The following is a 144,179-nucleotide window of genomic DNA, read 5'->3' as shown; positions in this document are numbered from 1 at the left end:
ACACTCTGTGACTCTCTTCCTTCACTACCCACTGTTCCCCATCCCACCACCCACTGTGTGACTCTCTTCCTTCACTACCCACTTTTCCCCATCCCACCACCCACTGTGTGACTCTCTTCCTTCACTACCCGGTGCTCCCCATCCCACCGCCCACTCTGTGACTCCCTTCCTTCACTACCCACTGTTCGCCATCCCACCACCCACTCTGTGACTCTCTTCCTTCACTACCCACTGTTACCCATCCCACCACCCACTCTGTGACTCTCTTCCTTCACTACCCAGTGCTCCCAATCCCACCAGCCACTGTGTGACTCTCTTCCTTCACTACGCACTGTTCCCCATCCCACCACCCACTGTGTGACTCTATTCCTTCACTACCCACTGCTCCCCTTCCCACCACCCACATTGTGACTCTCTTCCTTCACTACACACTGCTCCCCATCCCACCACCCACTCTGTGACTCTCTTCCTTCACTACCCAGTGTTCCCCATCACACCACCCACTCTGTGACTCTCTTCCTTCACTACCCACTGCTCTCCATCCCCCACCCACTCTGTGACTCTCTTCCTTCACTACCCACTGGTCCCCATGCCACCACCCACTCTGTGATTCTCTTCCTTCACTACCCACTGCTCCTCATCCCACCACCCACTGTGTGACTCTCTTCCTTCAATACCCACTGCTCCCCATCCCACCACCCACTCTGTGACTCTCTTCCTTCACTACCCATTGCTCCCCGTCCCACCACCCGCTCTGTGACTCTCTTCCTTCACTACCCACTGCTCCCCATCCCACCACCCACTCTGTGACTCTTTTCCTTCACTACTCACTGTTCCCCATCCCACCACCCACTCTGTGACTCTCGTCCTTCACTACCCACTGTTCCCCATCCCACCACCCACTCTGTGACTCTCTTTCTTCACTACCCACTGCTTCCCATCCCACCATCCACTGTGTGACTCTCTTCCTTCACTACCCACTGTTCCCCATCCCTACACCCACTCTGTGACTCTCTTCCTTCACTACCCACTGCTCCCCATCCCACCACCCACTTTGTGACTGTTCCTTTACTACCCACTGCTCCCCATCCCACCACCCACTCTGTGACTCTTCCTTCACTACCCACTGTTCCCCATCCCACAACACACTCTGTGACTCTCTTCCTTCACTACCCACTGCTCTCCATCCCCCCACCCACTCTGTGACTCTCTGCCTTCACTACCCACTGTTCCCCATCCCACCACCCACTCTGACTCTCTTCCTTCACTACCCACTGTTCCCCATCCCACCACCCACTCTCACTCTCTTCCTTCACTACCCACTGTTCCCTATCCCACCACACACTCTGTGACTCTCTTCCTTCACTACCCACTGTTCCCCATCCCACCACCCACTGTGTGACTCTCTTCCTTCACTACCCACTTTTCCCCATCCCACCACCCACTGTGTGACTCTCTTCCTTCACTACCCGGTGCTCCCCATCCCACCGCCCAATCTGTGACTCCCTTCCTTCACTACCCACTGCTCCCCATCCCACCACCCACTGTGTGACTCTGTTCCTTCACTACCCACTGCTCCCCATCCCACCACCCACTCTGTGACTCTCTTCCTTCACTACCCACTGCTCCCCATCCCACCACCCACTGTGTGACTCTGTTCCTTCACTACCCACTGCTCCCCATCCCACAACCCACACTGTGAATCTCTTCCTTCACTACCCACTGCTCTCCATCACCCCACCTACTCTGACTCTCTTCCTTCACTACCCACATCTCCCAATTCCCCCATCCACTCAGTGACTCTCTTACTTCACTACCCACTGCTCCCCATCCCACCACCCACTCTGTGACTCTCTTCCTTCATTACCCACTGTTCCCCATCCCACCACCCACTGTGTGACTCTGTTCCTTCACTACCCACTGCTGCTCATCCCACCACCCACTGTGTGACTCTCTTCCTTCACTACCCATTCCTCCCCATCCCACCAGCCGCTCTGTGACTCACTTCCTTCACTACTCACTGCTACCCATCACACCACCCGCTCAGTGACTCTCTTCCTTCACTACTCACTGTTCCCCATCCCACCACCCACTCTGTGACTCTCTTTCTTCACTACCCACGGTTCCCCATCCCTACACCCACTCTGTGACTCTCTTCCTTCACTACCCACTGCTCCCCATCCCACCACCCACTTTGTGACTGTTCCTTTACTACCCACTGCTACCCATCCCACCACCCACTCTGTGACTCTCTTCCTTCACTACCCACTGTTCCCCATCCCACAACCCACTCTGTGACTCTCTTCCTTCACTACCCACTGCTCTCCATCCCCCAACCCACTCTGTGACTCTCTGCCTTCACTACCCACTGTTCCCCATCCCACCACCCACTCAGACTCTCTTCCTTCACTACCCACTGTTCCCCATCCCACCACCCACTCTGACTCTCTTCCTTCACTACCCACTGTTCCCTATCCCACCACACACTCTGTGACTCTCTTCCTTCACTACCCACTGTTCCCCATCCCACCACCCACTGTGTGACTCTCTTCCTTCACTACCCACTTTTCCCCATCCCACCACCCACTGTGTGACTCTCTTCCTTCACTACCCGGTGCTCCCCATCCCACCGCCCACTGTGTGACTCCCTTCCTTCACTACCCACTGTTCGCCATCCCACCACCCACTCTGTGACTCTCTTCCTTCACTACCCACTGTTACCCATCCCACCACCCACTCTGTGACTCTCTTCCTTCACTACCCAGTGCTCCCCATCCCACCAGCCACTGTGTGACTCTCTTCCTTCACTACGCACTGTTCCCCATCCCACCACCCACTGTGTGACTCTATTCCTTCACTACCCACTGCTCCCCTTCCCACCACCCACATTGTGACTCTCTTCCTTCACTACACACTGCTCCCCATCCCACCACCCACTCTGTGACTCTCTTCCTTCACTACCCAGTGTTCCCCATCACACCACCCACTCTGTGACTCTCTTCCTTCACTACCCACTGCTCTCCATCCCCCACCCACTCTGTGACTCTCTTCCTTCACTACCCACTGGTCCCCATGCCACCACCCACTCTGTGATTCTCTTCCTTCACTACCCACTGCTCCCCATCCCACCACCCACTGTGTGACTCTCTTCCTTCAATACCCACTGCTCCCCATCCCACCACCCACTCTGTGACTCTCTTCCTTCACTACCCATTGCTCCCCGTCCCACCACCCGCTCTGTGACTCTCTTCCTTCACTACCCACTGCTCCACATCCCACCAACCGCTCTGTGACTCTCTTCCTTCACTACCCACTGCTCCCCATCCCACCACCCACTCTGTGACTCTCTGCCTTCACTACCCACTGTTCCCCATCCCACCACCGACTGTGTGACTCTCTTCCTTCACTACCCAATGCTCCCCATCCCACCATCCACTGTGTGACTCTCTTCCTTCACTACCCACTGTTCCCCATCTCTCCAAACACTCTGTGACTCTCTTCCTTCACTACCCACTCCTCCCAATCCCAACACCCACTCTGTGACTGTTCCTTTACTACCCACTGTTCCCAATCACACCACCCACTGTGTGACTCTCTTCCTTCACTACCCACTGTTCCCCATCCCACCACCCACTCTGACTCTCTTCCTTCACTACCCACTGTTCCCCATCCCACCACCCACTGTGTGACTCTCTTCCTTCACTACCCACTGCTCCCCATCCCACCACCCACTCTGTGACTCTCTTCCTTCACTACCCAGTGTTCCCCATCACACCACCCACACTGTGACGCTCTTCCTTCACTACCCAGTGTTCCCCATCCCACAACCCACTCTGTGACTCTCTTCCTTCACTACCCACTGCTCTCCATCCCCCCACCCACTCTGTGACTCTCTTCCTTCAATACACACTGCTCCCCATCCCACCACCCACTCTGTGACTCTCTTCCTTCACTACCCATTGCTCCCCGTCCCACCACCGACTGTGTGACTCTCTTCCTTCACTACCCAATGCTCCCCATCCCACCATCCACTGTGTGACTCTCTTCCTTCACTACCCACTGTTACCCATCCCACCACCCACTCTGACTCTCTTCCTTCACTACCCACTGTTCCCCATCCCACCACCCACTGTGTGACTCTCTTCCTTCACTACCCACTGCTCCCCATCCCACCACCCACTCTTTGACTCTCTTCCTTCACTACCCAGTGTTCCCCATCACACCACCAACACTGTGACGCTCTTCCTTCACTACCCAGTGTTCCCCATCCCACAACCCACTCTGTGACTCTCTTCCTTCACTACCCACTGCTATCCATTCCCCCACCCACACTGTGACTCTCTTCCTTCACTACACACTGCTCCCCATCCCACCACCCACTCTGTGACTCTCTTCCTTCACTACCCAGTGTTCCCCATCACACCACCCACTCTGTGACTCTCTTCCTTCACTACCCACTGCTCTCCATCCCCCACCCACTCTGTGACTCTCTTCCTTCACTACCCACTGGTCCCCATGCCACCACCCACTCTGTGATTCTCTTCCTTCACTACCCACTGCTCCTCATCCCACCACCCACTGTGTGACTCTCTTCCTTCAATACCCACTGCTCCCCATCCCACCACCCACTCTGTGACTCTCTTCCTTCACTACCCATTGCTCCCCGTCCCACCACCCGCTCTGTGACTCTCTTCCTTCACTACCCACTGCTCCACATCCCACCAACCGCTCTGTGACTCTCTTCCTTCACTACCCACTGCTCCCCATCCCACCACCCACTCTGTGACTCTCTGCCTTCACTACCCACTGTTCCCCATCCCACCACCGACTGTGTGACTCTCTTCCTTCACTACCCAATGCTCCCCATCCCACCATCCACTGTGTGACTCTCTTCCTTCACTACCCACTGTTCCCCATCTCTCCAAACACTCTGTGACTCTCTTCCTTCACTACCCACTCCTCCCAATCCCAACACCCACTCTGTGACTGTTCCTTTACTACCCACTGTTCCCCATCCCACCACCCACTCTGTGACTCTCTTCCTTCACTACCCACTGTTCCCCATCCCACCACCCACTCTGACTCTCTTCCTACACTACCCACTGTTCCCAATCACACCACCCACTGTGTGACTCACTTCCTTCACTACCCACTGTTCCCCATCCCACCACCCACTCTGACTCTCTTCCTTCACTACCCACTGTTCCCCATCCCACCACCCACTGTGTGACTCTCTTCCTTCACTACCCACTGCTCCCCATCCCACCACCCACTCTGTGACTCTCTTCCTTCACTACCCAGTGTTCCCCATCACACCACCCACACTGTGACGCTCTTCCTTCACTACCCAGTGTTCCCCATCCCACAACCCACTCTGTGACTCTCTTCCTTCACTACCCACTGCTCTCCATCCCCCCACCCACACTGTGACTCTCTTCCTTCAATACACACTGCTCCCCATCCCACCACCCACTCTGTGACTCTCTTCCTTCACTACCCATTGCTCCCCGTCCCACCACCGACTGTGTGACTCTCTTCCTTCACTACCCAATGCTCCCCATCCCACCATCCACTGTGTGACTCTCTTCCTTCACTACCCACTGTTACCCATCCCACCACCCACTCTGACTCTCTTCCTTCACTACCCACTGTTCCCCATCCCACCACCCACTGTGTGACTCTCTTGCTTCACTACCCACTGCTCCCCATCCCACCACCCACTCTTTGACTCTCTTCCTTCACTACCCAGTGTTCCCCATCACACCACCAACACTGTGACGCTCTTCCTTCACTACCCAGTGTTCCCCATCCCACAACCCACTCTGTGACTCTCTTCCTTCACTACCCACTGCTATCCATTCCCCCACCCACACTGTGACTCTCTTCCTTCACTACCCACTGGTCCCCATCCCAACATCCACTGTGTGAATCTCTTCCTTCACTACCCACTGTTCCCCATCCCTCCAAACACTCTGTGACTCTCTTCCTTCACTACCCACTCCTCCCAATCCCACCACCCACTCTGTGACTGTTCCTTTACTACCCACTGTTCCCCATCCCACCACCCACTCTGTGACTCTCTTCCTTCACTACCCACTGTTCCCCATCCCACCACCCACTCTGACTCTCTTCCTTCACAACCCACTGTTCCCCATCACACCACCCACTGTGTGACTCTCTTCCTTCACTACCCACTGTTCCCCATCCCACCACCCACTCTGACTCTCTTCCTTCACTACCCACATCTCCCAATTCCCCCATCCACTCAGTGACTCTCTTACTTCACTACCCACTGCTCCCCATCCCACCACCCACTCTGTGACTCTCTTCCTTCATTACCCACTGTTCCCCATCCCACCACCCACTGTGTGACTCTGTTCCTTCACTACCCACTGCTGCTCATCCCACTACCCACTGTGTGACTCTCTTCCTTCACTACCCATTCCTCCCCATCCCACCAGCCGCTCTGTGACTCACTTCCTTCACTACTCACTGCTACCCATCACACCACCCGCTCAGTGACTCTCTTCCTTCACTACCCACTGCTCCCCATCCCACCACCCACTCTGTGACTCTTTTCCTTCACTACTCACTGTTCCCCATCCCACCACCCACTCTGTGACTCTCGTCCTTCACTACCCACTGCTCCCCATCCCACCACCCACTCTGTGACTCTCTTCCTTCCCTACCCACTGGTCCCCAACCCACCACCCACTCTGTGATTCCCTTCCTTCTCTACCCACTGGTCCCCATGCCACCACCCACTCTGTGACTCTCTTCTTTCACTACCCACTGTTCCCCATCCCACCGCCCACTCTGTGACTCTCTTCCTTCACTACCCACTGTTACCCATCCCACCACCCACTCTGTGACTCTCTTCCTTCACTACCCACTCTTTCCCATCCGACCACCCACTCTGTGACTCTCTTCATTCACTACCCACTGTTCCCCATCCCACCACACGCTGAGTGACTCTCTTCCTTCACTACGCACTGTTCCCCCTCCCACTACCCACTGTGTGACTCTCTTCCTTCACTACCCACTGTTCCCCATCCCACCACCCGCTCTGTGACTCTCTTCCTTCTCTACACACTGTTCCCCATCCCACCACCCACTGTGTGACTCTCTTCCTTCACTACCCACTGCTCCCCATCCCACCACCCACTCTTTGACTCTCTTCCTTCACTACCCAGTGTTCCCCATTACACCACCAACACTGTGACGCTCTTCCTTCACTACCCTGTGTTCCCCATCCCACAACCCACTCTGTGACTCTCTTCCTTCACTACCCACTGCGATCCATCCCCCCACCCACTCTGTGACTCTCTTCCTTCACTACCCACTGGTCCCCATCCCACCATCCACTGTGTGAATCTCTTCCTTCACTACCCACTGTTCCCCATCCCTCCAAACACTCTGTGACTCTCTTCCTTCACTACCCACTCCTCCCAATCCCACCACCCACTCTGTGACTGTTCCTTTACTACCCACTGTTCCCCATCCCACCACCCACTCTGACTCTCTTCCTTCACAACCCACTGTTCCCCATCACACCACCCACTGTGTGACTCTCTTCCTTCACTACCCACTGTTCCCCATCCCACCACCCACTCTGACTCTCTTCCTTCACTACCCACTGTTCCCCATCCCACCACCCACTCTGACTCTCTTGCTTCACTACCCACTTTTCCCCATCCCACCACCCACTCTGACTCTTCCTTCACTGCCCACTGTTCCACATCACACCACCCACTGTGTGACTCTCTTCCTTCACTACCCACTGTTCCCCATCCCACCACCCACTCTGACTCTCTTCCTTCACTACCCACTGTTCCCCATCTCACCACCCACTGTGACTCTTCCTTCACTACCCACTGCTCCCCATCCCACCACCCACACTGTGACTCTCTTCCTTCACTACCCACTGCTCCCCATCCCACCACCCACTCTGTGACTCTCTTCCTTCACTACCCACTGCTCCCCATCCCACCACCCACTGTGTGACTCTGTTCCTTCACTACCCACTGCTCCCCATCCCACAACCCACACTGTGAATCTCTTCCTTCACTACCAACTGCTCTCCATCACCCCACCTACTCTGACTCTCTTCCTTCACTACCCACTGCTCCCCATCCCACCACCCACTCTGTGACTCTCTTCCTTCACTACCCACTGCTCCCCATCCCACCACCCACTGTGTGACTCTGTTCCTTCACTACCCACTGCTCCCCATCCCACAACCCACACTGTGAATCTCTTCCTTCACTACCAACTGCTCTCCATCACCCCACCTACTCTGACTCTCTTCCTTCACTACCCACATCTCCCAATTCCCCCATCCACTCAGTGACTCTCTTACTTCACTACCCACTGCTCCCCATCCCACCACCCACTCTGTGACTCTCTTCCTTCATTACCCACTGTTCCCCATCCCACCACCCACTGTGTGACTCTGTTCCTTCACTACCCACTGCTGCTCATCCCACCACCCACTGTGTGACTCTCTTCCTTCACTACCCATTCCTCCCCATCCCACCAGCCGCTCTGTGACTCACTTCCTTCACTACTCACTGCTCCCCATCCCACCACCCACTCTGTGACTCTCGTCCTTCACTACCCACTGCTCCCCATCCCACCACCCACTCTGTGACTCTCTTCCTTCACTACCCACTGGTCCACAACCCACCACCCACTCTGTGATTCCCTTCCTTCACTACCCACTGGTCCCCATGCCAACACCCACTCTGTGACTCTCTTCTTTCACTACCCACTGTTCCCCATCCCACCGCCCACTCTGTGACTCTCTTCCTTCACTACCCACTGTTCGCCATCCCACCACCCACTCTGTGACTCTCTTCCTTCACTACCCACTGTTACCCATCCCACCACCCACTCTGTGACTCTCTTCATTCACTACCCACTGTTCCCCACCCCACCACCCGCTGTGTGACTCTCTTCCTTCACTACGCACTGTTCCCCCTCCCACTACCCACTGTGTGACTCTCTTCCTTCACTACCCACTGTTCCCCATCCCACCACCCGCTCTGTGACTCTCTTCCTTCTCTACACACTGTTCCCCATCCCACCACCCGCTGTGTGACTCTCTTCCTTCACTGCCCACTGCTCCCCATCCCACCATCCACTGTGTGACTCTCTTCCTTCACAACCCACTGTTCCCCATCCCACCACCCACTCTGTGACTGTTCCTTTACTACCCACTGCTCCCCATCCCACCACCCACTCTGTGACTCTCTTCCTTCACTACCCACTGTTCCCCACCCCAGCACCCACTCTGTGACTCTCTTCCTTCACTACCCACTGCTCCACATCCCACCACCCACTCTGTGACTCTCTTCCTTCACTACCCACTGTTCCCCATCCCACCACCCACAGTGTGACTCTCTTCCTTCACTACCCACTGTTCCCCTTCCCACCACCCACTTTGTGACTCTCTTCCTTCACTACCCACTGCTCCCCATCCCACCACACACTCTGTGACTCTCTTCCTTCACTACCCAGTGTTCCCCATCCCACCACCCACTCTGTGACGCTCCTCCTTCACTACCCAGTGTTCACCATCCCACAACCCAATCTGTGACTCTCTTCCTTCACTACCCACTGCTCCCCATCCCACCACCCACTCTGTGACTCTCTTCCTTCACTACCCACTGCTCTCCATCCCCCAACCCACTCTGTGACTCTCTTCCTTCACTACCCACTGCTCTCCATCCCCCCACCCACTCTGTGACTCTCTTCCTTCACTACCCACTGCTCCCCATCCCACCACCCACTCTGTGACTCTCTTCCTTCACTACCCACTGTTCCCCATCCCACCACACACTCTGTGACTCTCTTCCTTCACTACCCAGTGTTCCCCATCCCACCACCCACTCTGTGACGCTCTTCCTTCACTACCCAGTGTTCCCCATCCCACAACCCACTCTGTGACTCTCTTCCTTCACTACCCACTGCTCTCCATCCCCCCACCCACTCTGTGACTCTCTTCCTTCACTACCCACTGCTCCCCATCCCACCAACCACTCTGTGACTCTCTTCCTTCACTACCCAATGCTCCCCATCCCACCATCCACTGTGTGACTCTCTTCCTTCACTACCCACTGTTCCCCATCCCTCCAAACACTCTGTGACTCTCTTCCTTCACTACCCAGTCCTCCCAATCCCAACACCCACTCTGTGACTGTTCCTTTACTACCCACTGTTTCCCATCCCACCACCCACTCTGTGACTCTCTTCCTTCACTACCCACTGTTCCCCATCCCACCACCCACTCTGACTCTCTTCCTACACTACCCACTGTTCCCAATCACACCACCCACTGTGTGACTCTCTTCCTTCACTACCCACTGTTCCCCATCCCACCACCCACTCTGACTCTCTTCCTTCACTACCCACTGTTCCCCATCCCACCACCCACTGTGTGACTCTCTTCCTTCACTACCCACTGCTCCCCATCCCACCACCCACTCTGTGACGCTCTTCCTTCACTACCCAGTGTTCCCCATCCCACAACCCACTCTGTGACTCTCTTCCTTCACTACCCACTGCTCCCCATCCCCCCACCCACTCTGTGACTCTCTTCCTTCACTACCCACTGGTCCCCATGCCACCACCCACTCTGTGACTCTCTTCCTTCAATACCCACTGCTCCCCATCCCACCAACCACTCTGTGACTCTCTTCCTTCACTACCCATTGCTCCCCGTCCCACCACCCGCTATGTGACTCTCTTCCTTCACTACCCACTGCTCCACATCCCACCACCCGCTCTGTGACTCTCTTCCTTCACTACCCACTGCTCCCCATCCCACCACCCACTCTGTGACTCTCTGCCTTCACTACTCACTGTTCCCCATCCCACCACCGACTGTGTGACTCTCTTCCTTCACTACCCAATGCTCCCCATCCCACCATCCACTGTGTGAATCTCTTCCTTCACTACCCACTGTTCCCCATCCCTCCAAACACTCTGTGACTCTCTTCCTTCACTACCCACTCCTCCCAATCCCACCACCCACTCTGTGACTGTTCCTTTACTACCCACTGTTCCCCATCCCACCACCCACTCTGTGACTCTCTCCCTTCACTACTCACTGTTCCCCATCCCACCACCCACTCTGACTCTCTTCCTTCACTACCCACTGTTCCCCATCACACCACCCACTGTGTGACTCTCTTCCTTCACTACCCACTGTTCCCCATCCCACCACCCACTCTGACTCTCTTCCTTCACTACCCACTTTTCCCCATCCCACCACCCACTCTGACCCTTCCTTCACTGCCCACTGCTCCCCATCCCACCTCCCACTGTGTGACTCTCTTCCTTCACTACCCACTGCTCCCCATCCCACCACCGACACTGTGACTCTCTTCCTTACTACCCACTCCTCCCCATCCCACCACCCACTGTGTGACTCTGTTCCTTCACTAACCACTGCTCCCCATCCCACAACCCACACTGTGACTCTCTTCCTTCACTACCCACTGTTCCCCATCCCACCACCCACTCTGTGAATCTCTTCCTTCACTACCCACTGCTCTCCATCACCCCACCTACTCTGACTCTCTTCCTTCACTACCCACATCTCCCAATTCCACCATCCACTCAGTGACTCTCTTCCTTCACTACCCACTGCTCCCCATCCCACCACCCACTCTGTGACTCTCTTCCTTCACTACCCAGTGTTCCCCATCCCACAACCCACTCTGTGACTCTCTTCCTTCACTACCCACTGCTCCCCATCCCCCCACCCACTCTGTGACTCTCTTCCTTCACTACCCACTGGTCCCCATGCCACCACCCACTCTGTGACTCTCTTCCTTCACTACCCACTGCTCTCCATCCCCCAACCCACTCTGTGACTCTCTTCCTTCACTACCCACTGCTCTCCATCCCCCCACCCACTCTGTGACTCTCTTCCTTCACTACCCACTGCTCCCCATCCCACCACCCACTCTGTGACTCTCTTCCTTCACTACACACTGTTCCCCATCCCACCACACACTCTGTGACTCTCTTCCTTCACTACCCAGTGTTCCCCATCCCACCACCCACTCTGTGACGCTCTTCCTTCACTACCCAGTGTTCCCCATCCCACAACCCACTCTGTGACTCTCTTCCTTCACTACCCACTGCTCTCCATCCCCCCACCCACTCTGTGACTCTCTTCCTTCACTACCCACTGCTCCCCATCCCACCAACCACTCTGTGACTCTCTTCCTTCACTACCCAATGCTCCCCATCCCACCATCCACTGTGTGACTCTCTTCCTTCACTACCCACTGTTCCCCATCCCTCCAAACACTCTGTGACTCTCTTCCTTCACTACCCAGTCCTCCCAATCCCAACACCCACTCTGTGACTGTTCCTTTACTACCCACTGTTTCCCATCCCACCACCCACTCTGTGACTCTCTTCCTTCACTACCCACTGTTCCCCATCCCACCACCCACTCTGACTCTCTTCCTACACTAGCCACTGTTCCCAATCACACCACCCACTGTGTGACTCTCTTCCTTCACTACCCACTGTTCCCCATCCCACCACCCACTCTGACTCTCTTCCTTCACTACCCACTGTTCCCCATCCCACCACCCACTCTGTGACTCTCTTCCTTCACTACCCACTGCTCCCCATCCCACCACCCACTCTGTGACGCTCTTCCTTCACTACCCAGTGTTCCCCATCCCACAACCCACTCTGTGACTCTCTTCCTTCACTACCCACTGCTCCCCATCCCCCCACCCACTCTGTGACTCTCTTCCTTCACTACCCACTGGTCCCCATGCCACCACCCACTCTGTGACTCTCTTCCTTCAATACCCACTGCTCCCCATCCCACCAACCACTCTGTGACTCTCTTCCTTCACTACCCATTGCTCCCCGTCCCACCACCCGCTATGTGACTCTCTTACTTCACTACCCACTGCTCCACATCCCACCACCCGCTCTGTGACTCTCTTCCTTCACTACCCACTGCTCCCCATCCCACCACCCACTCTGTGACTCTCTGCCTTCACTACTCACTGTTCCCCATCCCACCACCGACTGTGTGACTCTCTTCCTTCACTACCCAATGCTCCCCATCCCACCATCCACTGTGTGAATCTCTTCCTTCACTACCCACTGTTCCCCATCCCTCCAAACACTCTGTGACTCTCTTCCTTCACTACCCACTCCTCCCAATCCCACCACCCACTCTGTGACTGTTCCTTTACTACCCACTGTTCCCCATCCCACCACCCACTCTGTGACTCTCTCCCTTCACTACTCACTGTTCCCCATCCCACCACCCACTCTGACTCTCTTCCTTCACTACCCACTGTTCCCCATCACACCACCCACTGTGTGACTCTCTTCCTTCACTACCCACTGTTCCCCATCCCACCACCCACTCTGACTCTCTTCCTTCACTACCCACTTTTCCCCATCCCACCACCCACTCTGACACTTCCTTCACTGCCCACTGCTCCCCATCCCACCTCCCACTGTGTGACTCTCTTCCTTCACTACCCACTGCTCCCCATCCGACCACCGACTCTGTGACTCTCTTCCTTACTACCCACTCCTCCCCATCCCACCACCCACTGTGTGACTCTGTTCCTTCACTAACCACTGCTCCCCATCCCACAACCCACACTGTGACTCTCTTCCTTCACTACCCACTGTTCCCCATCCCACCACCCACTCTGTGAATCTCTTCCTTCACTACCCACTGCTCTCCATCACCCCACCTACTCTGACTCTCTTCCTTCACTACCCACATCTCCCAATTCCACCATCCACTCAGTGACTCTCTTCCTTCACTACCCACTGCTCCCCATCCCACCACCCACTCTGTGACTCTCTTCCTTCACTACCCAGTGTTCCCCATCCCACAACCCACTCTGTGACTCTCTTCCTTCACTACCCACTGCTCGCCATCCCCCCACCCACTCTGTGACTCTCTTCCTTCACTACCCACTGGTCCCCATGCCACCACCCACTCTGTGACTCTCTTCCTTCAATACCCACTGCTCCCCATCCCACCAACCACTCTGTGACTCTCTTCCTTCACTACCCATTGCTCCCCGTCCCACCACCCGCTATGTGACTCTCTTCCTTCACTACCCACTGCTCCACATCCCACCACCCGCTCTGACTCTCTTCCTTCACTACCCACTGCTCCCCATCCCACCACCCACTCTGTGACTCTCTGCCTTCACTACTCACTGTTCCCCATCCCACCACCGACTGTGTGACTCTCTTCCTTCACTACCCAATGCTCCCCATCCCACCATCCACTGTGTGAATCTCTTCCTTCACTACCCACTGTTCCCCATCCCTCCAAACACTCTGTGACTCTCTTCCTTCACTACCCACTCCTCCCAATCCCACCACCCACTCTGTGACTGTTCCTTTACTACCCACTGTTCCCCATCCCACCACCCACTCTGTGACTCTCTCCCTTCACTACTCACTGTTCCCCATCCCACCACCCACTCTGACTCTCTTCCTTCACTACCCACTGTTCCCCATCACACCACCCACTGTGTGACTCTCTTCCTTCACTACCCACTGTTCCCCATCCCACCACCCACTCTGACTCTCTTCCTTCACTACCCACTTTTCCACATCCCACCACCCACTCTGACTCTTCCTTCACTGCCCACTGCTCCCCATCCCACCTCCCACTGTGTGACTCTCTTCCTTCACTACCCACTGCTCCCCATCCCACCACCGACTCTGTGACTCTCTTCCTTACTACCCACTCCTCCAAATCCCACCACCCACTGTGTGACTCTGTTCCTTCACTAACCACTGCTCCCCATCCCACAACCCACACTGTGACTCTCTTCCTTCACTACCCACTGTTCCCCATCCCACCACCCACTCTGTGAATCTCTTCCTTCACTACCCACTGCTCTCCATCACCCCACCTACTCTGACTCTCTTCCTTCACTACCCACATCTCCCAATTCCACCATCCACTCAGTGACTCTCTTACTTCAGTACCCACTGCTCCCCATCCCACCACCCACTCTGTGACTCTCTTCCTTCATTACCCACTGTTCCGCATCCCACCACCCACTGTGTGACTCTGTTCCTTCACTACCCACTGCTGCTCATCCCACCACCCACTCTGTGACTCTCTTCCTTCACTACCCATTCCTCCCCATCCCACCAGCCGCTCTGTGACTCACTTCCTTCACTACTCACTGCTACCCATCACACCACACGCTCAGTGACTCTCTTCCTTCACTACCCACTGCTCCCCATCCCAACACCCACTCTGTGACTCTTTTCCTTCTCTACCCACTGTTCCCCATCCCACCACCCGCTGTGTGACTCTCTTCCTTCACTACCCAGTGCTCCCCACCCCACCAGCCACTGTGTGACTCTCTTCCTTCACTACCCACTGTTCCCCATCCCACCACCCACTCTGTGACTATTCCTTTACTACCCACTGCTCCCCATCCCTCCACCCACTCTGTGACTCTCTTCCTTCACTACCCACTGTTCCCCATCCCACCACCCACTCTGACTCTCTTCCTACACTACCCACTGTTCCCAATCACACCACCCACTGTGTGACTCTCTTCCTTCACTACCCACTGTTCCCCATCCCACCACCCACTCTGACTCTCTTCCTTTACTACCCATTGTTCCCCATCCCACCACCCACTCTGTGACTCTCTTCCTTCACTACCCACTGTTCCCCATCCCACGACCCACTCTGACTCTCTTCCTACACTACCCAGTGTTCCCCATCACACCACCCACACTGTGACGCTCTTCCTTCACTACCCTGTGTTCCCCATCCCACAACCCACTCTGTGACTCTCTTCCTTCACTACCCACTGCTCTCCATCCCACCACCGACTGTGTGACTCTCTTCCTTCACTACCCAATGCTCCCCATCCCACCATCCACTGTGTGACTCTCTTCCTTCACTACCCACTGTTCCCCATCCCACCACCCACTCTGACTCTCTTCCTTCACTACCAACTGTTCCCCATCCCACCACCCTCTCAGTGACTCTCTTCCTTCACTACCCACTGCTCCCCATCCCACCACCCACTCTGTGACTCTTTTCCTTCACTACTCACTGTTCCCCATCCCACCACCCACTCTGTGACTCTCGTCCTTCACTACCCACTGCTCCCCATCCCACCACCCACTCTGTGACTCTCTTCCTTCACTACCCACTGGTCCCCAACCCACCACCCACTCTGTGATTCCCTTCCTTCACTACCCACTGGTCCCCATGCCACCACCCACTCTGTGACTCTCTTCTTTCACTACACTCTGTTCCCCATCCCACCGCCCACTCTGTGACTCTCTTCCTTCACTACCCACTGTTCGCCATCCCACCACCCACTCTGTGACTCTCTTCCTTCACTACCCACTGTTACCCATCCCACCACCCACTCTGTGACTCTCTTCCTTCACTACCCACTCTTTCCCATCCGACCACCCACTCTGTGACTCTCTTCATTCACTACCCACTGTTCCCCATTTCACCACCCGCTGTGTGACTCTCTTCCTTCACTACGCACTGTTCCCCCTCCGACTACCCACTGTATGACTCTCTTCCTTCACTACCCACTGTTCCCCATCCCACCACCCGCTCTGTGACTCTCTTCCTTCTCTACACACTGTTCCCCATCCCACCACCCGCTGTGTGACTCTCTTCCTTCACTGCCCACTGCTCCCCATCCCACCATCCACTGTGTGACTCTCTTCCTTCACAACCCACTGTTCCCCATCCCACCACCCACTCTGTGACTGTTCCTTTACTACCCACTGCTCCCCATCCCACCACCCACTCTGTGACTCTCTTCCTTCACTACCCACTGTTCCCCATCCCACCACCCACTCTGTGACTCTCTTCCTTCACTACCCACTGCTCCACATCCCACAACCCACTCTGTGACTCTCTTCCTTCACTACCCACTGTTCCCCATCCCACCACCCACAGTGTGACTCTCTTCCTTCACTACCCACTGTTCCCCTTCCCACCACCCACTTTGTGACTCTCTTCCTTCACTACCCACTGCTCCCCATCCCACCACACACTCTGTGACTCTCTTCCTTCACTACCCAGTGTTCCCCATCCCACCACCCACTCTGTGACGCTCTTCCTTCACTACCCAGTGTTCCCCATCCCACAACCCACTCTGTGACTCTCTTCCTTCACTACCCACTGTTCCCCATCCCACCACCCACTGTGACTCTCTTCCTTCACTACCCACTGTTCCCCATCCCTCCAAACACTCTGTGACTCTCTTCCTTCACAACCCACTCCTCCCAATCCCACCACCCACTCTGTGACTGTTCCTTTACTACCCACTGTTCCCGATCCCACCACCCACTGTGTGATCTCTTCCTTCACTACCCACTGTTCCCCATCCCACCACCCACTCTGACTCTCTTCCTGCACTACCCACTGTTCCCTATCTCACCACCCACTGTGACTCTCTTACTTCACTACCCACTGCTCCCCATCCCACCTCCCACTGTGTGACTCTCTTCCTTCACTACCCACTGCTACCCATCCCACCACACACTCTGTGACTCTCTTCCTTCACTACCCACTGCTCCCCATCCCACCACCCACTGTGTGACTCTGTTCCTTCACTACCCACTGCTCCCCATCCCACAACCCACACTGTGACTCTGTTCCTTCACTACCCACTGCTCCCCATCCCACAACACACACTGTGACTCTCTTCCTTCACTACCCACTGTTCCCCATCCCACCACCCACTCTGACTCTCTTCCTTCACTACCCACTGTTCCCCATCCCACCACCCACTCTGACTCTTCCTTCACTACCCACTGTTCCCCATCACACCACCCACTGTGTGACTCTCTTCCTTCACTACCCACTGTTCCCCATCCCACCACCCACTCTGACTCTCTTCCTTCACTACCCACTGTTCCCCATCCCACCACCCACTCTGACTCTTCCTTCACTACCCACTGTTCCCCATCACACCACCCACTGTGTGACTCTCTTCCTTCACTACCCACTGTTCCCCATCCCACCACCCACTCTGACTCTCTTCCTTCACTACCCACTGTTCCCCATCTCACCACCCACTCTGACTCTCTTCCTTCACTACCCACTGTTCCCCATCTCACCACCCACTGTGACTCTTACTTCACTACCCACTGCTCCCCATCCCACCTCCCACTGTGTGACTCTCTTCCTTCACTACCCACTGCTCCCCATCCCACCACCCACTCTGTGACTCTCTTCCTTCACTAACCACTGCTCCCCATCCCACCACCCACTGTGTGACTCTGTTCCTTCACTACCCACTGCTCCCCATCCCACAACCCACACTGTGACTCTCTTCCTTCACTACCCACTGTTCCCCATCCCACCACCCACTCTGTGAATCTCTTCCTTCACTACCCACTGCTCTCCATCCCCCCACCCACTCTGTGACTCTCTTCCTTCACTACCCACTTCTCCCCATCCCCCCATCCACTCTGTGACTCTCTTCCTTCACTACCCACTGCTCCCCATCCCACCACCCACTGTGTGACTCTCCTCCTTCACTACCCACTGCTCCCCATCCCACCACCCACTCTGTGACTCTCTTCCTTCACTACCCACTGCTCCCCATCCCACCACCCACTGTGTGACTCTCTTCCTTCACTACCCACTGCTCCCCATCCCACCACCCGCTGTGTGACTCTCTTCATTCACTACCCACTGTTCCCCATCCCACCACCCGCTCAGTGGCTCTCTTCCTTCTCTACCCACTGTTCCCCATCCCACCACCCGCTGTGTGACTCTCTTCCTTCACTACCCACTGTTCCCCATCCCACCACCCACTCTGTGACTGTTCCTTCACTACCCACTGTTCCCCTTCCCACCACCTGCTCTGTGACTCTCTTCCTTCTCTGCCCACTGTTCCTCATCCCACCACCCGCTGTGTGACTCTCTTCCTTCACTACCCACTGCTCCCCATCCCACCACCCACTCTGACTCTCTTCCTTCACTACCCACTGTTCCCCATCCCACCACCCACTGTGTGACTCTCTTCCTTCACTACCCACTGCTCCCCATCCCACCACCCACTCTGTGACGCTCTTCCTTCACTACCCAGTGTTCCCCATCCCACAACCCACTCTGTGACTCTCTTCCTTCACTACCCACTGCTCCCCATCCCCCCACCCACTCTGTGACTCTCTTCCTTCACTACCCACTGGTCCCCATGCCACCACCCACTCTGTGACTCTCTTCCTTCACTACCCACTGTTCCCCATCCCACCACCCACTCTGTGACGCTCTTCCTTCACTACCCAGTGTTCCCCATCCCACAACCCACTCTGTGACTCTCTTCCTTCACTACCCACTGCTCTCCATCCCCCCACCCACTCTGTGACTCTCTTCCTTCACTACCCACTGCTCCCCATCCCACCAACCACTCTGTGACTCTCTTCCTTCACTACCCAATGCTCCCCATCCCACCATCCACTGTGTGACTCTCTTCCTTCACTACCCACTGTTCCCCATCCCTCCAAACACTCTGTGACTCTCTTCCTTCACTACCCAGTCCTCCCAATCCCAACACCCACTCTGTGACTGTTCCTTTACTACCCACTGTTCCCCATCCCACCATCCACTGTGTGACTCTCTTCCTTCACAACCCACTGTTCCCCATCCCACCACCCACTCTGTGACTGTTCCTTTACTACCCACTGCTCCCCATCCCACCACCCACTCTGTGACTCTCTTCCTTCACTACCCACTGTTCCCCATCCCACCACCCACTCTGTGACTCTCTTCCTTCACTACCCACTGCTCCACATCCCACAACCCACTCTGTGACTCTCTTCCTTCACTACCCACTGTTCCCCATCCCACCACCCACAGTGTGACTCTCTTCCTTCACTACCCACTGTTCCCCTTCCCACCACCCACTTTGTGACTCTCTTCCTTCACTACCCACTGCTCCCCATCCCACCACACACTCTGTGACTCTCTTCCTTCACTACCCAGTGTTCCCCATCCCACCACCCACTCTGTGACGCTCTTCCTTCACTACCCAGTGTTCCCCATCCCACAACCCACTCTGTGACTCTCTTCCTTCACTACCCACTGTTCCCCATCCCACCACCCACTGTGACTCTCTTCCTTCACTACCCACTGTTCCCCATCCCTCCAAACACTCTGTGACTCTCTTCCTTCACAACCCACTCCTCCCAATCCCACCACCCACTCTGTGACTGTTCCTTTACTACCCACTGTTCCCGATCCCACCACCCACTGTGTGATCTCTTCCTTCACTACCCACTGTTCCCCATCCCACCACCCACTCTGACTCTCTTCCTGCACTACCCACTGTTCCCTATCTCACCACCCACTGTGACTCTCTTACTTCACTACCCACTGCTCCCCATCCCACCTCCCACTGTGTGACTCTCTTCCTTCACTACCCACTGCTACCCATCCCACCACCCACTCTGTGACTCTCTTCCTTCACTACCCACTGCTCCCCATCCCACCACCCACTGTGTGACTCTGTTCCTTCACTACCCACTGCTCCCCATCCCACAACCCACACTGTGACTCTGTTCCTTCACTACCCACTGCTCCCCATCCCACAACCCACACTGTGACTCTCTTCCTTCACTACCCACTGTTCCCCATCCCACCACCCACTCTGACTCTCTTCCTTCACTACCCACTTTTCCCCATCCCACCACCCACTCTGACTCTTCCTTCACTGCCCACTGTTCCCCATCACACCACCCACTGTGTGACTCTCTTCCTTCACTAACCACTGTTCCCCATCCCACCACCCACTCTGACTCTCTTCCTTCACTACCCACTGTTCCCCATCTGACCACCCACTGTGACTCTTACTTCACTACCCACTGCTCCCCATCCCACCTCCCACTGTGACTCTCTTCCTTCACTACCCACTGCTCCCCATCCCACCACCCACTCTGTGACTCTCTTCCTTCACTACCCACTGCTCCCCATCCCACCACCCACTGTGTGACTCTGTTCCTTCACTACCCACTGCTCCCCATCCCACAACCCACACTGTGACTCTCTTCCTTCACTACCCACTGTTCCCCATCCCACCACCCACTCTGTGAATCTCTTCCTTCACTACCCACTGCTCTCCATCACCCCACCTACTCTGACTCTCTTCCTTCACTACCCACATCTCCCAATTCCCCCATCCACTCAGTGACTCTCTTACTTCACTACCCACTGCTCCCCATCCCACCACCCTCTCTGTGACTCTCTTCCTTCATTACCCACTGTTCCCCATCCCACCACCCACTGTGTGACTCTGTTCCTTCACTACCCACTGCTGCTCATCCCACCACCCACTCTGTGACTCTCTTCCTTCACTACTCACTGCTACCCATCACACCACCCTCTCAGTGACTCTCTTCCTTCACTACCCACTGCTCCCCATCCCACCACCCACTCTGTGACTCTTTTCCTTCACTACTCACTGTTCCCCATCCCACCACCCACTCTGTGACTCTCGTCCTTCACTACCCACTGCTCCCCATCCCACCACCCACTCTGTGACTCTCTTCCTTCACTACCCACTGGTCCCCAACCCACCACCCACTCTGTGATTCCCTTCCTTCACTACCCACTGGTCCCCATGCCACCACCCACTCTGTGACTCTCTTCTTTCACTACACTCTGTTCCCCATCCCACCGCCCACTCTGTGACTCTCTTCCTTCACTACCCACTGTTCGCCATCCCACCACCCACTCTGTGACTCTCTTCCTTCACTACCCACTGTTACCCATCCCACCACCCACTCTGTGACTCTCTTCCTTCACTACCCACTCTTTCCCATCCGACCACCCACTCTGTGACTCTCTTCATTCACTACCCACTGTTCCCCATTTCACCACCCGCTGTGTGACTCTCTTCCTTCACTACGCACTGTTCCCCCTCCGACTACCCACTGTATGACTCTCTTCCTTCACTACCCACTGTTCCCCATCCCACCACCCGCTCTGTGACTCTCTTCCTTCTCTACACACTGTTCCCCATCCCACCACCCGCTGTGTGACTCTCTTCCTTCACTGCCCACTGCTCCCCATCCCACCATCCACTGTGTGACTCTCTTCCTTCACAACCCACTGTTCCCCATCCCACCACCCACTCTGTGACTGTTCCTTTACTACCCACTGCTCCCCATCCCACCACCCACTCTGTGACTCTCTTCCTTCACTACCCACTGTTCCCCATCCCACCACCCACTCTGTGACTCTCTTCCTTCACTACCCACTGCTCCACATCCCACAACCCACTCTGTGACTCTCTTCCTTCACTACCCACTGTTCCCCATCCCAGCACCCACAGTGTGACTCTCTTCCTTCACTACCCACTGTTCCCCTTCCCACCACCCACTTTGTGACTCTCTTCCTTCACTACCCACTGCTCCCCATCCCACCACACACTCTGTGACTCTCTTCCTTCACTACCCAGTGTTCCCCATCCCACCACCCACTCTGTGACGCTCTTCCTTCACTACCCAGTGTTCCCCATCCCACAACCCACTCTGTGACTCTCTTCCTTCACTACCCACTGTTCCCCATCCCACCACCCACTGTGACTCTCTTCCTTCACTACCCACTGTTCCCCATCCCTCCAAACACTCTGTGACTCTCTTCCTTCACAACCCACTCCTCCCAATCCCACCACCCACTCTGTGACTGTTCCTTTACTACCCACTGTTCCCGATCCCACCACCCACTGTGTGATCTCTTCCTTCACTACCCACTGTTCCCCATCCCACCACCCACTCTGACTCTCTTCCTGCACTACCCACTGTTCCCTATCTCACCACCCACTGTGACTCTCTTACTTCACTACCCACTGCTCCCCATCCCACCTCCCACTGTGTGACTCTCTTCCTTCACTACCCACTGCTACCCATCCCACCACACACTCTGTGACTCTCTTCCTTCACTACCCACTGCTCCCCATCCCACCACCCACTGTGTGACTCTGTTCCTTCACTACCCACTGCTCCCCATCCCACAACCCACACTGTGACTCTGTTCCTTCACTACCCACTGCTCCCCATCCCACAACCCACACTGTGACTCTCTTCCTTCACTACCCACTGTTCCCCATCCCACCACCCACTCTGACTCTCTTCCTTCACTACCCACTGTTCCCCATCCCACCACCCACTCTGACTCTTCCTTCACTACCCACTGTTCCCCGTCACACCACCCACTGTGTGACTCTCTTCCTTCACTACCCACTGTTCCCCATCCCACCACCCACTCTGACTCTCTTCCTTCACTACCCACTGTTCCCCATCCCACCACCCACTCTGACTCTTCCTTCACTACCCACTGTTCCCCATCACACCACCCACTGTGTGACTCTCTTCCTTCACTACCCACTGTTCCCCATCCCACCACCCACTCTGACTCTCTTCCTTCACTACCCACTGTTCCCCATCTCACCACCCACTCTGACTCTCTTCCTTCACTACCCACTGTTCCCCATCTCACCACCCACTGTGACTCTTACTTCACTACCCACTGCTCCCCATCCCACCTCCCACTGTGTGACTCTCTTCCTTCACTACCCACTGCTCCCCATCCCACCACCCACTCTGTGACTCTCTTCCTTCACTAACCACTGCTCCCCATCCCACCACCCACTGTGTGACTCTGTTCCTTCACTACCCACTGCTCCCCATCCCACAACCCACACTGTGACTCTCTTCCTTCACTACCCACTGTTCCCCATCCCACCACCCACTCTGTGAATCTCTTCCTTCACTACCCACTGCTCTCCATCCCCCCACCCACTCTGTGACTCTCTTCCTTCACTACCCACTTCTCCCCATCCCCCCATCCACTCTGTGACTCTCTTCCTTCACTACCCACTGCTCCCCATCCCACCACCCACTGTGTGACTCTCCTCCTTCACTACCCACTGCTCCCCATCCCACCACCCACTCTGTGACTCTCTTCCTTCACTACCCACTGCTCCCCATCCCACCACCCACTGTGTGACTCTCTTCCTTCACTACCCACTGCTCCCCATCCCACCACCCGCTGTGTGACTCTCTTCATTCACTACCCACTGTTCCCCATCCCACCACCCGCTCAGTGGCTCTCTTCCTTCTCTACCCACTGTTCCCCATCCCACCACCCGCTGTGTGACTCTCTTCCTTCACTACCCACTGTTCCCCATCCCACCACCCACTCTGTGACTGTTCCTTCACTACCCACTGTTCCCCTTCCCACCACCTGCTCTGTGACTCTCTTCCTTCTCTGCCCACTGTTCCTCATCCCACCACCCGCTGTGTGACTCTCTTCCTTCACTACCCACTGCTCCCCATCCCACCACCCACTCTGACTCTCTTCCTTCACTACCCACTGTTCCCCATCCCACCACCCACTGTGTGACTCTCTTCCTTCACTACCCACTGCTCCCCATCCCACCACCCACTCTGTGACGCTCTTCCTTCACTACCCAGTGTTCCCCATCCCACAACCCACTCTGTGACTCTCTTCCTTCACTACCCACTGCTCCCCATCCCCCCACCCACTCTGTGACTCTCTTCCTTCACTACCCACTGGTCCCCATGCCACCACCCACTCTGTGACTCTCTTCCTTCACTACCCACTGTTCCCCATCCCACCACCCACTCTGTGACGCTCTTCCTTCACTACCCTGTGTTCCCCATCCCACAACCCACTCTGTGACTCTCTTCCTTCACTACCCACTGCTCTCCATCCCCCCACCCACTCTGTGACTCTCTTCCTTCACTACCCACTGCTCCCCATCCCACCAACCACTCTGTGACTCTCTTCCTTCACTACCCAATGCTCCCCATCCCACCATCCACTGTGTGACTCTCTTCCTTCACTACCCACTGTTCCCCATCCCTCCAAACACTCTGTGACTCTCTTCCTTCACTACCCAGTCCTCCCAATCCCAACACCCACTCTGTGACTGTTCCTTTACTACCCACTGTTCCCCATCCCACCACCCACTCTGTGACTCTTTTCCTTCACTACCCACTGTTCCCCATCCCACCACCCACTCTGACTCTCTTCCTACACTAGCCACTGTTCCCAATCACACCACCCACTGTGTGACTCTCTTCCTTCACTACCCACTGTTCCCCATCCCACCACCCACTCTGACTCTCTTCCTTCACTACCCACTGTTCCCCATCCCACCACCCACTGTGTGACTCTCTTCCTTCACTACCCACTGCTCCCCATCCCACCACCCACTCTGTGACTCTCTTCCTTCACTACCCACTGCTCCCCATCCCACCACCCACTCTGTGACTCTCTTCCTTCACTACCCAGTGTTCCCCATCACACCATCCACACTGTGACGCTCTTCCTTCACTACCCAGTGTTCCCCATCCCACAACCCACTCTGTGACTCTCTTCCTTCACTACCCAGTGTTCCCCATCACACAACCCACTCTGTGACTCTCTTCCTTCACTACCCACTGCTCTCCATCCCCCCACCCACTCTGTGACTCTCTTCCTTCACTACCCACTGGTCCCCATGCCACCACCCACTCTGTGACTCTCTTCCTTCAATACCCACTGCTCCCCATCCCACCACCCACTCTGTGACTCTCTTCCTTCACTACCCACTGTTCTCCATCCCACACACAGTCTGTGACTCTCTTCCTTCACTACCCAGTGTTCCCCATCCCACCACCCACTCTGTGACGCTCTTCCTTCACTACCCAGTGTTCCCCATCCCACAACCCACTCTGTGACTCTCTTCCTTCACTACCCACTGCTCTCCATCCCCCCACCCACTCTGTGACTCTCTTCCTTCACTACCCACTGCTCCCCATCCCACCAACCACTCTGTGACTCTCTTCCTTCACTACCCAATGCTCCCCATCCCACCATCCACTGTGTGACTCTCTTCCTTCACTACCCACTGTTCCCCATCCCTCCAAACACTCTGTGACTCTCTTCCTTCACTACCCAGTCCTCCCAATCCCAACACCCACTCTGTGACTGTTCCTTTACTACCCACTGTTCCCCATCCCACCACCCACTCTGTGACTCTTTTCCTTCACTACCCACTGTTCCCCATCCCACCACCCACTCTGACTCTCTTCCTACACTAGCCACTGTTCCCAATCACACCACCCACTGTGTGACTCTCTTCCTTCACTACCCACTGTTCCCCATCCCACCACCCACTCTGACTCTCTTCCTTCACTACCCACTGTTCCCCATCCCACCACCCACTGTGTGCCTCTCTTCCTTCACTACCCACTGCTCCCCATCCCACCACCCACTCTGTGACTCTCTTCCTTCACTACCCACTGCTCCCCATCCCACCACCAACTCTGTGACTCTCTTCCTTCACTACCCAGTGTTCCCCATCACACCACCCACACTGTGACGCTCTTCCTTCACTACCCAGTGTTCCCCATCCCACAACCCACTCTGTGACTCTCTTCCTTCACTACCCAGTGTTCCCCATCACACCACCCACACTGTGACGCTCTTCCTTCACTACCCAGTGTTCCCCATCCCACAACCCACTCTGTGACTCTCTTCCTTCACTACCCACTGCTCTATATCCCCCCACCAACTCTGTGACTCACTTCCTTCACTACCCACTGGTCCCCATGCCACCACCCACTCTGTGACTCTCTTCCTTCAATACCCACTGCTCCCCATCCCACCACCCACTCTGTGACTCTCTTCCTTCACTACCCATTGCTCCCCGTCCCACCACCCGCTCTGTGACTCTCTTCCTTCACTACCCACTGCTCCACATCCCACCACCCGCTCTGTGACTCTCTTCCTTCACTACCCACTGCTCCCCATCCCACCACCCACTCTGTGACTCTCTGCCTTCACTACTCACTGTTCCCCATCCCACCACCGACTGTGTGACTCTCTTCCTTCACTACCCAATGCTCCCCATCCCACCATCCACTGTGTGAATCTCTTCCTTCACTACCCACTGTTCCCCATCCCTCCAAAGACTCTGTGACTCTCTTCCTTCACTACCCACTCCTCCCAATCCCACCACCCACTCTGTGACTGTTCCTTTACTACCCACTGTTCCCCATCCCACCACCCACTCTGTGACTCTCTTCCTTCACTACTCACTGTTCCCCATCCCACCACCCACTCTGAATCTCTTCCTTCACTACCCACTGTTCCCCATCACACCACCCACTGTGTGACTCTCTTCCTTCACTACCCACTGTTCCCCATCCCACCACCCACTCTGACTCTCTTCCTTCACTACCCACTTTTCCCCATCCCACCACCCACTCTGACTCTTCCTTCACTGCCCACTGTTCCCCATCACACCACCCACTGTGTGACTCTCTTCCTTCACTAACCACTGTTCCCCATCCCACCACCCACTCTGACTCTCTTCCTTCACTACCCACTGTTCCCCATCTGACCACCCACTGTGACTCTTACTTCACTACCCACTGCTCCCCATCCCACCTCCCACTGTGACTCTCTTCCTTCACTACCCACTGCTCCCCATCCCACCACCCACTCTGTGACTCTCTTCCTTCACTACCCACTGCTCCCCATCCCACCACCCACTGTGTGACTCTGTTCCTTCACTACCCACTGCTCCCCATCCCACAACCCACACTGTGACTCTCTTCCTTCACTACCCACTGTTCCCCATCCCACCACCCACTCTGTGAATCTCTTCCTTCACTACCCACTGCTCTCCATCACCCCACCTACTCTGACTCTCTTCCTTCACTACCCACATCTCCCAATTCCCCCATCCACTCAGTGACTCTCTTACTTCACTACCCACTGCTCCCCATCCCACCACCCTCTCTGTGACTCTCTACCTTCATTACCCACTGTTCCCCATCCCACCACCCACTGTGTGACTCTGTTCCTTCACTACCCACTGCTGCTCATCCCACCACCCACTCTGTGACTCTCTTCCTTCACTACCCATTCCTCCCCATCCCACCAGCCGCTCTGTGACTCACTTCCTTCACTACTCACTGCTACCCATCACACCACCCTCTCAGTGACTCTCTTCCTTCACTACCCACTGCTCCCCATCCCACCACCCACTCTGTGACTCTTTTCCTTCACTACTCACTGTTCCCCATACCACCACCCACTCTGTGACTCTCGTCCTTCACTACCCACTGCTCCCCATCCCACCACCCACTCTGTGACTCTCTTCCTTCACTACCCACTGGTCCCCAACCCACCACCCACTCTGTGATTCCCTTCCTTCACTACCCACTGGTCCCCATGCCACCACCCACTCTGTGACTCTCTTCTTTCACTACACTCTGTTCCCCATCCCACCGTCCACTCTGTGACTCTCTTCCTTCACTACCCACTGTTCGCCATCCCACCACCCACTCTGTGACTCTCTTCCTTCACTACCCACTGTTACCCATCCCACCACCCACTCTGTGACTCTCTTCCTTCACTACCCACTCTTTCCCATCCGACCACCCACTCTGTGACTCTCTTCATTCACTACCCACTGTTCCCCATTTCACCACCCGCTGTGTGACTCTCTTCCTTCACTACGCACTGTTCCCCCTCCGACTACCCACTGTATGACTCTCTTCCTTCACTACCCACTGTTCCCCATCCCACCACCCGCTCTGTGACTCTCTTCCTTCTCTACACACTGTTCCCCATCCCACCACCCGCTGTGTGACTCTCTTCCTTCACTGCCCACTGCTCCCCATCCCACCATCCACTGTGTGACTCTCTTCCTTCACAACCCACTGTTCCCCATCCCACCACCCACTCTGTGACTGTTCCTTTACTACCCACTGCTCCCCATCCCACCACCCACTCTGTGACTCTCTTCCTTCACTACCCACTGTTCCCCATCCCACCACCCACTCTGTGACTCTCTTCCTTCACTACCCACTGCTCCACATCCCACAACCCACTCTGTGACTCTCTTCCTTCACTACCCACTGTTCCCCATCCCACCACCCACAGTGTGACTCTCTTCCTTCACTACCCACTGTTCCCCTTCCCACCACCCACTTTGTGACTCTCTTCCTTCACTACCCACTGCTCCCCATCCCACCACACACTCTGTGACTCTCTTCCTTCACTACCCAGTGTTCCCCATCCCACCACCCACTCTGTGACGCTCTTCCTTCACTACCCAGTGTTCCCCATCCCACAACCCACTCTGTGACTCTCTTCCTTCACTACCCACTGTTCCCCATCCCACCACCCACTGTGACTCTCTTCCTTCACTACCCACTGTTCCCCATCCCTCCAAACACTCTGTGACTCTCTTCCTTCACAACCCACTCCTCCCAATCCCACCACCCACTCTGTGACTGTTCCTTTACTACCCACTGTTCCCGATCCCACCACCCACTGTGTGATCTCTTCCTTCACTACCCACTGTTCCCCATCCCACCACCCACTCTGACTCTCTTCCTGCACAACCCACTGTTCCCTATCTCACCACCCACTGTGACTCTCTTACTTCACTACCCACTGCTCCCCATCCCACCTCCCACTGTGTGACTCTCTTCCTTCACTACCCACTGCTACCCATCCCACCACACACTCTGTGACTCTCTTCCTTCACTACCCACTGCTCCCCATCCCACCACCCACTGTGTGACTCTGTTCCTTCACTACCCACTGCTCCCCATCCCACAACCCACACTGTGACTCTGTTCCTTCACTACCCACTGCTCCCCATCCCACAACCCACACTGTGACTCTCTTCCTTCACTACCCACTGTTCCCCATCCCACCACCCACTCTGACTCTCTTCCTTCACTACCCACTGTTCCCCATCCCACCACCCACTCTGACTCTTCCTTCACTACCCACTGTTCCCCATCACACCACCCACTGTGTGACTCTCTTCCTTCACTACCCACTGTTCCCCATCCCACCACCCACTCTGACTCTCTTCCTTCACTACCCACTGTTCCCCATCCCACCACCCACTCTGACTCTTCCTTCACTACCCACTGCTCCCCATCCCACCTCCCACTGTGTGACTCTCTTCCTTCACTACCCACTGCTCCCCATCCCACCACCCACTCTGTGACTCTCTTCCTTCACTAACCACTGCTCCCCATCCCACCACCCACTGTGTGACTCTGTTCCTTCACTACCCACTGCTCCCCATCCCACAACCCACACTGTGACTCTCTTCCTTCACTACCCACTGTTCCCCATCCCACCACCCACTCTGTGAATCTCTTCCTTCACTACCCACTGCTCTCCATCCCCCCACCCACTCTGTGACTCTCTTCCTTCACTACCCACTTCTCCCCATCCCCCCATCCACTCTGTGACTCTCTTCCTTCACTACCCACTGCTCCCCATCCCACCACCCACTGTGTGACTCTCCTCCTTCACTACCCACTGCTCCCCATCCCACCACCCACTCTGTGACTCTCTTCCTTCACTACCCACTGCTCCCCATCCCACCACCCACTGTGTGACTCTCTTCCTTCACTACCCACTGCTCCCCATCCCACCACCCGCTGTGTGACTCTCTTCATTCACTACCCACTGTTCCCCATCCCACCACCCGCTCAGTGGCTCTCTTCCTTCTCTACCCACTGTTCCCCATCCCACCACCCGCTGTGTGACTCTCTTCCTTCACTACCCACTGTTCCCCATCCCACCACCCACTCTGTGACTGTTCCTTCACTACCCACTGTTCCCCTTCCCACCACCTGCTCTGTGACTCTCTTCCTTCTCTGCCCACTGTTCCTCATCCCACCACCCGCTGTGTGACTCTCTTCCTTCACTACCCACTGCTCCCCATCCCACCACCCACTCTGACTCTCTTCCTTCACTACCCACTGTTCCCCATCACACCACCCACTGTGTGACTCTCTTCCTTCACTACCCACTGTTCCCCATCCCACCACCCACTCTGACTCTCTTCCTTCACTACCCACTTTTCCCCATCCCACCACCCACTCTGACTCTTCCTTCACTGCCCACTGCTCCCCATCCCACCTCCCACTGTGTGACTCTCTTCCTTCACTACCCACTGCTCCCCATCCCACCACCGACTCTGTGACTCTCTTCCTTACTACCCACTCCTCCCCATCCCACCACCCACTGTGTCACTCTGTTCCTTCACTAACCACTACTCCCCATCCCACAACCCACACTGTGACTCTCTTCCTTCACTACCCACTGTTCCCCATCCCACCACCCACTGTGACTCTCTTCCTTCACTACCCACTGTTCCCCATCCCACCACCCACTCTGACTCTCTTCCTTCAATAACCACTGCTCCCCATCCCACCACCCACTCTGTGACTCTCTTCCTTCACTACCCACTGCTCCCCATCCCACCACCCACTGTGTGACTCTGTTCCTTTACTACCCACTGTTCCCGATCCCACCACCCACTGTGTGATCTCTTCCTTCACTACCCACTGTTCCCCATCCCACCACCCACTCTGACTCTCTTCCTGCACTACCCACTGTTCCCTATCTCACCACCCACTGTGACTCTCTTACTTCACTACCCACTGCTCCCCATCCCACCTCCCACTGTGTGACTCTCTTCCTTCACTACCCACTGCTACCCATCCCACCACACACTCTGTGACTCTCTTCCTTCACTACCCACTGCTCCCCATCCCACCACCCACTGTGTGACTCTGTTCCTTCACTACCCACTGCTCCCCATCCCACAACCCACACTGTGACTCTGTTCCTTCACTACCCACTGCTCCCCATCCCACAACCCACACTGTGACTCTCTTCCTTCACTACCCACTGTTCCCCATCCCACCACCCACTCTGACTCTCTTCCTTCACTACCCACTGTTCCCCATCCCACCACCCACTCTGACTCTTCCTTCACTACCCACTGTTCCCCATCCCACCACCCACTCTGACTCTCTTCCTTCACTACCCACTGTTCCCCATCCCACCACCCACTCTGACTCTTCCTTCACTACCCACTGTTCCCCATCACACCACCCACTGTGTGACTCTCTTCCTTCACTACCCACTGTTCCCCATCCCACCACCCACTCTGACTCTCTTCCTTCACTACCCACTGTTCCCCATCTCACCACCCACTCTGACTCTCTTCCTTCACTACCCACTGTTCCCCATCTCACCACCCACTGTGACTCTTACTTCACTACCCACTGCTCCCCATCCCACCTCCCACTGTGTGACTCTCTTCCTTCACTACCCACTGCTCCCCATCCCACCACCCACTCTGTGACTCTCTTCCTTCACTAACCACTGCTCCCCATCCCACCACCCACTGTGTGACTCTGTTCCTTCACTACCCACTGCTCCCCATCCCACAACCCACACTGTGACTCTCTTCCTTCACTACCCACTGTTCCCCATCCCACCACCCACTCTGTGAATCTCTTCCTTCACTACCCACTGCTCTCCATCCCCCCACCCACTCTGTGACTCTCTTCCTTCACTACCCACTTCTCCCCATCCCCCCATCCACTCTGTGACTCTCTTCCTTCACTACCCACTGCTCCCCATCCCACCACCCACTGTGTGACTCTCCTCCTTCACTACCCACTGCTCCCCATCCCACCACCCACTCTGTGACTCTCTTCCTTCACTACCCACTGCTCCCCATCCCACCACCCACTGTGTAACTCTCTTCCTTCACTACCCACTGCTCCCCATCCCACCACCCGCTGTGTGACTCTCTTCATTCACTACCCACTGTTCCCCATCCCACCACCCGCTCAGTGGCTCTCTTCCTTCTCTACCCACTGTTCCCAATCCCACCACTCACTGTGTGATCTCTTCCTTCACTACCCACTGTTCCCCATCCCACCACCCACTCTGACTCTCTTCCTGCACTACCCACTGTTCCCTATCTCACCACCCACTGTGACTCTCTTACTTCACTACCCACTGCTCCCCATCCCACCTCCCACTGTGTGACTCTCTTCCTTCACTACCCACTGCTACCCATCCCACCACACACTCTGTGACTCTCTTCCTTCACTACCCACTGCTCCCCATCCCACCACCCACTGTGTGACTCTGTTCCTTCACTACCCACTGCTCCCCATCCCACAACCCACACTGTGACTCTGTTCCTTCACTACCCACTGCTCCCCATCCCACAACCCACACTGTGACTCTCTTCCTTCACTACCCACTGTTCCCCATCCCACCACCCACTCTGACTCTCTTCCTTCACTACCCACTGTTCCCCATCCCACCACCCACTCTGACTCTTCCTTCACTACCCACTGTTCCCCATCCCACCACCCACTCTGACTCTCTTCCTTCACTACCCACTGTTCCCCATCCCACCACCCACTCTGACTCTTCCTTCACTACCCACTGTTCCCCATCACACCACCCACTGTGTGACTCTCTTCCTTCACTACCCACTGTTCCCCATCCCACCACCCACTCTGACTCTCTTCCTTCACTACCCACTGTTCCCCATCTCACCACCCACTCTGACTCTCTTCCTTCACTACCCACTGTTCCCCATCTCACCACCCACTGTGACTCTTACTTCACTACCCACTGCTCCCCATCCCACCTCCCACTGTGTGACTCTCTTCCTTCACTACCCACTGCTCCCCATCCCACCACCCACTCTGTGACTCTCTTCCTTCACTAACCACTGCTCCCCATCCCACCACCCACTGTGTGACTCTGTTCCTTCACTACCCACTGCTCTCCATCCCCCCACCCACTCTGTGACTCTCTTCCTTCACTACCCACTGCTCTCCATCCCCCCACCCACTCTGTGACTCTCTTCCTTCACTACCCACTTCTCCCCATCCCCCCATCCACTCTGTGACTCTCTTCCTTCACTACCCACTGCTCCCCATCCCACCGCCCACTGTGTGACTCTCCTCCTTCACTACCCACTGCTCCCCATCCCACCACCCACTCTGTGACTCTCTTCCTTCACTACCCACTGCTCCCCATCCCACCACCCACTGTGTGACTCTCTTCCTTCACTACCCACTGCTCCCCATCCCACCACCCGCTGTGTGACTCTCTTCATTCACTACCCACTGTTCCCCATCCCACCACCCACTCTGTGACTCTCTACCTTCACTACCCACTGTTCCCCATTCCACCACCCACTGTGTGACTCTCTTCCTTCACAACCCACTGCTCCCCATCCCACCACCCACTGTGTGACTCCCTTCCTTCACTAACCATTTGCTCCCCATCCCACCACCCACTGTGTGACTCTCTTCCTTCACCACCCATTGTTCCCCATCCCACCACCCACTGTGTGACTCTCTTCCTTCACTACCCATTGCTCCCCATCCCACCACCCACTCTGTGACTCTCTACCTTCACTACCCACTGTTCCCCATCCCACCACCCACTCTGTGACTCTCTACCTTCACTACCCACTGTTCCCCATACCACCACCCACTGTGTGAATCTCTTCCTTCACTACCCACTGTTTCCCATCCCACCACCCGCTGTGTGACTCTCTTCATTCACTACCCACTGTTCCCCATCCCACCACCCGCTCAGTGGCTCTCTTCCTTCTCTACCCACTGTTCCCCATCCCACCACCCACTGTGTGACTCTGTTCCTTCACTACCCACTGCTCCCCATCCCACCACCCTCTCTGTGACTCTCTTCCTTCACTACCGAGAGTTCCCCATCCCACCACCCACTCTGTGACTCTCTTCCTTCACTACCCACTGTTCCCCATCTCACCACCCACTGTGACTCTTACTTCACTACCCACTGCTCCCCATCCCACCTCCCACTGTGTGACTCTCTTCCTTCACTACCCACTGCTCCCCATCCCACCACCCACTCTGTGACTCTCTTCCTTCACTAACCACTTCTCCCCATCCCACCACCCTCTGTGTGACTCTCTTCCTTCACTACCCACTGTTCCCCATCCCACCACCCACTCTGTGACTGTTCCTTCACTACCCACTGTTCCCCTTCCCACCACCTGCTCTGTGACTCTCTTCCTTCTCTGCCCACTGTTCCTCATCCCACCACCCGCTGTGTGACTCTCTTCCTTCACTACCCACTGCTCCCCATCCCACCACCCGCTGTGTGACTCTCTTCCTTCACTACCCACTGTTCCCCATCACACCACTCACTGTGTGACTCTCTTCCTTCACTACCCACTGTTCCCCATCCCACCACCCACTGTGACTCTCTTCCTTCACTACCCACTGTTCCCCATCCCACCACCCACTCTGACTCTCTTCCTTCAATAACCACTGCTCCCCATCCCACCACCCACTCTGTGACTCTCTTCCTTCACTACCCACTGCTCCCCATCCCACCACCCACTGTGTGACTCTGTTCCTTCACTACCCACTGCTCCCCATCCCACCACCCACTCTGTGACTCTCTTCCTTCACTACCGAGAGTTCCCCATCCCACCACCCACTCTGTGACTCTCTTCCTTCACTACCCAGTGTTCCCCATCCCACAACCCACTCTGTGACTCTCTTCCATCACTACCCACTGCTCTCCATCCCCCCACCCACTCTGTGACTCTCTTCCTTCACTACCCACTTCTCCCCATCCCCCCATCCACTCTGTGACTCTCTTCCTTCACTACCCACTGCTCCCCATCCCACCACCCACTGTGTGACTCTCCTCCTTCACTACCCACTGCTCCCCATCCCACCACCCACTCTGTGACTCTCTTCCTTCACTACCCACTGCTCCCCATCCCACCACCCACTGTGTGACTCTCTTCCTTCACTACCCACTGCTCACCATCCCACCAACCACTGTGTGACTCTTTTCCTTCACTACCCACTGTTCCCCATCCCTCCACCCACACTGTGACTCTCTTGCTTCACTACCCACTGCTCCCCATCCCACCACCCACTCTGTTACTGTTCCTTTACTACCCACTGCTCCCCATCCCACCACCCACTCTGTGACTCTCTTCCTTCACTACCCACTGTTCCCCATCCCACCACACACTCTGTGACTCTCTTCCTTCACTACCCAGTGCTCCCCATCCCACCACCCACTCTGTGACTCTCTTCCTTCACTACCCACTGCTCCCCATTCCACCACCCACTCTGTGACTGTTCCTTTACTACCCACTGCTCCCCATCCGACCACCCACTCTGTGACTCTCTTCCTTCACTACCCACTGTTCCCCATCCCACCACACACTCTGTGACTCTCTTCCTTCACTACCCAGTGCTCCCCATCCCACCACCCACTCTGTGACTCTCTTCCTTCACTACCCACTGTTCCCCATCCCACCACACACTCTGTGACTCTCTTCATTCACTACCCACTGTTCCCCATCCCACCACCCACTGTGTGACTCTCTTCCTTCAATACCCACTGTTCCCCATCCCACCACCCACTCTGTGACTCTCTTCCTTCACTACCCACAGCTCCCCATCCCACCACCTACTCTGTGACTGTTCCTTTACTACCCACTGTTCCCCATCCCACCACACACTCTGTGACTCTCTTCCTTCACTACCCAGTGTTCCCCATCCCACCTCCCACTCTGTGACTGTTCCTTTACTACACACTGCTCCCCATCCCACCAACCACTGTGTGACTCTCTTCCTTCACTACCCACTTTTCCCCATCCCATCACCCACTGTGTGACTCTCTTCCTTCACTACCCACTGCTCCCCATCCCACCACCCACTCTGTGACTCTCTTCCTTCACTACCCACTGTTACCCATCCCACCACCCTCTCTGTGACTCTCTTCCTTCACTACCCACTGCTCCCCATCCCACCACCCACTGTGTGACTCTCCTCCTTCACTACCCACTGCTCCCCATCCCACCTAACACTGTGTGACTCTCTTCGTTCACTACCCACTGCTCCCCATCCCACCACCCACTCTGTGACTCTCTTCCTTCACTACCCACTGCTCCCCATCCCACCATTCACTGTGTGACTCTCTTCCTTCACTACCCACTGTTCCCCATCCCTCCACCCACTCTGTGACTCTCTTCATTCACTACCCACTGTTCCCCATCCCACCACCCACTCTGACTCTCTTCCTTCACTACCCACTGTTCCCCATCCCACCACCCACTCTGTGACTCTCTTCATTCACTACCCACTGTTCCCCATCCCTCCACCCACTCTGTGACTCTCTTCCTTCACTACCCACTGTTCCCCATCCCACCACCCACTCTGACTCTCTTCCTTCACTACCCACTGCTCCCCATCCCACCACCCACTCTGTAACTCTCTTCATTCACTACCCACTGTTCCCCATCCCACCACCCACTCTGTGACTCTCTTCCTTCACTACCCACTGTTCCCCATCCCACCTCCCACTCTGTGACTCTCTTCATTCACTACCCACTGTTCCCCATCCCACCACCCACTCTGTGACTCTCTTCCTTCACTACCCACTGCTCCCCATCCCACCTCCCACTGTGTGACTCTCTTCCTTCACTACCCACTGCTCCCCATCCCACCACCCACTGTGTGACTCTCTTCCTTCACTACCCACTGCTCCCCATCCCACCACCCATTGTGTGACTCTCTTCCTTCACTACCCACTGCTCCCCATCCCACCACCCACTGTGTGACTCTCCTCCTTCACTACCCACTGCTCCCCATCCCACCACACACTGTGTGACTCTCTTCCTTCACTACCCACTGTTTCCCATCCCACCACCCACTGTGTCACTCTCTTCCTTCACTACCCACTGCTCCCCATCCCACCACCCACTCTGTGACTCTCTTCCTTCACTACCCACTGTTCCCCATCCCACCACCCACTCTGTGACTCTCTTCCTTCACTACCCAGTGCTCCCCATCCCTCCACCCGCTGTGTGTCTCTCTTCCTTCAATACCCACTGCTCCCCATCCCACCTCCCACTGTGTGACTCTCTTCCTTCACTACCCACTGCTCCCCATCCCACCACCCACTCTGTGACTCTCTTCCTTCACTACCCACTGCTCCCCATCCCCCCACCCACTCTGTGACTCTCTTCATTCACTACCCACTGTTCCCCGTCCCACCACCCACTCTGTGACTCTCTTCCTTCTCTACCCACTGTTCCCCATCCCACCACCCGCTGTGTGACTCTGTTCCTTCACTACCCACTGTTCACCATCCCACCACCCACTCTGTGACTCTCTACCTTCACTACCCACTGTTCCCCATTCCACCACCCACTGTGTGACTCTCTTCCTTCACTACCCACTGCTCCCCATCCCACCACCCACTGTGTGACTCCCTTCCTTCACTAACCATTTGCTCCCCATCCCACCACCCACTGTGTGACTCTCTTCCTTCACCACCCATTGTTCCCCATCCCACCACCCACTGTGTGACTCTCTTCCTTCACTACCCATTGCTCCCCATCCCACCACCCACTCTGTGACTCTCTACCTTCACTACCCACTGTTCCCCATCCCACCACCCACTCTGTGACTCTCTACCTTCACTACCCACTGTTCCCCATACCACCACCCACTGTGTGAATCTCTTCCTTCACTACCCACTGTTTCCCATCCCACCACCCACTGTGTCACTCTCTTCCTTCACTACCCACTGCTCCCCATCCCACCACCCACTCTGTGACTGTTCCTTTACTACCCACTGCTCCCCATCCCACCACCCACTCTGTGACTCTCTTCCTTCACTACCCACTGTTCCCCATCCCACCACCCACTCTGTGACTCTCTTCCTTCACTACCCAGTGCTCCCCATCCCTCCACCCGCTGTGTGTCTCTCTTCCTTCAATACCCACTGCTCCCCATCCCACCTCCCACTGTGTGACTCTCTTCCTTCACTACCCACTGCTCCCCATCCCACCACCCACTCTGTGACTCTCTTCCTTCACTTCCCACTGCTCCCCATCCCCCCACCCACTCTGTGACTCTCTTCATTCACTACCCACTGTTCCCCGTCCCACCACCCACTCTGTGACTCTCTTCCTTCTCTACCCACTGTTCCCCATCCCACCACCCGCTGTGTGACTCTCTTCCTTCACTACCCACTGTTCCCCATCCCACCACCCACTCTGTGACTCTCTACCTTCACTACCCACTGTTCCCCATTCCACCACCCACTGTGTGACTCTCTTCCTTCACTACCCACTGTTCCCCATCCCACCACCCACTGTGTGACTCCCTTCCTTCACTAACCATTGCTCCCCATCCCACCACCCACTGTGTGACTCTCTTCCTTCACTACCCATTGTTCCCCATCCCACCACCCACTGTGTGACTCTCTTCCTTCACTACCCATTGCTCCCCATCCCACCACCCACTCTGTGACTCTCTACCTTCACTACCCACTGTTCCCCATCCCACCACCCACTGTGTGAATCTCTTCCTTCACTACCCACTGTTCCCCATCCCACCACCCACTGTGTGACTCTCTTCCTTCACTACCCACTGTTCCCCATCCCACCACCCACTGTGTGACTCTCTTCCTTCACTACCCACTGTTCCCCATCCCACCACCCACTTTGTGACTCTCTTCCTTCACTCCTCACTGTTCCCCATTTCTGCACTTTCACTCAAAGAGTTGAACTGCATGTGCTTGTAATGAGAGCTTTACAACTCATCTCCTTCTTACTTAGGCCACAAACTTATCAATGACCCTAGCTTTGGACCAGCTGGAGGTCCAGGATGCTCTCGGTACATGCAAATACTTTATTGTCCCCAAAGTATTGATACTAGAGTGTACAATCATCACAGGGATATTTGTTTCTGTGCTTCATGCTCCCTAAAGTACAAATCGAAGTAAATATAATAAAAATTTAAATTATAAATCATAATTAGAAAATGGAAAAGGGAAAGTACGGTAGTGCAAGTCAGGTCCAGATATTTAGAAGGTACTGCCCAGATCCAGGTCAGGATCTGTTCAGCAGTCTTATCACAGTTGGAAAGAAGCTGTTCCCAAATCTGGCCGTACGTATCTTCATGCTCCTGAAACTTCTCCTGGAGGGGAGAGGGAAGTGGGACAAAAATGTGTTGGCTGGGTGGGACTTATCTTTGATTATCCTGGCAGCACTGCTCTGACAGCGTGTGGAGTAAAGTGAGTCCAAGAATGGAAGATTGGTTTGTGTGATGTGCTGGGCTATGTTCATTTTCTTCTGCAGGTTCTTCCGGTCTTGGACAGGACAACTTCCATACCAGGTTGTGATGCACCCTATAAGAATGTTTTCTGCAATGCACCTATAAAAATTACTGATTGTTTTAGGGGTCAGGCCAAATTTCTTCAGCTTTCTCAGAAAGTAAAGGCGCTGGTGGGCCTTCTTGGCAGTGGACCAAGTCAGGTCATTTGTAATATTCACCCCAAGGAACTTAAAGATTTTGACCTCTTCCACCTGTACACCACTGATTTAGATGGGGTTGTGCAGTCCTCTGCTCCTTCTGAAGTCAACAACCAATTCCTTCGTCTTGCTGACATTGAGGGATAGGTTATTGTCTTCACACCATGTGAAGGTTCTTAATTTCCTCTCTGTACTCAGACTAATCATTACCCAAGATGCGGCCTACAATTGTGGTATCATCAGCAAACATGCACGTGCATTTCAACTCTTTGAGTGATAATGCAGAAAGTTTGAAGTTAAAAACTCACCTCCTTCTACCTTAGGCAATGAACTTATCAATCACCCCTACTGTGGACCACTTCTACAAAGAAGGGATCCGTATGCTCCACGACTGGTGGACTAAGTGTGTACGTGTAGGAGGAGACTATGTTGAAAAATAAATATGTTAGGTTTTTTAAAAATTGACTCCTTCTACCTTAGGCCACAAACTTATCAATTACCCCTCGTAAGTGAGTGGTAAATGAGTGACAGAAGAGATGTAGTGGAAGTAATTCCAGCTTGAAATAAACAAAATGGAATGTGGTATGGAAAGGAATGTGAATTAAATGACAATAAAGGGTTTGAAATTATGCTCACGCTAAGTCCAGGAAAGATTTATCACTGTAAAGGTATGTTGGAAATAGTTGTTCAAAATAGAGTGGAATCAACCAAGATTAAATTAACCTTGTACAACAAAGAAAATTTGAAAAATCAGGACAGTAACTTCATAGAAAAGAATAAATTCCTATCTGTCACCCCAGCCAGCAAGTTCAAACTGGATCAGGCTGCAGCTGTAAACCATGCTTGCAATGGGACAATGTAACTATCAAATCTCATATCTACCTCGAAATGGTATGTAGCAATGCTGTGTTTTGAGAATTGCCTGCAGTTTTGGTTGCTCTACCACAGAAGGATGTTATACAAATTGAGATAATGCGGAAGAGTTTCACGTGATGGGTGCTCCTTTCCTATGGCAACATTTCATGTAGATGTGCTTGATGGTTGGGAGGATTTTACCTGTGATATACTGGGCTGAATCCACTACCTTTTGTAGGATTTTCCATTCAAAGGCATTGGTGTTCCCATACCAGGCAGTAATGCAGCCAGTCAGCACACTTTCCACCACACATCTATAGATGTTTGCCAAGGGTTTTGATGACATGCCAAATCTCCTGAGGAAGTAGAGGTGCTGTTGTGCTTTCTTTGCAATTATATTTATATGATGGTTCCAGGATAGGTCCTCTGAGATAGCGACATCCAGGAATTTAAAGTTACTGACCCTCTCCACCTCTGATCCTCCAATGATTACTAGCTCATGGACCTCTGGTTTCCATCTCCTGAAGTCTACTATCAGTTCCTTCATCTTATCGACATTGAGTAAGAGGTTGTTATTATACTACTCAGCCAAATTTTCAATCTCCTTTCGGTATCACCACCTTTAGCTGTTGTATACAGTTCACAACAGTGGTGTCATCAGCAAACTTGGTGTCAAATATGGTGTTGGAGCTGTAGTTAGCCATCATAGGTGTAAAGTGAGTAGAGCAAGGGGCTAAATACACATCCTGGTGGTGCACCAATACTGATGGAGACTGTGAGGGAGATGTCCAGGTCTTGGAAGTTACTGATTAGTTTTGAGGGAATGATGGTATTAAATGCTGAACTGTAATCGATAAAGAGCATCCTGATGTTCACATCTTTGCTGTCCAGATGCTCCAGGGTTGTATCATTGCTGCATGTTCAACTCTGACTTGAGCTTGCAGGCATGACATTTACATGGTCAATCTGATGAACCCCAGCACAATGATCTGTTACTCTGGTGAGATGATGTTATAACCATATAACCATATAAAAATTACAGCATGGAAACAGGCCATCTCAGCCCTTCTAGTCTGTGCCGATGCTTACACTCACCTAGTCCCACTGGCCCGCACTCAACCCATAACCCTCCATTCCTTTCCTGTCCACATACCTATCCAATTTTACTTTCAATTACAATATCGAACCTGCTGCTACCACTTCTACTGGAAGCTCATTCCACACAGCAATCACTCTCTGAGTAAAGAAATTCCCCCTCATGTTACCCTTAAACTTTTGCCCCCTAACTCTCAAATCACGTCCTCTTGTTTGAATTTTCTTTACTCTCAATGGAAAAAGCCTATCCACGTCAACTCAATCTATCCCCCTCATTATTTTAAATACCTCTATCAAGTCCCCCCCCCAACCTTCTACACTCCAAAGAATAAAGACCTAACTTGTTCAGTCTTTCCCTGTAACTTAGGTGCTGAAACACAGGTAACATTCTAGTAAATCTTCTCTGTACTCTCTCTATTTTGTTGATATCTTTCCTATAATTCGGTGACCAGAACTGTACACAATACTCCAAATTTGGCCTTACCAATGCCTTGTACAATTTTAACATTACATCCCAACTCCTATACTCAGTGCTCTGATTTATAAAGGCCAACATACCAAAAGCTTTTTTCACCACCCTATCCACATGAGATTACACCTTCGGGGAACTATGCACTATTATTCCTAGATCACTCTGTTCTACTGCATTCTTCAATGCCCTACCATTTACCATGTATGCCCTAATTGGATTATTCCTACCAAAATGTAGCACCTCACACTTATCAGCATTAAACTCCATCTGCCATCGTTCAGCCCACTCTTCTAACTGGCCTAAATCTCTCTGCAAGCTTCGAAAACCTACTTCATTATCCACAATGCCACCTATCTTAGTATCATCTGCATACTTACTAATTCAATTTACCACCCATCATCCAGATCATTAATGTATATGACAAACAACATTGGACCCAATACAGATCCCTGAGGCACACCACTAGTCACCGGCCTCCAACCTGACAAACAGTTATCTCTGGCATCTCCCATCCAGCCACTGTTGAATCCATTTTACTACTTCAATATTAATACCTGAAGATTGAACCTTCCTAACTAACCTTCTGTGCGGAACCTTGTCAAAGGCCTTACTGAAGTCCATATAGACAACATCCACTGCTTTACCCTCGTCAACTTTCCTCGTAAACTCTTCAAAAAATTCAATAAAATTTGTCAAACATGAACCTCTGCTCTTCAGATTTCTTCTGTGCCATCTAAGCCAAACCCTAAAATGCCTTTTGAGTGTCACACAACTGTTTTTTTCAGAATTAATTCCGCATTACTGATGGTCACAAGTAATCTTTAGATTATCACCAAGCCATAAAGCAAAAAAGACGGTGAAGACTATGAGCAGGAAATGAAAGTCATCTGTTAAATCAATGCTATAAACCTGTCAGTGGCTTATACCCTATTATTTTAACGTTTCTGTTTCTCAAAATACTAGATCAGCACTACAAGCATTTAATGGTAAGGGTACTTTTCAAACATTTACTGCTTCTTGTCAGTTTTGTGTCATTAGAAGTGAATGCAAATTTCAACCACATCTCATCAATATTGCCATTCTTTCTATTCTTTGAGATACTGCATGAAATGGGCCCCTTTGCCCCCCCCCCCGAGTCACGCCACCCAGCCCAATGACCAATTAACTTGTCCATTAACTGGTATGTCCTTGGACTGTGGGAGGAAACCAGAGCACCTGGAGGAAACCCATGCAATTATAGGGAGAACGTACAAACTCCTTACAGGCAATGGCAGGAGTTGAACCTGGGTCTCCTGTATTGTAAAGCCTTGTGCTAATCACCAGGAAGGAAGTAATTGGACTGGAAAAGTTACAAAGGCTTTTCCTTTGCTGAAGACCTCCTCCAAGTCCTTATAGACAGAACTGCTTGGGCATCTCCTTAGAACTCTCCTGAACTAGAGATTCCCTGTCTCTGGTTCCTCTGGAATCCTAATCAGAGAGTGTTGGACAGACTCTTGACGGCAAGACTAGGTCTCCAGAAGGTCTCAGGTTTCCTCGCACTGAAAGATGCCCCCTTACCGGTCATTAGCCATGGGAGAGTCTGGGTGTTGGAACACCACACTGTAAATAAACTTTTTTACAATGACTGGACCGAGCAAAGATTCTCCCCTCTCTAGTGGTGACTAGTGGTGTCCCACAAGGATCTGTTCTGGGACCTCTACTTCTTGTGATTTTTATTAACAACCTGGATGTGGGGGTAGAAGGGTGGGTTGGCAAGTTTGCAGACGACACAAAGGTTGGTGGTGGTGTAGATAGTGTAGAGGATTGTCGGGATTGCAGAGAGACATTGATAAGATGCAGAAGTGGGCTGAGAAGTGGCAGATGGAGTTCAACCCGGAGAAGTGTGAGGTGCTATATTTTGGAAGGACAAACTCCAAGGCAGAGTACAAAGTAAATGGCAGGATATTTGGCAGTGTAGAGGAGCAGAGGGATCTGGGGGTACATATCCACAGATCCCTGAAAGTTGCCTCACAGGTAGATAGGGTAGTTAAGTCGAGGAATAGAGTTTAAGAGACGCGATGTAATGATGCAGCTCTATAAAACTCTAGTTTAGCTACACTTGGAGTACTGTGTCCAGTTCTGGTCGCCTCACTATAGGAAGGATGTGGAAGCATTGGAAAGGGCACAGAGGAGATTTACCAGGATGCTGCCTGGTTTAGAGAGTATGGATTATGATCAGAGATTAAGGGAGCTAGGGCTTTACTCTTTGGAGAGAAGGAGGATGAGAGGAGACATGATAGAGGTGTACAAGATATAAGAGGAATAGACAGAGTGGACAGCCAATGCCTCTTCCCCAGGGTACCACTGCTCAGTACAAGAGGACATGGCTTTAAGGTAAGGGGAGGGAAGTTCAAGGGGAATATTAGAGGAAGGTTTTTTCACTCAGAGAGTAGTTGGTGTGTGGAATGCACTGCCTGAGTCAGTGGTGGAGGCAGACACACTAGTGAAGTTTAAGAGACTACTAGACAGGTATATAGAGGAATTTAAGGTGGGGGGTTATATGGGAGGCAGTTTTTGAGGGTCGGCACAACATTGTGGGCCGAAGGGCCTGTAATGTCCTGTACTATTCTATGTTCTCCAGTCCACGGGTTGTGCTGGGGCAGCCAAGGGTGCCCAGGATCAGGAGTATGAGTGGAGAGTCAGTAATATAGAGACTACTGTCTTCCACATGATCCCCTCACCTCATCTGCAACTCCTCAATCTGTTGCTGGATCTGCCGGGAGCCTAGTGAGCAGCTGTCTAAGACAGTTGTGGGCATGGCCTGGGTCTCAGCTTTCGCAGTGGAATGCTGAACCAATAGGCAGTTCCTAAATCCAGGAATACCCATTTCCCCAGAGTCCACAAAAACCTTCAACTGCCTCAAGTTCTTACTTCAGAACAAAACCAGACTCCATGGGATGGAGAGTCCTGATGAAGGGTCTTGGCCTGAAACAGTGCTTCTCCTTATAGCAGCCTGGCCTGCTGTGTTCCACCAGCATTTTGTGTGTGTTGTTTGAATTTCCAGCATCTGCAGATTTCCTTGTGTTTGCTCCATGGGGTTGGGCCTAGTGATGGCTACCATCCCAGTCCTTCTGACACTGGATAGTCTTAATAGTTCTCCAGATGGCTGCAGCTTCGCACATTTGGTCCGTAAGTGACCTGCTTTCTCCGCAGTAAAAGCAGCAACCTTGACTCCAATGCTGGGACATCTCATCAGCGGAGATACTAGTACCACTGACCTGTGTGGGTTCAACTGGATCTCGAGCGTGTGATGGGTGGTCCTAGTCCGAGGTTGAGGAGTGGAACTGCAATGCATAAGGAGGGGCTCTCCTCGACCTCCTGAAGTTGCCCCACTTTCACTCTGCCAGATGATTATTGAGACAGAGGGACTGGTCGATGAGAACCTCAAAGTTCTCTGCTGGCTCTCCCAAGAGGAAGGTTTCCTTTAGTTCACCTCATCTACGTGGTGGTGTAGTGTGGCCAAGGCCTCCATTTCACCCACTCTCATGGAACAAGGTCAGAAATGCGATCACATATTTGACTGCTGACTTCACCCCTGTCTCCCATCAAATCTATCAGGTGGTCCGAGGTTCAGCTGGCTCTGTCAGGGTGACAAAACACCTTCCTTATGGTGGCTCCGAATCTGAGCAAATCTCTGACCTACATCCCCAGGCCAGGGCTTGTCCAGTCAGAAGAGGGTCACCTTGCTGTGCTCCAAAGGGAACCAGGACAGCTGGAGTTCAAATACTGACGAGCATTGGACAAGGAAGCTGTGGCAAGAATCTGAGTCACCATCAAGTCTCTCTGGGGTTGGAAGATGATCTGGCTCTGCGGAGCCACCAACAGCCTCACCCGAGCAATTTTGGCTTCCTCCCTGTAATAGTTGGCACACACCGACCTGGAGATCATGTCTCTCCAGGCTCTGTGTGGAAATTTTCTCACTGAGCTGGCCCTGATACCCCACTGGTTCCATGTTGGATCAATCATACTGTGATGAGACTGCTTGACAAGGATGGTTTGGACCCAATTGCTGGAGTATCGAGACACAGCATCATACTGGATCTGAGCACAAAACAAACACTAGACCATATCACCATTAAGCTTACTATTGAGCACCAAACCCCAGTTCAGGTGGTCCTTAAGTACTCGATACTTGGCCAAAACATGATTACCAATTAGTGGAACCGTCCTGAACCACACCAGCTATCTGTACTCTGGCGAGATAGTGCGTCTAAATTCCAGAAGCTGGTGCATTTGGGAGGCTCTCCTCACAGGAAGGAGATAATACAAAGTTATGAAGGCATAGATAGGGCAGATGGTAAGAAGCATTTGCCTGTTGCAGAGGTTTCTAAAATAAGAGGGCATAGCCTTAGAATAATAAGTAAGAGGTTTAGAGATGTTCTAACAAAGACTTTTTCATTCAGGAAAAGGCTGGAATCTGGAACTGCCTGAGAGAGCAGCACAGACTCTCACAACATTTACGATTTAGATAGCTGTGCACAAGGGCAGAGTAGGCTAATGGACTAAGTAGCAATAAATGCAGTGATAGATATGGGTACCTGAGGACTGATTTGGACATGATCAGCCAAAAGGCTTGTTTCTGGCAATTCCTCTTTAAACTTGCTTCATTAAATCATGATTTCTTGGTTGTTTAACTTGCTGAGGTCATACACCTTTCAATGTTTGATATTACACACAATCACCACTCTGTGAGATTCCCAGGCTGCAGGTTATAGTTTCCTTTGGTGACTCAGTGACTTAAACAACAATTTGATACATTCCATTAATAAAAGCCAACACCCACTGGATTAAAGGGGCAATGATAGTATGAACACAGGGTTAGCTAAGGGACAGAGATTAAAGAGTTGTTATTATTTCCCCCTAGGTGATGTTTGGATCGCTGTTCTTTCTGCACTTGGACATGGAGGTGTAATGAAAGGATAACTGTTTCTCTCCCCACATACACTGAGTGCTTCCAGCATTTTCTGATTTCAAGCATCTGCAGTTTTTTCATATTTATTATGTATTCAAGGAATCGATTGAGAAGTTTGCAGGAAGCAGACACTCAGAAGTGTAAAAACAGAGCTGATAATAGTAACAGGCTAAAAGAGGTCAGTGTTTTAAATGTTTGAGAATGCACAGAGACATTAAAAGATTTTTGAAGTCTGGCAGCCAATAAGCTAGTGGACCAGCTGCTTAAGGTGCACAGGACCCACCAGTAAGGATCAAGTGGACCAAGGTCACCAGAGGCACTAGTGGAATGTGAGTCCTGGTGCTTTTGACGCAGTCCCTTGGCACTGGATTGTATCAGGTGACCACATTGAATAAATATTCCATAGAGAAGTCCAAGCCAAAGGAGTTCTTTGACATTCTTTGCTTTACATCTAGAAGAATGAATGATAGCGCAACTGATTGTGTTGATGGAGGCCATGAATTAATCAGTGAACAAGGTGGATGCTAGAAAGGGAGAACTTCACCAACAAGTTGAACTTAGAGTTCTCTTTACAGATGTTATCACAAATATTATTTTCAGTTGATGAACTCCAGCACCACATTGAAGATATAGAAAAGGTTTTCTGCAGAATCATTCAGGATTTCAAAAGTTTTCAGTGTGATTGAAGCCTTTTGCTGTTGTAAACTGGGAAACTGATGTCAAGCACAGGCCATGCGCTGAGTGTAAAGAACAAGTGGGGGAAGAAATGAAGTTTTACCGTCTATGACAAGAGTCCTTGAAGAGAATGGTTTGAACCTAAATGCTGGAGTATCTGAAGCAAGGATTGAGACACGTATCAAACTGGATCTCGAACTAAGCACAAAACAAACGCTAGGCGATATCACAGGTAGGCTTACGATTTAGCACTGAGATTCCATTCAGGTAATCTTTAAATAGTCAATTGTCAATTAGTGGAAAGGTCCTGAATCTTTAAAGGGGCTACGCCAGCTAACCATATTCTGGAGAGTTAAAGTGTCTAAACTCCGGAAGCTGGTATGGTTGGGTGTGTGACGTAACACAGTCGAGCACCAAGAGAATTGTTGCCCATTGTATTACCTATTTGGCCAGGGACTAACTTTACAAGGTGGCACCAACAAACAGCCCAACCACTGGTGATGCCCTCCAGACAGTTCACAAAGCTACTTCTTTTACTTCTTCCTGCAAATATGATTCTGCTATAATCAGAACCTACAATTTACATTCTGATGGCATGGTTTTGGACTGGTTGAAAGATTTGATGCATTGCTGTCTCCGAGGGAGTTTTTTTTGAGCTTTGGAGTGGGGTGTGCTTCTTGGAGGCCTGGAAGTCTAGAGACAGGATACGAGCCCATGATTGACTCCATTGCTTTTCTCTAATTGAGGCATCAAGCAAGATTGAAGTTGATGAGGATGAGAGCAGAGGACTGGTGGGTGTACAGAACCATCTGCCTGCATTTGACTGGTCTTCCTCTCCATCTCACTAGCTGCTGTCACAGGAAAGTGCAGGAATCTTGGACTTGTTTTAGGGGACTTTGGGGTTCATGTTGCATGTGTTCCTGGAAATGATTGGGACCTTGAGAAAAGCAGCATTGATACTGATCTCATGATTGGACAGCTAGTTATGAACATGGGCTTGTGATTCAGAACACAGGAGTCAGCTCTCCATAACACTACAAAACTGCAAGAAAATCTAAATAGACTTACTGAATTGATGTGGCTGTCCCCATGGGACACCAATCTTGATTGTACATGTCCCCTGACCCCTAACCTTACTGAATCCCATTTACATGTGATTCCCACCCCATCTAGCACATCAACCTTAAACTTCATGAACGTGATTCTGAACCTACCGCTACCCATTCTGATCATTGCATGATTGACCATTGATGCATTCAGCAGCTGAACAGATTCTCTCCAAAATTATTAGGCAGAGATCTTGGCGAGTGACTGGTGCGTGTCTTCACTTTTAGTTGACAAAGTTGCAGCCTCAAAAAATGCAATGTTTTTTTTAGCAGTTATTTGGTTGTCAATTGTTTTGCTAAGTTGAGCAGGTTTTTGTGGGCTTGCACCCAATAGGATTTGGATTGGGATCATAGTGTCATAGAGTTGTATGGCACAGAAACTGGCCCATTGGAACAACATATCCACACTGAGCATTTTGTTTTCTGTGCAATCCTGTTTGCCTGGGTCTATCTCCTTCTGGACTTTGCATATTTAAGTGCCTGTCTTAAAAATCTCTCAAATTCAATGTTTGTGAATGAACAATGTGCAAAACCACTGCACTCACCGTCATGTACTTGTCCTGGACAACTGGCACTTCCCAAATTCCATATGCAACATCCCCGGCGAGTATGCCGCCTGGTAACCAAACTAAATTCTCAATTGACGCGAACCCTGGATGAGACTGGCTACATGCAGTAGCGTGAAGGGATCTGCCAAGTTTCAGTTCTATTAATATGTCTCTGTAACTGTCAATATTATTAAGATCCTTGCACTGCTCAGGGTTTGAACTCTCTGGGAGGTTCCTGGAATGTTTAGTAAGCACGTTCTAAATAAGGAGCTAACCTGTTCCTGTCCATATTAACGTCTGTGCATAAATTCAGTATGAACAGAATATAAATCTCAGCAATAAACCATGTGGTTTTTAGATTCCACTCAGAATACCAGTATATAAAATCCACATTGGATTAATTACATTTTTTGATAGGCACACTGAATGCAGCATGGTGTATGTACCTTTTATATAAACTCTTCTCAAGGAGTATAGAAAGCTTTAATTGCAGTACTGACTGGAATTTGGCTCTGTACATAGGAGGAGATAGAGTCGCATTATGACCAGTTGTGAATGATAGTCACATTGTGACCGTTAGGGAGTAATGGAATCACGTTGTGACCAGTAGAGGGTGATAGAATCAATTGTGACCAGTAGGGGTCAATAGAGTCACATTGTGACCAGTAGAGAGTGATGGAGTCACATTGTGACCGTTAGGGAGTGATGGAATCACATTGTGACCAGTAGAGGGTGATGGAGTCACATTTGACCAGTAGAGGGTGATAGAGTTACATTGTAACCAGTAGGGGGTGATGGAGTCACATTGTGACCGTTAGGGAGTGATGGAATCACATTGTGACCAGTAGGGGGTGATGGAGTCACATTGTGACCAGTAGGGGGTGATAGAGTTACATTGTAACCAGTAGGGGGTGATGGAGTCACATTGTGACCAGTAGTGGGTGATAGAGTTACATTGTAACCAGTAGGGGGTGATGGAGTTACATTGTAACCAGTAGGGGGTGATGGAGTCACATTGTGACAAGTAGGGGGTGATAGAGTTACATTGTAACCAGTAGAGGATGATGGAGTCACATTGTGACGTAGGGGGTGCTAGAGTTACATTGTAACCAGTAGGGGGTGATGGAGTCACATTGTGACCAGTAGGGGGCGATAGAGTTACACTGTAACCAGTAGGGGGTGATAGAGTTACATTGTGTCCAGTAGGGGGCGATAGAGTTACACTGTAACCAGTAGGGGGTGATAGCATTACATTGTGACCAGTAGGGGGCGATAGAGTTACACCGTAACCAGTAGGGGGTGATAGAGTTACACTGTAACCAGTAGGGGGGGTGATAGCGTTACATTGTGACCAGTAGGGGGTGATAGAGTTACACTGTAACCAGTAGGGGGTGATGGAGTCACATTGTGACAAGTAGGGGGTGATTTGGAGAAGGAAGAGTCTGAGAAACAGAACGGGAGTACTGTGGGAGCCATTTTGATCTTTTCTTCTCATCAAGGTTAAGAGAGGCGGGTCTGTGCAGGCGTGTGACATCGGGCAGTGAAGCGCAGAAGATTTAAAAGGAACACAGCCTTATACAGCGGGCTGTGGAGTGAGCCAGCAGCAGAGTGAAGGCTTAAGGGCTTTGGCTCAATGGGGTTAGGTGGAAACCGGTGAGGCAAGGTAGATTTAGTTTTCAATTTTTCCTGTTATTTGAGGAAAAGGGGAATTATGAGTGTGAGGGCAGCTTGTTGTTCTCAGTGTCGAATGTGGGAAGTCCTGGAGTCTCCTAGCCTCCCGGACGTATGTATCTGCCAGGTGCTCCTGTGGCTGGGAACTGGAGGTGCAGCTCAATGACCTTTGTGCAATGACCATCCGTTGGGGTATGGCCTGAGGGCCAGATTTAGCAGGGCTGTGGCATTTGCCTCCACTACCTCCTCTCTGATCATTCTAACTAGGTGTGAAAAGCCTACGCCTCAGAACTCTTATCACATTACACTCCTAGTTCTGGACTCCCTGCTCTGGGATAAACATTCTGGGTATCCCATCTAGGCCGCTCATAATTCTGAAAACCCACGTAAAGGATCACACCTTCAGTCTCCTATGTTCCAGTGGGAATTAATCCAGCCCATCCAATCTCTCCTCATAACTGCAATCCTCCATTCCAGATGGCACGCTAGTGAATCTCTTCTACACTTGTTCAATTGCTTCCAGAACCTTCTCCTAGTGTGGTGTTCAGAACTTTATATAGTCAGTGTGGTCTACCCACTGGTTTGTATCATTGCAACATGAAGTACCAATTCTCATACTCAATGCCTCACCCTACAAAGACAAGCATACCAAATCAAGTCAAGTCACTTTTATTGTCATTTTGACTATAACTGCTGGTACAGTACATAGTAAAAATGAGACAACGTTTTTCAGGACCATGGTGTTACATGACAGTACAAAAACTAGACAGAACTATGTAAAAAAACAACACAGAGAAAGCTACACCATACTACAAACCTACACAGGACTGCGTAAAGTGCACAAAAACAGTGAAGGCATTACAATAAATAACAAACAAGACAATAGGGCCTCTTCAACACTTATCCACCCATGTGGCCACTTTCTGGAAGACACGATCTAACACACAAGTCCTCTCTATAGAATATCACTTCCGAGATCCTTGTATTCTCTACGCTCTTCCAGAATCTGACTTTCCAAACTGCATTACCTCACTTATTCGGTTACTGAGCATCCGCCATTGCTCCGTACAACTTTCCATCTGATCTATGGCGCACTACTGTATATCTTTAGACAACCTTCTTCACTACCTGTGATGGGATTTAGAGGCTTTGTAGAGGATGCAGAGATTTACAATGATCATGCCAGAAATATGAGGGTGTATATCTGAACTAACGGTAACAAACTGTTTTTTCTTCACTGAGGAGAAGGTGGCTGAGGAATGGCTGGATATGAGCCCATCAAATGATATACTGAGAGAGCGAATGTGGAGAAAATATGTCTACTTGTGTGAAAGAAGATAACCAGAGACCATCAGTATGAGACCAAGAAATCCAACAGAGAATTCAGGAGAAACTTCATTATCCAAAGTAATATGAGATCATGGATTACTGCCATAGAGAGTATTATAGATAGAAAAGGAGGCTGGACAAACAGATGAAAAAGACAGGAACTCTGAGGAACAGGTGAGGAAGGAAACAAGAGGTCCCAATGGCCAGTATCGGCCTTCTGAGATGATCAGTACATCCCATGTAATAAAAGAAGACAATATTTTGAGGACAATGACTATCTAGCAAAAACCTGTCAGATGAAGGTATTTCAGGTACAAACTGGTTCTTGGAGAAATAACTTCTACCAGCAGGTCTTCTATTAGTTACTGCCCATGTGCTCCATACAGCCAGGCCATGTTACCATTCAGGTGAATCATTCATTTAGATAAAGTTGAAGATGTAATCGCTTGCCTAATAATCAAAAGGAGTGACTTCATGAGAAACAAGGACAAGATTGATGGAAATCATGTAATCAGCAATGGAATATTTTCTGCTTGTGGAAACTACGAGCTGCTGATCTAAACACAGATGGCTGGGTGATACAGCTTTTTAAAAATTAATGGGCACTATCTAATTTCTCAATGAGGCTGAACATTTCAACTGATCATATTGCAAGATTAGGTACGAATTTTATCTAATTACTTCCCTTCCTGCCACGCAATGCTGAAGGAATTAAATCTTATCCCCTGCCCTTGAGGTATTTTCTTTAAATGATGATCTTGTGGTGAATCTGGAATTTATTTTCAACAGCTTAACCACAAAGCTTTGAAGTGATGACGGCTCTTTGAATTGTGTATTTTTAAAAATTATCTTCCTCAGTATGGTTGAGGCAAATCTTCAAAAGGACTCTGTAAAAGACGCAAAACTTTAGTTTTTGATATCTGTTTTGCTTTTGCTGATGTCTCTGGATTTTATTGATCAGATCAATGCTGTCAGGGATACCAACCGTCCTTCAGAAACAAATAACTAACTTTGTTTTTGATAGTACTTTTCAAGACATCTGAATAGCCCTTAGGGCTTCATAGCACCGTAGAACATTACAGCAGAGAAACAGGCCTTTTGGCCCTTTTTGGCTGTGCTGAACCATTTTTCTGCTAGTCCCACTGACCTGCACCTGGCCCACATCCCTCCATACACCTCTCATCCATGTACCTGTCCAAGTTTTTTGTAAATGTTAAAAGTGAGCCTGCATTCACCACTTCATCTGGCAGCTCACTTCACACTCCCACCACTCTCTGTGAAGAAACCCCCCTCTAATGTTCCCTTTAAACTTTTCCCCCTTCACCCATAACCCATGTCCTCTGATTTTTTTTCTCCCCTAGCCTCAGTGGAAAAAGCCTGCTTGCATTCATTCTATCTATACCCATCATAATTTTATATACCTCTATCAAGTCTCTCCTCATTCTCCTACGCTCCAGGGAATAGTCCTAACCTAATCAACCTTTCTCTGTAACTCAGTTTCTCAAATCCCAGCAACATCCTTGTAAACCTTCTCGCCACTCTTTAAACCTTATTAATATCCTTCCTGTAATTCAGTAACCAAAACTGCACACAATACTCCAAACTTGGCCTCACCAGTGCCCTATATAACCTCACCATAACATTCCAACTCTTATACTCAATACTTTTATTTATAAGGGCCAAGTACCAAAAACTCTCTTTACTACCCTATCTACCTGTGACGCCACTTTTAGGGAATTTTGTATCTGTATTCCTAGATCCCTCTGTTCTACTGCACTCCTCAGTGTCCTACCATTTACCTTGTATGTTCTACCTTGGTTTGTCCTTCCAAAGTGCAATACCTCACACTTGTCTGTATTAAACTCCATCTGCCATTTTTCAGTCCATTTTTCCAGCTGGTCCAGATCCCTCTGCAAGCTTTGAAAACCTTCCTCACTGTCCACTATACCTCCAATCTTTGTATAATCAGCAAATTTGCTGATCCAATTTACCACATTATCATCCAGATCATTGATATAGATGACAAATAACAATGGACCCAGCACTGATCCTTGTGGCACACCACTAGTCACAGTTCTCCACTCAGAGAAGCAATCCTCCATACCACTCTCTGGCTTCTTCCATTGAGCCAATGTCTAATACAATTTACTACCTCTCCATGTATACCTAACAACTGAATCTTCCTAACTAACCTCCCATGCAGGACCTTGTCAAAGGGCTTACTGAAGTCCATGTAGACAACATCCACTGCCTTCCCTTCATCCACTTTCCTGGTAACCTCCTCGAAAAACTCAAATAGATTTGTTAAACATGACCTTCCAACCAACAAAGCCATGTTGACTCTCCCTAATAACTTCCCTGTCCATCCAAATACTTGTAGATCCTATCTCTTAGTACTCCTTCCAATAATTTACCTACTACAGACATCAAACTTATCGGCCTATAATTTCCTGGATTACTTTTTGAGCCTTTTTTAAAGAATGGTACAACATGAGCTATCCTCCAATCCTCAGGCACCTGACCAGTGGATATCGATATATATCAATAAATATTTCTGCCAGGGTCCCTGCAATTTCAACACTAGTCTCCTTCAAGATCCACGGGAATACCCTGTCAGGTCCTGAGGATTTAGCTACACTGATTTGCCTCAAGATAGCAAGCACCTCCTCCTCTTCAATCTGTATAGGTCCCATGACCTCACTACTTGTTTGCTTCATTTCCATTGACTCCATGCCAGTTTCCTTAGTAAATACAGACACAAAAAACCCTTTTAAGATCTCCCCCATTTCTTTTGGTTCCATACATAGCCGACCACTCTGATCTTCAAGAGGACCAATTTTATCCCTTACTATCCTTTTGCTCTTAATATACCTGTAGAAGCTCTTTGGATTATCCTTCACCTTGACTGCCAAAGCTACCTCATGTCTTCTTTTAGCCCTCCTGATTTCTTTCTTAAGTATTTTTTTGCACTTTTTATACTTTTCAAGTACCTTATTCGCTTCCTGTTTCCTATACATGTCATACATATCTCTCTTCTTCTTTATCAGAGTTCCAATATCCCTAGAGAACCAAGGTTCCTTATTCTTATTCACTTTGCCTTTAATCCTGACAGGAACATACAAACTCTGCACTCTCAAAATTTCTCCTTTGAAGGCCTCCCCACTTACCAATCACATCCTTGTCAGCGAACAACCTGTCCCAATCCACGCTTTTTAGATCCTATCTCATTTCTTCAAATTTGGCCTTTTTCCAGTTTAGAACCTCAACCCGAGGACCAGATCTATCTTTATCTGTGATCAAGTTGAAACTAATGGTGTTATGATCACTGGAACCAAAGTGTTCCCTTACACACACTTCTGGCACCTGTCCTAACTCGTTTCCTAATAGAAGATCTAATATTGCATCCTCTCCAGTCAGTACCTCTACATATCGATTTAGAAAACTTTCCTGAACACATATTACAATCTCTAATCCATCTAGACCTTTAACAGTATGGGAGTCCGAATCAATATGTGGAAAATTAAAATACCCTATTATCACAACTTTATGTTTCCTGCAGTTGTCTGCTATCTCTCTGCAGATTTACTTTTCCAATTCTCGCTGACTTTTGGGTGATCTATAATACAACCCCATTAATGTGGTCATATCTTTCCTGTTTCTCAGCTCCACCCATTTGGCCTCAGTAGACAAGCCCTCTAATTTATCCTGCCTGAGCACTGCTGGAACATATTCTCTGACTAGCAATGCCACCCCCCCACTCTTCATCCCTCTGCCTCTATCACGTCTGAAACATCTAAACCCTGGATCATTGAGCTGCCAGTCCTGCCCCTCCTGTAGCCAAGTTTCACTAATGGCTACAATGTCATAATTCCACGTGTCAATCCATGCCCTCAGCTCGTCAGCATTCCCCAGAATACTCCTTGCATTGAAATAGACACACCTCAGAAGATTATTTCCATCACACACAACCCTTCTATTTGTGACTGCATGAAACTTTAACATCATTTATTTTCACCCCTGCTCCACTATCTCCTCTGGTTCCCATCCCCCTGCAAATTGAGTTTAAATGGGAAACATGGGGTATGTTTCTGTAACAGAGGTTTGTGATACTGGCAGCCAGGGTACATATCAGGTACTCTGCTTTGTTGATATTGGTTGGGTGAAGATGCTGAGCACAGCTCCCTGTATAAACCTCAGCACTTGTACATATATTCTCCCAGTATATCATGGTGGAAAACTCCAGCAGTGTGCCACATGTTGTAATGTGTGCAGGAAGAGAAGTGACTGCAATTATCATTACAAGCGCAATGGTACTCAAAAAGCTGTACATAAGCCATCTGGGCCAGATGAATTGCACCCTTGAGTTCTGAAAGAGATAGCATTAGAGATTGTGGGGACATTAGAAATGATCTTTCAAAAATCATTGGATTCTGGCATGGTGCCAAAACTCTGTAAAATTGCAAGTGTCTCTCCACACTTTGAGAAAGGAGGAAGGCAGCAGAAAGTAAAGTATTAGCCTGACCTCAGTGGTTGGTAAGATCTAGGAGTCAGTTGTTAAGGAAGAGGTGATGGACTACTTGGTGACACAAGACAAGATAGGACAAAGTCAGTGTGATTTCCTTAAGGGAAAATCTTACCTGATGAACTTGTTGGAATTCTTTGAGGAGATCACAAGCAGGATATATAAAGGGGATACAGTGGATGTTGTATATTTGGCCTTTCAGAAGGCCTTTGACAAGGTGCCACACATGAGGCTGTTTACCAAGTTAAGAGACAAAGTATTACGGCAAAGTTACTATCCTGTTTAGAACAATGGCTGATTGGTAGGAGGTTGTGAGTGGGAATTGGTGGGCTGCCGGTGACTACTGATGTTCCACAAGGTTCAGTGTTGGAACTGCTTCTTTTTATGCTGTATATCAATGATTTAGATGATGGAATAGATGGCTTTGTTGCCAAGTTTGCAAATGATACATAGATTGGTGGAGGGACAGGTAGTTTAGAAGAAACAGGTAGGATGCAGAAGGGCTTAGACAGATTAGGAGAATGGGCAAGAAAGTGGCAAATGAAATACAATGTTGGAAAATCAGATTATTTTCTAAACGGGGAGAAAATCCAAAATCTGAGATGCAAAAGGACTTGGGAGTCATTCTGCAGAACACCCTAAGGGTTAATTTGCAGGTTGAGTTGGTGATGAGGAAGGCAAATGCAGTGTTAGCATTCATTTCAAGAGGTCTTGAATACAAGAGCAGAGGTGTGATGCTGAAGCTTTATAAGGCACTGGTGAAGACTCACCTTGAGTATTTTGGGCTACTCATCTAAGAAAAGATGTACTGGTATTAGAGAGGGTCCAAAGGTGGTTCACAAGAATGATACTGGGACTGAAAGCATTATCATATGAGGAATGCCTGATGGCTCTGGGTCTGTATTCACTGGGATTTAAATGGATGAGGGGGGATCTCATTGAAACCCTTTGAATGTCGAAAGGCCTAGACATGGTAAATGTGGAAAGCATGTTTCTCATGGTGGGGGAATCCAGGACAAGAGGGCACAGCCTCAGGATAAATGGGCATCCATTTAAAACAGAGATGTGCAGAAATTTCTTTAGCCAGAGGGTGCTGAATTTGTGGAATTTGTTACCATAGGCAGCTGTGGAGGCCAGGTCATTGGGTGTATTTAAGGCTGAGATTGATAGGTTCTTGATTGGACATGACATCAAAGATTACAGGGAGAAGGCCGGAAACTGGGATTGAGGAGGGGAGAAAAGCATCAGCCATGATTGAATGGAGGAACAGACTCGATGGGCTGAATGGCCTGATTATGCTCCTATATCTTATATCTTCTCAGACGCCATATCAACACCTGATGCTTTGGTACACTTATTCCAGTTGAAATTAGAGGTGGGTCAGGAGACCTGTATGCAGCAGCTAGGCTTTAAACCTCTTTTAATGTGGCTCCCTTAAGCCGGTTTTCCAAACTCAATGCCAGTGAGAGTTTTGATATGTTGGGTGTACAGTCCGGGGGCATCCATATTTCGGCAGAGGATTTAACCACAAAAATTGCAAAGTAAAGTGGACATTCATGTCTGAAGGATGATCAGCAGTTTCTCCAACCACCGGGGGTCAGTTCAGCTGGCAAAGAGACAATGGTCCTAATTCAGTGCTACTTATCTTCATAATCAGTCCCTTGATATTAAGGATGATTGACCACCACTCTTCCACAAACTGGACAGGTGGTGACCAATGGAGCAGATGGGTTGGTAGCTTGTGAAATGGTACTTCGAATTTCAAAGAAATAGCTTTGAATCTATTTCTCTATCCAGTTCTAAATCTCCTCAGAACATAATGTCTACTTCAGGAGTTTCGTGATGGGCACATGACCAATAGGACCTGCACAACATAGCCACCTGTAAGTGGCTCGACTGTAGTGTTCTAGATGCTTCCTGGTGATGGTTTACTTCTCCTTCCAGAGAATGGAGCGTAGAACATTACAGCACAGGGACAGACCCTTTGGCCCACTGAATGGGCACCTCAACTAATCTCTTATGCCTACACAATGTCCTACTTGCCCATTTTCCTTACATTCATGTGCCTAACCAAATTTCTTTTAGATGTTCCTAGTGTAACTGCCTCTACCACCAGACCAAGGTAGCACATTCCAGGCACCCACCACAAGTGAGGCCTTACTAGTGCTTTATAAAGCCTCAGTGTTACATTCTTGCATTTATATTCTAGTCCTCTTGAAATGAATGCTAATATTGCATTCGCCTCCTTCATCACCGATTCAACCTGCAAATTAACCTTTAGGGAATCCTACATGAAGACTTCCAAATCCCTTTGCACTTCAGAATTTTGAATGTTTCCCATTTTTAGAAAATAGACTATACCTTTATTCCTTCTACCAAAGTGCATGACCATAAACTTGCCGAAACTGTATTTCATCTGCCACCTTTTTACCCATTCTCCTGATCTGCCTAAGTCCTTCTGCAGCTTCTCTGCTTCTTCAATGCTACCTGCCCCTCCATCTGTCTTCATATCATCCACACACCTGGCCACAAAGCCATCATTTTCACTATCCATATCATTGACATATAGAATGCAAATTGAATTGGTCCCAACATAGACCCTTATGGAACACAGCTTAACATCACAGGCAATCTGAAAAGATCCCATTATTCCCATTCTTTGCCTCCTACCAATCAGCCAATGTTTTATTTATGTTAGCAGCTTCCCAACCATTGAGGTCAAGCTAACTGGCCCATAATTTCCTTTATTCTGTCTCTCTCCTTTCTTGAAAACTGGAGTTGTATTGCAATTATTCAGTCCCCTGGAACCATGATTCTTATTGATTCTTGAAAAATCATTACAAATGCCTCCACAATCTCTTCAGCTATCTCTTTTTGAAACCTGGAGTGTAGTCCAGGTGACTTATCTACCTTCAGACCTTTCAGTTTTCCAAGCACCATTTCCCAGTAATGGCAACTGCACTCACTTCTGCCTCTGACACTCTCGAACTTCTGGCATTCTACTACTGTCTTCCACAGTGAAGACTGACGCAAAATACTTACTCCATTCATTCACCATTTCCTTATCCCTGGTTACTATCAGCTTCATTTTCCAGCAGTCCAATATCTACTCTCCCCTCTCTTTTACTCTTTATGTATCTGAAAAACTTCTGTTATCATTTTTGATATTATAGACTAGCTTACCTTCATTTTTCATCTTCGTGACCCTCCCCCACCTTATAGTTTTTTTAGTTGCCTTCTGTTGGTTTTTAAAAGCTTCCCAATCCTCTAACTTCCCACTATTTTTGCTCTATTATATGCCCCCTCTTCTGCTTTTGTGTTGGCTTTGACCACCTCCCTTGTTGAAATTACACTCTCTGACCTTCTGGTATCAGACATTCCAACCCTGGGGAACAGATACTGTCTGTCCACGCTATCATTGCCTCTCATCACCTTATAAACCTCTATCAGATCTCCCCTCAGTCTCCACTGCTCCAGAGAAAACAACCCAAGTTTGTCCAACCTCTCCTTATAGCACATGCCTTCCAATCCAGGCAGCATCCTGGTAAACCTCTTCTTCACCCTCTGCAAACATTCTTCCTATAAAAGGGTGACCCAATACATGTGCAAAACTCCAGAAATGGTCTAACCAGAGTTTTATAAAGTTCAAAGTTCAAAGTACATTTATTATCAAAGTATATATACTATATACAACCTTGAGGTTCCATATAACAATATAACCATATAACAATTACAACACTTGGCCCCTCTACTCCGTACCGACGCTTACACTCACCTAGTCCCACTGGCCCGCACTCAGCCCATAACCCTCCATTCCTTTCCTGTCCATATAGCTATCCAATTTTTCTTTAAATGATAATACTGAACCTGCTTCTACCACTTCTACTGGTAGCTCATTCCACACAGCTACCACTCTCTGAGTAAAGAAATTCCCTCTTGTGTTACCCTTAAACTTTTACCCACTAACTCTCAAATCATGTCCTCTTGTTTGAATCTCCCCTACTCTCAATGGAAAAAGCCTATCCACGTCAACTCGATCTATCCCCCTCATTATTTTAAATACCTCTATCGTCCCCCCTCAACCTTCTATGCTCCAAAGAATAAAGACCTAATTTGTTCAACCTTTCCTTGTAACTTAGGTGCTGAAACACAGGTAACATTCTAGTAAATCTTCTCTGTACTCTCTCTATTTTGTTGATACCTTTCCTATAATTCAGTGACCAGAGCTGGACACAATACTCCAAATTTGGCCTTACCAATGCCTTGTACAATTTTAACATTACATCCCAACTCCTATACTCAATGCTCTGATTTATAAAGGCCAGAACACAAAAAGCTTTCTTCACCACCCTACCCACATGAGATTCCACCTTCAGGGAACTATGCACTATTATTCCTAGATCACTCTGTTCTACTGCATTCTTCAATGCCCTACCATTTACCATGTGTGTCCTAATTGGATTATTCCTACCAAAATGTAGCATCTCACACTTATCAGCATTAAACTCCATCTGCCATCGTTCAGCCCACTCTTCTAACTGGCCTAAATCTCTCTGCAAGTTTCGAAAACCTACTTCATTATCCACAATGCCACCTATCTTAGAATCATCTGCATACTTACTAATTCAGTTTATCACCCCATCATCCAGATCATTAATGTATATGACAAACAACATTGGACCCAGTACAGATCCCTGAGGCATACCACCGGTCACCGGCCTCCAACCTGACAAACAGTTATCCACCATTACTCTCTGGCATCTCCCATCTAGCCACTGTTGAATCCATTTTCCTACTTCAATATTAATACCTAACGATTGAACCTTCCTAACTAAACTTCCGTGCGGAAACTTGTCAAAGGCCTTACTGAAGTCCATATAGACAACATCCATTGCTTTACCCTCGACAACTTTCCTTGTAACCTCTTCAAAAAATTCAATAAGATTTGTCAAACATGACCTTCCACGCACAAATCCATGCTGACTATTCGTCTCCTTACAGGCAGCCACAACACAAAAAAAACCAATAAAAACCATTAAAGAAACACAATCAAACACCATTGTGCAGGAAAAAAACCCAAATCATTCAAACAATAAAAGAAAGCAAATAATATTCACAAAAATGAGTCCATAGCCACTGATCCTGTCATCACTGCAGTCAGATACAGGAGCCTATTAATTGCAGGCTATAGCCCCAGTTCAGCACAGAGACACATAAACCTCATGGAGAAGCACCTCACTGAAATAGTTTGTCCCTCTCCTCCACTCCCAACACCCTGACATTTTCAATCTGACCCAGTGCTTAAATTGTCCAAACGTTGACTTCGATGCCTCAATTTGGGCCATGCCTGTTCTTTACAATGCGGTGTTTAAGTTGATCAAACCTCAGGTCTTTTCTTACTCTTGGACCCAGTCACAGGCCCTGCTGTCTCAACTCTGCTTCACCTCCACTTGGCTCATCTTGGTTATGCCACATGCAATCGCCTCCAAGTCTGCTCCTGTAATGGCCTAACATCAGCTCAATGCCCGCCCTTGTGCCTGGGCCCCACTGCTTTATTTGGCCTGTAAATGCCACACTGCATCTTACTGCACCTTCTAGACTGAGTTCATGATGCAGAAATGATAGCTTATTCAGGCAGTTTAACATGCAGTTCCCAAAAGTTACAGGCTGAAGATTGCAGTGATCATTTCTGAGGAAAAATGTGATTAACACTGTAATCTTTTCTTCTGTTTGCTACCAGCAAGTCTTCACTGTGCTTCACTAGCATCTTCTTAAACCAAAAGCCAGAGCTGCAACATAACTTACTGACTTTTGAACTTAATGCCTCAACTAATAAGACAAGCAACACCACATCAACCTACGTAGCTACTTTCAGGGAGCTATGAACTTGGACCCTAAGATCCCTCTGCTCATCAACAATGAGCTTGCTCTTAGCAGAGTATTTTCTCTTTGCATTTGACTGACAAAATTGCACACTTCATATTTGGCTGGGTTAAACTTCATCTGCCCATATCTGCAAATGATTTGTATTCTGTGCCAATTATCAACACCACCAGTCATCATAACATCTGCAACCTTACTAACCCATCCATCTTCATTTCACCTAGATCATTTCTATCCATCACAAACAGCTGGTCCCAGTACAGTTCTCTATGGAAATCCACATATCACAGAATAAGTCATTTCAAACACCATCCTCTGTCTTCTATGGGCTTTGCAGTTATGTATCCAAATGGCCAATTCACCATTGATCCCATGCACCCTAATCCTCTGGATGAACTTCCCATGAGGGACCTTGTCAAATGTCCACAGCTCTACTTTCATCATTCACCCTCATCACCTCATTAAAAAACTCAATCAAGTTAGCAAGGCACAACTTACTCTTCACAAAGCCATGCTGGCCCTCCCTGATTAGTCCACGTTTTTCCAAATGCCATTCAATATTATCCCTAAGAATTCTCTCAGTAACTTCCCCAGCAATGAAGTGACACTCACCGGTCTATAATTTCCAGGATTATCCCTGGTTCCCTTCTTGAACAATGGAACAATATTATAGACTGGCCTAAGGCTAGAGAGGACACATAGATATTGGTCAAGGACCCTGCAATTTCTTCACTTGCCTCTCTCAGTAACCTTGTGTATAAGCCAACAGGCCCTGATGAAATCTCCAACTTAATGTTCCTTAAGAGACCTATTACTATCTCCTCCTTTACTTTGAAAATGCCTCAGCATATTAATACTCTCAGGCCATATTTCCTTATCCTCCACACCCTTCTCCTTGGTAAATACTGATGTGAAGTACTCAGTGAGGACTTCACCTACATCCTCCACATTCAGCTATTTCTCCCTTTATCTTTAGATGGTCCTACACTCTCCCTAGTTATCTTCTTGTTCCTGATTTTTGTACAAAATGTCTTCAGATTCTCTTTAATCCTACTTGCCAAGGACAATTCTTCGTCCTTCCTGACTTTCTTAATACCTTTCTTGAGTTCTTTAATGACTTCTTTAGAATCCTCAAGGGCTCTGTTTGACTCTAGCTTCCCAAGATTTACATACTTCTCCTTTTTCTTTTTGATTGAATGCATTACCTCCCTGGATATCCAAGTTTCTCTTGTTTTGCCATCCTTGTTTTTCCTTCAGACTGGAGCATAGATGTGCTGTACTCTGCACAGTTGGTCTTTGCATGTCAGTCTGGAGTTGCCCAAAAACACTTGTTTCCAATTAACTACCTCCCTTTGGTCCCTGCCTAATTCTCTTGTAACTTGCCCTTCTCCATTTTAATGCTCTCCTGTAAGGTTCATGTTTATCCTTATCTATATCTATCTTAAAATTTAAGGAGTTGTAGTCAATTTTCCTTAACTGCTTGTCCACCAAATGATCAGTCACTTGGCCAAGATCATTACCCTACACCAGATCCAGTACAAACTCTGCACTTGTTGGACTATCTACATTGATTTAAGAAACCCTCCTGGATGTACCTAACACATTCTGCCCCTTTAACTTTTAGGATAGCTGTAGATAAGGATAGGTACAGTCCTTGTTAGATAGTTGTAAATTGGAGTAGGACAAATTACGAAAGCATTAGGCAGGAACTAAGAAGAGTTATTTGGGAACACTTTGTCTCTGCAACACATCAGGCATGAGGAGGGTGGTTAAACTTCAACTGCACAGAGTACAGAAAAGGTATATTCTTGTTAGAAGGAAGGACAGGGATGGCCAGAGAGGTGATGAATTTAGTCAAGAAGTATGTAAAGCTTCAGAAGTTGGGATCAAATGAAACATATGAGAAGTGTACAGAAGCCAGAAGAGAACTGAAGAAGGGAATTAGGAAAGCCAGGAGGGCCATGAAAAGTCCTTGGCAAGTAGGATTAAGGTGAGTCCCGAGGCATTCTCTTCATACATCAAGGATAACTAGGGAGAAGGTGAGACCACTCAAGGATAAAGAGAGGAACATTTCCTTGGATGCAGAAAATGTGATTGAGATACTTAATGAATACTTAGCTTCAGTATTTAACAAGGCAAAAGCGGACCAGGAGATCAGTGCTGAGTGTATAAATACATTAAACTGTTTAGAGGTCAAGGAGGAGGAAGTGTTGGGCCTCCTAATGAGTATTAAGGTGGTTAAGTTCCCAGTGCCTGATGGGATTTACCCAGGTTATTGAAGGAGGCAAGAAATTAGATTGCTGGAGCCTTGACAAATAGCTTCATGACCTCTCTTGGTACAGGTGAGATCATGGAGGACTGACAAGTGACAAATTTCATACCTCTACTTAAGAAGGGGACAAAGGAAAATCCTGGGAACTATAGACTGGTGAGCCTTATGTCAATTGTAAGGAAAATGTTGGAGAAAATGCTTAGGAATAGGATAAATGAGCACTTAGAAACCTGTGGCCTTGTTAGGGAGAGCCAGCATAGCTTTGAGCAGGGCAACTCATGTCTTACCAACTTGATTGAGTTTTTTGACAAGGTGACAAGACAGATTGATGAGAGTGGATGTTGCCTACATTGATCTTAGTAAGACATTTGACAAAGTCCCTCATGGGAGGCTAATTTAAAAGATTAAGATGCATGTTGTTCGCGGCAAATCAGCTGTTTGGATTTAGAACTGGCTTGAGCACACAAGACAGAGGGTGGTGGTCGAAAGGACTCATTCAAGCTGGAGGTCTGTGATTAGTGGTGATCTACAGGGACCTCCGCTGTTTGTAATGGGTATAACTGACCTGGATGAAAATGTGAATGAGTGGGTTAGTAAGTTTGCAGATGATACCAAGTTTAGTAGAGTTGTGGATCCATAGAACCATAGAACCATAGAACACTACAGCACAGAAAACAAGCCATTCGGCCCTTGTAGTCTGGCCAAAACTTTATTCCGCTAGTCCCATTGACCTGCGCCCAGTCCATAGCCCTGCAGATCTCTCCTATCCATGTATCTATCCAATTTATTCTTAAAACTTAAGAGTGAGCCCACATTTACCACATCAGATGGCAGCTCATTCCACACTCACACCACTCTCTGAATGAAGAAGTTCCCCCTAATGTTCCCCCTAAACCTTTCCACTTTCCCCCAAAAGCCATGTCCTCTGATATTTATCTCTCCTAATCTAAGTGGAAAATGGAAAGATTGTGTAGAAGACAGGCAAAAAATTCAGTGCAATATAGATCAGTTGCAGAAATGGGCAGAGAAATGGCAGATGGAGTTTAACTCTGATAAATGTGAAGTGTTTCACCTTGGTACAGCAAATTCAAGGAGATAGTACACTGTTAAGGGCAAGGTTCTTATTAGTGTTGCTGAGCAGAAAGATCTTGTTTCTGCTTCATAGCTCCTGGAAAGTGGCTACACAGGTCAATAAGGTGGTTAAGAAGCTTGCTTTAATTCGTCAAGGAATGGAATTCAGAAAGTCATGTTGCAACTTTATAAAGCTCTGGTTAGGCCGCATATAATTCTGGTCGCCGCACTATAGGAAGGATATTGAGGCCTTGTGAGGGTGCAGAAGAGGTTTACCAGGATATTGCCTGTTTTAAAGGGCATGTGCTATGTTGAAAGGCTGGATAAACTTGGAATGTTTTCTCTGAAGTAGCGGAGGCTGAGGGGAGATCTGATAGAGATTATGAGATGCATAGAGTATGCCAGGGTAGAAATGTTTTTATACCATTGGAAGTGAGAAGAGGTAGGTTCAAAGGGGATGTGAGGGGTAAGTTTTTTTACTGGGAGAGTCGTGGATGCCTGGAATGTGCTGCCTGGTATGGTGGTAGAGACATTAGAGGCTTTTAAGAGACACTTAGACAGGGACATGAATACGGAAGAATACACGGTGTTGGTAGGAGGGATTTTTGAGTGTTTTTGAGTTACATTCTAGCTGCTTTGACACGACATTCTGGCCAAAGGGGCTATTCCTGTGCTGTAGTGTTCTGTGTTCAAAGGATTCTCAGCAATCCTTGGAGCATCATGGAAAGCAAAACATCTCAATTCACAATGGCTTGATATTGTAACTGCTTTGCTCAACAGGAAATTGCAGAGTTGTGAATACAGCCCAATCTATTACAAACCAACCTTTGTTAAGCAGCCAGTGAACACCCCTACACCCCGCACATTCTCTCTTCTCCCTACACCCACTGGACAGAATATAGAAAAACTGACAGGCTGAAGCACATTGCCTGTTACAAGGCTCTTGAACTGACCATTTAAAGTTGAACTCTTGATTGCTCAGTCTACCTTCTCATGGCCGCTGCACCTTAACACTGACCTGTACTGCCCTCTGTCCATTACCACAACACTATGTTCAACACTCAGTTTCATTTCCCTATTGTACTACTTTGATACACTTACATGTAGAATGATCTGTCTGGATGGCATAGAAAATGAGCTTTTCATTGTACCTTGATACATGTGACAGTAATAAACCAATTTCAAATTATCAAATCTCACACAAAGGAAAATGACCACAAGAGGCTGCATTGTTAGAACCTGGAGCTAAAATAACGAAGTGTTGTAGGATCTGGATGGATCTGTGGAGGGAAATGGGCAGTTCACATTGTGGTTCACACCCCACCCTGACGTTCATCATCACTGGCACCTTCTAAGCACTGTGGAGGCACCAGAAGGTCTGCAGGGATCAAGAAGGTGACTAACCACCACCTTCTGAAGGGTAACCAGGCAGAGGTGATTAAACAACAGGTATCCTGTGTTTAGTGACTTCATCTACAAAGTTCAGGTTTTGATTGTGATGAATGCATTTACATGTATGGCCTTGAAAGGTTATGTTGAAAAAACAAGTTGCAAATGTTCTAGCGCCCTTAGTTTTTCATATTTCTCTCTGCATTATCCAGAATTATATCAAAGAATGACTACCTAAGCACACTGTAGTGATGGAATATATACTGGATGGCAGATTCAGCTGTAGTCCAACTAAAACAATTCACTTAACTAATATTGAATTCAGACCGAAACAATCACCTCTTAATCACTGTGCAGTTGCTGCAATGTAAAGCTTAAGTAAAATGCTTGCAGAACTTGTGTCTTTTGCAATATCAGCTCTCAAACCTGTGACATCTCCCACACAAGAGGGCAGTCAGTGCATAAAGATGTCATCACCCTGAAGTAACTCAGTGACCACTTTATTCAGTATGCCTGTACACCTTCTCATTATATATCTAATCAGACATATGCCAGCAACCCAATGCATAAAAGCATGCAAACCTGGTCAAGAGTTTCAGTTGTTGTTCAGACAGAACATCAGAATGGAGAAGATATGTGATCTAAGTGACTTTGACCATCAAATAATTGTGGTGCCAGACAGGGTGGTTTGAGTATCTCAGAAACTGCAGATCTCCTGGGATTTTCATGCACAAGTCTCGAGATTACAGAGAATTATGCAAAGTACAACAAAATCTAGTGAGTGGCAGTTCTGTGGGTGAAAATGCTGTGTTCATGAAAGAGGTCAGAAGAAAATGGTTAGACTGGTTCATGCTGACAGAATGGCAACAGTAACTCAAATAACCATGTGTTGGAGCAGTGGTGTGCAGAAAAGCATCTCTGCAGGAGGGATCTGATAAAGTGTTCACTGACTGTAAGGCACTCAGCAACCTGGCATGAAAATACATGATTTTTCCTTGATTTTTACTGGCTTTAAATCCTGGGGCTTTCAACCCAACAAATCAATGATGGTATCTTTGCTATGTTTTATGAGATGGCTCAAAAAGTGGTACATCACCATCTGTAAAAGAGCAATTGGTGATAGCCAATAAACAGTACCCATGTCTTTTTCTTCGTTCACCTCTTGAAGACACAAATTCATAATGGATAGTGTGTTGAATCCTAAATGCTACTCATTTACAAGAATTAAAATAATGCATGCTTTGGACAACTTAGTTTTCGCAGTTTTCACAAGCTCACCTAACTGTTTCTTCAATGAAGCAGTGGAACTTAGAGTGTAAAAGGAACAGGATACACACCTCAAACCCTGGGCCTTTTGCAACTGTGGAATAAGGGATGATGGTGCTTTTGCATCTGTCTTAAATAGCCATTTGCCCATGGTATGGAGATGGCAATGGGAAACTTCCTTAAATGAATTTGACATTACTTTTACTCATTTTAAAGTATCTTACCACTTTCTTCTTCACTTGATGAATGTGCTGTTTCAGGGTATTCTGTAAACAAACAAAGGGTACACTGTTGTGATCTTTATAATAACGTATGAATGAATTATTTGTCATCATTTTAACACCTCTTTTATGTTCATACACCATTTCAGGATTTCCCTCTCTAAACCTCTCCCTATTCAACCTCTTGCTCTCTTTTAAGACCCTCCTTGATACCTTCCTCCTTGGCCAGTTCTCCAGGCATTCCAATCTATATCACCTTCCCAATGAATGGTCTCAGACCAAAATGTCAATTGTTTATTTGTCTCCATTGGTGCTGAGTGACTTGCTGAGTACCTCCAGCAGCAGAAAAATATCCTGCGTTACTATTGCCTTTTGTATGTTAGTATCAGATTTTTCTCTTCCAGTGCTCCTATGAAGAACTGCTTTACTACTTCTAATGCAATTTGATGCTGCTGTAATAAATATCCAGAAACATTTTCTGAAACAGCTTGCCTCAATATATCACCAGCTTCAGCAGTTCATGACTACTCCATTCATAACACTAACAGAGGAACTTAGTTCATAAATCTGAACAGAGAACCTAGCTAGAAAATGTGGGCAAGGAATTATAAAAATAAAAATCAAAGAGATTTTCTTCCACATTTTGATTCTGTTGTTGCTCTAAATTAATCTTAATTGAATGACCTGATGAAATGCTAGATGACTGATGTAAAGTCACCCACACAACAGACTTTTATTTCCTTAACAGCACCCTAGAGGTTTATGGTTAAAATGGCAGGTTGGAGCGTTCCTGTAAAATTGGGCCCACCGTGCCATGTTTATGAGGTCCCCAAACAATGAATTGCCATTGATTTTGCAGTCTAAAGAAACACTCGCAGAAGTCTTTCTCCAGTTAAGAGACTGGAGATCCAGCATGATGCAAACTCAGGAGCGATGGAACTGTACAGCATAGAATTGGGAACTTCAGCCCTCCGTAACCATGTTGACCCTTCCCTTGTGCTCATCTACAACAACTGGACTTGTCCTCATCAGATCCACATACCCAGCTTTTTCAACTATCTGTCTCAATGCCTCTTAAGTAGGGTGACCTCACCATCTCCACTGCCAGCACATACCAAATATCAACAACTCAATGTAAAAAAAACTTCATCTGCAGGTTTCCTTTAATATTCCTTCCTCTTCTTTCTTTTTCAATCTTTTTATTAAATTTCATATATAAAGAAAAACATAACATAATATTAAATAGGTTATAAATACACTAGGCTTGAAGTTAAATTAGTAATAAGATAATAATATCTTATTAAAATATCAGCAAAAAATGCATCGTACAATAATCGATCAAACCTATATTGATTATACATGAAAAAGAATAATCACCAAAGAAAAAAAAAGAAAAAAAAACAAAAATGCAAGAAAAAATGTATATTGAAAAAAAAATAAACCTAAACTAACATGGGCAATAATAACAGTTTATATGTACATGATAGTGTCAAGAACTCTGGAACTCCATACCAGAACAAGAATAAAAAGAGAAAAGGTCTGGAAGAGGCCAAATTAATTCATATGAAAGTGTTGAATGAAGTTTCTTCAAATTTAATTGATGGATCGAAAATAGTACTTCTAATTTTTTCTAAGCTCAAACAAGAAATAGTTTGAGAGAACTACTGAAACGTGGTAGGAGGATTTACTTCTTTCCATTTTTGTAATATAGACCTTCTAGCCATTAATGTTACAAAGGCGATCATTCGTCTAATTGAAGGGGAAAGTCGACCACCATCCTCATTTGGTATACCAAAAATTGCAGTGATAAAATGAGGTTGTAAATCAATATTCCAAACTGAGGAAATGGTAGCAAATACGTCCTTCCAATAGTTATGTAAGGTGGGACATGACCAAAACATGTGGGTCAATGAGGCCACATCTGAATGACATCTGTCACATTGAGGGTTAATATGAGAATAGAATCGAGCAAGCTTATCCTTAGACATGTGAGCTTTATGTACAACCTTAAATTGTATTAAAGCATGTTTAGCACATATAGAAGAAGAATTAACCATTTGTAGAATTTTTTCCCATTTTTCTGTTGATATATTATATTGAAGTTCTTTTTCCCACTCTTGTTTAATTCTGCCTGACATTTCTGGTTGTATCTTCATAATCATATTATAAATAAGAGCCACTAATCCCTTCTGACAAGGATTCAAGGTAAAAATCATGTCTGAAAAATCTATCGGAGTTGAATTGGGAAAGGATGGTAAAACTTTATATAAAAAATTTCTGATTTGTAAATATCTAAAAAAATAAGATTTAGGTAACTTAAATTTGTTGGAAAGTTGGTCAAAAGACATCAAACTACCTTCAGAAAAAAGATCACGAAAACATATTATACCTTTCCTTTTCCATATGCTAAAGGCTTGATCTGTTAAAGAAGGTTTAAAAAAGAAGTTAAATAAGATAGGGCTGTCAAGAACAAAGTTTTTCAGAGTAAAAAACTTATGAAATTGAAACCAAATTCGTAATGTGTGTTTGACAATAGGGTTGGATATCTGTTTACTGAATTTGACTAAATCAGCAGGAAAAGAAGAACCAAGAACGGAGAATAAAGAATATCCTTGTGCATCATTACATTCTAAATTTACCCACTGTGGGCACAATGGTGAATCCAAATCTAGTTTCCAATATATTAAGTTTCGAATATTATTCGCCCAATAGTAAAATCTGAAGTTAGGTAAAGCTAAACCACCATCTTTTTTAGATTTCTGTAACTGTTTTTTACTTAACCTGGGGTTTTTATTTTGCCACACAAATGAGGAAATTTTTGAACCTATGTTATCAAAAAAAGATTTAGGAATAAAAATTGGTAAAGCTTGAAATAAATATAAAAATTTCGGTAAAATCATCATTTTAATAGCATTAATCCGACCAATCAATGATAAAGATAAGGGAGACCATCTAGTTTTTGAATTTGATGAAGCATAGGTAAACAATTCAATCTGAATAAATCTTTAAATTTCTTGGTGATTTTTATACCTAAATAAATAAAGTTATCAGTAACAACTTTAAATGGTATCCTGTCATTCAATAAAGTTTGCGCATTTAAAGGGAATAATTCACTCTTATCCAAATTTAATTTATAACCAGAGAAACTACCAAATTGAACCAACAAGGATAGAATAGCGGGAATAGACCTATCAGGATCAGAAATATATAACAAGAAGTCATCAGCATAAAGTGATAACTTGTATAACTTCTCATTACGGGTAATACCAAAAATATTAGGAGATTCACGAATAGCAATGGCTAGAGGTTCTAATGCAATATTAAATAATAAAAGACTTAAGGGACAACCTTGTCTCATACCATGAGATAATTGAAAAAAATAGGATCTATGATTATTTGTAAGAACAGAAGCAACAGGTTTATAATATATTAATTTAATCCATGATATAAAATTAGAACTAAAATTAAAATTTTTCAAGGCATTAAATAAGTATATCCATTCAACTCTATCAAAAGCTTTTTCAGCATCTAATGAAATAACACATTCTGGGGTTCTGGGTGAAGAAGTATAGATTATATTAATCAATTTTCTAACATTGAAAAAGGAATACTGGTTCTTAATGAAACCAGTTTGATCTCCTGAAATAATCTGTGATAGTATCTTTTCTAACCTAATAGCTAAGATTTTTGTAAGAATCTTAGAGTCTACATTTAATAGCGATATAGGGCGATAGGATGCACATAAAGTAGGATCCTTATCTTTTTTAAGAATTAGAGAGATAGTAGCTTCATAAAAAGACTGGGGTAATCTCTTCTTAGTAAATGCATCATTAAAGATTTCACATAACCAAGGGGAAAGCAAAGAAGAAAAGTTTTTAAAAATTCTATAATATAACCATCAGGACCAGGAGCTTTCCCTGAATTCATCGATGAGATAGCCTCTCCTACTTCAGCCCATAGAAATAGGAGCATCAAACAAACTCCGATCTTCATCTGTCAGTTTGGTAATATTCAAATTATTAAAAAAATTATCCATCATGGACAGATCGCCATCAAATTCTGATTGATATAAAGATTTATAAAAATCTTGGAAAGTATTATTAATTTCTTTATGATCAGTAGTCAAATTACCATCTTGTTTATGAATTTTAATAATTTGTTGCTTAGTTGAAATAGCTTTTAATTGGTTAGCTAACAATTTACCAGTTCGATCACTATGAATATAAAATTGAGCCCTGGTCTTAATTAATTGATTCTCAATTGAAGAAGATAATAATAAGCTATGTTCCATTTGAAGCTCAACTCTCTTCTTATAAAGTTTTTGGTAGGAGTCATGGAATAAATCTTATCAATTTCTTTAATTTTATCCACCAATAAAGCTATATCTAAATATCTTTGTTTTCTTTTACCAACAGAATATGAGATAATTTGTCCATGGATAAAAGCCTTAAAAGAATCCCAAAGTATTCCTCTGTCAATCTCTTCGGTATAATTTGTTGAAAAAAAACAAGTCAATTTGCTGTTCTATGAAGGTGATAAATTCTGGATCTTGAAGCAAAGTAGCGTTGAGTCTCCAAGATCTAGTATTAATGGAAGAGTCCGATATCTTAATAGATAACTTCAAAGGTGCATGATTCGAAATGGCAATAGAATCGTATTTACAATCAATAACATCTGTTAATAAATGATGATCAATAAGGAAATAATAAATTCTAGAATAACTATGATATACATGTGAAAAAAACGAAAATTCTTTATCTTTAGAGTTCAAAAACTGCCATATTTCAGTAATTCCCGAATCGACCATAAAGGAATTAATAAGTAAGGCTGATCTATTCGGAAGAATTGAATAGGTTTAGATCTGTCCATCAAAGGATTCAAACAACAATTGAAATCTCCACCCATTATCAACATATGTTCATTTAGATTAGGAAGGGAAGTAAATAAACGTTTAAAAATCAGGGCAGTCAAAGTTTGGAGCATAAATATTAACTAGAACCACTTTTCGATTAAAAAGTGAACCAGTAATCAACAAAAATCTGCCCTGTGGGTCAGAAATAATTTCATGATGTGTAAACGAAATTGAGGGGTCTATAAAAATAGACACACCCCTAATTTTGGCAGTACAATTCGAGTGAAATTGTTGAACCCTCCAGAACCTAAAAAAACATTGATTATCCTCCCTCCTAATATGGGTCTCCTGTGCAAAGATAATATTAGCATTTAGTCTATGGAATACTTTAAATATTTTTTTATGTTTAATCAGATGATTTAAACCATTAGTATTCCAAGAGATAAAATTAATAGACTTATCCATCATGCCAATATTAATTGTATATATCATAAAAGGTTAAAAAGACACATAAGTCAGGAAGAAGGAAAAATGATTCAGGAGCAACCAGAGAACATGACACCTCAACAATATTAATAATTTAAAGTCGGCCCATAAACTAAAAACAAAAAAATAAAAAGCAAATGTGTGAAAAAAGATCCCTACCCCCTCCCCCAACCCCTCAAAAAAAAGCCAAGCGGCAGGCGCACAAACTAATACTAATATTACCCCCATTTCAAGATGGCAACTTCACGAAAAGATAAAAAGAGACTATATAACACCCAGATTTAAATACAGGGTTGCTAAGAAAAAAGGATATATATCAATCAAAATGAAAAAAAAGTAATATAAAATTAAGAAAATAGACATTATAGTAAAATTAAAAGAGCATCTATAAGCCGTGATAATAAAAAAAAACAGGTCTACAGACCAAAGTAAAAAGCTATAACGCAGCTTCATGAGTTAAAGCCCAAAGCGAAATGGCATCTTCTCTCCAAAAATTCTTCAATATAACACATAGTTCAACTTATACTAGAAGGTCCATATTCTTCGACAAATTTCTTCGCATCTGCTGGAGTTTTAAAGCACTGACTGTCATCACTCAAAGTAACTCTGAGATTCGCTGGGTATCTTAAAGCTTGTTTAAATCCAATCGAATGAATCTCTGCCATCACTGGTTTAAAAGCGATTCTTGCTTTCATCACTTCAAATGAATAATCTTCAACAATATGAAACTTATTGTTTCTGTGAGAAATCATACCTTTCTGACCAGCTAATTGGATTAAAAGCTCTTTCTCCCGAGGATAATGGAGGCGAACAATCACAGCTTGTCGCTCGAGATCGAAAATCTCGAAACTCTGTGGGCGCGATTAATAGTAGGTTTAGCATGCAAAGCTTCAGCGCCAAAAACTTTCCATAATAAGTTAGAGAAAAATTCAGTTAAGTCACCAGACTCAACTTTTTCGGGAAGCCCAATGATTGGCTTCATTTTTTAAACTATAATCACCCTTTAATCAAATCTTTTTGTACTTAATTACATGGGTTGATACTTACGATTTACTTTTTTTTCTAAAATAATACATGATCTAATCTTTTCAAACTTAAAATGGCTACAACTAAAGAGCCTCTATCTCTTGAGGTAATTTCTAATCTTCTGGATACTAAACTTGCAAGTCTGGAAAATAAGCTTACTGCGAAAATGTCTGAGCTTGAAGAAGTCGTTAGATCGCTTGATACCAAGCTTCAATCGCAGGCAGCAGATATTCAACGGCATGAAGAAAAGTTCTCAGCTCTTGAAAAGTTAATTTGTGAAAAAATATGTACAATTGAAAAATTGGAGAAGAAGGTCCTGTTGACTGCTCAAACAGTAGAGCATTATAAGTTTAAAGTCACCGATCTTGAAAACCGATCTCGCAGACAGAACTTGAGCGCCTAAAAGGCAGATGTCTACGTTGCCATCTTGAAACTCTGCCCCCCTCCTTCCTCTTATCTTAACATTTTTGATACCATACCAAGGGAAAAAAGTTTTCAATATTTATCTACATCTTTCATAAGTTTATATATTTCTTTTTTTTCCCAATCTTTTTATTAGTTTTTTTAAGAGAAACATAACATAATATTATATTAAATAGGTTATGAATACAATAGATTTGAAATTAAGTTGGTAACAAGATAATATCTTATTAAACTATCAACGAAAAAGTTGATATCAATCTAATTTGTATTGATTATACATGAAAAGATTAAAAATAATCATCAAAAGAAAAAAAATGTAAAATATAAGAAAAAATGTATATTTAAGGAAATAATAAAAAAAGTAAACCTAAACTAACATGGGCAATAATAATAATTTATAAGTATATGATGGTGTCAAAAACTCCGGAACTCCATACCAGAACAAGAATAATAAGAGTTAAGGTCTGGAAGAAGTCAAATTAATTCATATGAAAGTTTCAAATGAACGGTCCCCAAGTTTCTTCAAATTTAATTGATGAATCAAAAATAGTACTTCTAATTTTTTCTAAACTTAAACAAGAAATAGTTTGAGAGAACCACTGAAATGTGGTAGGAGGATTTACTTCTTTCCAATTTTGTAATATAGATCTCCTGGCCATTAATGTTACAAGGGCAATCATTCGTCTAATTGAAGGGGAGAATTGACTATCATCTTCATTTGGTATACCGAAAATTGCAGTGATAAAATGAGGTTGTAAATCAATATTCCAAATTGAGGAAATGGTAGCAAATATGTCCTTCCAATAATTATGTAAAGTAGGACATGACCAAAACATGTGGGTCAATGAAGCCACATCTAAATGACATCTGTCACATTGAGGATTAACATGAGAATAAAACCGAGCAAGCTTATCTTTAGACATATGAGCTCTATGTACAACCTTAAATTGTATTAAAGCATGTTTAGCACATATAGAAGAAGAATTAACCATTTGTAAAATTTTTTCCCATTTTTCCATTGAAATATTGTATTGAAGTTCTTTTTCCCATTCCTGTTTAATTCTACCTGATATCTCTGGTTGTATCTTCATAATCATATTATAAATAAGAGCCACTAATCTCTTCTGACAGGGATTTAAAGTAAAAATCATATCTGAAAAATCTATCAAAGTTGAATTAGGAAAGGATGGTAAAACTTTATACAAAAAGTTTCTAATTTGTAAATATCTAAAAAAATTAGATTTAGGTAATTTAAATTTGTTAGAAAGTTGATCAAAAGACATCAAACTACCTTCAGAAAAAAGATCGCGAAAACATATTATACCTTTCCTTTTCCATATACTAAAAGCTTGATCTATTAAAGAGGGTTTAAAGAAAAAATTAAGTAAGATAGGGCTATCAAGAATGAAGTTTTTTAGAGTAAAAAATTTACGAAATTGAAACCAAATTCGTAATGTATGTTTGACAATAGGGTTAGATATCTGTTTATTAAGTTTAACTAAATCAACAGGGAGAGAAGAGCCAAGTACAGAAAATAAAGAATATCCTTGTGTACCATTACATTCTAAATTTACCCACTGTGGGCACAATGGTAAATCTAAATCTAATTTCCAGTATAATAAATTCTGAATATTATTCGCCCAATAGTAAAATCTAAAATTGGGTAAAGCTAAACCACCATCTTTTTTAGATTTCTGTAACTGTCTTTTACTTAATCTGGGGTTTTTATTTTGCCACACAAATGAGGAAATTTTTGAATCAATGCTATCAAAAAAAGACTTAGGAATAAAAATTGGTAAGGCTTGAAATAAATATAAAAATTTCGGTAAAATCATCATTTTAACAGCATTGACCCGACCAACCAATGATAAGGATAAAGGAGACCATCTAGTAGTAAGTTGTTGAATTTGATGAAGCATAGGTAAAAAATTCAATCTGAATAAATCTTTATATTTCTTGGTAATTTTTATACCTAAATAAATAAAATTATCAGTAACAATTTTAAATGGTATCCTGTCATTCAGTAAAGTTTGTGCATTTAAAGGGAAGAGTTCGCTCTTATCCAAATTTAATTTGTAACCAGAAAAACTACCAAATTGAACCAACAAGGATAGAATAGCGGGAATAGAATTATCAGGATCAGAAATATATAACAACAAGTCATCAGCATAGAGCGATAACTTGTATAATTTCTCATTACGGGTAATACCAGAAATATTAGGGGATTCACGAATAGCAATGGCTAAAGGTTCTAATGCAATATTAAATAATAAAGGACTTAAGGGACAACCTTGTCTCGTACCACGAGATAATTGAAAAAAAGAGAATCTATAATTATTCGTAAGAACAGAAGCAAAGGTTTATAATATATTAATTTAATCCATGATATAAAATTAGAACTAAAATTAAAATTCTTCAAGACATTAAATAAGTATGTCCATTCAACTCTATCAAAAGCTTTTTCAGCATCTAATGAAATAACACATTCTGGGGTTGTGGGTGAGGAAGTGTAAATTATATTAATTAATTTTCTAACATTAAAAAAGGAATATCGGTTCCTAATGAAACCAGTTTGATCTCCTAAAATAATCTGTGATAGTACCTTTTCTAACCTAATGGCTAAAATTTTTGTAAGAATCTTAGAGTCTACATTTAGTAACGATATAGGGCGATAAGATGCACAGAAAGTAGGGTCTTTATCTTTTTTAAGAATTAAAGAGTAGCTTCATAAAAGGACTGGGGTAGTCTCTTCTTAATAAATGCATCATTTTATATATTTCTGTTAGATATCTCTCAGCATCCTTTATTACAGTGAAAACAAACCCAGACTATCCAAGCCCTCCTTATAACTCAAGTCCTCCAATCTAGATGTATCTTCTCCACACTGACTCCAAAGCATCTTTTTGAAAATGCGAAGACTAGAACAGCACGCAATGCTCCACGTGTGGGCTAACCAATGTTTTATCAAGTTGAAACATAGCATCCTGAATTTATAGTCTATACCCCAACTTTGAAAGCACACATGTCATAAGTCCTCTTCATCACCCTATGTTGCCACTTTCTGGGATCTGTAGACTTGAGCCTAAATGTGGTGTGGCTCATGAACAATCTTTGGTGTCCATTTTCAGGAGTGGTGAAGGAGATGGAGGTATTGCAGAACTAAGACTATCCCAAAGAAGATGGGATTATGGGATAGAGAGAAGAGGTGATTCAGCCTGATGAAGTATTTGAGAGGTGGGATGCTTAGTAGTGTTGGTGGTTGAAGAACTGCCGGTATTCAAAATCATTCAGTCACAAAATTAGGGGTAGGTTGTGGTGTCAGTAGGAAAACTGGCAGTCACCAAGGAGGAATAATGAAAACTCATGCTTTAACTTCATCACCTTGCTCCTGATACTTCTTACATTAAAATAGACACACTTCAACCCATCCCACTGACTGTCATTTTGCCCTATCAACTAGATTCCTCACAGTTTCTCTACAGGCTGCATCTACCTGTATAGCAACTGCCCCATCCTCTGACCTATCACTCTGGTTCCCACCACCCTGTCAAACTAATTTAAACCCTCCCCAATAGCTCTAGCAAACCTACCCACAAGGAGGCTGATCCTCCTTAAATTAAGCTGTAACTTGTCCATCTTGTACAGGGCATACATTCCATAGAAGAGATCCCAATGATCCAAATATGAAACCCTGCTCCCTGAACCAGTTCCTCCAGCCACACATTCATCTGCCAAATCATCTTAATCTTAACCTCAGTGGTGCATTGACACAGGCAGCAATCCAGCGCTTACTACTACTGAGGTTCTGCTTTTCAGTTTCCTCCCTGCTTCCTCTATTCACTCTTTGAAACCTCACCCATTTTCCTTCCCTATCATTGGTACCAATAAGTACCATGACTTCAGACTGCTCCCCTCCCCCTTTAGAATGCTGTGTACCAAATCTGAGACATCACTTACCCTCTTTCCTGGGAGACAACAGGCCAGCTGTGAGTTTCTTTCACATCTACAAAATTTCTTTTCCGATCCTGAAAAGATTTAATCCCCTATCACCACTACACTCCTCTTCTCCCCCCCCCCCCCCGCCCCCGCATTTCTCTTCTGAGCCACAGAGCCAGATTCAGTGCTGGAGATCTGGTCGCTGCTGCTTTCCCCTGCTAGGGAAAACCCCTCCCCTCCCGAACAGTTTCCAAAGTGATATGCCTGTTTTTGAAGAAAATGGCCACATCTTTCTGTGGGACAGGCACTATAGCACAGCGGTTAGTGCAATGCTTTATAGCAACTAGCTGTAAAATTCCCACCACTGCCTGAAAGGAGTTTGTACTTTCTTCCCACAACTGCATGGGTTTGCTTCTGTTGTTCCACTTTACTCCCATTTTCCAAAGATATATGGTTCGGGTTAGTAAGCTAATATAACATATAATATAATATAATATAATATATATAATATAATATAACATAGTAATATAACATATTATGTTGATATCAGAAATAGGGTGACACTTTGGGCTGCCCTGCATAATCTTTCCTGATTTGATTTGATGAAAAAGAATACATTTCTCTGTATGTTTTGTTGTATGTGTGACAGATAAAGCTAATCTTACTCTCTTTTCCTCTCCTGACAGTCACCCAGCAACTTGCCTCCTGCATCTTAGGGGGTTACCTCTTTGTAGCTATTATCTGTCACCTCCTCATTCTCCCTACTGAAGTGCACTGAGCTGCAGCTCCAGTTTCCTAACAGGATCTTTAAAACGCTGCAGAAGTAGTTATCACGAAGACTGGAGGTGTAGCAGAACCCTTACATCTGGCATGAAGAACACACCACTGACCCTGGATCTATTTCCATTACTCCAGCTAGAAACTATAGACAAAGAAAGAAAGAAGCTTAACAGGAACTTCCCTTAATCTCCACCTTTTCTCACCAAAAGCCTCAAGTTCTCCGCTCTAATACAGGTCCATTCACACAATGGCTATGCCGCTTAAAAGAATTTCTTTCTATCGGCTTCTGCCATGTACCATGCCCACCAAAAAGTTCCAAAAAACCTTACTCGTTTTTAAATCCCACACTCACAAATAAAGTACCATTAGTATTACCTTGTGGAGCCCTCAGCAAATTTCAGTGCTGGAACCTGTCCCAGCACTTTTCAAAGTTTGAAAGTTCAAAGTAAATTTATTAGCAAAGTGCATACAGTATATGCCAACATATACAACCCTGAGATTAATTTTTATGTGGACATACTCAATAAGTCCAATAACCAGTATCAAATCAATGAAACACTGCACCACTCCCCCCTCTCTCTCTCTCTCTCTCTCTCGACTCTAAAGGCTGTTGGCTTATTTGTGGTATCTTGTCAAATAAAGAGATTGCTTCATGTCTACCAGCCACTTCTTTCTGGTGACTTTATTCATGCAATTTAAATAAATAATTAAATAAACACACATACAATAAATGTCTAGAACATGAGATGAAGAGTCCTTGAAAATGAAAATACAGATTGTGGGAACAGTTCAGGGATGGGACAAGTAATGCTGGGTGAAATTGTCCCCATTGTCTCAAGAGCCTGATGGTTGAGGACTAATAACTGTTCCTAAATCCAGTGGTATAAGTCCTGATGCTCCTGTACCTTCTTCCTCATGGCAGCGGTGAGGAGAAACCATGACCTGGGTGGAGGAAGTCCCTGATGAATGATGCTGCTTTCCTGCAATGGTGCTCTGTGTAGATGTCCTCAATGTTGGAGAGCGCTTTATCCACGATGAACTGGGCCATATCCACTACTTTTTGTAAATTTTCGATTCAAGGGAATTGGTGTTTTCATACCAGGCTGTGATGCAACCAGTCAATATATTCTCCACCACATATCTATAGAAATTAGTCAAAGTTGTAAATGGCATGCCGAATCTTTGCAAACCCCTGAGGAGGGAGAGGCATTGCAGTGCTTTCTTCATAATTGCATTTACATTCCAAGCCCAGGACAGGCCCTGAAATGTTAACACCAAGGAAGTTAAAATTGCTGACTCTTTCCACCTCTGATCCCCCAATGAGGACCAGCTAAACCCTAATGCTGATGTTGAGTAAGAAGTTATTGTTGTGGCACCACTCAGCTAGGTTTTCAATCTCCTTCTTATATGATGATTTGCCACCACCTTTGATTCAGCCAATGAGAGTGGAGCTGTGCTTAGCCTCAGAGTCATAAGTATAAAGCGAGTAGAGCAGGGGACACACAGCCTTGTGGGATGGAGATTGTGGAGGAAGTGTTGTTGTCAATCCAAACTGACTGGCATCTGCAAGTGAGGAAATCAAGGATCTGATTCCACAAGTAGGTATTGAGGCCATGGTCTTGAAGTTTATTGATTAGTTTTGAGGGGATGATAGTATTGAATGCTGAAATGTAGTCCATGAAAAGCATCCTGATGTATGACCATAAGACATAGGAGCAGAATTAGGCTATTTGGCCCATTGTGTCTGCTCCACCATTTCATCATGGCTGATTTATTTCCTTCTCAATCCCATTATCCTGCCTTCTCCCCGAATCCCGTCATGCCCTGATTAATCAAATATCTATCAAGCTCCGTCTTAAATATACCGTACCCAGTGACCTGACCTCCACAACTGCCTGTGGCAACAAATTCCATGGATTCACCAACCTCTGGCTAAAGAAATTCCTCCTCATCTCTGCTCTAAATGGATGTCCCTCTATTTTGAAGCTGTTCCCTCTGGTCCCCCACCAAAGGAAACATACTCTTCACATCCAGTCTATCAGGCCCAATGAGCTGCTCATATGATAACCCTTTCTTTCCCAAAATCATTCTTGTGAACCCTCTCCAATGTTAGTACATCCTTGCTTAAATAAGGGGCCCTTTTGCATCTTTGCTGTCCAGATGTTTCAGGATTGAGTGAAGAGCCAATAAAATGGCATTTGCTGTGGACCTGCTGGAAGGCAAATTGGAGCGGGTCCAACTCACCTCTCAGCAGGTCACCCTCTGAAAACACTCATCACAGTGGATACAAATTCTACCGGACAGAAGTCATTGAGGCAGGTTACCACGCTCTTCTAAGGCACTGGTATAAGTGAAGCAGGTGTACCTCAGACTGCTGAAATGATAGATTAAAGACCTCAGTGAGCACTCCTGCCAACTGATCAGCACAGGTCTTTAGTACTTGGCTATGTACCCCATCTAGCCCAGATGGTTTCTATGGGTTCACCAGCCTGAAGGACGCTCTCACATTGGCATCAAAGACTGAAATCATCAGGGGCTGCGGGAGTTTGTGATAGTACCTCTTTGTCCTGACAGTCAAAGTGAGCATAGAAGGCTTTAAGCTCATCTGGAAACAAAGCCCTTTTGTTATTTATGTGGATTGATTTCTTTGGCATCATAGTGCAAAAATTGCTTCACTTATGGTCGTGCATTGATTTCTAGTTCTTGCTTGCAGAACTTGCTACCTGTTATTAGATCTTTAGCCTAAACTTACTGAAGGTAAGGCAGAGATAATAGAGCCAGAGATAACACACATGATTGACAGAAGTAGATTCTAATGGGGCACATTTATTTTGAGTAGAAGCACAAAATGGGCATTATATATCAGCAGCCTGGGATGGTACAAATTTCAGAAGTTCAAAGTTCGAAGTAAAATTTATTATCAGAGTACATACACCTCACCACATACAACCCTGAGATTCTGTTTCTGTGGCATCCCTAGCAAATCTATCAAACAGTGACTGTAAACAGGATCAATGGACAACAAATTGTGCAAATGCAGAATAAATAAATAGCAATAAATAACAAGATAAGGAATCCTTAAAGTGGCATCATCGGTTGTGGGAACACCAGAAGCAGAGTGAGTGTAGTTATTCCCTTTTGCTCAAGAGCCTGATGGTGGAGGGGTAGTAACTGTTCCTTGACCTTGGCAAGAGTAATGACCAATGAGTAATGTTCATATTGTGCTGGTATCCATGGCAACATGGTATTCTGAGAAGTTTCAGGGTGAGATGACAAGCAAATCAAATAAACATGACATTTCCAGTAAACTTCAACACATGATAATTATACTGCTGACTCTTACCATTTCCAGATGATTCTAGAAGTCTTTGTATATCTTTGAAAGAAACAAAAACAAATATTCATTTCAAGCTTTCATTTCCATGTGTAAATCTGTTTTGAAATTTGTTATTTTACTACTAATATTCACCAGGCATGTGGCTTTAGTTTTTTTTCATCATGCATGATTAAGTTAACATACTCAGAGATGAACTCTATCACACTGCCCATTGCAGACACACCACAATGTTATCGAGCAGCCAAGTGACACACTGTGTTATTACTGTTTATTTGTCAAGGAGGCTTTTGACTGATGTGATACCAACTTTGAGCAAAATTCATAGAAAGCTATGTGAACTCTGAGGGTAGTTGATGCTTGGCAGTTCACTGGTGCTTTTGAGATGTAATTTCAATACATTGTGTTGAAATCGATGTAATTTCAATGCATTGTCAGATTGGAAATATATCAATGTAGTATAGGTATGATGTCACTCTATGACCATACAGTATGCACATGTGTAGCTGAGTGGCAACTTGAATCAACTAAAGCATCACTTTATGACTCTCTGTGTTCTGTTACTGCACAAGGCATTCACAGGGGCAAATACATTACACTAGCAGTCAGGATGTGGTTCATAGACACGAGATATGGAAGGGTGTGGAAGCAAGGTATCAGATATAGAACGTAATCATTATACTGGTCATGGTACAAGACACCGGCTCAGACCTGATCTCATTATACCAGTCAGGCAGCATTTATGATAAAGGATTTTGGGCTCTCAAACAGAACGGATGGAGATATGTTTTTGGGTAAGCAGTTCTTTTTCAACCGTAAGTGAGGATGTAAAAGCACTTTGAGAATAAAACAAGGAAAGAAGAGTGAAATAAGAGTAGGATTAGGCCATTTGGCCAATCATCACAGATAATTTGTCCCTGACTTACCACAAGAAAGAGATTTGTATATACTGTACATGCTTCTTTGGCAGACAAAGATGGTAGAACACTTTAATCTAGCTATAAGAATCCACAAGACATTGCAGAAAGGTATAAGAAAGGGGCAAATGGGATTAATGATGGGAAAAGCAAGATTAGCATGAATGTGATGGGCTGAAGGGCCTGCTTCAGTGATGTACAACTCGTGGCTCTATGATACTAAGTAAAAGGTGAGACCTTGAGAGACATGTTACAATTATGTCAGCAAATCTGACATTATGTCAGATGGCTACCCCTTTGTTGGAGGCCAGGTCTGTGTGGAGTTTAAAAGGAAAGCAAATTAAATCCAAATCATTAAATGTTGAAGATCTGATGTTTGAATTTGCAAGTAAAATGTCCACTTTGATAGAGACCACTTCCAAAAATGATGAGAAATTTTGAATCAGAATCAGGTTTAATATTGCTGACACATGGAGTGAAAATTGTAGTTTACCAGCAGCAGTACATTGTCATACATAATCAATTTTAAAAACTATAAATTACAATAAATATATATACTAGAAACTATTTGTAATTACATCAATATGTTGGAGCCAGGATAGATCTTCAGAGATGTTGACACCCAGCAATGGTTTGAAATGGAAATTGTAATTCTGTCCGTGACAGAGGCAACATTTAATTTTGAACGAGTCAATGGATTTTGGTATGAAAGTTCAGACTGGTGAGAAAGGTTGTGACAAAGGTGATGGGGTAACCCATCTGTTTGCCAATTTGAGCTGTGATTAGGGGAAACTCCTCAATGTCAAGCCCCTAGCTAGGTCTAGTACAGAATAGTGCCAACTATTCAGGTCTTATTAGGAATAAAAGGGAGGCTTGTAGATCACTGAAACTGACGGACAACACAAAGATCAAGTATTCAAAAGCTTTAATGGAATTAAAATCAATCACAGACAATGTAATGATTTTAAAATTGATTTAAATGAACCAATACAGAAATACAGCCACTGATTGCTCAGTAATGGGCAAGGGGAATATTGTCAGCAAAGCGCCAATGAGAGAAAGCAGAAATGAATCTGTAATCACGGTTCTGATGAATCAGAAAACATTAGTGAGAGCTCACACAAAGACAAGCTTCTTATGATGGAGTGAGTTGTTCCCATCAGTACATCATATCCAGCATCCAATCAAAATGTCCAGGAACTCTTGAAACTGTCAAACAAAAACAGTGTGGAATGTATTGTACATCCTACTGGTGGAAGGGATTATTTTCCAATAATGATGGCACGTTTTGGGAGGCTGATAGTAAGAGATAGCAACCTAGACTGTGAGGGATCCAGTATGAAGTTAAACATATGCACTGACTCTGATCAGATGTTTGGATAGGAATATTAAGCTTCAGGTTGCATCACAGGGACAGAGAAGTTACAATCAGGGAGGTAGCAAATACAATATGGAGTATTTATTTCCACCATGTTACAATGAAGGCATCAGCCCATGGTTCTGTCTATTCATCTGGCTGGACATGCATCTGGAAACAATAATGCTTTTGCACATTTCACAAGATTGCTGAAGACCCACAGGCCCAGAGAGAGCCTCTGCTTTCCTAGCAGTGTGCAGCTGACAATTATGACAAAGGAGATTTAAACTGGCGAATGCTGCAGGGAGCTTCCAGAGTGGTGCAGACTCATTTACAGAGGCTAAAGCTGAACCACTGGAAGGATTTTAGCTGTGAACCATCCATGGCTCCAACCACCTGCAGCCCAGTGTCCACTGATGAAATGGCAGAGTCATTTAGCAGGTGTGCCAGCAGTGAGGAGAGCAAGTTTCTGTATGAGCAGCCCAACTGCACAGGCTGTTTCCTGGCAAAAGTGTACTTGTTAACTGGGAGGCCTGAGAAGTGAAATTTTGAGAGCACAAAGCTTCTATGTGCCTGTCAGAATAAAAGGTAAAGATACAGGTATCAGGAACCTTGGTTTTCAAGAGATATTGAGGCCACTGTTAAGAAAACAAAGGAGGTGCTTCACAGGTATAGGCAGGTAGGAACAAATGAGGTACTTCTGGAGCATAAAGAGAACAATTCAGAAAGCAATCCAGAAGGCTGAAAGAAGGCCCTACCAGTCAATGTAGAGGAGAATCCTAAGGGCTTCTACAGATATGTTACCAGCAAAAGGATAGGAAAGGACAAAATTTGTGCTCAGGAAGGTTAGAATATATGTAAAGCCAATAGTGATGGGAGAGATCTTATTGATATTTTGCTTTGTATTTACTCTGGAGGCAGACACAGAGTCTACAGAAGTGAGGCAAAGTGACATCAACTTCATGGACCCTGTACAGAGTACAGAGGAGATGTATGCTGTCCTGAGGCTAATTAAGGTGAATAAATCCCCAGGGTCTGACAGGGTCTGTTACTGAATCCTAGACTTCCTGACTGGGATACCTCAGTCAGTTCGGATCGGGAGCAGCATCTCCAACACCATCACACTGAGCACGGGGGCTCCCCAGGGTTGCGTGCTCAGTCCTCTGCTGTTCACTCTGCTGACCCACGACTGTGCTGCAACACACAGCTCGAACCACATCATCAAGTTCACCAATGACATGACCGTGGTGGGTCTCATCAGCAAGAATGACGGGTCAGCTTACAGAGAGGAGGTGCAATGGCTAATGGACTGGTGCAGAGCCAACAAACTGTCTCTTAATGTGAACAAAACAAAAGAGATGGTTGTTGACTTCAGGAGGGCACAGAGCGATCACTCTCCGCTGAACATCGACAGCTCCTGGGTAGAGATCGTAAACAGCACCAAATTTCTTGGTGTTCACCTGACAGAGAATCTCACCTGGTCCCTCAACACCAACTCCATAGCAAAGAAAGCCCAGCAGCGTCTCTACTTTTTGCGAAGGCTGAGAAAAGTCCATCTCCCACCCCTCATCCTCATCATATTCTACAGGGGTTGTATTGAGAGCATCCTGAGCAACTGCATCATTGCCTGGTTCGGAAATTGCACCATCTCAGATCGCAAGACCCTGCAGCGGGTAGTGAGGTCAGCTGAGAAGATCATCGGGGTCTCTCTTCCTGCCATCACAGACATTTATGCTACATGCTGCATCCGCAAAGCAAACAGCATTATGAAGGACCCCATGCACCCCTCATACAATCTCTTCTCCCTCCTGCCATCTGGGAAAAGGCTTCGAAGCATTCGGGCTCTCACGACCAGACTATGTAACAGTTTCTTCCCCCAAGCCCCCCCAGACCCCTCAATACCCGAAGCCTGGACTGACACCTTGCCCTACCGTCCTGTTTATTATTTATTGTAATGCCTGCACTGTTTTTGTGCACTTTATGCAGTCCAGTGTAGGTCTGTAGTCTAGTGTGGCTTTCTCTGTGTTTTTTTTTATTACATAGTTCAGTCTAGTTTTTTGTACGTGTCATGTAACTCCATAGTCCTGAAAAACGTTGTCTCATTTTTACTATGCACTGTACCAGCAGTTATGGTCGAAATGACAATAAAAGTTGACTTGACTTGATTTGACTTCAAGGTGTTCCCTCAGATCCTGCGGGAGGCAAATGCAAAACTTGCTAGCGTCCTAGCACAGATTTTTAAATTATCCTTAGCAACAGGTAAGGTATCAGAGGATAGGCAATATTCTTTTGCTGTTTAAGAAAGGCTCTAAAAGTAAATCAGGAAATTATAGGCTAATGAGCCTGACATCAGTTGTGGGCAAGTTATTAGAAGGTATTCTAAGGGACAAGATATATAAGTATTTGGATAAACATGGACTAATTAAAAATAGTCACCTTGGCTTTGTGTGTGGTAGGTAATCCTAACCACCTTTAGGGTTTTTTTTGAGGAAGTTAGCAGGAAGGTTAATGAAGGCAAGGCAGTGAACGTTGTCTACGTTGACTTTTTTTATGCTCTGTCTGGGAGATTGATCAAAAATGTTCAGTCAATCAGCATTCAAGATGAGGTAGTAAATTGGATTAGATATTGGCTTTGTGGGAGAAGCCAGAGGGTGGCAGCAGATAGTTGCCTTTCTGATTGGAGGCCTGTGACTAGTGGCGTGCCACAGGGACCTGTGCAGAGTCTGTTGTTGCTTGTCATTTATATCACTGATTGGTCAGGATAATTTCAGGTGACACCAAGATTGGAGGTGTAGTGGACAGTGAGGAAAGCCATCATGACTTGCAACAGGACTTGGATCAGCTGGGAAAATGGGCTGAAAAATAGCAGAACAAAGGGATCTAGGAATATAGGTCCATAATTCATTGAAAGTGGTGACACAAGTAGATAGAGTTGTAAAGAAAGTACATTGCCCTTCATAGGCCTAAGTATTGAGCACAGGAGGTGGAGATGGGATGTTATGTTGAAGATGCTGGTGAGGCCTAATTTGGAGTATTGTGTGCCGTTTTGGTCACCTACCTACAGGAAAGAGGTAAATAAGGTTGAAAGAGTGCAGAGAAAATTTAAAAGGATGCCCAACGGAGGCAAGGGGTAGGAATGGGCAGAACCACTGCCAGGCAGCGACAGGTCAGCCAGATCTGCCCGACGGAGGCAAGGGGTAGGAATGGGCAGAACCACTGCCAGGCAGCGACAGGTCAGCCAGATCTGCCCGACGGAGGCAAGGGGTAGGAATGGGCAGACCACTGCCGGGCAGCGGCAGGTCGGCCGGATCTGCCCGACGGAGGCAAGGGGTAGGAATGGGCAGAACCACTGCCGGGCAGCGGCAGGTCGGCCGGATCTGCCCGACGGAGGCAAGGGGTAGGAATGGGCAGAACCGCTGCCGGGCAGCGGTAGGTCGGCCGGATCTGCCCGACGGAGGCAAGGGGTAGGAATGGGCAGACCACTGCCGGGCAGCGGTAGGTCAGCCGGATCTGCCTGACGGAGGCAAGGGGTAGGAATGGGCAGACCACTGCCGGGCAGCGACAGGTCGGCCGGATCTGCCCGACGGAGGCAAGGGGTAGGAATGGGCAGACCACTGCCGGGCAGCGGCAGGTCGGCAGGATCTGCCCGATGGAGGCAAGGGATAGGATTGGGCAGACCACTGCCAGGCAGCGGCAGGTCGGGGCCGGATCTGCCCGATGGAGACAAGGGATAGGAATGGGCATAGGTCCAGGGTGACCAACACAACAGTCATGATAAAAGGAAATTCGGAAACGGCCGGCAGACAGCGCGACTGTGTGAACAAAACAAACGAGTGGAGAAGCAGGACCAGCACATGGGAAGAAAGGTGGGGGAGCAGACCAACCTGGTAGTACTGGCATGGGGCAGAGAAGCATGTTGAAGAGAACATCGGTGCCCAGGCGGGATCACAGAATGCAGGGAAGAGTTCGGAGCTGGTGGAGAAACGGGAAACAGAACAAAACGACTACCCGCCTGGTCCCAGTCCCAAGGCCCCTTATAAACACCTGCAGCTCAATGAGTTACAGGTGTGCCTCCTTGAACCAGGAGGGTCCTAACTAGATCACGGGTGACAGGAGGGACAACTGCAGGACCCGGAGTCTGGAGCCCTTGGACCGGATCAAAACCCGGAACGTGGTTCCAGACACAGTTACTTGGTGACAGGAGGCAGTGATGAAGTTACAGGTAACACCGGAGGATACAGTTGGACATATCAGCTGGAAAGCTGGGCAGAGGTGTGGCAGATTGACTTTAATTTAGACAATTGTGCACTTTGGGAGGTCAAGACATTTAGAATAAATGGTAGTGATCTGAGTAGCAGAGATCCCTTGGGGTGCAAGTCCACAGGAAACTAAAAGTGGCAGCACAGGTGAATAAGATAGTAAAAAGGCATTTGGTATGCCTGTCTCCATTGGCCAAGGGATTGGGTATAAGAATTGTAACGTGATATGGTAGTTGTACAAATCATTGTACAGTTCTGATCTGCATACTACAGGAATGATGCGTTAACAATACAGAGAGTGCACCAAAGATTGACCAGAATGGAGAGCTGCAGTTACAACTGGAGAAAAAAGAAAAGTTAGATATGTTCCTACTGGATCGTGAAGGGAGGCTTTCTGGAAGTTATAAAGTAGACTAGATAAGATGAATAGATTTTTTTTCCCAGGGTAAGGGAATCTAAAACTCAAGAGCAGAGTTTTAAGGTGAGAGGGGAGAAATTTAAAGGAAATTTGAGGTTTGTGCTTTTTCATATACAGTAGAGGGGATAGTTATCTGGAAAAACTGTCAATTAATTAAATAAGAAAGAAGTGAAGAGATACGGGCCTAATGGAGACAGATTCATGTGAATAATCTTCTCATTTGGCATGGAGAGGTGGGCTGAAAGATTGCATTTGTGTATCCCTTTCTATGATTCTTTGTGCCTGGTTGAAAATGTGGAGTGCTGCTAAATAGACTGGAAATTATAATTACTGCAACACACTTACTGAAAATCCATTTTTCTGTCTCAAAACAGTGACGAAATTAAGCTATCAAATTTCTAACCCCATATCCTTCTGTAGTATGTTTAAAGAAACAAAACTTACATATGAAGCAAAACCACAGTGGAAAGAGTGGTAAACAGATGATGGTCAACAGCACTTTCAGGAAGCGATTGAAGTTGTTTTCCGGTGTCATTTTCTCCTCTGAAATTAATATTAAGTCAGAAACATCACTCAACTGGTTGCTGCATTTCTCTCATTTTTCTTGGATTGTAGAATATATGGTAAAGCTTCAAACATAGCACCAAATTTGCCTAAGAGTTCTGAATACGCTGACAGAAACATTGAAAATAGGATTCTATATGACCATGACCAATCTTCTACTTCACTATCAATTCCAACTTACTTTTGATATCCCTTGATACCTTAGCATGAATAAATATCTATCTCCTTCTTAATCACCAAATCACAACAGCCTGTGGTGGAGAATTCATGGTATCCCACCTTTGGTGTGAAGACATTTCACTCCATCGCAGTTGTGAATAACATATGCTTATCAGGAGTTCATGTACCGTGGTGCTAAGCTCTCCAGCCTTTGGGAACATACTCTTTGTCCTAGTTTATTTAGTCCTGTTAATATTTTATAGTTTGAGGTCCCCAAATACCCCTCTAATTCTACTACTCACTTCTACACTAGGGGCAACTTAAATTGGCCAACTAATTGACCAACCCACACATCTTTGGGCCTACTTTGTATTTTTTTCTTAATACATGTCAAGAATCAAGGAAATATTTTCTCTCCAATTATGCTACTTAACATTTGTTACCAACAGTTGAGAGCACTTGACTTCTCCTTCGTCTTCTCTATCTGAGACAAGGAGTTGTCTTGAAAGCTGAAAGTACATTGATTTATTGAGCCAAATAGTTTCTTTTGCTGTCATTACTACAATTTTGTTTTGTGGTGTGTATGAGGGGTGATTGATAAGTTCGTAGACTAAGGTAGAAGGAGTGAATTTTCGAAAATCTAGCACATTCTTTTTTCCTACGTTTACACACTTAATCCAACGGTCATGAAGCATACAGATCCCTTCTTTGTAGAAGTTGGCGTCTTGGACCTCCAGGAGTGGTCCATAGCATGGGGTGATTGATAAGTTTGTGGCCTAAGGTAAAAGGAGGTGAGAACTTCAAACTTTCTGCATTTTCACTCAAAGAGTTGAACTGTATGTGCAAGTAACAAGAGCTGTATAACTCATCTCCTTCTACCTTAGGCCACAAGCTTATCAATCACCCCTGCCGTGGACCACTTCTATAAAGAAAGAATCCGTATGCTCCACGACCACTGGAGTAAGTGTGTAAATGTAGGAAGGGACTATGTTGAAAAATAAATGTGCTAGAAATTAACTCTTTCTACCCTAGGCCACGAACTTATCAATCACCCCTCTTATGTCCCAATCCAGTTACAATGCTCACACTCCTCTTATACTTACTCCAAGTCTATGAGACCAACTTGCACATTGCCCTCTGTTTGCTTTTAATCCTCCCCTCTGTCACCTTAAACCAATGGCCTTGATTCTTGAAAATCCTGGAAAAAATATTGTGCACAATGATCTTGTCTAGGACCTCAGGATTTTATACACAGAGATCTTCTGGGTATTCTTGGAAGAGACAGTTTATAGTTAACAGGAGATTCTGGGTTCATCTGGTTTAGGTGAATTGCTGATAGGTAGTTTCATATCAACACCCCATTACTCACTTGCAATCACAAAGCAAAATGCCACAAAAACAAGGGGACAGAAAAGAAAACTTTCCAAAACTCAGTACAGTCTTGGGATTGAGAAACAGGGTGAATGGTTCAAATACGTGGCATTTCAGATGTTCGGAGTGCCAAAGCAGTGTAGTGGTTAATGTGATGCTATTGCAACTTAGGGCGTCAGAGTCTGGTGTCCAATTTTGCACCCCCATGAGGAGTTTGTATGGCATCCTGTGAATGCGTGGGTTTCCTTCAGTTCTCTGGTTTCCTCCGACAATCCAAAGATATACAGTTTAGTAGCCTAATTGTCTTTGTAAATTGTTCTGTGATTAGGCTAGGCTTAAATGGATAAATTACATGTTTGGCCAGAAGAACCTGTTCTGTGACTATCTCTAAATGAATAAACGTAGAGGAGGTTACACAGGCCCACAAGATGGAGGCAAAAGATCAGAGTGAAGCAGATGTGTTGGGATTCCAAAGGGATTAGAAACCTGGCTCTAGGAGAAAGCATGAAATGTTCTGGATAGCGGAGTAAAGTTATAGGTTGTCTGGTAATTTTCACATTGCTGTTTGCACAGGGCAGAATGATTTTTCAACTGGATTTTACATTTTGATTCAACAGGATTTGCATCTTGATGAGTATTTACTTTAAGAGAGAATGAGATCATTTGGCTGATTCAATCTACTCTGGCACTCAGGAGACTTCAAAAGGAGAGATTTAATAAATGCAGAGAGAAGTGAAAGGAAACTTAATTGGATCAGTCTTTCAGAGTCAACGCATGTACAATGGTTTCTTTTTTTGGCTTTGTCATTCTATCATGAACAGTGGTTCTCAGACAAGGTCTCTGACAGAGTTACAGTGAGGGAAACCAATTAGTGAAATATGTTTTTAATATTATGTGGGAAGTACCTTGAGTGGCAAGGTAGTGTAGTGGTTAGCACAATGCTTTACAGTACCAGCGACCCGGGTTCAATTCCCATCACACGGTAGTGTAGTGGTTAGCACAATGCTTTACAGTATCAGCGACCCGGGTTCAATTCCCATCACACGGTAGTGTAGTGGTTAGCACAATGCTTTACAGTACCAGCGACCCGGGTTCAATTCCCATCACACGGTAGTGTAGTGGTTAGCACAATGCTTTACAGTACCAGCGACCTGGGTTCAATTCCCATCACACGGTAGTGTAGTGGTTAGCACAATGCTTTACAGTACCAGCGACCTGGGTTCAATTCCCATCACACGGTAGTGTAGTGGTTAGCACAATGCTTTACAGTACCAGCGACCTGGGTTCAATTCACATCACACGGTAGTGTAGTGGTTAGCACAATGCTTTACAGTACCAGCGACCTGGGTTCAATTCACATCGCAAGCTACTGTAGTGTTTAGCACAACATTTTACACTACCGGTGACCGGGTTCAATTCCCATCACACGGTAGTGTAGTGATTAGCACAATGTTTTACAGTACCGGTGACCGGGTTCAATTCCCATCACACGGTAGTGTAGTGATTAGCACAACATTTTACACTACCGGTGACCGGGTTCAATTCCCATCACACGGTAGTGTAGTGGTTAGCACAATGCTTTACAGTACCAGCGACCTGGGTTCAATTCACATCGCAAGCTACTGTAGTGTTTAGCACAACATTTTACACTACCGGTGACCGGGTTCAATTCCCATCACACGGTAGTGTAGTGATTAGCACAATGTTTTACAGTACCAGCGACCCAGGTTCAATACCCATCGCAGAATGGTCTAGAATACCAGCAACCCGAGTTAATTTCCTGCTGCTGCCTGTAAGGAGTTGTACATTCTTCCCTTGACCACTTGTGTTTCCAAAGATGTATTGGTTGGTAAGTTAATTGTCCTGTGATTAGGCTAGGGATAAAATCGGTTAATTTCTGGATAGTGTGACTCAAAGAGCCCGAAGGCCTGTATCTGAGTAAATAAATATAAAGAAGTGGTAACCATGACATAACTCCACAAAAAGTAGACACAAATAGGAAAGAGTAAACATTTGAAATAAAACGGCAGTAGTGGTTAGTATAACCCTATTACAGCACCAGCGACCCCAGTTCAATTGCTCTGCTGTCTGTAAGGAGTCTTTATGTTTGCCGTGGGATTGCGTGGGTTTCCTCCAGGTGCTCGGCTTTCTGTCCATATTCCAAAAGTGGGCACAGTGCAGGCTCAGAGGGACTGAAGGGCCTACATTTAGGCTGTATCTCTAATTAATACTTTGATTAACAGATGGGGGCGAAGATACTGTTATTATTGAAATAACAGTAGATTAAGAGCTTGATTACCCACATCACGCAGGAGGAAATCAGCAGGTCAGGCAGCATCTGTAGAAATGAGTAAACAGTCAACATTTCGAGCTGAGACCCTTCTTCAGGACTGGAAAGGAAGGGGGAAAATGCCAGAATGAAAAAAACAATACTCCCATTTAGATACCTTCCAGGCAATTGAGTGGGAGCTGAGATTACTATTGTCACTCAGAATTAACAGTCAGAATCAACACTGAGAAGCTGCAGATGCTGTAAACTCATCGCTTTAGCTGTCAGTCACTTCAGCCTCCAAACCTGCTTCCCAAATGAGGCTCAAGAGCAAAACATCTTCCCCCATGAGAGCCAAAGATCTGGCAAATACAGTTACAGTTCTGTTGCTTTAGATGTGAAAATGCCCTGAGCAACTTATAAGACAGGATAAACTAAGGCCAAGCAATAAAGGACACAATTTGGAGGCTTGGTAAACAGTGGGAGAGTGCTGAGACACATCAAAGGATGTGCTGGGACACGTCATCAGTGATGTAACATTGGGTGTTTTGATTCTTTCAGCATCAGACACCCTCACCTAGGTAACCCAGCCAGGGCTCATCTGGCCCTGGTTTGTGTCCCAGCAGCATTGGTCCACGGGTCACTAACCCCACCCCCCATTCCTCTGAAACTGCTTTACCAATTCCTAGTATTTGGCCTTCTAATGCTCAAATGCCTCTTCAATCCGGTCTTCCCAAAGAACGGTCAGTTCTACAATGACCACCTGATTCAAGGTTTCAGACAGAACGACCACGTTGGACTGCAGTGATGATGATATGATGAGATCAGGGAACTTTAATTGCTGGCCAAGAGCGACTTTCAGTTGCCAGTTAGATGCCGTGGTGAGCAAGCCTGCTGGTGATTTATGCTGACCATGTCGTTGGTTTCCAGTTTTGATAAATTTCTGGGTTGGTAGAGGTACTTACTGTTGTTAATGGCTGAGGTGATATTTTCTGCAGCTGCCTTCAGTTCTTGGTCATGTCACCTGTAGTAGTTGTCTTCTTCCAGGGCCTTTGGGCAGCTGCTGAGGATGTGTTCCAGGGTCCCTTTGCCAGAGCAGAAAGGACATGATGGTGCCTCATCTTTGCTCCATGAAAAAAAGTTCGCTGGACTAGACGGGACATCATACACAGCCCGGGTCATGACCTTGATGTGCTAGGCTTCTGCCTGCCAGATGTTGGACCAGATCTTCTGCTTCAGCGCACCTTCCCATCCCGTCCAAGCTCCCTGCTGCCCTACTCCTTCCATCCTGGTAGTACACACTTCCTCGACAGCCACTTACACCTCTTCCTGGACCAGCTTGCATCTGTCCCTCTCCTGGGCCGTGTCAAAGGAGGTTGAAGGGAACTGCCCAGCACCTCCCTGACTGGACAACACTGTCCCTACTAGGTTCCTGTGCCTCAGTTATGGTTCAGCCATCTCCACTACATCCTTGGCCTTCTATTTCCTGCCAGTCCGGTCCTCAATGCCTGCTGATAAGACTCTGAAGTCGCTGGAATCTCTTTGGAGAAGCAATTCTCTTGTCCGGGAAGGCATGAATTCCTCACTCAGGCTGCTGAAGGGGAGCTGCAATTTATGGCTGAGACTACATGGGCAGCCCAGCCATCTTTGAAGGTAGCTACTGATCTTTCTTTCAAGAGCTTCGCCCTTTGACGTGAGTACCTCATGGACCAGGTGATTCAGTGGTGGATGCCATGCTGGTAGATCCAGGCTTCGAACTTGCCATGTAGGCCTGACCTGTGCACACGAGTGAGCCAGACTTCCAGATGGCACCCACATCTCCTAGGCTCTTGACTGGTTTCTCAGAGATGAATGGGATAGCAATACCATCCAAGGAGAAATGCAACTTGTTCAGGACTATACCTTTTTTTAACACCAGGACCTGAATGTTTCTGGCTTAAAGCTCATCCTTGCCCATATGATGAGTCTCTTTAGCTCTTGGAGGTTCCATCTTTTGCCTGGGACTAATGTAGTTGGCTCCCATGAGGCTCTGATTGGGGCTTGCCATACGTCTGGCTCAGTCAGAGGGTCTCTACACTTCACTTTGGCTGCCTTAACCATGGTCAGGGAGGAGAGGATCACTGAAATTGTATATCCAGTTATAATATCCTTTTTGAGCCCTAGCTGAATGGGCAGACAAGTGGAAGATGAAATTTAATGAAAAATTAATTGGAGCAATACTCTTGGTCATCAAGATTAAGGAGAGACAGTTGTTAAGAGTGGACAGATAAAGATACAGTGGGGAGAGAGGGGTTGAGGATTATAAATAGCTTCGGTATGAAACTCTCTGTCTGAAAGCATAGTGGAATCTGAGCTTTCCAAAGGGAAATGGGATGACCCTTGCTTGAGGGAACATTTTCAGGGGAAAAGATGAATGGGATGGATGTGTTTGCTCAGCTAGGTTCAAATTAGCTCTTTCTGTAGCAGAGATTCTATGTCTTTATAGCTAAGCACCTGCTAAAGAGGCTTTAAAGGTCATCAAAGAAATGCAAAGAGGTGGAGAAATTGAGGGAGGGAAACCAAAAGCTGAAAGCACAGCCCACAATGGAGGAGGGTAATGGAGGAGTCCGAGGTGTGCACGAGGAGCACCACCATTTCTGAGTCTTGAAGCTGAAGGAGAGAGACTGGGCAAGCATCTGAAGAAGAGAAGAAACCCAGTATTGAATTGTTGGTGGCAAGAAAGTCACTGGAAGTCTGTATCTTCAAGAGCTGGTCAATGCATAAATGGGACATGGAAGTGAAGGTTACCTGGCAGATTGTGGAGAACTGAACTATGAGTTGCTGCAATTCACTAGTTGTACCAAGTGGGAGTGAGTTTACAGAATTGATGCGTTATCGACAGTTATGAGGTTGGTCCATGATTAACAGAGAAGATTGTTAGACGTGTGAGCAGATTTCACCTCAACTTTCAAAGCTATATCTTTAGATCTATGTGTGGCCCTGGGTAAGTCCCAGTCATCTCAAAATTTAAGTCTGTTGTGATTTAAGAGGGAAGTCATGTGTTCTTAATGTGACATTAACGCCCAGGTGCCACAGTAGTGTAGAAGTTAGTGTGATGCTATTACAGCTTTGAGTATCGGTGTTTGGAGTTCAATCCCAGCGTCCTTGTCGGGAGTCTCTGTACGTCCTCTCCATAGAAGGTGTGGGTTTTCTCCATGTGCTCTGGTTTCCTCCCACAGTCGAAAGACGTACCGGGTAAGTTAATTGATCCTTGTAAATTGCCCTGCAATTAGGCTAGGATAAAACTGGGGTTGTCAGGGATTATTAGATGGCGTGGCTGAAAAGGCTTACCCCACACTGTATCTCAAAATAAAATAAAAATAAATTATATGTAGCAGAGAAACAAGGTGTGACGCACGAGCTGTAGGAAACTGGATAAACAAGTCTCAGCATTGATATCTTATATGATTTGATGGAATCAAACTTATTGCCCTAGATCATTCAGCTTTGACTTTCCAATTTAGAGAGAAATTTTAAAAGACTGTGGGAGGAAACCAGAGCACATGAATTCCTCTATTCCCGCCCCTTACCTTAAAGCCACGTCCTCTTGTATTGAGCAGTGGTGCCCTGGGGAAGAGGCGCTGGTTATCCACTCTATCTATTCCTCTTAATATCTTGCATACCTCTATTATGTCTCCTCTCATCCTCCTTCTCTCCAAAGAGTAAAACCCTAGTTCCCTTAATCTATGATCATAATGTATACTCTCTGAACCAGGCAACATTCTGGTAAATCTCCTTTGTACCCTTTCCAATGCCTTCACACCCTTCCTATAGTGAGGTGCCCAGAACTGGACACAGTACTCCAAGTGTTGCCTAACCAAAGTTTTATAGAGCTGAATCATTATTTCGCAACTCTTAAATTCTATCCCTCGACCTATGAAAGCTAACACCCCATAAGCTTTTCTTAACTACCCTATCTACCTGTGATGCAACTTTCAGGGAGCTGTGGACATGTACCCCTAGATCCCTCTGCTCCTCCATACTCCCAAGTATCCTGCCATTTACTTTGTACTCTGCCTTGGAGTTTGTCCTTCCAAAGTGTACCACCTCACACTTTACCAGGTTGAACTCTATCTGCCATTTCTCAGCCCACTCCAGCATTCTATCAATGTCTCTCTGCAATCTTCAACAATCCTCTACACTATCTACAACACCACCAGTCTTCTGCAAACTTGCCAACCCACCCTTCTACCCCACATCCAGGTCATTAATAAAAATCACGAAATGTGGAGGTCCCAGAACCAATCCTTGTGGGGCACCACTAGACACAACCCTCCAATCCGAATGTACTCAAGTCAAGTCACTTTTATTGTCATTTTGACCATAATTGCTATGTACAGTACATAGTGAAAATGAGACGTTTTTAGGACCATGGTGTTACATGACACAGTACAAAAACTAGACTGAACTACGAAAAAAACAACACAGAGAAAAAAAAACACACAACAACTACACTAGACTACAGACCTACCCAGGACTGCATAAAGTGCACAAAACAGTGCTGGCATTACAATAAATAATAAACAGGACAATAGGGCAGTAAGTTGGTGTCAGTCCAGGCTCTGGGTATTAAGGAGTCTGATAGCTTGGGGGAAGAAACTGTTAGATAGTCTGGTCATGAGAGCCCAAATGCTTTAATGCCTTTTCGCAGATGGCAGGAGGGAGAAGAGTTTGTATGAGGGGTGTGTGGGGTCCTTCAAAATGCTGTTTGCTCTGTGGATGCAGCGTGTAGTGTAAATGTCTGTGATGGTGGGAAGAGAGACCCCGATGATCTTCTCAGCTGACCTCACTATCCACTGCAAGGTCTTGCGATCCGAGATGGAGCAATTTCTGAACCAGGCAGTGATGTAGCTGCTCAGGATACTCTCAATACAACCCCTGTAGAATATGATGAGAATCAGGGGTGGGAGATGGACTTTTCTCTGCCTTCGCAGAAAGTAGAGATGCTGCTGGGCTTTCTTTGCTATGGACCTGGTGTTGAGGGACCAGGTGAGATTCTCTGTCAGGTGAACACCAAGAAATCTGGTGCTCTTAACAATCTCTACCGAGGAGCTATCGATGCTCAGTGGGGAGTATTCGCTCCGTGCCCTCCTGAAGTCAACAACCATCTCTTTTGTTTTGTTCACATTCAGAGACAGGTTGTTGACTCTGCACCAGTCCGTTAGCTGCTGCACCTTCTCTCTGTAAGCTGACTCATCATTCTTGCTGATGAGACCCACCACGGTCGTGTCATCAGCGAACTTGATGATGTGGTTCGAGCTGTGTGTTGCAGCACAGTCATGGGTCAGCAGAGTGAACAGCAGTGGACTGAGCACACAGCCCTGGGGAGCCCCCGTGCTCAGTGTTATGGTGTTGGAGATGCTGCTCCTGATCCGGACTGACTAAGATCTCCCAGTCAGGAAGTCTAGGATCCAGTTGCAGAAGGAGGTGTTCAGGCCCAGTAGGTTCAGCTTTCCAATCAGTTTCTGAGGAATGATTGTGTTGAATGCTGAACTGAAGTCTATGAACAGCATCCGAACATATGTGCCTTTTTTGTCCGGGTGGGTTAGGGCCAGGTGCAGGGTGATGGCAATGGCGTTGTCTGTTGAGCGGTTGGGACGGTACGCAAACTGCAGGGGGTCCCGTGAGGGAGGCAGCAGGGTCTTGATATGCCTCATGACGAGCCTCTCGAAACACTTCATGATGATGGATGTGAGTGCAACGGGACGTTAGTCATTTAGGCAGGATACTGAAGATTTCTTCAGCACGGGGACAATGGTGGCAGCCTTGAAGCACATTGGAATGGGGGCACTGCTCAGGGAGATGTTGAAGATGTCAGTGAGAACATCTGCTAGCTGGTGTGCACATCCTCTGAGCACTCTACCAGGGATGTTGTCTGGTCCAGCAGCCTTCCGTGGGTTGACCCTGCACAGGTTCTTCTCACATCGGCCACGGTGAGGCACAGCATCTTCCTCGCCACCACATCATTTTCCACCTCAAAACGAGCGTAGGAGTTCTTCAGTGCATCTGGGTGAGAGGCGTCACATGCACAGTCAGGTGATGTTGTCCTGTAATTGGTGATGTCCTGGATGCCATTCCACATGCGCCGCGTGTCTCCGCTGTCCTGGAAGTGGCTGAGGATTCGTTGGGTGTGTGCATGCTTTGCCCCTCTGATGGCCCGCGACAGTTTGGCCCTTGCTGTTGTTAGGGCTGCCTTGTCGACTGCTCTGAAAGCGGAGTCACAGGTCCTCAGCAGCGCACACACCTCCGCGGTCATCCATGGCTTCTGGTTGGCACGTATAGTGATGGTCTTGGATAGAGTAACATCATCAATGCACTTGCTGATGTAGCTGGTCACTGATGCTGTGTACTCCTCTAAGTTGATAGAGTCGCCATCGGTTGCAGCCTCCCTGAACATGTGCCAGTCAGTGTGCTCAAAGCAGTCTTGAAGAATAGAGATGGCTCCTGCTGGCCAGGTTTTCACCTGCTTCTGAACTGGTCTGGAGTGCCTGACAAGTGGTCTGTATGCTGGGATTAGCATAACAGCTACGTGGTCTGAGTAACCGAGGTAGGGGCATGGCTCTGCCCGTTACACGTCCGGGATGTTTGTACTCCCTCCACCACGACCCTCTGCCTTCTGCAGGCAAGCCAGTTCTGAATCCACCTGACCAAACTTCCCTGGATCCCATGCCTTCTGACTTTCTGAATAAGCTTACGGTGTGGAACCTTATCAAATACCTTACTAAAATCCATGTTGATCACATCCACTGCACTACCCTCATCTATATGCCTGGTCACCTCCTCAAAGGACTCTAAGAGGCTTGTTAGACGCAATCTGCCCTTCACAAAGCCATGCTGACTGTCCCTGATCAGCATGATTCTCTAAATGCCCATAGATCCTATCTCTAAGAATCTTTTCCAACAGCTTTCCCACCACAGATATAAGGCTCACTGGTCTATAATTACCCGGACCATCCCTACTACCTTTTTTGAAAAAGGGGACAACATTTGCCTCTCTCCAATCCACTGGTACCATTCTCATGGACAACGAGGCTCAGCAATCTAGCTAGCTTTTAATACCAAGACTCTATGCTGTCAGCACTTTGTCTATTTGTGGCTGTAGTCTCTATGTGAGACTTCTTGTTTTCAAATTGTCTGATACATTCCATAATGAAAATGCATTTCATGAAGGTTAATGCACTAAGGCACAATAAAAGTACAAGTTCTTTTCACTTGCAAACATGATGTGTTCTGTTTAACTCTTCGGTGGTTTTATTGACTTTACAAAGGAATTGGGAAGCCTGTGTCACTCGTGACTGGTTGATTGCCTATCTGTGTAGTTTCCCACTGAGTCACGGCCACTCCCTGCGGAGTATAAACAGCATTTGTACTGTGAACTCCTTTGTGAACACAGTTGAGGCACGGAAAATAACCACTAATCACATACCACATGTTACAAGCAGAATGGTTGCTGCAAATATTTTATGTTTGGCAAATTCTATTTTTTGAAACAATGGATTTTCAGCCACAGGGAGAGTGTTAATAAAACCAACTTGAGCTCCTTTTGCACTCATGAAGCCTTTTATTAAATCTCTCAAACCATTTCACACACATCTGAATTATTTCTCAAGAGTGCTGACTTGTTTTCTTGAGAATTGTACTTTATTATATCGAAAATCTCCACAGATCCTGTTGCACATACAGAATACCAAGGGCGTAGTTGTTCTTTTCCCAATCACATCTGTGGCATTCCCTCAGGATCTAAGATGACTTGCAGTCCAGGTCTCCAGGTCTGTGTGTGTTCTCAGACCAACATGGGACCAGGGGTACTGGATGAAGCAGGTAGGAGGGAGTTTGGGGAGCAAAGTATATGTTTTCTTGCAATCTGTGGGCTTCTGTGTGATCTAACACATACACTTGAGATTCTGAATGCTATCCTGAATAATGCTCCATTTTGACTGATCATGGACTAGGGTTTTCAATTTTCATCTGGGCTTTGCCTCCACCTCTCTGACGGTCTCCAGCAATGACAGAGTTTGAGTTGAAGCCTTTGCTACAAGAGTGTGATGTCATACCTGTGAATGATGTGACCTAATGAATGTAACAGCCGTATCACCACAGATAACCTTGCCCAGGGAGAGGATACTACCAGTAGTTTGCTGATTCTACTGGTGGATTTTTAGTATTTTGCGAGAGAACTTTGGTGTAGTATTTCTAGTGCCAGTAGGTCCATGACTCAGAAGCGTACAGAGTGGCAGAGATCATTGCCACTCGGTACACCATTAGCTTTGTGCTAGTTTAAAGTCTTGATCTTCAAAGACTGCACTGGCACACTGAATGAGAAATTTCACTGGCAATGTCAAGCTTGGTTGAGATCACCGCATGCATGACACCAGGATGGAGTCATATCTGAGAAAAATTCTCCTCAGAGTCTCTTCGGTGACAAAGTCAAAGGTTTTCATGAGGATAATAAAGTATGGTCTTGGAATTGATACAGCACAGGCCAAGTCCACTGTGGTTATAGATGTACAGAATCCATACTGTGGCTCAGGAAGCGGCTGTCTGCTTGAGAGAAGATGAATGAGGACCCTGACGTTGACTTCCCCAGTGGCACACAGCAGGACAACCCCTCCTTACTTCCCACAGCTAGGTCTGATCTCCTTCCCTGACATCTCATCATTGCAAAGTCTGGGCTGTATGTATTCATACTGATTTGTGAGGTTGGCATAGTAAACGATTCAGTTTCTTACAATTGCTGAGTTTTTACCAGTGCCATAAATTACCATAAATTATTCACTAAGAGACTTCTGTATTCAGTCATCACATGTGATAGTTTTGGGTTCATTGTCTGTAAAGCCCTAAACTCAAAAGAAGCCCTGTCTGATATAGTTATCTATGGGTACCCTCACTGTAGGGTTATACTGTGTCAACCTACCATTAAAGACTAGCTTACTTCCATGTCCAGCCTCTGTGTGTGGTCTAACTCCAATACTCACCATTTGACCAGAAAATCTGCAGATGCTGGAAATTCGAGCAACACATGCACAATGCTAAAGGAACTCAGCAGGCCAGGCAGCATCTATGGAAAAGAGTAAATATTCTCAGCACAAAATGTGGATTGTTTACACTTTTCCATAGATGCTACCTGGACTGCTGAGTTCCTCCAGTATTTTGTGTGTGCTGCTCACTACTTGACTAAGGAAGCTTTGTGACTGATTATCAAAACTATCCATAAAAATACAGATTGCAACAGTTCAACAGTAAATCTGACCATCTTCCTCAGGCACAACTTAGTCAAATGACAAGTCCCCCTAGAGCAGGGGTGGGCAAACTTTTTGACTTGTGGGCCACAAAGGGTTCTAAAATTTGACAGGGGGGCCGGACCAGGAGCAGATGTTTTGGTAATACACCTCATAAGAGTAAATAAGATATAATGGGATATGTAGAAAACATGTGCTTTAATTTCAATTGAAAATGAACAAATGCATTACAACAAAATATCTGTCTTTGAAGTCCCATGGTATTTAGCTATTTATTGAAATGACTTTTAAAACACTGAAAATTAAATGAATAAAATACAGCTTTTTTAAATAGTAACAGTTATTATTTTAAAGCACTGAAAATTCTGTTATCCTTCAAGATATTATCATCATCACTCTCCTCCTGACTGTCTTTATTTCAAAAACGGTAGGAGATGCAGGTCTACTTGTCCTGCTCCTTCTTATTCAATTGTCCCCTGTGCCAAAACTCAACAACGACCAGCACAAAGATGGAACAGTGACAGCGCGCCAGTATGCGGAGCGCGTTATTTGATCTGAAGCGCATTTTTTATTTTGAGAACGTACGTGCACCTGCGCACTAATCATGTCCATCACTTAACAGAAATGACATGTAACATGTAAGGCTTATTGAAAAAAATATTTTCAAATGCATTTTTTTACATAACACAACAAAGAAACTTATTTTTAATTTCAGTGGGAACAGTGTTGTTGGTCTCCCTTTTTAGCCAGCGCATCAAAGTCTGGATTTAGTTTTGTTGTGGCAATTCTCAGGATGGATCTGAGGTGTTGGTCAGTTAACTTGGATCTGTGGCTGGCTTTGTTGATGTTCATGACGCTGAACGCCTGTTCACACAAATAGGTCGAGCCGAACAAAGAGTAAAGCGCAAATGTGGAGTAATACGCTGCACCTCAACAAAGGTCAATGTGTAGCAGTGTGCTACATGCAGCGCTAAAATTACGACACGGAGTCGGTAACTGCAGTCGAAGAAAAAAACTTTATTCAAAATCCCCAGCCTCACATTTAAGCCTCCCTCAACCTGCCCCCCCCCCCCCCCCCCCCGTGGCACAGAAGCTCTGTGCTCGCAAATCCCCGCAGGCCATCTCCCTTAGTCGGAACGCTGGCTAATTGTGAGCCAGTTTGGATGTGCCAGGAAATGGGTCGCCACAAATGTATATAGAGTGTGTCATCTATTGGGAAATTGCCAGAATTGTGGGGAAAAACGTTAACAAGGTTTATTAATATAATTTCATCAAGTTCTGTGGGCCGGATTAAAAAGCTTAATGGGCCGCATATGGCCCGCAGGCCGTAGTTTGCCCATGCCTGCCCTAGAGGCACCTCCTTATATGCCCTCTCAAGTGAGCGGGGCATGGGCAGGGCTTATTGGTTGGATTGAATTACCTATTTCTGATGGTTATTTTGAATCAGCCTTGTTCTGATTGGTTGATTTTATTAGGCCGAACCCGCTGCAGGAATATGTGGTCCCAGACTGGAGCTGTCTCTACACTCCAATAGAATCTACATTTCCAGTGATTCCCTAATCTTTCTCTTGAAGGCATTCTCTTCCCTGCCAAGGATGTTGGACTCATCAAACCTTGGTCTACTTGAGCATGATATACAGGGTTCAGCTGTGTTCTGCTCTCAAGTTTTTGAAAACAGTCTTATGTTCTGCTATCCTGGTCTTCAGTGGCCTTCCAGTCTCACCAATGTTTACTTCTGGCATGGTGATAGAGGTATGGAGTACATAACTCCCTAACACAGTTCTTTAGGTCTTCTAGGGGCCACTTTGCTTAGCCTTTTTCTAATTGTGTCCTCACTTTTTGCTATTAACTGGACACCACATTTTTGGCAAATTTGTATTAGCTTTTCAGTTAATTCAGTTAACTCCTTGGCACAAGAACCATTTTATCTGGAGGTTGTCTTTGTTGTGGTGTTGGGTTGCATTCCATTCCTTTCTCAATTATGTGCATCACAACACCACAACAAAGACAACCTCCAAATAGAACAGCTATTGAGCAGAAGTTAAGAGTGCATAATTGTAGGTTCTAAGAGTGTAGAGATAGCTCTGTTCTGATATCACAATATTATCCTAAAGAGAGTTTGGCCTAAGAAAGTCAACCAATCAGAACAAGACCAGTTCAAGCTAACCAATCAAGAATAAGCAATTCACATTCAGCCAATCAGGGTTGAGCATTAAGCCATCCCATGCCCTGCTCACTCAAGTGGGTATATAAGGAAATGTCTCTGGGAGAACTTATTATTTGACTAGCTTATTCCTGAGGAAGGTGGTTGTTGAAATATTGCAATCAGAATTTGTAAGTAAGTGACCGTTAAGACCAAAGGATAATATGTATCGATTTTCTCGCTATTTGCCTGGTGGTTTGCCCTTCCCTACCAAGGGAGAGATACTTCCAGCAAACAAAGTCATTTAAACATAATTTATTTTATTGGTAATGGTACAGGTTTACATTTAGATGAATAGGTTCTTAACGTTCATTTAAAGCTCACAAAGGATTCCTGATTTACAGAAGATTTCTGAATTGCAAAAGATTTATGAACTACAATGGATTTCCAAACACAAGTACAATTCTTATGAATTAAAAGAGCAGACCAATGACTTGCAGACAAATGAGTTGTCTGTTGGAGAAACTGAAGTTTGAGGAATGAATTCTAGTTCTTGTTTATGGCACCTCTTCTTTCTGCCACTCTTCTTGTGATTCCCAACAATCCTCAAAGCTTTCTAGCATCTATAATCATTTACTAGTAGTTGACTTTATTGGGACATGATGTTTTTCAGATAACTTTGAAGCAGAGTAATTCACATTGATGGTGTAAAAGCTTTTGGCGACAGAGATCCTAGATGCCCAAAACTAATGCTGTGAGGGCTGACTGTCTGACTGCAGAAATATCCCAGCTATTGATCAGCTATACCTCTGACCATGTTTGATTTTCTAAGTGACAAAATAAGTCCGGTCGGGATCCTTTCTTGATCTTCATCAAATTGATAGAAATACTTAGCAGTAGTTGTCTGGTTTGATATAGGCCATTTAACATGACCCCAATGTCTAGCATTTAACTGATGAAGATGAGAGCATCTTATGGTCACTTCGCTTTGTAAACTATCTTCTTGAGCAGCCAGTCCCTAGCTATGGGTCAACAGCCTGTGCTCTGTAGACAATGCTGGCTGTTTGCAAAGCAACAGACTGATCATGGCTTGCAATTTACACTAGGATTTGAAGACCAGTTCTTGTTTATGACAAGAAGTTGAGCAAAGAATATTGGTTAGAATTTAACTTTGTTATAAAACAACTCTGACCCTTCGGAAAGGTCATGCTGCTGTGCTCAAAAGCTGAGGCTAGCAATAAGCATTCTGGCCCCTGCAAAGTGACTATCAATCACACTTAGGTCACCCATTTACACCCAACAGATTTTCTCTATAGTTTACCCTTTTTTATGCTCACTTGAATCCTCTGCAGAACTATATGTGACCTCAGCACTTCCTCCATCCTTGACCTAGTCTTGGATACAGGATATTTCTGTCCGGTATTGCACCATGATTGGATACATACATTATGTGGATATCTGAGATTATGTTACTCCTGTGAAAATATTGTCTCTTTCTTCTTGTTCCTCTTCTACCTCCAAGTCATATAGCTGCTCTTGGACATCCAAAATGGGGAGAAAGCATTAAGACAGAGAACACGAGGAACATAAGGTGCAAACTAACTCCATCTGTGGCTTGTATGTCAGAGATTGTTGGTCAATGGGGCAATTAAATGTGAGAAGAGGAGTTTGGTATGATAAGCTTTTGTTGGTGTGAGTCTCACAGCTGATTTTCCCAATGATGGGCCAGCAACCTCTCTTTGGAGTTAGAGCTCAGTCTTGCTTGACTCCTTCGTCTTGTTGCAGTAGTCTCGGTCTGTGTCCCCCTCCTGCTGTTAATGAAGAGTAACTGCATTACATCATGCAATTGGTTTTGGTGACGGGGTGTTCCAGTTAATAATTTTGCAGCTAGTAAAAGTTGAGAGACGTGGGAGGTGCATCTAGTGACATTATTCCTATAGCTCTTAGATCATCACCTGGGAAATCTGCAGATGCTGGAAATACAACCAACAGACACAAAATGCTGGAGGAACTCAGCAGGGCAGGCAGCATCTATGGAAAAGAGTACAGTTGACATCTCATGCTGAAACCCTTCAACAGGACTGTCCTAGATGCTGCCTCCCCTGCTGAGTTCCTCCAGCATTGTGTGTGTGTCACCTGGGAAATGAGATCATATTTTCCAAGAGTGTTCTTTGTTGGGCACTTGAGTAGCAGTGTATATGTCATGTGACAGGATCGAATGACATCATAACCCATGCCTATATCTAAGCTTGACCGGTGGGGAGCTTTATCCTTCCAACTATCTTTTTCCAAAGCTCATATTTTGTGCAACCATTGCCTGGATCTAAGGTTCATATTGGAAAAAGATCCAAAAGGTTAAAAGTAAATCAGAAAGTATAATCAATATTGTGCATTAAAAAGTAATATTCTTATTTTGAAGTCAACAGAGATTGTTTGGCAATGAACAAAAACAACAGAACGTATGCCCCAGTTTTGGAGCTCTGGACCTTGTGTATGGTCCTGTTGAGCATTTCCAGGCAGCTCTGTGTCCCTGCTCCTGAGTGCTGAGTGGCAGCACATTCTTAAAGGGCAGTGGGAACATAAAATTATAAGCACTGGACAGGCCACTTGTCCTATGATGTGCTAATCTTGATGCCAATTTATGCTAAATGTCCTCTTCTTGTGTGTTCTCCATACCCTCCATTCCCTTTGTATTTATCAGCTCATCTAAAAGTCCATTAAACTCCAACACTGTTGTCCAGCATTAAACTGTCAGACACTCTGAGCCAATAGGCTGGTCCTGGACTTATTTCCACTTGGCATAATTTACTTATTATTATTTAATTATTTCTGGTTTTATTTTGCTATATTTCTACCCTATCCTTGGTTGGTGCAACTGTAACAAAACTCAATTTCCCTCGGGATCAATAAAGTATGTCTGTCTGTCATCCCTACCACTGATGTGAGACTCACTGGTATATAATTCTCAGGATTATCCCTGGTTCCCCTCTTGAATAATGGGGTTAGAGAGGAGATGAAGATGTTGGCCATCAAGGCATTAACAATCTCTTCTCTTGCCTCTCTCAAAACCTAGGGAATATCCCATCAGGCCCCAAGGTCTTTATCCAAATTAATGCTCATTAAGAGACTCTACATTACCTCCTGCTTTATCTCAAAGTGTACTAGCGTATCAATACACTCAGCACTGATCTCCCTATCCTCCATGTCCTCCTCCTTGGTGAATACTGATGTAAACTACTCATTAAAGCACTCACTTGCATCCTCTGCATTCAACCAAATGTTCCCCTTCCATGCTTAAGTGGTTCTACTCTCCTCCTAGCTATCCTCTTGCTCTTCATGTATGTATAAAATGTCTTGGGATTTTCTTCATCCTACTTGTCAAGGACTGTTCATGGTCACTCCTGGCAACCCTAATAATCACCTTGAGTTCTTTTCTGGCTACTTTGTAATCCTCTGTTTGATTTTAGCTTCCTAACCATTACATAATCTTACTTTTTCTTCTTGACTAAATACATAACCTCGCTTGGCATCCAAGATTCTCTTACCTTGCCATCCTTGTCCTTCCTTCTGATTGGAGCATATCTGTTCTGTACATTGTACAGTTAGTCTTTGAACACCTTCTCTATGTCTGATGTGAAGCTATTCCCAATTAACTCTCTATAGTTCCTGGCCTTTTAATTTGCCCTGCTCTAATTTAATACTCTCCCATAAATTCCATATACAGTACTTATCCTTATCGGTAGCTGTGTTAAAACTTAAAGGAATTGCAGTCACTGTTCCCTAACTGTTCACCCACTGAAAGCTCAGTCACAGATGCCTGGAAGTTCACTGCATCAAGAGCACCAAGCACATAGAACAGAAGTGGAGAATGCTATGCTCCATCTCAAGTTCAGTTCCATGGAAGGTGGTCAAACTGAATTTCAAATGCACACTACACATTACGATCCAGGGCTGTGTGTGAGAGAAATGCAATAAGACAAGATTGAAGTGTGATTATAGTTACACAAATTCACCACACAACATGAATGATATATGAAAAAGGATATAGTGCTTTCCTAACATCCATGATGAATAAACTCCTCTCAGGCTTCCAGACGGGTACAGACATCTGTTATAACCGACATTTTGATGGCAAATTCTGCCATCTTCTTCAAGGATGATGCCTGGGGATATCTAGTCTGGTGGTATTTATACCTATTTATACCGCTCCTGATTGGTTAGTCCTCATCCAATCAGGTTTCTGCTCTCCCACCTGGTTTGCAATTGAATTTCCGTTCTTACCTAGAGTGAGACCTTGGTCTTTGTTAAAATTCTTTTCCTCTTGTTTTACTTCAATGGCTTCCCTTACCTGGCATTCTCAAATTGGTGCCACACTGTAGTTTTGTGCTGAAGTCAATCCTATGGCTCTTGCATATATATACAGCAGTTCTGCAACTGCTGATTTCTCTGGATAACCCAAATGGGTACATCTCCTGCACTCCTTGATGTGGCTGTCCATCCTGCATCCTGTCTGGCTGATGTACGCTGCTCTGCACTCACAGGGAATTCTGTAAACGTCAGCCGACCTGAATCCCAGATCATTTTGGATGCGCATAAGTTATGACTTGAGCTTCCAAAGGAAATAAGATGATTATGCACAACATTCCAACCAAATGACTACAAGAAAATCAATCTGGCTCTTAAAAGGGCTGACAGAAAAATCAGGAAACCTAAGAACAAAGAGGAACCTGTCACTACTGCCTGTCTTCCCTATATTACAGTTTCTGGAAGGATCACCAGGATCCTGGAGAAATATTAATATCAATATTCGTACCTGTAAGGAAGCTCAAATCCCAGCTTATGTGGGTCAAAGACGACTTGGGACTCAGGTAGGCTGGTGTTTACAGGATTCCCTGTGAATGCGGAGCAGTGTGTAATCGGCCAGATGGGACACATGGTGGAAACCTGCATCAAGGAGCACAGGAGGTGTATCCATTTGGGTTACCCCATACAATCAGCAGTAGCAGAACATTGCATTCATAATGGCTATCAGATTGACTTTGGCACAAAACTACTGTGCCGCGCCAACAGTTTTTGGGGTCACATGGTGAATGAAGGAAGCCATTGAAGTAAAACTAGAGAAACAGAATTTTAACATAGACAAAGGTCTTGTGCTAAGTAAGAACTGGAATTTGATTGTAAATAAGGGGTGGGAGAGTGGAAACCTGATTGGATGAGGACTAACCAATCAGAAGGGTCAGACTACAAAGGTATAAATACCATGATTCTAGACACACCCAGGCATCATCCCTGAAGAAGTTTGCAGCCTTTTATTGAAACGTTAGTGATAATTGATACCTGTACCTGGCTGGAAGCTTGTTCCCCATCAAAGGTGACAAATTCAAATTCCTACTGCCCCTAGTGCTCTGAAGTTATCTAGACTCTTTTCACATGCTGTGAGAGTATAGTACCTGCCTCCAGCAATGTGTTCCTGATCCCAGGCATCTCCCAGAGCTGTCTACGAGTTTACTCCTACCTCTGGCTGCCTTCACAAGTGTCAGCAAACTTTCTACTCATTTAGCCATAAGATTTTGTTTGTCCTAGCACTTTATTAAATCTACTTCCCCTGAAAATGTGCCATTTAAAGGGCTAATAAGCATTTTTTTTCTCCTGAGATCTATGATGTCCCACAATATTACTGGAGAATGGGACCAATAGGAACAGCAGTAGGCCATCCATTTCTTTAAGCCCGCTCTGCTGTTTAGCAAGGTCATAGCTGATACACTGCATCAATGCCATCACTTGATTCCTTTAACATCTGAAAATCCATTGATTCTCATTTTGAATAAACTAGTAACTGAGCATTTAAGTCTCCAGATGGCAACTTACAAAGGCTCACCACACCTTCAGTGAAGAAATATTTCCTCACGTCAGAGGCTTACCCCTTATCCTGACTCTAATCTCCTCGGTACACTTCAATAAGATCACCTTACACTCTTTTAAAAAAGATATCCAGTCCAAGTTTATCCTTTCGTTCCACATACAATGAACTTCCCTCGCTGGAGCCAGTCCAGTTTCCACTGCATTTCCTCTGCCTTTTCTTTTCTTAGTGAGAAGACCTAACCTGAAGTCAACACTCCAGTTGTGGTCCCAAGGGCCATCAACACCTGCAGTAACTCATCTTTACCCCTGTATTCAGTTACTCTTGTCATAAAGCCCAACATATTTCCCAAATTACTTGCTGCACCTTCATATGATTTAGAACACAGAACAATACAGCACAGGAACAAACCTTTCAGCCTCTGATATCTGTGCACCATTTGTCCTGACAGTCCATTCCATTCTACTTTTCTTTATGTAAAAATTTTGACTTGCATATCTGTGGTGAACTACATATACCTGTCTAGACACGCCCCCCCCCCCCCCCCGCTGACTGTTCCTGTGGCTCCTCCCACGGACCCTGGTATAAAGGTGATTGGAGTCACAGCCCCGGCCTCAGTCTCCAGGATGTAGTGTGGTGGTCAATTGCTGCTTGTTCTTTCTTCCAGCTATCTCGCCTCACGTCTCCGAGAGTTATTGATGGTGGATCAATATCGCCATTTAACTTTCTTCCTTTCTCCTTAAATCTATGCTGTATAGTGTTTGACATTTCTGTCCTGGGAAAGAGACAGAGTTTTTACTCTAACTATGCCTCTTAAAAGTTTATTGACTTCAGTCAGCTCTCCCCTCAGCTTCTGGTGCTCCAGAGAAAGCAATTCAAATTTGTCTAACCTTTCCTATACCTCATACCCTCAAATCCAGACGGAATCCTGGTAAACCTCTTCTGTTACCTTTTCCAAGCCTTCATATCCTTCCTGTGATGTGGCAACCAGAATTGAACACAATACTCTAAATGCAGCCTAATTAAAGTTTTATGCTGTTGCATCATGACTTCCTGAATCTTATACTCAATTTCCCAACCAATGAAGGCAAATTTGCCCTTAGCCCCTTGAAGTCATACCTTATTTTTATTCTATCAGCAGTTCAAACTCCCCCACACTCAGCTTTAACCATGGGTGTCACAGTTAGGGTCACACTCTTTCTTGACCTAAGAACTATTGCTGGTTTCTGCTGCTGACCTCAACCACATCTGACTGCTGCATCAGGGAGGACGGCCAGTCTCTATACTCATGGAGAATAAAACCTCATTCACTGCTTCTGCAATCCACTGGAGCAAGTATAGTAGACATAAGCATTTCCTGTGTTGCAGTTTCCTCTGAAGTGCAGGCCACGAAGACTGCAATCCTGTCTTTACATCATCTCCCTGTCACCTTCTGCTGTAGCCCTGGAGGGTTCTGTTTGTCTCCACCTCCAAACTGAAATGCTTCCTACTGGAGCTACTCAATTTGTTTGGCTCCTCTGATACCCTGGAGGAGTTCTCCCATTTCTTCCCAGTGTCAACCCAGGGAGCAGCACACCTCCTCTGTACCTGGAGGAGTGCTGTGTGCATTGTGCTATGTCTCTTTAAAGGTGACACCTAATGGACTAATGTTGATGGCAGAAAGGGTGTGCTGTGTCATTACTGATGATTATGATTTCACCAGCCTGATGCAACAGTTCTGACTAGCTCATAGAACCACCAAGCTGGTCACTTGACCTCTGTGAACCTCACAAATGAAGGCTTTGCTCTTCGCATAACATTCACAGATATGCCAGGGAGACTCTCGGTGCTGTTGAAGAAGTGAAAAAGGTAACTTTTGATGGTATGAGACAGGAGCTTGACTATAGCAATGAATTCCACAGGTTGCCCACTCTCTGGCTCAAGGAATTCCTCATCTCCATTCTCAAAGGATGTCCCTCTAGTGTCACAACCACAGATTCAGCAATTGCGCTCATGAACATGCATGTATCAACCATTATTACTTTATTGTGATAGTATTTAACTCCATTCGTTCTGTTGTAGTGTTTGTCGAGACTTGCCTGTGTAATTGGACTGTTGAGTCAACTGAATGTGAAGACTAGCCGTATTCGTTTTATTCTTAGTTGTTCTTTTCCGTCACAGTGTAGGCTTCATTTTCCATTTGAATGTTTTCATTAACGACCCTGTTTGGCCAAGCGTTTATTGTTTTGTTTTCCCTTTAATACTGTTCGCATTAAAGACTGTGAACTATCGACTTGCTTCAGTGTTTCTCACTCTGCACTTGGGCCGTGTCCAAACCTGGTGACATCTAATCCAAGGCTATGCCCTCTTGTCGTTGGCTCCCCTATGAAAGGAAATATCCTCTCCACATCCACTCTTTCCAGCTCTTTCAATATTTGATAGTTATCAATAAGATCACCATTCTTCTAAATTCCAGCAAGTACAGGGCAAGAGCCGTCAAACACTGCTCGTATGATAACATCTTGATTCCCAGAATCATTCTCGTGAACCTGAACCTTCTCCGATGTCAGCACATCCTTTCTCAAATAGGGGGCCCAAAACTGCTCACAGTACTGCAAGTGAGGCCTCACCACTTCCCTATTCCATCTGCCACTTCTTTGCCCATTCTCCTAATCTATCTCCCTGCTTCCTTAACATTAATATTGCCTCGACTTATTTTCGTATCATCTACAAACTTGACCACAAAGCCATCCAAATTATTGATATGCAAGGGAAAAAGAAGCAATCCTAACACAGATCATGAGTCACTGGCAGCCAATTAGAAAAGGGCCTTTCACTGCCTCCAGCCAATTAGCCAATGCTCTGTCCAAGCTAGTACCTTTCCTGTAATCCTATGGGTTCGTAACTTGTTAAGCAGCCTCGTGTGGCACCTTGTCAAAGACTTCTGAAAATTCACGTAGACAATATCCACTGATTCTCCTTTGTCTATCCCGTTTGTTATTTCTTCAAAGAATTCCAACTGATCTGTCAAGTAAGATTTTCCCTTAAGGAAACAATGCTGACTTTTGCCTATTTTATCATATGCCTCCGAGTACCCTGAGACCTCATTCTTAACAATCGACATTAACATCTTCACACCACTGAGATCAGATCAACTGGCCTATAATTTCCTTTCTTCTGCCTCTCTCCCTGCTTGAAGAGTGGAGTGACATTTGCAATTTTCCAGTCCTCCGGAACCATTCCAGAATCTACTGATGATTAAAAGATCATTACTAAAGCCTTCACAATTACTTCAACCACCTCTTTCAGAATGCTGGAGTGTAGTCAATCTGGTCCAAGTGTCTTAACTACCTTCAGACCTTTTAGCTTCCCAAGAACCTTCTTCATAGTAACGGCAACTTCACATACTTCTTATCTCTGACACTCTTGCCCTTTAATACTAGTGATTGCAATCCTGGCTGTTTACTCACATATAAAATTCTAGACCATCTTCCGTCAGCTTTCACCACTCTGGAGAAAACAGACCCAGATTGTCCAGCCTCTCCTCATAGTACATATCCTCCAAACCAGACAGCATCCTGAAAAACCTACTCTGCACCTTCTTAAAAGCCTTCACACCCTTCCTTCAATGAGGTGACTAGAAATGAATACAAACTCTAAATGTGACTTTGCCAGAGTTCTACAAATGCTAGATAACTTCCTGTGTCTAGAACTCAGTGCCTCAACTAATGAAGAAAGCATACCATATGCTTCTTGAGCATCCTATCGACCTGTGTGCCCACTTTTGGAGAGTCATGTACCTGGACCCCAAGATCCCTCTATTCATCAATGCTATTAAGGATCCTGCCATTACTGTGTATTCTCCCATTATGTTCAATTTTCCTGTTCAGAGCCACCCACCTGCCTCTATTGAACTTCATCTGTGATTTCTCTGCCCATATCCGCATCTGATCTATGTCCACCATATCATATGGCAAGCTTCTACGCAATCGAAAACACTACCAAACTTTGTCTTGTCTGCAAACTTATTCACTTACCCTATCAGATTTTCATCCAAATAATCTATATATATCCCAAAGAAGAGATCCCTGCATTAACACCAGTAGTCACTGACCTCCAAACAGAATAAGACCAACCAGAACTATCCTTTGTTCTTACGGACAAAGCAATTCAGATCATCAGTCACTTCCATCTGAAGTCTGTGTGTGATGCTCTGTCATGCCTCTTTCATTTCCTTTTGCTCTTCAAGCTAGTTTAAATTGGGCCAAACTGTGCAAGATCCTGTGCGAATGTTGTCACCTTTTTCAAAAAAGGTAGTAGGGACAGTCCAGGTAATTATAGACCAGTGAGCCTTACATCTGTGGTGGGAAAGCTGCTGTAAAAGATTCTTAGAGATAGAATCTATAGGCATTTAGAGAATCATGGTCTGATCAGGGACAGTCAGCATGGCTTTGTGAAGGGCAGATCACGTCTAACAAGCCTGATAGAGTTCTTTGAGGAGGTGACCAAGCATATAGATGAGGGCAATGCAGTGGATGTGATCTACATGGATTTTAGTAAGGCATTTGACAAGGTACCACACAGTAGGCTTATTCAGAAAGTCAGAAGGCATAGGATCCAGGGACATTTGGCCAGGTGGATTCAGAATTGGCTTGCCTGCACAAAGCAGAGGGTTGTGATGGAGGGAGTACATTCAGATTGGAGGGTTGTGACTAGTGGTGTCCCACAAGGATCTGTTCTGGGACCTCTACTTTTTGTGATTTTTATTAACGACCTGGATGTGAGGGTGGAAGGGTGGGTTGGCAAGTTTGCAGACGACACAAAGGTTGGTGGTGTTGTAGATAGTGTAGAGGATTGTCGGGATTGCAGAGAGACATTGATAAGATGCAGAAGTGGGCTGAGAAGTGGCAGATGGAGTTCAACCCGGAGAAGTGTGAGGTGCTATATTTTGGAAGGACAAACTCCAAGGCAGAGTACAAAGTAAATGGCAGGATATTTGGCAGTGTAGAGGAGCAGAGGGATCTGGGGGTACATATCCACAGATCCCTGAAAGTTGCCTCACAGGTAGATAGGGTAGTTAAGTCGAGGAATAGAGTTTAAGAGACGCGATGTAATGATGCAGCTCTATAAAACTCTAGTTTAGCTACACTTGGAGTACTGTGTCCAGTTCTGGTCGCCTCACTATAGGAAGGATGTGGAAGCATTGGAAAGGGTACAGAGGAGATTCACCAGGATGCTGCCTGGTTTAGAGAGTATGCATTATGATCAGAGATTAAGGGAGCTAGGGCTTTACCCTTTGGAGAGAAGGAGGATGAGAGGAGACATAATAGAGGTATGCAAGATATTAAGAGGAATAGACAGAGTGGACAGCCAGTGCTTCTTTCCCAGGCATCACTGCTCAATACAAGAGGACATGGCTTTAAGGTAAGGGGTGGGAAGTTCAGGGAGGATATTAGAGGAAGGTTTTTCACTCAGAGAGTTGTTGGTGCCTGGAATGCACTGCCTGAGTCAGTAGTGGAGGCAGATACACAAGTGAAATTTAAGAGACTACTAGAAATGTATATGGGGGAATTTAAGGTGGGGGTTATATGGGAGGCAGGGTTTAAAGACCAGCACAACATTGTGGGCCAAAGGGCCCATACTGTGCTGTACTATTCTATGTCTATGTTCTATCCTTGCACTTCTGTCTCTGATGTGATGTATTTTTGTATGATCTATAAACTTGCTAACTATGCATTGCACATTCACATTCAAATCATTTGTATAAATTACAAACAATGTAAGTCCCAGCATTGACCCTGTGACACTCCACTAGACATTAGCCTCCAGCCTGAGAAAGAACTCTTGACCATCCACTTCATACCACTGAACCTTTATAAATCCAATCAGCTATCTCCCCCTGGACCCCATACGATCTAGCCTTCCAGATTAGCTACCAGGAGGGATCTTGTCAAAGGCTTTCATTAAGTTTATATAGATGACATCCACTGCCCTGCCCTCATCTACTATTTGCCTCCCTCCTTGAAGAACTCTAAGGGTTTTGTCAGACATGACTTCCAATGCACAAAGTCTTGCTAACTGTTCAGAATCAGACCCCAGCTCTCCAAATGCTGGTAAATCCTATCCCTCAGAATTCATTCTGGCAATTTACTGACCACTGATGTCAGATTCAATGGCCTGCAGTTTCCTGGTATTTTTGCTACCCTTTAAACAATGGGACTTCATTAGCCACTCTTTTCGAAACTTGCCTGTTACCAGAGGTGTAGCAAAAAATCTCTGCAAGGGCCTTCACAATTTCTGTTCTGGCTTCCAACAAGGTCTGAAAACGTATCACATCAGGCCCTGGGAATTTATCCACCTTGATGCATTTTATGGCCTCTAATACCTTCTCCTAGTGCTTCTTCCTATAGATGCTGCCTGGCATGTTGCGTTCCACCAGCATTTTGTGTGTGTCTGCAAATTTCGTGTTTGACAAAAACCCATTGTATTCTTTTTCTCAGTTTGTCAAATAATGTATTAACATATGCCCAATGAGTTGAGATTCATTATTTAAAATAATCATGAACTGTATGGCCATATTATGCAGCTAAACATTTTTTCAGATTATTTTATTTGAATGATAGCAGGTGTTAAAGCACAGCAATTCAAAAGTAGCAATGGTGGCGATGAAATTATTTATTCTTAGTTGCAAGCTAATCATTGAACCGAAGAATAAATCTCAATTAATTTATGTCAGCAGTCAGAATCCTTGTACTAAATGCTGCCAGGGATATTGCCCTGTAAGTATGCTATTATTATGATCTATTTTGCACCTTGCACCATTACATTCACGCAAAGGGATTAGGAACTGCAAAATGATTCTGCTGTTTTATTGTGAAATAATTTGCAGTTAATTGCTGGGAAAGTTGCCAGTGCTGTTTAGTCATGACAGCATGCTAAGATCCGTGTTGGGTGGTATTAATCCCTGAAGTCAACATTAAAGAGAAATGGGACTGGATATCTAATATAGAAACTCTTACTGATCTTTAGGCAATGGATGACAACATTGAGCTCTAACAATTTAAATATTGAACACGTTTGCTATACTTAGCTCATTTTTGTGCATTTTTAAGTATTCGAATTGTACGTTAAATAATGCATCTGGTCTGCTCTTCATACAAAGTGCATGATTTGGAGGTTTGTGTGATTTGCTTTGGTACTGCAGTCTTTCTGATAGTTGACACTTCATTCAAACAATACTCCACTGTAAAGGTTTTTCTCATTTTGCTTAATATCAACAGAATTTCAAACCTGTAAATATTTCAAAGGTCGTTCATCATGTCTGTGCTGAGGAATCTGAACCTCAACTGGATCTTGATGAGACAAACCCGTTACACAGTATTCTCACAGGATTTCTGTCATTACTGGCACAGTATCACAGTGGATGGATACTATATAACCACTGTATTGTCAGATGCTGTCATGGTACTCAACGGACACACGATCCAACAGCCAGGAAATAATCAGACTGTCAAAGAACAATGTTAAAAGTGCTGCTTGCAGAAGATGGTAGCTCAGTCAAGATCATACTTGTAAGATTTAGACCTCATCAAATCCTCCATATGAAGTTTTAAACCTGGAATGTTGGGGCCATCATGGATATCTCCCATCATCAACAGACTTGGGTGTTGCTCTGATCATGTATCCCTAAGCTCAGGAACTCTGACATTACCATCATTGTCTTGAATGAGAGACAACCAGAGAAGGTGGCCATTCAAACAGCAAGCTGGTGAGGAGTCTTTCTTCTGGAAAGGAAGGAGTGCATTATTTTCATGGGACAAGCATTGCCATCATGAGTGAACTAGTCAGCCATCTCAGTGAATCTACCGGGGATCAGTGATCTTCTGGCTCAGGTCAGCATGTTCAACACAAGGGTTCCTACACTGGAAACCATGAGGACTTCCTTTGAATATAAATATATCCGAGAGGGAGCCAAAAGGATCCTACTGATCAGCTTCATTGCCATAGAGTCGTGCAGCATGGAAACAGACCCATCGACACAATCCAGTCCATGCTGATCCAAACACACACCCAATAGTCCTATTTCCACCTTATAAACCTATCCTATTCATTTACCTGTCCAAGCACTTTTTAAGTGTAGTTGATATACCTGCCTCAACCACTTCTGCCTGTTCATTCGATTACACTGATTACTCTTTGGGGGTAAAATACTTAGGTTCATATTAAATCTAAGTTTTCCTCCCAAAGGACAACACCTCACAATTGCCTGCATTAAAACCCATCTGCCATTTTTCAGCCCATTTACTCCAGCTGGTCCTGTTCCTGCTGCAGGCTTCGATGGGAGTTGCACTTCGGGAGGACAAACTAATGTGGGACTTGCACAGCAAACAGCAGAACACTGAGGAGTGTGATAATGAAACAAATCCTGGGAATACAGCTCCATAATTCCATGAAAATGGCATAACAGGTAGATGGGGTTGTAAAGAGAGTCCTTGGTACATTGGCCTTCCTCACTGTCTACTACGCCCCTAATCTTGGTGTCATACACAAATTTGCTGTTCCAGTTTACCATAAACCCATAAGTAAACTCAAATCACAGCTTATGCGGATCAAAGATGACCTGGGTCTCAGGACAGCCAACGTTTACAGGATTCCCTGTGAATGCAGAGCAGCGTATATCAACCAGACGGGAGGCACGGTGGAAACCAACATCAAGGACTGCTGCAGGGATCTGTCCTGGGACCCCTGCTAATTGTGATTTTTATAAATGACCTGGATGTAGAGGTGGAAGGATGGCTGAGTAAGTTTGCGGATGACACAAAGATTGGAGGAGTTGTGGTTGGAACTGCAGGTTGTTGAAGGTTACAAGAGGATATAGATAGGCTGCAGAGTTGGGCAGAAAAATGGCAGATGGAGTTCAATCTGGATAAGTGTGAAGCGACGCATTTTGGGAGAACAAACCAGAAGACTGAGTACTGGATTAATGGTCAGTTGCTTATGAGTGTGGATGAACAAAGGGACCTTGGTTTCAAATCCATACATCCCTCAAGGTCGCTGCACAGGTTGATAGGATAGTTAAGAAGGCCTATGGGATGCTAGGCTTCATTAACAGGGGGATTGAGTTCAAGAGTAGAGAGGTCATGTTGCAACTCTACAAATCTCTGGTGAGATTGCACAGAGTATTGTTCTGGTCACCTCATTATAGGAAGGATGTGGAAGCTATGGAGAGGTTGCAGAGGAGATTTACCAGGATGTTGCCTGGTTTGGAGAACAAGTCATATGAAGCAAGGTTAGCAGTGCTGGGACTTTTCTCTTTGGAGTGTAGAAGAATGAGAGGGGACTTGATAGAGGTATCCGAGATTGTGAGAGGCGTAGATAGGGTGGATGGTCAATACCTGTTTCCCAGGGCACCAATAGCAAACACCAGAGGGCATATGTACAAAATTAAGGGAGGGAAGTTTAGGGGAGACATCAGGGGTAAGTTTTTTACACAGAGGGTTTTGTGAGTGCCTGGAATGACTTGCCAGGGATGGTGGTGGAGGCTAATACATTAGGGGTATTTAAGAGCCTCTTGGACAGGCGCATGGATAAAAGAAAAATAGAGGGTTATGGGGTAGTGTGGGTTTAGTTTTTTTTTAAGGATTATATGGGTTGGCACAACATTGAGGGCTGAAGGGCCTGTACTGTGCTGTAATATTCTACGGTAAGGAACACAGGAGGTGTATATGTATGGGTTACTCAGTGAAACTGGTGGCAACAGAACATTGCATTTACAATGGCCACAGGATTAACTTCAATGGCACAAAACTAAAATACCACACCAATGGCTTTTGGGACCACCTGGTGAAGGAAGCCATTGAAATAAAACCAGAGGAAAAGAATTTTAACAAAGATGAAGGTTTCACTCTAAATAATAGCTGGAATTCAATTGTAAACAAGGTGGGACTGCGTAAATCTGATTAGATGAGGATTAACCAATCAGGAGAGATGCATGGTGGGGGTATAAATACCACTGGACTAGTCTTGCCTAGGCATCATCTCTGATAAAGATGGCAGAGTGTCATCGAAACGTCAGTTAAAATCGAAACCTGTACCCATCATACACACCGACAAAGCACTAGACTCTTTTTTTTATCATCATCCAAATTGATAATATAGATGATAAACAGCAATGGACCCAACATTGATCCCTGTGGTACACCACTAGTCCCAGACCTCCAATTAGAAAAGCAGTCATCTAATAACACTCTCAAAGTTCAAATTTCAAAATTTAAAGTAATGTACATGTGTTGCCATGTAGTCCCCTGAGATCCTCTGAAATGACAACACCAAGGAATTTAAATTTGCTGACCCTCTCCACCCCTGATCCTCTGTTGCCTCCTCCTGAAGTTGCTCCTTGGTCTTGCTGACAGTGAGTGAGAGGTTGTTGTTGTTGTGGCATCACTCAGCCAGATCTTCAGTCTCCCTCCTTTATGCTAATTTGTTGTTACCTTTGATTTGGCCAACGACGGTGGTGTCATCAGCAAACCTAAATATGGCATTGGAGCTGTGCTTAGCATCACAGTTACAAGTGTAAAGTGAGCAGAGTAGGGGATTAAACACACAGCCCTGTGGTGCACCTGTGCTGATGGAGATTGTGCAGGAGATTTTGTAGGGGAGTCTCGGACCAAAGGGCACAGCCTCAGAATAGAAGTATGCCTCTTTAGTAGATCAGAGATGAAGAGAAATTTCCTTAGCCAGAGAGTGATGAATCTGGAATTCATTACCATAGGTGGCTGTGGATGAAAAGCCATTTGGTATATTTAAAATTGAGTTTGATATGTTCTTAATTAGTAAGAGTGTCAAAGGTTATGGGGGATGGGGTTGAGAGGGATAATAAATCAGAATGGTAGAACGGACAGACTTGATAGGAACAGAATTAGGCCATTCAGCCTATGTCTCATAGTCTTTGATCTTAAAAGACGACAAACCGTGCAAATACAAAAATAAAATACTCTGGTTTCTCCCGTCACCCAGTGTTGAATTCAGCCGACTACTTCATTCCGAGTACCAAACAACTGACATTTCTGGATTAGGCTCCCATGTGGAACATTGTCAAAGACCTTGCTGAAGTATAGAATGGATAGCAAAATGTTCTCCTGTGTAGTAAGGAAGTACAAATTCATTCAACACTGAGCACTGATGATCTGGCTCACTCAGTATCTGCAGAACAAAGCTTCTCCACCAATCATGCTCCAATAGAATCTGCAGTTCCCAATTCATTGTATAAGCTGAGTTGGGTATCTGATCTGGACATTGAAAGTGCTTTCTACAAATTTGTGACTTCTGGAGTTGTTTCATTCTCTTCCCCACTTCCCAAATCTTAGACTCATTCATGGCACTCTTTCACACTCTGCTTCTGACTGCTTCAGGTCCTGGTTAGGGGTGTGCTCTCTCCTCCGAGTCAGAAGTCCCCTTAGAGCACGAGACCACTGATGTACACAATGCTGGCTGACATTTCCGTGCCTCATGGTTGGAGTTCTGCACTGTTGGACAAAGGCTTCGCTAAAGTGCTTTGGGAAATCAGACCCCACTTGATTATTTTTGAGAGGAAAGGGCTGGATTTCCTTAGTCCTTGACTCCTAATCTCCTAGTATCAAACAGCAGCTGAAACAATTTAGTGGGTTTATGTTAAAGTCTAATTTCTTACATATTTAAATCTTGGGCCTTTGTCAAGGAATGCTATAGAGACCATCCTTAACAGGTATTCATTCTGTTAAATATGGAATGAAAGTAGCTTCCAAAGGTGATGAAAGGTTCTTTAATTGCACACGGATGTAGCCTTTCTCTCATTCTCTTTTGGTCTCTCAGCATTATTTGGAGATGTTCCTTTTTTCAGGAAATGGCTGCAATCTTGCTCCTAATGCTATAGCAAAGGTTGAATGTCATCACAAAATTCTGTGAGAAACCTGATTTCAACATTGCCATGTCTGACTGCTGGATTTTTGCAATGTCTGCAAATCCCTTCTCCCTTTTTCGAATCATAAGAGAGAATGAGGCAGTCATAGATGAGAGTTACAGGAAGGTAGTCACACCTAGGCTGCGGGAAGCAGGTCATTGGGTGACAGTCCGAGGGGGGAAAGCGAAGGAGAGTAGACAGGTTGTGCAGAGCACCCCTGTAGCTATTCCCTTGAATAATGTTTACCGTCCTGGATGCTGTTGGCGAGGACGACTGACCAGGTGTGAGCCACAGTCGCAGGGCCTCTGGCACTGAGTCTGACCCTGTCGTGCAGAAGGGTGGGACGGAGAAGAGGAGAGATGTCGTCATTGGAGACTCTATAGTCAGAGGAGAAGACAGGAGATTTTGTGGACGTGAGAAGGACACCCGCATGATTTGTTGCCTCCTGGGTGCCAGGGTCCGGGATGTCTCTGACCAGGTGCATGACATACTGTTACGAGAAGGAAAGCAACCAGAAGTTGTGATACGTGTTGATACCAACGACATAGGCAGGAAGAGGGATGAGGTCCTGAAGTGTGAGTTTCGGGAACTAGGCAGAAAGCTGAAGTACAGGACCTCAAGGGTGGCGTTCTCAGGGTTGCTGCCAGTACTACGTGAGAGTGATGGTAAGAATTGGAGGAGATGGCAATTGAATGCGTGGCTGAAGAGTTGGTGCAGGGCGCAGGGTTTTAGATTTTTGGATCATTAGGATCTCTTCTGGGGAAGGTGGGAACTGTACAGATTGGATGGGTTGCACCTGAACTCGAGGGAGAGCAATGTCCTTGCTGGTAGGTTTGATAGCATGGTTCGGGAGGGTTTAAACTAATTTGCAAGGGGGATGGGACTCAGAGCGATAGAGAAGTGAAAGAAGTGCATGGAGTAAAGCCAGATCTAACATATAGAGAGGCTTTGATGACAGAATAAAGGGTGTAAAGGTAGTAAGGTAGAAGGGCTAAAGTGTGTGTACTTCAATGCCAGAAGCATCAGGAACAAAGGTGATGAACGGAGAGCTTGGATACATACATGGAATTATGATGTAATGGCCATTATGGAGACTTGGCTAGCATCAGGGCAGGAATGGATTCTCAATATTTCTGGATTTCAGTGCTTTAAAAGGGATAGAGAGGGGGGAAAGGGGAGGAGGGGTGGGGGTGCCATTACTAGTCAGGGATACTATTACAGCTGCTGAAAGGGTGGATAATGTAGCAGGATCCACTTTTGAGTCAGTATGGGTGGAAGTCAGGAACAGGAAGGGAGCAGTTACTCTACTGGGGGTATTCTATAGGCCCCCCTGGTAGCAACACAGATACCGAAGAGCAGATTGGGAGGCAGATTTTGGAAAGGTGCAAAAATAACAGGGTTGTTATCATGAGTGACTGTAACTTCCCTAATATTGATTGGCATTTGTTTACTTCCAAGGGTTTAGATGGGGCAGAGTTTGTTAAGTGTGTCCGGGATGGATTCCTGTCACAGTATGTTGACAGGCCGACTAGGGGGAATGCCATACCAGATCTAATATTAGGTAACAAACTGGGTCAGGTCAGTGGGTGAGCATCTGGAGGACAGTGATCACCGTTTCCTGGCCTTTAGCATTATCATGGAAAAGGATAGGGTCAGAGAGGACAGGAAAATTTTTAATTGGGGAAAAGCAAATTATGAGGCTATAAGGCTAGAACTTGTGGGTATGAATTGGGATGATGTTTTTGCAGGGAAATGTACTATGGACATGTGGTCGATGTTTAAGGATCTTTTGCAGGATGTAAGGGATAAATTTGTCCAGGTGAGGTGAGGATGAAGGAATCTTGGGTGACAAGTGAAGTGAAAAATCTAGTCAGATGGAAGAAGGCAGCATACATAAGGTTTAGGAAGCAAGGATCAGATGGGTCTATTGAGGAATATAAGGTAGCAAGAAAGGAGCTTAAGAAGGGGCTGAGAAGAGCAAGAAGGGGGCATGAGAAGGCCTGGGTAAAGGAAAACCCCAAGGCATTCTTCAATTATGTAAAGAACAAAAGGATGACAGGAGTAAAGGTAGGACTGATTAGAGGTAAAAGTGGGAAGATGTGCCTGGAGGCTGTGGAAGTCAGCGAGGTCCTCAATGAATACTTCTCTTTGGTATTCACCACTGAGAGGGAACTTGATGACAGTGAGGACAATATGAGTGAGGTTGATATTCTGGAGCATGTTGATATTAAGGGAGAGGAGGTGTTGGAGTTGTTAAAATACATTAGGACGGATGTAATATTCAGTGAGCCTTATGTCCATGGTGGGAAAGCTGTTGGAAAAGATTCTTAGAGAAAGAATCTATGGGCATTTAGAGAATCATGGTCTGATCAGGGACAGTCAGCATGGCTTTGAGAAGGGCAGATTGTGCCTAACAAGCCTGATAGAGTTTTTTGAGGAGGTGACCAGGCATATAGATGAGGGTAGTGTAGTGGATGTGATCTACATGGATTTTAGTAAGGCATTTGATAAGGTTCCACATGGTAGGCTTATTCAGAAAGTCAGAAGGCATGGGATCCAGGGAAGTTTGGCCAGGTGGATTCAGAATTGGCTTTCCTGCAGTAGGCAGGGGGTTGTGGTGGAGGGAGTACATTCAGATTGGAGGGTTGTGACTAGTGGTGTCCCACAAGGATCTGTTCTGGGACCTCTACTTTTCGTGATTTTTATTAATGACCTGGATGTGGGGGTAGAAGGGTGGGTTGGCAAGTTTGCAGATGACACAAAGGTTGGTGGTGTTGTAGATAGTGTAGAGGATTGTTGAAGATTGCAGAGAGACGTTGATAGGATGCAGAAGTGGGCTGAGCAGTGGCAGATGGAGTTCAACCTGGAGAAGTGTGAGGTGGTACACTTTGGAAGGACAAACTCCAAGACAGAGTACAAAGTAACTGGCAGGATACTTGGTAGTCTGGAGGAGCAGAGGGATCTGGGGTACATGTCCACAGATCCCTGAAAGTTGCCTCACAGGTAGATAGGGTAGTTAAGAAAGCTTATGGGGTGTTAGCTTTCATAAGTCGAGGGATAGAGTTTAAGAGACGCGATGTAATGATGCAGCTCTATAAAACTCTACTTAGGCCACACTTGGAGTACTGTGTCCAGTTCTTGTTGCCTCACTATAGGAAGGACGTGGAAGCATTGGAAGGTTTTTCACTCAGAGAGTGGTTGGTACGTGGAATGCACTACCTGAGTCAGTGGTGGAGGCAGACACACTGGTGAAGTTTAAGAGACTACTAGACAGGTATATGGAGGAATTTAAGGTGGGGGTTATATGTGAAGCAGGGTTTGACAGTCAGCACAACATTGTGCTGTACTATTCTATGTTTTATCTTTCTGTTTGTTACTATCACAGGAATGCCAGTGGCTAATGTCACTCTGGGCTACCAGGTAACCCTCTGTCCTCTTGTAACTTCTCATGTTCTCCACAAGTCTGCATTTAATGTGACAAAGTTAACACTGTGGTGAAAGCAACTCATGAGCTGGTGGGGGGGGGGGGGTGCATCGATCATGTGGCACATGCAGAAACACAACAAGGGCTATTGTTTTGAAAAAGGATCTAGTGCTTTCCCTGACAAACTCTTCTCAGGCTTCCAGCCAGATAAAGGTATCGATTATAACTGACACTTTAATAACAAACTCTGCCATCTTCAGGGATGATACCTGGGTATGTCTAGTCTGATGGTATTTATACTCTTGTATTGCGTCCCTCCTGATTGGTTACTCCTCATCCAATCAGGTTTCCACTCCCCCACCTTGTTTACAATTGAATTCCACTTCTTACTTTGTTTTACAAATCCCAAAATGTGAATTATGAGCTTGTTTCATCAGTCAGTCTGATTACGGGTAGACAATGACCAAATTCTAATCCTTTGCTTATTACTTGAAAATACTTCCTCCCCGGCTGTTGAGTAAAGTTTTGAAAATGGATAAATCACTGGGGCCAGATGAAATATAGAGCCACAGGTGCACAATGTAATATAGCACAATATGAGGTCCTTGTCAACTGAATTGGGACAAATTATTAACAACTCATTTCCATAAATCCTACTTGAACCCTTTTTTATTCTCCCGCATCCCCATTCAACTTCCCCAGGTTCTAACATTTATCTACAAACTAGGTGTCAACTAACCTACAAACTTGCAATTTTTTTTTGAGGATGTGGGTGAAAACGATACATGCAGAGGAAATCCACATAGTCACCGGAGTACTTGCAAACTCCACACTGACAGCACTCAAGGATCACGTTTGATCTTGGATCCTTGGAGTCGAAAGGCAGCATCAATTTGAAAATGGTTTTTCATTTAAGAGCTTGTTTGTCCAGTTGCTCTTTGTATGTGTAAGAGGGAAATAGGTTCTAGCAAAATGACCATTATTGGGAGTAGCTGTGCTTGAGGTGTAAGCTCTGGGGTTGAGTGTAGATGTTCAGGCTTTGGTTCAGAAGGCTGTGTAGGAAGCTGCAGATGAGGTTTTGCTTAAAATTGTTGTTCCTATTAGCATAACTGGAATATCATTTAGAGCTGTGGTCCTGTCTTCTCCCTGTAACCTTTCACACCCTGACTAATCAAGAATCTATTAACCTCTTCTTTAAATATACCCAACAACCTGGCCTCCACAGCTGCCTGTGGTAACAAATTCCATAAATTCACCACCCTCTGACAAAAGAAATTTCTCTGCATCTCTTTTTTAAATGGACATCTCTCTATCCTGAGGCTGTGCCCCCAGTCCTAATCTCCACCATCATAGGAAGCATCATCTCCACAAACACTCTACTGAGGCCCTTCAATATTCAATAGATTTCAATGAGATCTCTTCTTTGAATTCTAGTGAATACAGGCCCACAGCCTTCAATTGGTCCTCATATGGTAACTATTCCTTTCCTGGAATCATTCTTGTGAACCTCCTCCGAACCCCCATGAAAGTCAGCACAAGCTTTCTTAGATAAGGGGCCCAAAACTGTTCACAATACTCAAAGTGAGGCCTTACCGGTACCTTATAAAGCCTCAGCATCACACCCTTGCTTTCATATTCTAGTCCTCTCAAAATTAATGCTAACAATGCATTTGCCTTCCTCACCACCAACTTGACCTCCAAATTAACCTTTACAGAATCCAAGGACCCCAATTCCCTTTGTACTTCAGATTTTTGAATTTTCTATCCATTTCGAAAATAGTCTACACTTTTATTTCTTCTACCAAAATGCATGACCATAGACTTCTAGAGACTGTATTCTATCTGCCACTTCTTTGCCCATTCTCCTAATCTGTCCTTCTGCAGCCTCCCTGCTTGATCAACACAACCTGCCCTTCCACCTATCTTTGTATGGTGTGCAAACTTGACAACAAAGCCATCAATTCTGTCATCCAAATCATTGACATATAACGTAAAAAGAAGCAGTTCCAACACAAACCCCTGTGGAACACCACTAGTCACCAACAGCCAACCAGAAAAGGCTCCCTTTATTCTCACTCTTTGCCTCATGCCAATCAGCCAATTCTCTAGCCATGCTAGTATCTTTCCTGTAATATCATGGACTCTTAACTTGTTAAGCAGCTTCATGTACAGCACTTCATCAAATGCATTCTGAAAATCCAAGAATACAACATCCACTAATTCTCCTTTGTCTATCTGGCTTGTTATTTCTTCAATGATTTCCAACAGATTTGTCAGGCAAGATTTTCCCTTAAGGAAACCATGCTGACTAAGGCATATTTTATCATGTGCCTCCAAGTACTTTGAAACCACTGAGGTCAGACCAACTGACCTATAATTTCCTTTCTTCTGCCTCTCTCCCTTCTTGAAGAGTGGAGTGACATTTGCAAATTCTCATTCCTTTGGAACCATGACAGAATCTATTGATTCTGAAGGATAATTACTAATTCATCCACAATCTCTTCAGCCACCTCTTTCAGTACCCTGGGATGTAGACTATCTGGGCAGGTGATTTATCCACCTTCAGACCACTTAGTTTCCCAAGCATCTTCTCCCTAGTAATGGCAACTTTATTCACTTCTGCACTCTGACAATCTCAAACTTCCAGCATACTGCTAGTGTCTTCCACAGTGCAGACTGCTGCACAATTCTTTTACAGTTTGTCCACCATTTCCTTGTCCCCCTTTCACTACCTTGCCATCATTTTCCAGCTGTTGTTATCCATTCTCACCTCTCTTTTGCTCTTAATATCCCTGAAGAAACTTTTGGTATCCTCTTTAAAATTATTGGCTAGCCCACCTTTGCATTCCATCTGTTCCCTATTTATGACCTTTTTATTTGCCTTCTGTGGTTTTTTTAAAGTTTCCCAATCCTCTAACTTTTCATCTATTATATGCCCTGCCTTTGGCTTTTATGTTGCCTTTGACTTCTGTTGTCAGCCACAGTTGGGTCATCCTGCCTTTAGAATACTTTGTTTTCTTTGAGATCGATCTATCCTACATCTTCCAAATGCTTCCAGAAGTTTCAGCCATTGTTGTTCTTCTGTCATTTCTGCTGGTGACCCCTTCCAATCAAATTTTGACCAGCTCCTCTCTCATGCCTCTGTAATTCCATTACTTCACTGTAATCCTGATATATTTCACTTCAGCTTTTCCCTCAAATTGCAGGGTGAATATCATATTATGATCACTGGTCCCTAAGGGTACTTTTACTTTAAGCTCTCTATAATCAATGCTAGTTCACTGGGCTCAACCATGAGCTGCTCTAAAAAGCCAACTTGTAGGCATTCTGCAAATCCCCCCTCTTGGGTTCCAGCACCAAAGAGTGGGGAATATACTTAAAGTAAGATGTACTTACGATTGTTGGGGATACTAAGGGCATCATAGACAAGAGGTAAGATGCAGACTGAAGGATAGTTGAGGAAAAACTAGGAAAGATGATGCAAAGAGACAAATATGGTGGGTTCCCCAGTGGACATTCCACTTAACAGAGGAGTGACTTGGACAAGAGGGATCTGTTGCACTTTATTTGGAGGGGATCTGATATATTGGCTGGGAGGTACACTAATGCTGTTCAGAAGGGTTTAAACTGGCTTAACAAGGGATGGAAACCAAAGTACCAGGTCAGAAAGTGAAGGAATTGTGATGAAATTAGATGTCATGACCAGTAAGAACAAATAGGAACAAGGTAATAGTCACAATGGGACGGTTGGGCTTAAGTGTGTATATTTTATAATATACACAATATGATATTCAACCTGCAAGGAGTATTATGAGTGAGAGGGATGTACTGAGAGTTCAGTACGTGGACTTTTGACATTGTGGCCAATACAAGGACTTAGTTGAGAGTGCAACAGGAATAGTTGCTTAATATTCCAGTGTTTCAATGTCTTAGAAAAGATGGTAAAGAGTGGTGGGGGTAGTTAGGGTTGAGTTGCACAATTAATCAGGGACATATCACAGCTGTAATTAGAGGGGTTCATCCTCTGTCAATATGGGTAGAACCCCAAAATAAGAAAGCTGAAATCACTCTGGATAATACTGCATCTGCCCCCATCTACTCCCCCCAACACCATTGCCACTGGGATTTTAAGGAGGAGTTATGCAGACAGATTGGGAAAGGTGCAAAAACAATGGGTTTGTTGTAGTGGGTAATATAGTTTGGAATCTCCTTAGTCAAAAATTTCAGATGAGTTGGAATTGATCTTCCAGTGGGTGAACTTTAGGAAAGAGAAATACAGCTCGTCAATTTTAAGAATGCTATAGATAAAGGTAACATTGCAGCAAGGCAAATTATGTAAGTATTAGGCAGGAACTAGTGAGAGTTAACTGCAAACAGCTGTTTTTGGGTAAACTGATATCTAACATGTGGAGGGTGTTTAAAGACCAACTGCACTGAATACCGGACAGCCAGGAACACAAGCCATGTTATGTATTAGGATTTATAATTTGTGAAGATTTGCATTTCACACACAAATCCACAACCCCTGCAAGCACAATGGATACCTGCAGCCTCATGCACACATGCACAGAACCCAAGTTTGCATGCAAAACCCACACACATCCGCATATTCCCACAGCTCACTCACACCCACAAACCTGCAGACACTGATGGTCCAGTCATGCACCCCACCAACATACAGACTCAGCCTACATGCACACACATTCGTTCAAAAGACCCTATCCACTGCCTGCACATCCTCAACTGATACCATCTGAATGCCTTCATTGTTTGCAACAAATCTAAGATCTGGCTAAGAGACACTCTTCAGGAGGAAGAAGCTGGTTTTCTTTACAATGCTAAATGGGAAGTATTCTACAGTCCAATGAAACCTTGTGGAAAATCCCAACCAATGATCTGCTGAGGATCTCCAAAAGTTTATTGTGAAGTTGGTGTCAACAAGATTTTCTAAATGTTGGTTGTCTCTGTAAAAGGTGAAATGAAAATATAGTGTAGTGATGTTGCTGGAAAACCAAGCTGATTTGATTGATAAACCAGGGCACAGTTTCCTGCTTTATTATTTCCCTTGGTGAAAGGAAGAATTTGAATTTAATAATCTAATTGAGTTCTGATTATAATTGCTCCCTGTACATTCATTTGAAGTCTGTAAAAATAATTTAATGGTGTGTATCTGCCTATAGTTAAGTAAAATTCAACGGAGCCACTACATATTAATCAGTTCATTTGACAGGTCATGAGTCAGATCAGCCCCACCAGAACTTCAACAAAGTAACAAGTCCTGGTCACATTGGTGTAACCATGAATGATTTACATGAAGTGACACTAGGAGCAGGAGTATCTGTACATAAGATGATTGACAGGAAATGACAAAGTGACCCTCAGCAAGAGGAACTCTTGTAGGTAGCAGCAGGGCAAATGGAAACACACAGGACAGTGACTGTGTCAATGTAGGCAAAAGGCAGGGCATGTATTTGTGAAGTGGCAATGCATGGGGAATGAAGGGTGCTGAGGAGCTGCGGAGAGGATTGGCTGTAACAGGAAACTCTGTGTATTCTATAACACCTCAAAAGCTGACCTGGTTTAATAAGAAACATGAACTAATTTTTGAAATATTAGACTCTGTTGGAATTTCTTCCAATTACTTTACTCTTCTGACAAACTATCATTGAAACATTTACTTAGAAATGCAATGATAAGTGTACTTTCAATTGGAAGAACATATTTCTGTGAGGTTTCTATTTCAGATAATGTCCTTACAAGGCATCACAAGTATTTGGTCTTTCCCTGCAATGTTGCTGGAAAAATAAATCTGTGGCCCTGAAAATGGGAGAAAACATTGAAATACCTAGCATCACTGGCCTAGGACTTCCCTGACTTGAAGGAATCCAAGGATCCACCATGCCTACCTCATGAAAATAAATTCAAAGAGAAATTTAGGTTTATTTTCAGTACGGAAGTGTATGTGTGCACAGGTACAATAAAAATCTTATTTGCAGTGGCATCACAGACACTTGGCACACTATAAGCAGCTTTCACAAGAAAAACATAAGGTAAACATAAACACTAGTTTTACAAGAAAGAACAAATTTAGAACATTAATAATGATGTTCATTTTAGTGCAAAGTGATTACAGTGGTCCTCGTGTTGCTAAATAGTGCTGCTTCATTCAGGAATAGAATGAAGGGATGTAGCTGTTCTAAAACTTGGTGGTGTGGAGCTTCAGGCTTCAAAATGGCAGAGCCTGATGGGGATCGTTGATGATGAATGTTACCTACGTCAGGCAGGATCTCTTGTAGATGCTACTGATGGTGGAGTGGGATGAGCCTGTGATGTCTTGGGCAGACACCATTACTTTCTGCAATTTCTTGCGTCCCTGTGCACTTGAATTGCCATACCAGGCCATGATGCAATCAGCACATCAGTACGTCAGTAGAAGTCAGGGTAATTGGTGACAAGCTTAACCTCCTGTTGTAACTAAAGACATTAGTGCAACTTCCTTGTGATTGCATTGATATGCTAGGCCTAGGACAGGCCATCTGATACGTTAACACTAGCTCAGTATATTTTCCTCCCTCTATGCATGACTTATTTAATTTAATTTTTCATTTTTATATATACTTTACTTTTTATAGTTATGTATTTCATTGTACTTCTGATGTCATAAACCAACAAATTTCACAACATATTACTGAATATTACTCACATATTATCATGGCATGTGACTAAACCTACATTGGAACGTATTATCTTAGATCTGGTCCTGTGCAATGAGACAGATAAAATTAGTGATCTTGCAGTTAGAGATCCTCTTGGAAAGAGTGATCACACTGTGACTGAGTTTCTCATACAGATGCAGGGTGCAGTAGTTCAATTGAAAACCAGTGTATTATGCCTAAACAATGAATAAGGGAGGAATTGGCTAGTGTAGACTGGGATACAGGCTATATGGTGGGACAGCTGAAGATTTTCAAAGAGGTTTTCCACTGTGCTCAACAAAAGCATATTCCAGTTAAAAGCAAGGACAGTAAGGGTGGGGAGAGACTTGGATAACTAAGGAAAGAAAAGATGGCATCAAACTAAAAGCTCATGCACACAAATTGCCAAGAATAATGGGAAACTGGAAGATTGGGGACAACTTTAAAAAGCAACAAAGTACCATTGAATGAGCAGTAAAGAAAGGGTAACTGGATTATGAAAATAAACTTCCACAAAATATAAAAATGGATAGTAAATTTTTTATAATTATATAAAGCAGAAAAGTGTGCCTAAAGTTAATGTAGGTCCCTTGAAGGATGAGAAGGAGAAATTGATATTGGGTAATGAGGAAATGGCCAAGGCTTTGAACGACTTTTGAGTTGGTCTTCACGGCGAAGGGTGCATCTAACATGCCAAAGAAAGATGTTATGGATATGATCTGAGGTGAGGACCTCAATACAATAACTATCACTAAAGAGGTGGTGTTGAGCAAACTTGTGGATAGATAAGTCCCCTGGTCCTGATGGAATGCATCCCAGGGTACTGAAGGAAATGGCAGAGGTTATAGTGGAGGCTTTGGTGATAGATGTTATTTACTTAGACTTCCAGAAAGTGCTCAATAAGGTGCCACATAAAAGACATACATAAGATAAGGATGCATAGAGTTCGGAGTGATTGACATGGCTAGAGAATTGGTTAACTAATAGAAAGCAGAGAGTTGGGATACATGGGTGTTACTCTGGTTGGCAACAGTGGTGAACAGTGTACTGCAGCAGTCGGTGCTGGACCCGCACCTGTTCACGATATACAGTAACAATCTGGAAGAGGGGACCGAGTGTAGTGTATCCAAGTTTGCTGACAATATTAAATTGAGTGGAAAAGCAAATTGTACAGAGGATACGGAGAGTCAGCAGAGAGATATAGATAGGTTAAATGAGTGGGAAAAGGTCTGGCAATTGGAGTACAATGTTGGTAAATGTGAAGTCATCTACTTTGGAAGGAATAGTGAAAGAGCAGATTATTATTTAAATAGCAAAAAATTGCCGCATGCTGCTGTGCAGAGGGACCTGACAGTGCTCGTACATAATCACAAAAGCTTGTTTTGCAGTTTGCAGACTATCAAGAAGGCAAATGGGATGTTGGCAGTCATTGCTAGAGGGATTAAATTTAAGAGCAGGAAGGTTATGCTGCAACTGTACAGGGTACTGGTGAGGCCACATCTGGAGTACCGCATGCAGTTCTGGTCTCCTTACTTGAGGAAGGATATACTGGCTTTGAAGGTGGTGCAGAGGAGGTTCACCAGGTTGATTCCACAGATGAGGGGGTTAAACTACGAGGAGAGATTGAGTCACCTGGAACTGTACTCACTGGAATTCAGAAGGATGAGAGGAGATCTTATAGACACATATAAAATTATGTAAGGGATAGATAAGATAGAGGCAGGAAAGCTGCTTCAACCGGTAGGTGAAACTAGAACTACGGAACATAGCCTCTAGATATTGGATAGTAAATTTAGGACGGAGATGAGGAGGAACTGCTTTTCCCAGAAAGTGGTGAATCTGTGGAATTTTCTACCCAATGAAGCAGTGGAGGCTACCTCAGTAAATATAATTAAGATAAAGTTGGATAGATTATTGCAGAGTAGGTGAATTAAAGGCTATGGGGAAAAGGCAGGTAGGTGAAGCTGAGTCCCTGGCCAGATCAGCTATGATCTTATTGAATGGCAGAGCAGGCTTGACAAGCCAGATGGCTGACTCCTGCTCCTATGTCTTATATGCTAATTATATTAAACATGAATATGATTCTAATGCTCAGGAATTTATAGCTGCTGTCTCTCTCTAGGTGGTGGGGTGGAGATATGTCTCTATCAGAGGAGACAGAAAGCAATCCTTTAGGCCGTAGCCTGCAGATTTCTCTTGAGCGAGGTATAGCTTAGCCCCTGATCAGTCATGTGAAGCCATGGAGCAGGTGGTGGATGTTCGTATAAGCAGCTGGTGCCTATCATGTTCTTGTTCTGTGGCCACTGATGCCAGGCAGACAGTCTCTGAAGAGTATTGATAATAGCTGAGTCACCCACCTTGTTAAGGTTCTGCCCAGACAAGCACAATGACAAACCACTTCTGAGGAACAATTTGCCAAGAACAATCATTGTCAAGGAGAAGACTATGATCAACACAGCACATCATGGTTATGATGATGTATCTTTTCACCACCGATCCCTCAGTGTTTACTGGCACATGCTTGTCACAGAAACACAGAAAATCTACACCACAATACAGGCCTTTGGCCCACAAAGCTTACCTTAGAAAGTCCTTGCCTTAGAAATTATCTAGGCTTACCCATAGCCCTCTATTTTTCAAAGCTCCATGTACCTATCCAGGAGTCTCTTAAAAGACCCTATCGTATCTGCCTCCACCACTGTTGCCGGCAGCCCATTCCACACACTCACCCTCTGCGTAAAAAAATCTTCATCCTGACACTTCCTCTCTACCTACTTCCAAGCACCTTAAAACTGTGCCCTCTCATGCAAGCCATTTCAGCCCTGGGAAAAAGCCTCTGACTATCCACACGATCAATGCCTCTCATTATCTTGCATACCTCTATCAGGTCACCTCTCATTCCCCATTGCTCCAAGATGAAAGGCCAAATTCACTCAACCTATTCTCATAAGGCATGCTCCCCAATCCAGGAAACATCCTTGTAAATCTCATTTGCACCCTTTCTATGGTTTCTACGTCCTTCCTGTAGTGATGTGATCAGAATTGAGCACAGTACTCCAACTGGTGTCTGACCAAGGTCCTATATAGCTGCAACATTACGTCTCAGCTCTTAAACTCAATCCCACGATTGATGAAGGCCAATGTACCATATGCCTTCTTAACTACAGAGTCAACCTGTGCAGCTGCTTTGAGCGTCCTGTGGACTCGGACCCCAAGATCCCTCTGATCCTCCGCACTGCCAAGGGTCTTGCCATTAATGTTATATTCTGCCATCATATTTGACCTACCAAAATGAAGCACCCCACACTCATCTGGGTTGAACTCCATCAGCCACTTCTCAGCCCAGTTTTGCATCCTATCAATGTCCCGCTGTAACCTGTGCCGATGATACTAAGGTAGGAGGTGTTGTGGATAATGAGGTGGATTTTCAAAGCTTGCAGGGAGATTTATGCCGGTTAGAAGAATGGGCTGAACGTTGGCAGATGGCGTTTAATGCTGAGAAGTGTGAGGTTCTACATTTTGGCAGGAATAATCCAAATAGAACATACAGAGTAAATGGTAGGGCATTGAGGAATGCAGAGGAACAGAGAGATCTAGGAATAACTGTGCATAGTTCCCTGAAAGTGGAGTCTCATGTAGATAGGGTGGTGAAGAGGGCTTTTGGAACGCTGGCCTTTATAAATCAAAGCATTGAGTACAGAAGTTGGGATGTAATGCTAAAGTTGTACAAGGCATTGGTAAGGCCAAATTTGGAATATTGTGTGCAGTTCTGGTCACCGAATTATAGGAAAGATATCAATAAATTAGAGAGAGTGCAGAGACGATTTACTAGGATGTTACCTGGGTTTCAGCAATTAAGTTACAGAGAAAGGTTGAACAAGTTAGGTCTCTATTCATTGGAGCGTAGAAGGTTGAGGGGGGATTTGATCGAGGTATTTAAAATTTTGAGAGGGATAGATAGAGTTGACGTGAACAGGCTGTTTCCATTGAGAGTAGGGGAGATTCAAACGAGAGGACATGATTTGAGAGTTAGGGGGCAGAAGTTTAAGGGAAACACGAGGGGGTATTTCTTTACTCAAAGAGTGATAGCTGTGTGGAATGAGCTTCCTGTAGAAGTAGTAGAGGCCAGTTCAGTTGTGTCATTTAAGGTAAAATTGGATAGGTATATGGACAGGAAAGGAGTGGAGGGTTATGGGCTGAGTGCGGGTAGGTGGGACTAGGTGAGATTAAGGGTTCGGCACGGACTAGGAGGGCCGAGATGGCCTGTTTCCATGCTGTGATTGTTATATGGTTATCTGGTTAACCTCTGGCAGCCCTCCACACTATCCACAACACCTCCAATCTTTGTGTTATCAGCAAAGTTACTAACCCATCCCTCCACTTCCTCATCCAGATCATTTATAAAAATCACAAAGAGAAGGTGTCTCAGAACAGATCCCTGAGACACCCCACTGGTCACCAGTCTCCATGCAGAATATGACCCATCTACAACCACTCTTTGCCTTCTGTGGGCAAGCCAGTTCTGGATCCACAATGTCCTCTTGGATTCCATGCCTCCTTGCTTTCTCAATAAGCCTTGTACGGGGTATCTTATCAAATGCCTTGCTAAAATCCAAATACACTACATCTACTGCTCTTCCTTCATCAATCTGTTTAGTCACATCCTCAAAAAATTCAATCAGGCTCATAAGGCATGATCTGCCTTTGACTAAACCATGCTGACTCCTCCTAATCATATTATACCTCTTCAAATGTTCATAAATCCTGCCTCTCAGGATCTTCTCCATCACCTTACCAACCACTGAAATAAGACTCGCTGTGCTATAATTTCCTGGTCTATCTCTTCTCCCTTTCTTGAATAAGGGAACAACATCTGCAACCCTCCAATCCTCCGGAACCTCTCCCATCCCATTGATGAATCAAAGAACATTGTCAGAGGATCAGCAATCTCCTCCCTCGCCTCCCACAGTAGCCTGGGGTACATCTTGTCTGGTCCCGGTGACTTATCCAATTTTATGCTTTCCAAAATCTCCAGCACATCCTCTACATGCTCAAGATTTTTCAGTCCACTGCAAGTTGTCCCTACAATTGCCAAGATCCTTTTCCATAGTGAATACTGAAGCAAAGTATTCATTAAGTACACAAAATGCTGGCAGAACTCAGCAGGCCAGACAGCATCTATGGGAGGAGGTAGTGACGACGTTTCAGCCCGAAACATTACCTCCTCCCATAGATGCTGTCTGGCCTGCTGAGTTCTGCCAGCATTTTGTGCTTTTATTTATTTCCAGCATCTGCAGATTCACTCGTGTTGCCTATTCATTAAGTACCTCTGCTATCTCCTCTGGTTCCATACACACTTTTCCACTGTCACACTTGATTGGTCCTATTGGTCCACGTCTTACAAATACAAAAACAAATACTTTATTGTCACCAAACAATTGATACTAGAGTGTACAATCAGATCTTGCTCTTCACATACTTGTGAAATGCCTTGGGGTTTCACTTCATCCTGCCTGCCAAGGCCTTCTCATGACCCCTTCTGGCTCTCCTAATTACTTTCTTAAGCTCCTTCTTGCTAGGTCCTTTACCCTACTATCCTTTCTCTGTCTCATTGGAGTGTACCTATGCAGAACTCCACACAAATATCCCCTGAACATTTGCCACATATCTGCCTTGTATTTCCCTGAGAACATCTGTTCCCAATTTATGCTTCCCAGTTCCTGCCTGATAGCCTCATATTTCCCCTTACTCCAATTAAACGCTTCCCTAACTTATTTGTTCCTATCCCCCTCCAATGCTATGGTAAAGGAGATAGAATTTTGATCACTATCTCCAAAATGCTCTCCCATTGAGACCTGACACCTTATCACATTCATTTCCCAAAGCTGGATCAAGTATAGCCTCTCCTCTTGTAGGATTATCTACATAATGTGTCAAGAACCGTTCCTTTTCCTGAAGTCCTGATAGATTCTTGATTTGTCAGGGTATGAAGGGGTATGGGGAGAAAGCAGGAGATTGGGGCTGAGAGGAAAAACTTAGCAGCAATGGATGAAATGGCAGAGGAACTTGATGGGCCAACTGACCTAATTCTGCTCCTATAACTTATGGTCTTAAGTCAACAATCAGCTCTTACATTTTACTGATGTTGAACAAGAAGTTATTGTTGCAGCAGCACTCAACAAGGGGCCCTGTTTTGCTCTGTTGAGCTAACTCATCACCATCTGTGTTTAGTTCAAGACCAGTGATGTTTTTGCCAACTTTTTAAATGAAATTTCATTGTGCTTAGTCACACAGTAATGTAGATTAGGGGTCTAAGCACATAGCCTTGAGGTAGACCTATGTTGAAGGTCAGTAAGAAGAGTTGTTATTAATTTTCACTGACTGTGGTTTCTTATTAAGAAAACCTTGGTGAGCAGGATTAAGGAAAACCCCAAGGCATTCTCCAAGTATGTGAAGAGCAAGAGGATAAGACGTGTGAGAATAGGATCAATCAAGTGTGACAGTGGAAAAGTGTGTATGGAACCAGAGGAGATAAAAGAGGTACTTAATGAATACTTTGCTTTGGTATTCACTACAGAAAAGGATCTCTTCGATTGTAGGGATGTCTTACAGTTGATTGAAAAGCTTCAGAATATCGACATTCAGAAAGAGGATGTGCTGGAGCTTTTGGAAATCATCAAGCTGGATAAGTCTCTGGGACTGGAACAAGATGTAACCCAGGCTACTGTGGGAGTGGGGGGGGGGGAAGGGAGGAGATTTCTGAGCCTTTGGCAATGAGCTTTGCGTCATCAATGGGGACCGGAGGATTGGAGAGTTGCAGATGTTGTTTCCTTATTCAAGAAAGGGTGTAGAGATAGCCCAGGAAATTATAGACCACTGAGTCTTTTTTCAGTGGTTGGTAAGTTGATGGAGAAAATCCTGAGAGACAGGATTTATGAACATTTGGAGAAGCATAATATGATTAGGTATAGTCAGCATAGCTTTGTCAAAGGCAGGTTGTGCCTTACAAGCCTGAGTGAATTTTTTGAGGATGTGACTAAACACATTGATGAAAGTGAGCAGTAGGAGTAGTGTATATGGATTTCAGTAAGGCATTTGATAAGGTACCCCATGAAGGCTTATTGAGAAAGTAAGGAGATATGTGATCCAAGGAGACATTGCTTTGTGGATCCAGACTTGGCTTGCTCACAGAAGGCAAAGAGTGGTTGTAGACTGGTCATATTCTGCATGGAGGTTGGTGACCTGTGGTGTGCTTTAAGGATCTAATCCCTTCTCTTTGTAATTTTTATAAATGACCTGGATGAGGAAGTGGAGGGATGGGTTAGTAAATTTGCTGATGACACAAAGGTTGGGGGTGTTGTGGGTAGTCTGGAGGGCTGTCAGAGGTTACAGTGGGAGATTAATAGGATGCAAACTGGGTTGAGAAGTGGCAGATGGAGCTGAACCCAGATAAGTGTGAGGTAGTTCATTTTGGTAGGTTAAATATGATGGCAGAATATAGTATTAATGGTAAGACTCTTGGCAGTGTGGAGGATCAGAGGGATCTTGGGGTCCAAGTCCATAGGGCACTCAATGCTGCTGCACAGGTTGACTCTGTGGCTAAGAAGGCATATGGTGCATTGGCCTTCATCAACCATGGGATTGCGTTTAAGAGCCAAGAAGTAATGTATATTTATATAGGACCCTAGTCAGGCCCTATGCTCTGTTCTGGTCACCTTACTACAGGAAGGATGTGGAAATTATAGAAAAGGTGCAGAGGAGATTTACAATGATGTTGCCTGGATTGGTGAGCATGCCTTATGAAAACAGGTTAAGTGAACCTGTTCTCCTTAGAGTGACGGCAGATGAGAGGTGACCTGATAGAGATGTATAAGATGATAAGAGGCATTGATCGTGTGGATAGTCAGGGGCTTTTTCCCAGGGCTGAAATGGCTAACATGAGAGGGCCCAGTTTTAATGTGCTTGGAAGTGCTTGCAGAGGTGATGTCAGGAGTAAGTTTTTATGCAGAGAGTGGTGAATGGAATGGGCTGCCAGCAATGGTCATGGAGGCAGATATGATAGGGTCTTTAACGAGACTCTTAGATTGGTACATGGAGCTTAGAAAAATAGAGGGCTATGGGTAACCCTAGGCAATTTCTAAAGTAGGTACACGTAAGTACAGTAAGTACACAACATTATGGGCCGAAGGACCTGCGTTGTGCTGTAGGTTTTCTACGTTTCTAAAACATCCCTGGGATATAGCATAAGGCATAGAATCAGTATTCGAGTCTGCTCTGCCATTTTATCATGGATGATCCATTTCCCTCTCAACCCCTTTCTCCTGCCTTTTCCCTATAACTTTTCACACCCTAACTTATCAGGAACTTAATAAGAACATTACTTCCCCTGTGCCATGTGAGAATGGCAGTACTTTGGTTCAGTTGACAAAAAAAAAATCACTGTTGTCTCTCCATCCGGGAAGGACTTGGAGAACATTTCGAATATATAGTGACGGGGCACTTTGTGCAACATTTCAGACCTGCCATGAGGAAATGACCATTCATCTGAGTAAGAGAAATGAGGAGCAGTTGCTGGTTACATGTGCCAACTTAAACTACAGGGTAAATCACCCTTACCTGATGAGCAGTTGAACTGTGGACTGGATAGATTATAATCTCCACAGAATCTACTGTGATTGTAATCTTGATCTAAACATTCTGTCGAAAGCCAGGATTTGGACTTGTATCCTAGACTGGAGATTTCAGTTTGTATATCCCCTTGAGATTTCTGCCTGGAGTTTTGTTAAGATTGAATCTCTCACCATACCTTCCCCTGAGTCACACAACACCATTGTGCTGTGCCGCTGACATCACAATGAACTTTCTGCAGCTGACTTCCATTTGGTCCATAATACATTTCACTGGTATCTCAACATCAACACAAAACCCCAGGATCAGATCTCCAATTCATCTTGAGCTCTTTCCACCCTCAGGAGCTCCATCTTCATTGCTCATGGAAATTTGGTGTGAAAATATAACCCTTTAGGATAACTAAAGATTGAAAACAAACAGATTGCTTCTTATAGTTTCAAAGGCTGGGTCAAAGACTGTTCATATACAGCGAAGCCCAGGCTGCGTGTATCTATGTCTGTGATTATG

This window comes from Hypanus sabinus, chromosome 2 (assembly GCF_030144855.1).
Source record: "Hypanus sabinus isolate sHypSab1 chromosome 2, sHypSab1.hap1, whole genome shotgun sequence".
Taxonomy (NCBI): domain Eukaryota; kingdom Metazoa; phylum Chordata; class Chondrichthyes; order Myliobatiformes; family Dasyatidae; genus Hypanus; species Hypanus sabinus.
The sequence above is the reverse complement of the archived record's forward strand: the minus strand, read 5'-3'. Positions refer to the sequence as shown.